The 121,896-nt window shown below is 47.2% G+C and overlaps 4 protein-coding genes and 1 non-coding gene across 7 annotated transcripts; 2 read left to right on the top strand and 3 right to left on the bottom strand.

Annotated features, from left to right (window-relative positions):
* Nucleotides 1–6,957: 6,957 nt before the first annotated feature.
* PSENEN (presenilin enhancer, gamma-secretase subunit) lies at nt 6,958–9,302 on the bottom strand. Its single transcript, XM_035117079.3, has 4 exons — nt 9,224–9,302; nt 8,991–9,065; nt 7,583–7,687; nt 6,958–7,319 (listed from the first exon to the last, which is right to left on the bottom strand). The coding sequence occupies exons 2-4, from the start codon at nt 9,049–9,051 to the stop codon at nt 7,180–7,182; spliced, it is 306 nt and encodes a 101-aa protein (XP_034972970.1). The 5' UTR covers nt 9,052–9,065; nt 9,224–9,302; the 3' UTR covers nt 6,958–7,179.
* A 2,210-nt stretch (nt 9,303–11,512) lies between these two features.
* Nucleotides 11,513–77,276, bottom strand: KMT2B (lysine methyltransferase 2B). 3 transcript variants are annotated; one of them, XM_060275713.2, is made up of 37 exons: nt 77,232–77,276; nt 57,717–57,792; nt 53,835–56,086; nt 51,866–51,979; nt 51,325–51,487; nt 49,225–49,483; nt 47,137–47,192; nt 37,509–37,754; nt 36,601–36,695; nt 35,595–35,693; nt 34,870–34,983; nt 34,390–34,536; nt 33,594–33,689; nt 33,374–33,491; nt 32,103–32,216; nt 31,549–31,733; nt 30,885–30,977; nt 30,714–30,803; nt 30,451–30,524; nt 29,630–29,754; nt 28,820–28,923; nt 27,489–27,626; nt 26,445–26,603; nt 26,093–26,213; nt 24,868–24,946; nt 21,212–21,372; nt 20,347–20,562; nt 17,971–19,495; nt 17,700–17,795; nt 17,504–17,610; nt 16,350–16,487; nt 15,964–16,038; nt 14,954–15,131; nt 14,108–14,215; nt 13,077–13,160; nt 12,737–12,866; nt 11,513–12,418 (listed from the first exon to the last, which is right to left on the bottom strand). In XM_060275713.2, exons 1-37 carry the CDS (start codon nt 77,271–77,273, stop codon nt 12,143–12,145), a joined length of 8,253 nt encoding a protein of 2,750 aa, XP_060131696.2. In that variant the 5' UTR covers nt 77,274–77,276; the 3' UTR covers nt 11,513–12,142. The 3 variants fall into 3 exon arrangements, with proteins under 3 accessions (XP_060131696.2, XP_034972971.3, XP_088527255.1); XM_035117080.3 differs by lacking the exon at nt 77,232–77,276 and adding an exon at nt 69,682–70,076; XM_088671129.1 differs by lacking the exon at nt 77,232–77,276 and adding an exon at nt 69,682–70,051 and having other exon boundaries at nt 57,717–57,789.
* On the top strand, nt 12,583–12,658 carry TRNAE-CUC (transfer RNA glutamic acid (anticodon CUC)). Its single transcript has one exon. It is a non-coding gene; the product is annotated as a tRNA-Glu (tRNA).
* LOC118086573 (synaptophysin-like protein 1) lies at nt 76,651–103,890 on the top strand. The gene is made up of 5 exons (XM_035118348.3): nt 76,651–76,887; nt 92,262–92,380; nt 93,640–93,844; nt 95,827–96,009; nt 97,807–103,890. The coding sequence occupies exons 1-5, from the start codon at nt 76,819–76,821 to the stop codon at nt 97,936–97,938; spliced, it is 708 nt and encodes a 235-aa protein (XP_034974239.1). The 5' UTR covers nt 76,651–76,818; the 3' UTR covers nt 97,939–103,890.
* A 3,178-nt stretch (nt 103,891–107,068) lies between these two features.
* On the bottom strand, nt 107,069–115,711 carry LOC118086748 (trypsin-like). Its single transcript, XM_060276450.2, has 5 exons — nt 115,599–115,711; nt 113,724–113,877; nt 110,357–110,610; nt 108,714–108,850; nt 107,069–107,408 (listed from the first exon to the last, which is right to left on the bottom strand). Exons 1-5 carry the CDS (start codon nt 115,645–115,647, stop codon nt 107,256–107,258), a joined length of 747 nt encoding a protein of 248 aa, XP_060132433.1. The 5' UTR covers nt 115,648–115,711; the 3' UTR covers nt 107,069–107,255.
* Between the last annotated feature and the right edge of the window lie 6,185 nt (nt 115,712–121,896).

The raw sequence follows: 121,896 nt of genomic DNA, 5'->3' as shown, positions 1-121,896 counted from the left end.
GGGCTATAAATGAAATTTTAAAATGTCACATGCTTTAAATGTACCTTCCGGCGTATAAGACGACCCCCCAACTTTTGAGAAGTTTTTCCTGGGTTAAAAAGTAGTCTTATACGCAGGAATATACGGTATGTTGTATATGCAGCAGATAGATGGATGATAGATAGACATAGCTGTTGATATGGAATGGTAATGAGATGAACTGAAATGACTTCCAAATTCCAGCTCCTCAAACAGCAGGAATTGCTTCCCAACAAAGAGAGGCGAACATAGACAACCTCCACCTACTTCCATCCCACATCTTATGGGTCTAGGAGCCGGGAGACCAGGGTTTGAATCCCCAGGACATGAACGTCATGGCCAAGTGGTACATTACCGTTTCACATACAGATGCATGAACATCTCCATCCCTCCCGTTTTAGAAATACAGATTCGTCTGTGAAGTGTTGGTTCCAATCTGAATTAGCAATTGGTTTGTCAAAAGGAGGTAAATTAAATCCAAAGTGAAATGTGCTTTTGTGCATCTACAGCCTTCAACGCCAAAGCAACCCTGAGCAGGCTTGGAGGAAGGAATGGAAAAAAGGAGACAGGGGCGAGGAGCTCCAGCAATCAGATGAAGAAGGCAGAGGTGAAAAGCTAGAGAGCTGCTAGTTCAGGTCAGGCGAGATACTCCATTCATTTGCACCCACCTTGGGTGGCATCTCCGCTCTGCTTTTAACGACCAACTTCTCTGGCAGGGGCAGGAAGAGGGCGATGTGCAGCCTCCGTGGGCGTGCATTAGCCACACCTGATAATTGGTATATTTATGCCAGAAGCTCCAGAGATAACAAAGCAGGTGGAACCAAGAAAACTAAAGAGTAGCAATGATAAGAACAAAAAAAAAAAAAAAAAAAAAGGGAAAGGAAAGACGAGAAAGAAGCAAACAAGATGCCCATAGTGCAGCTTTCTGGTGGTTTATATTTTGTAGTCCATGGGTTGGATTTTCAGTGGGACTTGTTTAGATAACTTAGAATGGTTCCACCCCAATGGCCTTATCAGCCAAATGACATTTGACAGGTAATATCTAGAATACTTCTTAATTTTTAACACAATTCATCTCTAATACCTGGAAAAGCTTTGCTCGCTGATGTTCACCAGTCATGGAAAGAGAAATGAAAAGTGGCAACATCTGTAGCACTACCTCAAAGCCCAATCCTAGCATTGCAGGGTGAGGATGAAACAGTTGTTCCAACAGCTGGGCCTCCTACCTCACAAATCACTTGGCTCAACTGTTGCTCTTCACATACTTTCTTGCTCCCCTAGATCAGGTCTGAGGAACTTTTGTGAACTTCTCTGCTGTGAGTTGTGTCACGTATGAATGCAGGACGAAAGGAAACAAATGAGATTGGCTAGAAGTGTTGGCACCCCCAGAGAGGTGAAAGCATTTTCAGTCATAAATATATTTTTTACTGCTTTTAATTTTTGTTGTACTGGATGCCATTCTCTATTGCTGGTTTTATTGTGTTAGATTTTCGTTTCCTATTGCATTTTACGTTTTAAAGTTTTAACTTAAGTCTGCCCATAGGACTTTTGTCATCAGGTGGTATATAAATATTGGAAACAAAAAAAAATCAAACTTTTGGCCTTCCAGATATTGCTGACCTACGGCTCACATCAACCCCAGACAGCAAGGACAGCAGCCATGGATGATGGCAGCTGCAGTTTAGCAACCTCTGGAGGGACAAAGGTTCCCCACGCCTGTCCTAGGCACAACCATGTGCCCTCCAGAGCTTCTGCAGCATTGCTTCCAAATGTTTACCTCCACCCAGAAAAATGAGTACTTAAAACAGGCACCCCCCCAAACTTCGACCCTCCAGATGTTTTGGACTACAATTCCCATCTTCCCTGACCACTGGTCCTGCTAGCTAGGGATCATGGGAGTTGTAGGCCAAAACATCTGGAGGGCCGCAGTTTGGGGATGCCTGCCTTAAATCGTCTTGCACAAAACAGGCCTTGAACACATCGTGCTGTCTGAAATGTTGGTGTAACTGCAAACAGGAAAAATCTTACACCAGGCATCCCCAAACTTCGGCCCTCCAGATGTTTTGGACTACAATTCCCATCTTCCCCAACCACTGGTCCTGGTAGCTAGGGATCATGGGAGTTGTAGGCCAAAACATCTGGAGGGCCGCAGTTTGGGGATGCCTGACTTAAAAGAATAACAAGGCAGAAGCCATTCTGGGAGACTGGTTGTAATTAACATTCAGTGAGCTTTAGGTCGCCAAAGTTGCACATATGGGCCTTCTGACATCTCCGTTGGCATCCCATAACCTCCTCTTAACTCCTTGGTTTGCAAAAATTGAGGTTGGAGAGGCTTTTCGTTTTGTTTTGCTGGGGAAAGTCGCCTGCTTTTCATGTCTGTGTTGTCCTTGATATGAGGCAGAGGGTACTAAATTCCACCTATTTTCCTTTTGTGAAATGGTTCTTTGGTGATGCCCACAAGTTTCCGCTCAGATTTTTAAATGTGCCCCCCCCCCCGGAACCACCTCCCAAAAAGGTTAGGGACACCTGCAATGAGTTCATGGCTGGAAGGAAAGCCTGCGCCTCTCTCTCCGTTTAGCACAATGGAAAAGGCCAGATGGTGACCTCATGCAAGGCAGGCCAACACCTGCTGTAGGCTACTTCATTTCTCTGCTGACATCACCAACCTTCATCTCACGCCCCCTTCCCCACCCAGCCTGCGCAGGAGGGAGAAGGTACCGCAGGGCACTGCTGCCTAACCAGCAGGGAGGCTCCCCCATCCCTTTCTGAGACACTAGACTGTAACCAGCCTGCTGGAATGACACAATTTAAATTGCAGAGCGAGCTGCAGCGGCTCAGGGAAACATTGGCCTCATTGTTTCCTCCACTGTTTATCGCACCATCCTACATCCCAATCAGCTGACGGAGGTGTAGGAGAAAGGCTCTCCTAGGAGAGCAGCCAACTTTCCTCCTCCTTTCATCGCCCCAAGCCTGTCCCTTGAAAACAGCAACTCAGCGTGCAGATTCCAAGTGAAGCTTTTTCTCTCTATGCAACTTTTCTTCTGTGCCAGGAGACCTTGATCTATTCCAGTGTCTACTGTATCACTGGGGGAACACGGCACAGGCTTAAACTGTGGCAGTTGGGGGCTGCTCATTAAAGGAAGAAAGAGGCCCTTGATGTCACCATCCTAAAAAAACAAGGAGGGAGGAACTGTGGCATGTTATGTGTTGCTGGGCTACATCTCCCTTTGCTGCATGCTGGCTAGGACTGATGGAAGGTAGAGATCATCCAGCTGCCCATCCTGTTATACACATTTTTACCCGGGGAGTAAGCCCCATTGAACGCAATAGGGTTTACTTCCAAGTAAACATGTTGCTGTTCAACAATTGCAAAGGAGAGCAGAACTAGGCCCAGCAAGAAATCTAAAAAATATATACTGTATTATGTAAAAATCCTATCACTGTAGTAAAGACACACACAAACCCCATTAGTTTTCATAGAAATCAACAGAGCTTAACAGGAATGGGGGAGCTATGGCCCTTCCAATGTTGCTGGCCCTTCCAATGTTACCCAATGCAAAAAGGGTAAGATAAAGGACCCCTGGACAGCTAAGTCCAGTCAAAAGTGACTATGGGGTTGTGACACATGACCCGGAAAGCTGTCTGTGGACAAACACCACCTCAGCCTAAAAGCGAGATGTGGCCAGCATGACTAAACCGCTTCTGGTGCAATGGAACACCATGACAGAAGCCAGAGCGCATGGAAATGCTGTTTACCTTCCCGCCACAGCAGTACCTATTTATCTACCTGTGTTGGTATGCTTTCGAACTGCTAGGTTGGCAGAAGCTGGGACAGAGCAACGAGAGCTTGTCATGCCGATTCGAACTGCCAACCTTCCGATTGGCAAGCCCAAGTTGTTTGGACCACAGCGCCACCCGCGTCCCTAATGCGTCCCCTATATCCCTGATATAGGATCTATCAGCGATCCCCTTCATGCAAATACTGTGTGCGACCCTGGTCACCACCATCTTTACAAAGATGATTCTCTGGCAATTTTCCGGCTGCTTTTCTTAGGTTTCTGAATACATAGGAAGATGCAACGTGGAAGCAGCAGGCTTTAGAAAGCGTGACACCTACCTTGTAAAGCCTCCATCTCTTTTGGGTTTGAATCAAATGGTTGGATTGCCAAGGTGTGTGATGCTGTACAACAGGGATGAAGAACCTGCGACCCTCCAGACATTGATAAGGCTTCAGTTTCCATCAGCCCAGCCAGCATGGCAAACAACAGGAATAATGGGGACTGGAGAGTCTGGAAACAGGGCGGTCGCTGGGGAGGGAGAATAATGACTGCCCTGTGCTCCATGCTTGGAGGGCCCCATGTCAGGCACTGGTAGCCCCAGCCCCACTGCTTCTTGTCAACCTGGCTTAGGGAGCTGGGTATGTTTAGCCTGGAGAAGAGAAGGTTAAGGGGTGATACGATAGCCATGTTCAAATATATGAAAGGATGTCATATAGAGGAGGGAGAAAGGTTGTTTTCTGCTGCTCCAGAGAAGCGGACACGGAGCAATGGATTCAAACTACAAGAAAGAAGATTCCACCTGAACATTAGGAAGAACTTCCTGACAGTAAGAGCTGTTCGGCAGTGGAGTGTGGTGGAGTCTCCTTTTTTGGAGGTCTTTAAGCAGAGGCTTGACAGGCATACCGTGTTTCCCCTTTTTTAATACGTAGTCAAAAAGTAAGCCAGGGCAACAATTTTAAGCATTTGAGAAATATAAGACATACCCTGAAAATAAGACATACCCCCATGCCTGCCAACTGGGGGCCTGGAACCAGGAGGTAAAATGGCGTTTAAAAACGCCGTTTGAAGTGATTTCAGCTTGCCTCCCCGCCGCCTGGAACCGGCTGCTGCAGCGCGCAGCAGCGCCGGGCGGAGCGCCCAGCAACACGGACGGAGCGCTCAGCAGCACCAGGAGGAGCGTCCCACCGTGCCAGGCGGCGGGGTGGCAGGCCTCCTTGGCATGGCGAGGAAGAGACGAGGCCGCTGGCTCGGGCGCTCCTGAGTCCTGACCCCAGCCGCTTCTACGCGGCAGCAGCAAAAGAGACGTGCGGCCACATGGAGAGGCGAGCGCCCGAGCGGGAGACGCGCTCTCTGCAAAGCTCTGCACTCACTTCATCCGCCCGACGGGAAAGCGAAGTGGGGAAGAGAAAAAGAGAAAAAACCGAAGCGGCTCTTTTTCTCTTCCCCACTTCGCTTTCCCGTCGGGCGGATGAAGTGAGTGCAGAGCTTTGCAGAGATCGCGTCTCCCGCTCGGGCGCTAGCCTCTCCATGTGGCCGCATGGCTCTTTTGCTGCTGCCGCGTAGAAGCGGCTGGGGTCAGGACTCAGGAGCGCCCGAGCCAGCGGCCTCGTCTCTTCCTCGCCATGCCAAGGTGGCCTGCCACCCCGCCGCCTGGCACGGTGGGACGCTCCTCCTGGTGCTGCTGAGCGCTCTGTCCGTGTTGCTGGGCGCTCCCCCCGGGCGCTGCTGGGCGCTCCGCGCTGCAGCAGCCGGTTCTGGGCGACAGGCTAAAATCACTTCAAATGGCATTTTTAAATGCCATTTTCCCTTCTCAGGGCTGACTTCGCTGGGCGCGCGCTACACCTGAACCAGGAACAGCTGATTTCAGCGCTACAGCTGATCTGTATCTGCATGTGCCAGAAAGTGTCATGTGTGATTGCACAGAGCACCAAGCCTTAAGACATCCCCTGAAAATAAGACACCGTGGTTTTTTTTGAGGAAAAAAAGTTATAAGACGGTGTCTTAAAAAGGGGGAAACACGGTATGTCAGGAATGCTTTGATGGTGTTTCCTGCTCGGCCCTTGTGGTCTCTTCCAACTCTATGATTCTAGGTTCTCGGCCCGATTCTTTCCTGGGACGAGCCAGGGAGGGAGGAGGAAGAGAACCATCCTGGCACTACTACTGCTAAAGCAGTATCCATATTAAAAAATGGAGGGGGGGGGGAAAGACCTCCACTGCTAAATGGAAGTGGGGCAGGGGGAGATACACTGTGAGTTGACTTGAGTCTCACCTACCAGCCCCCACTATGACTGAAGGGATGTCCCTAGCTATACAAGGATGTGCTGGAGAGATTTGTCTGAGGTAGGGGGAAAGACCCATAGTATATATCAGGCACATCCAACAGGTAGATCATGATCTACCGGTAGATCACTGGACGTCTGTGGTAGATCACTGGTAGATCACTGGCTCCCTCCAAAGAAGCTCAACAACTTTGGCTCCCCTAAAAATGCCCAACATTTTAGCCCTTCACCCCCCAAAACAGGGCTTTCTTCCCACCTCAGAAAAGCTCAACAACTCTGACCTGAACCCCTAAAAAACAGGGCTTTCCTCTTCCCTAAACAACTTTGACCTGAACACCCCAAAGGGGGGTAGATCACTGCCAGTTTTTAACTCTGTGAGTAGATCGCAGTCTCTTCGGAGTTGGCCACCCCTGGTATATATAATCTAACTAGATTGACTTGCTAAGTCAGAAATCACTTCTTTTGAATTAAACACAGTAATTTTACTTAGAAACCAAACACACACACACACACACAAAAGGGTGTCTTCTAGTGGGAAATTGTTAGTATTGCACAAGAAGCAGAAAAGTGAAGTTTTTTTCTGGGAAGAATAAATAATTGACGGCCAACCTCTTGAGTCTAAGAATATACTGCTATATGTTTAGATATGTAGTTTTTTAAAAAGCCCAATGGTCCACAGAGAAATAATTCATTTTGCCCTTCTACTGTACCCCTGCCTCTCTGCTTTATGCAGCCGAGGACAGGAGGTTTAAAAAGGCGGGCAAGGACTGCCATTAGTGCTAATGCAATGTCTAAGAGAGACTAGATGGGCAGGCTCTTCTAATGGTCTTATCGCCATTCTCACTTCTTCCCAATACCACCACACTGCGGGCAAGCAGAAGTAGGCAACCCCAGGTTTATTAATCACCTCTGCCCCAGGTTGTGATCAGGGCATACTGAACAGAGGATTCTGCAAGGAGAGGCAGCCTCACCGGAGTTCACCATGGCACAATCTCACTCTGGTTCCATAAATGGGAAGAGCAGCATGCCACCCAGGGAGTCCATTGAAAAAAAACAAAACCCCAAAAGCTCCACGCTGGTGACATCAAGGGAGGACGGATTGGTCATGGAGTGCCCAGGGGGATGGTGAAGGAGAGGTAGTCACCAAGCTCGCCCCACTCTGCCCGGCGTGCTTGGAAGATGCTGATCCACGTGGTGAGCACGATGACCCAGAAAAGAAGCCCCATGGCTGAACGCTGGACATCTGGGATGGAAACAAATGGAAAACCATGACCACAGTCACCTCTATTTAAGCATAGAGCCTTATGCTATCTGGCATTGCCCAAATAGATGGCCTGGGCTCTCCTCCTAGCACAGAAGTGGGAAGTTGCTGAACTATAACTCTCATCATTCTTGGTCACTGGTCATACTTGCTGGAACTGATGGAAGTTCAGCAACATGTGGAGGGATGCCACACCTGCCCTGCCCCATGCCCTACCACTTCCTAGGATTTTCACCACAACTCACAGCGCTTTATCTGTAGTTGCTCAGTGTACGCTGGCACCAGAAAGGCCTCTCGGAAAAACCAGAAAACATTCACCAGCCACAGGAAAGGCAGCAGAGCAAAGCCACCTGGAGAAACAAAGGAAAGAAATGACTCATTTATGTTTGTGCGTTTTTAAACCCCTTCATAACTTCCTTTGAATGAGGATGCTTTCACCTTTCCTATTTTAAAAGGGGCTGCAAAAATGGAAAAAAGTCTGTATTTTTCAAAAAAAAGGTTCACTTTGCCTATTGAAAAACAGCTGCCTACCGTCTAAGCAAGTTGGCAAAAACATAACATTTCTAATAAGGCACCAAAATGTACACACACCAGTTCTTACCGCAGTAGAAATTCACAAGTTCTATGCACCTGGGTGAAACAGTGCTTCTTAAAAAAATAAAAATAAAAATAAAAATAAAAAAGACAACTTTAAGGAATCATTTTGTTAATATATGTATATATAAATAAAATATTTATGGGACTTCCCTTTTTCCCTTCGCACATCGCGTTCCCTCCACGCTGAATATTTACATACAAACTTCCCAACCTAGCATTCCACGGCATTCATAATAAACCCAAGGTGTGCTGCATCTCCATTTAATCATCCATCTTTCTTTTAATCCCTTTTACTCCTTAATTAGGGACCCAGGTGGCGCTGTGGTTAAACCACTGAGCCTAGGGCTTGCTGATCAGAAGGTCGGCGGTTCAAATCCCTGTGATGGGGTGAGCTCCCGTTGCTTGGTCCCAGCTCCTGCCAACCTAGCAGTTCGAAAGCACGTCAAAATGCAAATAGATAAATAGGAACCGCTACAGCGGGAAGGTAAACGGCATTTCCATGTGCTGCTCTGGTTTGCCAGAAGCGGCTTTGTCATGCTGGCCACATGACCTGGAAGCTATACGCCGGCTCCCTCGGCCAATAATGCGAGATGAGCGCGCAACCCCAGAGTCGGTCACGACTGGACCTAATGGTCAGGGGTCCCTTTACCTTACTCCTTAATTATTGTTGACTGGCTGCTCATGTAATCACCCCTACTTGCACATTAATTTCAGCATCTTCTTCTTCTTCTACTCCCCAAAGCTTTCCACTCGTCCCTTTATCCATTTTTCCACCCCAATTTCTTATTTTGGCTGTCTTATTGGGAAGCAATGGAAATTCTGCCAATTGATATCACCACTGCTCCTTAGTGGGGATTTCACTTTCTTTTCCAACATCTGGTGTATACTATTCTGGACGCAGAGAGAAATAAGCCGCGTGCCTTCTATTCTATTAACGTTTAATTGTGTGTCTCCCCCACCCCCACCCCACCCCCCTAATGATCGTTAGGAGGAAAAGCCGGGTGTCAATAAAGATCTAACCACCACCGATGCCTCTCGCTGGAACCAGCCACTCACCCAAGTAGTACTTCCTGCAGAGGTTGAGCTTCTCCTCGTTGGAAACGCGTTCCAGGTTCATGGTGCGACTGGGGTCTAGGAGGAAGAGAGGGACCTTCGCAGTCAGGGCGGAGCTCAGGGTTAAGCCCCGCAATACCGTCCTCTGGATTAGAGGGCAGGGCCCATCCCCCACCCCAACCCCTAATTCTGGTTAGTGGGGGGTGAGCCTCCCCTCCCCTCCCCCAACGACTCACCCCCTCCTCCTCCTCCTGCAGAACAGCTTTTGCTTCCCCAACGCGGAACTTGCGCGGTTCCTGGTCACCAGCTCGCCCCGCGGGCTGCTGGGAAAACGTCCGCGCTCTCACCAAGCGCAGAGATAGGAAACGTATAGAGCACCCCGACGAGTAGTCGGTGGCGGGTATCCCTCGCTTGCTCTTTCGTTTGGTCCCCGCCGCACTCGAGAGAGCAAGGGTCCTTTTGATTTTTAATTGCCCCCCGCCCCCCGAAAAAAATAACTCAGAATGCTGTTGGACCGCATTATCTCAGCTTGCAAGTAGGTAGGTAGGTAGGTGGGTAAGGGCAGGGGCGTGCTTGCGCCGGGAACGGCTTGGATCCACCCCCCCCCCCAAGCGCGAAGTCTTCGTCAACGAGAAGCGCCCCGCGGGTTGCACCTATTGCAATGTTCCTATTTCCCCAAGGTATTTGGTGGTGGGTGGGATTAAGCTTCTTCCATAGATTTTTTAAAGGGGGAAATACGATGGAGAGCTTTCCATAGGGAAAGGCACAAACCCATGTGGAAATCAAACACAGTTTTAAACCCTTCTCCAAAATAATTGTGATGGGGGGGGCACCATTCCTAGCCCTGAGGTGGTGCCAAATGCTGAAACCTCCGAGGATGAATCAGAAGACAAGGACCTCGAGGAGCAGGCAGAGCCCCCTGAATCCAATATCAAGGATCCCCTTGAGGGGCCCTCCAGGCTGGCATCTATTGAATCCAGCACTCCGTTGCAAGCAGGAGGACTTTTATTCCAGGGACCTGTATGCAGATAAGTTGCGCGTTTCCTAAGGCTCATATAATATACTACACACAATAAGACCTGAGTTGATTAGAGCGCGAACTCTCATCTCTGCTGCTCATTTTTGCTGGAGGGAAAGCAGCCTGCTCAATTCCTAAATTTCCCGTTTGCAAGCTGCGGCATTCTGACCTCCGAAGACGAGCTCACAACCTTCAGACACGACGCGCTGGTCTATAATTTAAGTCTATGGTTTAAAACAACGCCGTGTCGTAGCGCATGCTGGTATATAATTATTTGAGGCGGATACTAGGGATACTAGGGATAATTATTTGAGGCGGATACTAGGGAGTTGTAGGTCCTTAAAGCCCTACCGCCTCAACCCGCCAGATGGCGAAGTAGCAACACGAGCAGCTCTTCCTTTCTATATTTTGTGATCTTAAAGATAAAACGCTATGCAGGGCCAAAGCTGCTTCTTGCTATGCCACGTTTTTGCCAACAAAGAGGAGGCGAAACCTGAACACCCATTGCCTTTTCTCCAGCGTCTGCCTCACAATCAGATTTCAGTCAGGAAGCATGTTCCTGAGCATGTGTAAAGTGCACTTCCCCATAGACTTGCCACCTGCTCCTTATTGATGCACGTTAGATGCAAGATGCATCATAATTCTGAGAATGAATTATACTGCAAGCAAAGTATGGTTAAGGTAACACATCATTTTCTAAAGTCTCGCAGTTCCGTTCCTTATGAGGGAGCTCTTTAGGGCGTAACCCCCATTCCCCACCCCACAGCCACGCCAGGCATCAGACATTGGCAGGGCCTGTTCCTTGACTACTTAACTCTCTCCCACACTCAAAATCTAGAAAAGCTGCCTTTGTATCCCCCACCCCAATCTCTGTAGGGCAGGGGTGGATAACTCTTTTTTGGCTGCTGGGCCAGATCTTTCCCTCTTCAACCCTGGCAGTAGACAGGTGATGCTGCGCTTTGAAGTCCATGTTGCAAGGACTTCTCTAAGCTCCTAGTTCTTCATTTGAAATCCTGCTCTTAGCTGCCTTCACACCTGAAGTCAGATATGTCAGGTGTTGGGTGTGTGGCCTGCACAAAAGAGCCTCTCAGGCCAAATGGGGAGGTAGCCAATGAGCTGGAGGTACCCCACCTGATTGTTCTAAATGCTTTCTAAGGGAACTCAGCATAAGGGGCACTATAAATGGTTCTATTTTTATTTTCTTGACCGCTCTTCTGGAAAGGAGTAGGCCATTAGATATGGATCTACATGGGCTCCACCATTAATGTATGCAGTACAAACGCATAACCAACATGGGTGGTGGACCGCTATATTTTTGGGGAGCTCATATGTAAAGCTCTAGAACATATAAGACAGCCTGTGCCTATGCATTTTGGAATCAAACAGTTTTGATATGAAATCACTAGATTGTTGCTGCCTCCATTTCCAGATGGATGGGCTTTGTTGTTTACATGCAAACACACTCCCCCACCCCCTTTCAGGCTGCAACAGAAGCCATGTGACAGTCTTGTGTCAAAATTGCGTTTTATTTAAAATTATACCAACAAGAATCCAACCCTTTACCGTCTGAGTTGACTGAGCATCTTAAATAAAAAAGTGCATAGAAAATAAACAGGTTTAGAAATTTGTACAAATATTTACATCCTCCTGGGTTTGATTTTTTTGTTTTTTGTTTTTTTAACTTTAAAACAGAAAGCCTTAACGGGAAAGGAAAGAGAATCACAAAAGTTAGAAGTACAAAATTAAAGAAAAAGTTGTTCTCACCCCACAAGGGAGAGGGAAAGAAAATCAGGTCTATGAAGCAGATGGGCACAAATAAGGGACCAGGGGGGGACTACCCTTCCCACTCTTGCCCCATATCTCTGCTTGCCATAATTTCAAGCCACAGACAGGTCCACTGCCAAGAGCATCCCCTCTTCCCAGACAAAACGGGCATCACTGATGCTCCTGGGAGATGAGCCCTCTCCATGCCTCAGGGAACTAAGGGGATGAGTCAGTCCTGTAGCAACCCACTTGGAAAGCTACAGTGAGGTGGTTAAGCTCCCAGCATGCCTCTTGGTGTCCCCCCTCACTGACGCCAGGCTGGGAGAAAGGTACGGAGCTGAGGAATCAGGTCACGGGTCAAAAAAAATGCCTTTCAGTTGAGAAAACGGCGGCAGCGCTTGGCCCCACAGTTGCAAGGGAGCTTGCTGCCAGCATCCTCAATGGGGAATTTGTAGTCGTAGGTGAGCTCTTCGCCCCGGAAAATGCGTCGCAGGGCAAAGATGACGATGTGCTTCTGGCCCTCCACGTGGATGACCCGTGAGTAGCAGTTGGGCTCGCAGGAGTGGTTGATGAAGCGGGCGGCGTTGCCGTGCATCGTGGCGTCCACCACGTCAAAGTCGTCAATGCGGAACATGTAGCAGCCTATGCCCTGCCGGGATGAAAAAGAGAAAGTTAAGATTAGTGAGACGATTTGGGGAGCCTAGCTCCTCCCTCCTCCGCTGGTCCTGATAATCATCATCATCATCATAATTATAATTGTTGTTGTTGTTATTTATACCCTGTCCTCAACTCAATCATGGGCTCCCTCCTCCCTTGACCATCAGCTCAGTTGGTAGAGCATGAGACTCTCAATCTCAGGGTCATGGGTTTGAGCCCCACGTTGGGCAAAAGATTCCAGCATTGCAGGGGGTTGGACCAGATGACCCTTGAGGTCCCTTCCAACTCTACAATTCTCTTGATTCAGTACCTTGCTGTCATAGTACTTTTCACGCTTGTCTGTCAGCACCGAGCGGATCACGATGCCGGAGTATTCGATCACCATCTCGCCTGCATCAATATTCCGCTTGCAGAACAGGCCCCGGCCGTGGATGGCTGACCTGGAATGGGGAGAAAGATACACATCAGCATAAGAGTGTTAACAAGGCAGGCCAAATATGGGCCAGCCACTGGGTACTCTCTGTTTCTTTTTCAGGTTCATCCTGGAGGCAAGTGTGGAGCAGGGCTGCTTCTCTGTACGAAGTGGCCTCTTTAGGAAGGCCATGGGCCAAAGGATTCAAGCAAGCAGTAGCAGCAGCTGCCCTTGTTACCTGTACACGCCCACAGCTTCCTTGGAGGTTTTCTTCAGGTGCCGAAACCGCATGGCCATGGGTAGCTCCAGGCTGGTGGCTCGCCTAAGGAAGAAGCAGAGGCCAGACTAGGCTTCGAAGCTTATGCCAAAAGAGAGAAGGGTGGCTGCCTTGACAGTAAAAATGGATTCAAGATGGACAGATTCCCAGCAAGAATCACAAGGACGAAAATCAGAAGTTTAGGGTCCAGCACGACAGTTTTAAAAGTGATGGAGAAGGAAACTTGAGTAGCAGCGGCAGTAGCAGCACATCATGGCACAAATTGTGGGAATAGACAGTAAAGTTTCCCTTCTGGAGGGAGGAATTCCTGAAATGTAGGAAACTGTCTTATGCACCAGTCCATTTAAAAGCTCAATATTGCTGACACTGATTGGCAGCTGCTCTTCAGGGTTTCAGAAAAGGTCTCTTCCAGCGCTAGCTGGATATGCCTTGAGATTGACCTGGGGACCTGTATGCAAAACCAATGCTCTATCACTGAGCTATGGCCCTCCCCAGGATATTCTCTGCAGGGAGCAGAAGAGGTATGTGAGCTCTCTCTTTTTTGGGTCAATGCTAATTTGGGCTATTTGCTGCCTTCCTGAGTGTGCTCTCTGGTGCACAGAAGAGGACTGGGCTTCCTTGGCAGCAAAAAAAGCTGGTGCTGGAAAGCAGGTCTTTATTACATAAACCTGGCTAGAGGGCCGAGCGAAAACTGACTACAAGAAAGCAATGCATTTTAATCAAGTAGAAATGAGATCTGGGCAAGGAAACATGGGACCCTACTTCTAAGTGCTTTGGAGAAAAATGATCCTATTGGAAATTTTATAACTTGTAAGCTTCACAGGCTGAAGAGAAGGGTCTGTTTTTAAAAGCTTCCCCGGCAGTACACACAGCATGGGGATTATCTAATCTGATTCATATTACCAAATGCTGAGTTTTCACAGCCTACCATATGAAGGGACAAAGTCAAGATTGACCAACTTCAGGACAGCAGAAGCCAGGCATCTTCGTACCTGGTGGACTTGAGCTGCACTTCATCCTCCTCTTCGTCATAAGGGCCTCCCTCAGGAAGCACACGATGTTGCGATGCCAGGAAGTTGAACATATCAAAGGTGCATTTCCTGCAAAAGAAGAGGAGGGCTGCCCATCTCAGAAGGCCTCTGGATTCCCTGTTCTTCTCTCTTTTTTAAACACTATCTGTAACCCACACAGGCTCCTTGACTTTTGCATTTCCACCTACTCAAGAAAGAACTCCTTTTTGCTGCAATACAACCCAGGCGAGGATGCAATTTAGGAGTAAGGGGTGAATCGGTAACCCTCCATATGTTTCTGGACTACAAATCCCATCAGTGCAAATGACCAGGGATGATGGGAACTGTAGTCAGGGATGGACTAGGTAGCCAAATTCTGCCCCAATTGGTGCTCAATTATAGGTCATTCCTGTTTTGTATGCACTTTTGCAGTAGTTTCAGTGTGTAAAAATGCACAAAAAAATCCACATTTTATCTAAAAGAACACAAAATAAATATTATGATTACTTTTTTTATTATTTATTCAATTTGTATACCGCCCTATACCCATAGATCTCAGGGCAGTTCACAACAAATTATACAAATTAATGCATCTATATCAATCTTTTCAATGCATTCATCTGTAAAATATGCATTTTGAACTCTTCTTTTACGTAAAATATATATGATTGTACACACTTTTTGCACACTGCAGCTGCCCTGCAAAATCCAGAGGTGTGTGATCCAACTGGTATATTGTAAACCGCCCTGTGATCCACGGATGAAGGGCAGTAGAGAAATTTGTAGTCCACTCCTACTCCCCAGAGAGAAAGCAAGGCCATTCCTCACCTGACATAGACTTCAGCTCGGGCGCAGCCATGAGGGTTGAGCGGAAGCTCCTCCTCTTCGCCTTCATGCTGGTGGTACCGGAACTTGTATTTGTGGCAGGCCTTGGCGCCATACAGCTGTTCCACCAGAAAGATGACAGCATCGTGGTGCATCCCCAACAGCCGCACCCCGTTCATCCCTGCCAGGAAAGTCAATAATACCCAAGATTCAGCACCCAGTCACCCTTTCAGTACAAGAGAACCAGTCCTATCCCAAAGCCTCCAAACAGAGCCGCAGAAACCTCCCCAATGCAAATCACGACATTTTGCTTTATGATGTGTTTTCCCCACTTCTGCTTTTCTACATGATCTGGTCTCTTTATTTACAGTCATACCTCGACATCCGAAGGTTTCGACTTCCGAAGTCGACAACCCCGGAAGTCTTTTCGGCCGTGCGTGCGTTCTGCGCCTGCACAGAAGCAACGCACGCGGTCGGCACATGCGCAGAAGCGTGAAATCACGCTTCACACATGCGCAGAACGGGCGCTTCGACAACCGAAGACTTCGCCTTATGAAGACGGCCGTGGAACGGATCGTCTTCGTAAGTCGAGGTACCACTGTATTTGGAACATACAACCTCTGTACTGCGCTCCTATGTTTTATAACTCTGCTTATAGAATTCCCTCTTTGTTTCTACTTTTGACTTCTCTCTCTCTCTCTCTCTCTCTCTCTCTCTCTCTCTCTCACACACACACACACACACACACACGAAATTCCTTTGGAGCAGCTATTCTGGGCAGTTTTCTGCCCCCAGAGATTGTTCCCCTTTCTATTGTCTCTAGGCCTTGAACTGAAAAAGCCAAAAGACTGGTAGGCTAGCCTGGGAGCTGCAAAGTAATTTCCAACTAGAACGGAACACCTATGAACCAAGTAAGAGTCCTTCCGGATCTGGCCTAAGGCCCTTCTAGTCCTATCCCATCCACAGCAGGCAGCCAGATGCCCATCGGAAGCCTTCAAACAGGACCTTATTACCTGCAAAGGAGAGGTGCTTGAGCCGGGCATTGGTGCGGGCCTCCTGAATCTTCTCAATCACTGCTTTCCAGGCACCTAAACATGGAGAAGGCAACCGTGATTTACTCCGTAAGAGGCAGGCACCTGACCCAAAGCAAAATAATTATCAGAAGTTTATCACTGGGTAAAGGAGGTCCAAGGTGCTGCTGTTCCCCAGAGTCTCTTACGGCTTCCCTGAGCAAGGCACAACACAATTCCTGCTTGTACCCAGGAGAAAAAGAATCCCCCAGTTGTCTGTGGAGTGTGTCCCTCTTTCCAGCAGCATCAGCAGCACAACTATAGCCAGCCATCTGAGAGGCTAGAGGTCCAAAGGAACATTACCACCGATGCGATTCTCTCCTCCTCACCTTCTATGCTGTCAGCCTGCACATTGAAGCCGTCCTCGCTGGTGATCTCGAAGCACAGGTGGGGCTGCGTTTTGCGGGGCATCTCATTCTCTTTGTCCTCCTGCTTCAGATTGTCCTCGTCTGAGCTGGAGAGATCCCCTGGGAGGGGAGAGAAAGGGGGGAAAAGAGCAGGAGGCCCAAGTGTATTAGCTCTGCTGTCGTGGAGTCATCATCTGTGAGAAAGGGCTTGATTCACAGGAAGGAATAGACTTACAGCAGGGTTTTTAAAAAATAAAAACCCAAGCTCACAAAGCAGAGACCTGTCAGGTCCAGGATTCACTTTCTGAACTCTGGTATGCAGGCTGGAACACTGCAGTCCGTATCCTTAGTCACATATAAGAGTAGACCCATTGAAATTAATGTACATGACTAGGCAGATCCGTTCATTGCGACGGGTCTACATTGAGCAGAGCTTGGATACAACCCACTTTCTGTATAGAAACTGATTTACAGCATTCATATTCCGTGCCTTTGTTAAAGTCTCCCAGAGCAGCTTACAAAAAGCAATCGTATATATAACACCATTTATTTTATTTTTATTTATTGCACAAATTTATATACTGCTTGACGTAAAACACATCAGAGCCACGTACGACATAACAAATCTAACATTGAGAATAAAATGTTATCATACCGATCAATGGTGCAGGCAGCTGGGGAGGGATTTCACACCAGAGAAACCTGGTGTGAATAAAATCTGATGTGCAATGTAGGGATTAGGGATACACATCTCTAAAAGGAACTTGAAAGGGATAGCTGCCCACGCCATTATATTTCTATCCTGTCTCTTCCTTCAAGTTCGCCCCACCCCCAATCTCCACAACTACCCTCCACAACTGTGAGGTAGGTTAGGGTGAGAGAGAATGACTTGCAGCAAGTTACAGGGATGAGTGAGGATTTGAACTCAAGTCTCCCTGGTCTTAATCCAACACACTCAACCGCCACACCACCCTGGCTCTTAGTACCACGTGCACAGCGATTCGCTTGATACAGCAAATGTGGACGTTTCATCCTTGGTTCTGTACACCGGGAGCCAGCCCACAACCTCCCAGCTCAGTACCAACCAACCACCCTTATTTTGAAGGCAGAGCGGAGCAGGCAAGAGATCCCAGTACCTGCATATCTATGCCAGACTGGCTCCAGCAGAGCCTCTTGGGTTGGTTCCGGCGTTCCAGGATGGGAATGTAATGCTGCGAAGGAGGGAGAATGGTCCATCGGAGACCTGCGGGGGCATGAAAGAAAGAAGGGCTGCTTTAAAAACCCTGCGGCAGGCAAGGAACAGGATCCCGCAGCCTCCAACCTTACACTCACAGCTCACTCTCGCCGACAGCGCCTGCCTCCTCTTTGAGCGCATCCAGGTCAAGGACGCCCTTGGCTGTGGGGGTCTTCATCCGCACCCTTCCCATGCTGCAGGGGAAGAAGGCCTTGTGAACATGTGCACAAACAAAACACACAGCTTGGGGGCTACCCAGAAGAATCCAGAGAAGCCATGCTTGGCCTGAAGTACAACCCCACAAAGGACCACCCCTTCTCCTTAGCCCTCCCATGCTTAAGAGTGTGGAGATCACATGCTTGCACTTACCCTGAGCCTGCCGTGCTGCCAGAAATGCAGTTATTCACCAAATGATCTGGCGTGACGGTGGGCGACACGGGCAGTGGCTCCTCTTCGTTGGCGCCATCCACCTTGGCCTTCTTGAGAGGGATGCTTCCAACGAAGGTGGAGACCCTCTTGACCCGGATGGCTGGCCGGGGGCCCGGCAAGGACACCAAGCCGGGGATGCTGAGCACACCGGAATTCACAGCCACTGGCTGAAGGAGACATGTCTGTGGAATCCCCAGCGAGGGCGTCACCAGAGCAGGAGCGCCCAGTGCCAGCTGGCCCCCGCCAACAGCCTGAGGGGCGGCGCCCACGACGTTCATCATGGGCACCATGCTGAGCACCGGGCCCCGGATGGTCCACGTGGGCAAAGGGCTGGGCGCAAGGCCCAGGGGCGCTCGCAATATGACAGTGCCAAGGTTGGGCACGGGCGCAGGGGGTGGCGGCACTGGGCTTGGTACAGCCTTGCAGCTGGAGGCCTGCTCCCCGTCCGGGGTGCTCAAGGCGCCTTCCTCCCCCTGCACTTTCATGCACACTTGTCCCAGCTTGTTCACGAGGATGATTCTGGAGCCAGGCAGCTGCCCTTCGGGTCCCAGCAGCTTGACCTCAGGGGTGCCTGGCACCTGGGCGCAACCCAGGGTTGGGGCCAGGGCTGGAGCAGGGCTGGGGTGGGCTGCCTCAGTGCCGTTGAGGCTGGCAGAGGTAGGGGGTGCTGTTGGCAGCGAGGCCGCCTGGTTGAGGCAGGAGGAGAGCGGGGCCTTGCTCTCTGGCGTGTCCATATTCTTCAGGACGAAGTCCACAATGTCCGAGGGCAGGTCCTCCGGTGCAGGAGCAGGGCCAGCCAGCTCCCGTTCGACTCTTGGCTCTGCTTGCTTGCCCTTGGCCGGAGGGTGGCCCCCTGCCCCGTCTGCCTCGCTGTCGGTCCCGTCGTCGATGCCGTCGAGCTGGTGGATGTGGGGCAGAGGGAGGTCCAGTGGGTACGGAGGCAGGGGCGGCTCCCGGGTGACCACCGTGCGGGGGAAGCGGAAGTAGCGGCTGCCCTCCCCTTCCTCCTCGCTCTCACCATCGCCCAGGCCATCCAGCTGCGGCAGCTCCAGGCTGGGCGAGGGGCAGGCTCGCGGCACGCCCAGCACCTCCTCCTGGAAAGGCTCGTCCAGGAGACTGTCGTCAAACTCCAGGTCGGAGACGTTGAGCTCGAAAGCCAGCTCTGGTGGGACGGGTGGGGGCGAGGGAGGGGGTGAGGTAGGTAGGGGGCGCTGCCCGTCAGAGGTAGAAGTATGCCTGAAGCCGCTCCCCGCCAGGGGGTTGTCCAGGAGAGGCGGCATGGCCCTGAGAGAGGTGCTGGGAGGACTAGTCCTGTTGCTAGCAGCGGCTTGCGGCAGGAGGGGGGAGCGACGGGCGTGGGGGGCGCTGCTGGGAGACAAGGGGCTGAGGCGCTGTGTGCGGCGTGGAGGGGGGAAGTCAGGGTCGCCCACCGTCAAGATGTGGTGGGACATGGATGATGTGCTCCCTGTGGTGGGGGGGGAATAGGAAGAGCATGTCAACGGGGTGGGAAGCAAAACAGGCAGACACACAAATGCACTAGCCACACAGGGAACAACTCGCCTCCCTCTCCCATGAAATAACTTGCAACTTTTTAGGAACCTAGTAGACAGCGGCTTCCTATGTTTGGAATAAGAATGCCACCTTCCAGGCCTCTCTCTCTGGCTCGGGGAACACTCCTCAGGAGACACATGGATAGCCATTTGTCATGGATGCAGCGGGTTGGACTTGATGACCCTCGGGGTCCCCTTTCAACTCTATGATTCTATGACACTCCTCACTGGCCCCATTCCACACCCGGAGTGGTTTGCCCAGCTGGAATGCCCCCTTAAACTCTGGTAAGGCCTCTGGATAGAAAGAGGTGTTTGTGTATGTAGAAACCGGCCTACTGTACAAAGGCAAAATTGCTCCGCCCATTTTTGCCTCTTGCCCCCACCCCACCCCTGGTGTGTGGTCAGAGTTGCCCAGAAAGGAATGCAGCCATTGCAGTTCCTCACCCCTGGTCTACGCTGACTGGCCAGGGCTTCCCAGGGTCTACCTCAAGCACCCTCTCTATCAGTCAACCACTCAGACACAACAATATCACAGCCAACATGCAAAGGACTGCAGTGGAGCACAGGCATGTCAGAATCTCTCATCTCTGAAGCACCAATGGGCTCATGCCCCATGCTCCCTGCGCTCGCTAATGCTCCTCTCCTGCTTCTCCTCTTCCATTAGCCCTGTTTCAAAGCAAGAATTGGCCTTGGAGCATCCAGCTGCTGGCCTCCGTTTCAGACCCTCTTGTCTCTGTGCTGCCTACGTCGCCTTGAAGCTACTCACCAGGAGAAGGCAGCGGGCGGGATGAAACCCCACTTATGGGTCGCCGAGTAGGGGAGTAGTTGGGCACTTTGATGCGCGCTCCAGTGAGAGACCTGTGTTTGGAGGCCGCAGACTCCGGGGGTGGGAGAGGCCCTGGGTTCTGCGCGGGTGAGTGGCGCTCCAGCGGCGGCAATGGAAGGGGCACATCCTGAAGGTGCTCATTCCCAAGTTTAGGATCTGAAAACATGAAAAGGCACATGACAAGAGACCAAGCACGGCAATGGCAGCGCCCAGAAGCTGGCAAACCTTACTGTGGGCTTTGTGCTGAGAAAAGACAGCACAGAACCAAGAAAACTGCCTTATTCCAGAACAGATTATTTGCCCATTTGGTCTACATGGGCTGAAGACCTGTACTCTTATATACATTTGCTCTTAGTTTTCTCTCCCAGCCCCCCCCCCACGCTTATGGGAGTTGGAGCCCATAACCTTTGAAGGGCAACAGGCCCCAACTCCAAACCTTGGTTCTCAAACAGAATACGTTCCAGGAGTCCGCTCGACTCCCAGAACCATTAGAAAACCAAGGTGCAGCTTCCGATTGGCTGCAGGAGCTTCATGCACTTAATCGGAAACCGCGCTGGATGTTTGGTTTCCAAACATCATTCAAAAACTGGAACAATCACTTCTGGTTTTTGATCGTTCGAGAGCCGAAACTTACAAGTTCCAAGGCGTTCAGCAACCAAGGTACGACTGTATTCCGGTTTTGAGCAGGAAGGATAGACTAGTAAACTGGGCAGGAAAACCTATCGCCACCCAGACTTCCTACTCCAGAAGGAGAGGATGACGGTATCCAAAAGCCGGTCCAGCTACATATCCCAGATCCCCTTACCTGCAGGGGCAGCTGGGCTGTGCACTATCGTATGGTTCTCCTCCTGCACTCCCGAGGCATCAGGCTCCTCTTGGCTCAGCTTTGGCCGGTACTCCAGGACGCGGCACTTGTACCAGCACTGCTTGCGGGCATCCACTGTGCTCCAATAAATACGGGAACACCTGGGGAGGTGGAAGGAACACAAAGGCAGTCCCATCAGAATTGCCTTCTGGCTGCCCTGTGGCTGCTTGCTCAAAGCAGTGGCGCAGGATTGCTGGGAGGAAAGCAAGGAGTCTAACAGTAAGTGGAACCAATGACTGGCTGAGCCAACTAAGTTTTGCACCCACCCCTCCTTAGTTGTACATGGGTAACGCCAAGGCAAAGGTGCAAGAAGCAAGACAGCCAGAGCCAACCTTTGGACTGGTTGCAAGTAAGACCACAGGTGGGGTAGGAGACCTCAAGGTGAAGGTTGGTGAGGCAGTGCCCCATTTGCCCTAATGGACCAGCCACCATTGCAACCAAGTGGCCTCCTATCCTTGGTGGCAAATGCCTAGCGGTTAGGGCATTTGAATTAAGGATGGGGAACCTGTGGCCCTCCAAAAGTTATTGAACTATAACACCCATCATCCTTGACCACTGGTCACACTGGCTAGAGATGATAGGAGTTGGAGCCTGACCCCACAGATGAGGCCACAGGTTCTCCAACCTTCGGGTAGGGCCTTTAGATGGTTCATCATGGGTGGAGCAGATTATCCATAAACAGATAACAAGCCCTGCTCCAAGGTTTTGCAAAACTGATTTGTGAATGCTTGTTGGCACATTCCAGCAGATATTTCAGCCTTCTCCAACCTGGTGTGCTCCAGATGTTTCAGATGGCATATCCGTTCAGCTGTGCTGGTTGGGGACTGATGGGAGTTGGTCCAAAACATCCAGCGACCACCAGGTTGGGGAAGGCAGGAAGAGAGAGAGCAATTCACACAACTTCAGAGAGAGAGAGAAAATAACTTCTCTCATCTCTGCATCCCTGACCAGCAGAGAGGAAGGAAGCATCAGAGATTTCATTTGCTTTTGCCAGATGGACGCCAAGTGGGCAGTTTCAGAAAGCAAACGTTTAAAGAACCAGAGGGAAGAAAAGGCACACAACCAGGAAAACATTTTCAGAGGCTGTGTAAAGAGCAGCTATCTTTGTGCATCACAGTCCATAATTGCAGGGCACTGGCATAACGAGAATGGCTGTCAATCTTCCTATGAACACCTCAGAAGTGGAAGCAGACATGTTGGCACCCAGGCCTCAAGTAGAGACATGTCTTGCCCTTTTAAAGAAAGGGAAAGCGATACCTGCTGAAAAACAAGTTTCCCGGGTTGTGTGTGCTACTGCAGAGGATCACAAGGATCTTTTGTCCTTTTTCAAAGGCAGGGAAACTCTTCCCAAGTCTGGCAAAATCCTGCAGAATTAAATGGGAGACACTTCCATGGCTCTTGTGAGACAGAACACAACAAGAAGCAAATGAGAGAAGACTGTGGAGAGGGCAAAGGAGAAAGGCGGCTTTCTGGTTCTGGCTGTTATGCAGCTTTTAAAGAATCTACATGGCAGCTGATCAAACCAAGGCCCATCCTTCTGCACAGTTGCAAGAGTGGAGTCTGACAGCTGGGAAATATGTTGAGTGCCAATGTGGTGTGATGACTAGAGTTTTGGGTCTAGGACCTTGCAGACCAGAGTGCAAATCCCCACTAGGCCATGAAGCTCACTGGGTTTCTCCAACTCCCACTCTAATCTACTTCAGAGAGTTGTCGTGAGGATAACAAGGAGAACCGTGTACTCCAACTTGAGCTCTCTGGAGAAAAGTTGGGGAATAAATGTTGTAACAGCAAATTTAAAAGATATTAGCTGTTTAGAAGCTTACTGGGTAGGGGCCTGAAAGCCAGCCTTCACCAACTCCCAGCATCTGGCTGGGAGTTGCAGTTAAAAACATCTGGAGGGCACCAGGTTGGCAAAGGCTGCTGTGACCCATGTAGCTGCATTATGCTACAAATCTCGTATGTCGTTACAGGTGACTACGCAAGATCTGATTGGCCGCTGTGAGATGCAGAGCATCCTGAACTGCATCCTACACAGCCCTCATTCGTGTTAAAAGAGGGGGAAACAGAGATCAGTTACAAGCTTTTTCCAATTGGTAAAATAAAAAAATAAAAAATGGGCGGGAAAGAAAAGAGTGGTTGCAAATAATCCCCCATGCCATGTGTGAAGATACCTAAACACACCACATTGTGCATTAATCCACCTGGAATAACAACCACACTCTGGTTTCACACCCACCATCACCATAGCAGATCCTAATCTCTTTAACCATAAGAAATGTGCTGAAAGCTCCCAAGGAGACGCTGAGGAGGATAAAGTCTCTCCCTTCTATTGAGCCACCCTGCCAAGAGGATGGCGTAAAGGGTAAGCTAATAATCCATGCTAAGGCAGTATCTGTTTCAGCATCTATTCAGTAGAATCCTTCATGCCAGATAAAATGAACAGGATTAGACTAAAATAAGGATCTAAATGATTTTTTAAAACCTGTATTTCTATTATTTCACTAGCCCGTAATTATTCTAAATGGGAAACTGTATGACAATCCTTTTAAGGAAGGCAAATGGTGGGCAATTTTTCATCTGGAGAGGCTACTTGAGGAATGAAGAGCGCTGCAAACATCCGCACAGCAGCAACCACAGTGGAAAAGTTTTCTGATACCATTATTTTAATACTGTATCAAAAGAAGAGCAAAATTAACACACACCTCCCTTCCTATTAAACACTTAAAATGTTCAGTACATAAACCACCAAGGGATGCTTCAGACACAAATTCTTGAGCGTCTCTCTCAAGATCCATCTATACCCAAATATGTGGAGTGTGAATGCAACAAACCAGTGCTTGCAAAAGCAGGCACCACACAGGTAAGATCAGGCATCCCCAAACTTCGGCCCTCCAGATGTTTTGGACTACAATCCCCAACCACTGGTCCTGTTAGCTAGGGATCATGGGAGTTGTAGGCCAAAACATCTGGAGGGTCACAGTTTGGGGATGCCTGGGTAAGATCCAGGAGCCAGGACTGAGAGAAGCTCCCTGGAAAGAGTGCAATTAGCTTCAACAGTGTGAACAGCCAACACAGCAACCTGTCTAAAGGCCACCCAGGACACCTGAGCCCTTTTTCACATGGGTGAAATCCAGGAATCCTGGGCACACAGTGAAGGCAGCCGGATCAACTTCCATGTGTTGAGTGCACTTGCATTTTGACTGCCTAAAAAGGAGCTCAGGGTCTTTTGACCTCATAATCAAATGCAACAGGCAAGCATTGCTTGCTCAGTGAATGTGATTTCAGCATGATTTCAGAGGAAAATGTGGTCTCAATGCGATTTTGGAAACTGGGTCATGCTTGACCAAATCACAGCTGAAGGAATGGCCCCAAATGGCTGTGAGGACTCCTAAAGCTGTCAGAGAATTTTGAAGCAGTGTGGCACAGGAGGAGTTGCCCAGTCCTTTTCTTTCTGCCAAATGCCGTCTCGTATACATACTACCCCCCAATAACTGCTCCCCTGGTGACAATCCTCAGGACAGCTAGCATGGGATTGTTCTTCCTTAGTCACTTAAGGTGGGTGTGAGGCTGCTCCCAACTTGAATGCGGATACTCACTGGTAGCCTACGGGAAAGAGGCGTCCCTCACACTCGGACAGATCTGTCAGCATCCCCAAGCTGTCAATCTTCATGGAGCCTGGAAGAAGAAATACACTGAGCAGAGAGCCAGAAACAGAGCGAAAATGAGTTGCCTCAGGACGTGGGTTAGGGGCTATTAAGGATGGCAGAGCATGAAAGAGAAAAACCTATCAGACCTAATGGATACAATCCACTGGGGAGTTCTGCTGCAAAAGCCTCTGTTTCAATGGAGTTTGTACCTGAGAATGTCCCAGTGGACAGCGCCCCATGGTAACTGGCGCGTGAGCACAGGGAAAGGATAAAGAACAGTTGCTTTGATTTTCTCCCTTTTAGACACCTCTGGAGAGGCTAAACGCAGGTGGCGCTGTGGGTTAAACCACAGAGCCTAGGGCTTGCCCATCAGGTCAGTGGTTCGAAAACCCGCAACAGGGTGAGCTCCCATTGCTCGGTCCCAGCTCCTACCAACCTAGCAGTTCGAAAGCACGCCAAAGTGCAAGTAGATAAATAGGTACCGCTACAGTGGGAAGGTAAACAGCGTTTCCATGTGCTGCTCTGGTTCACCAGAAGCGGCTTTGTCATGCTGGCCACATGACCTGGAAGCTGTACGCCGGCTCCCTCGGCTAATAATGCGAGATGAGCGCTGCAACCCCAGAGTTGGTCACGACTTGACCTAATGGTCAGTGGTCCCTTTACCTTTTACACTCTGTCTAGTTTCTTGGTTCCCAGAATGGGCCTAGCCAAGATGAAGGAACTCAAGGTGTAGCCACGCAGACAGGGGTTGGCTTAGCCAGCATTGGCACTATGGGACAGGATGCAATCTAAGATATAGTTCAGAGGGGACAAATGTTTCTCCACCCCAATGGTTTCAGAGTTTACTTTTTCCCTTGTAGACGAGACCCTCCCTCCCTCTCTCTCCCTGCTCCCGTTAAGTATTAACAACAAGCTTATTTGCTGGCGTTTGAGATAACCAGCGCAGACACTGCCAGAACAGAGGCCTGACAAATACAAGGAGCAAAGAGCGGTGATGAATCCATCTCCACTTGCAGATCCTTCTGCTCTATTCTGAAGCAAGCCAGTCCCTCCTATCCCCTGCATGTTCAACTGCAGAACCACCCACTTGATAGAGGAGAAAAGCTCATCTACTCTGGACCACAGTGTTTGCATAGCAAAGTGCTGTTCTCCTGCCCTGTCCCCATATAATTACCTATCATCATGTTGATGGTGTCTGGCTCCAGGCCCACCATGAACTTCCTCTTAAAGCTGATGCCCTCAAAGTCAACGTAGACGCGGCGCAAGACATCAAACCCATCTTCAGCAACGATCTCCTAAAAAGGCAGACAACATGGCCAATGGACCCTCTTAAATTCTATTTGCAGTGACCAAGCTTCAGAAGTCAAAACTCTGCAAAATTACATGTACTGTATGTATGTTTTGGCGGGTGGGGGGTGGGGGACATAACTCCGGTTTTCAAGATGCCAGGCCTAACAGAACTGTCCCACCCATGGCCCACTCATCCCAGAGGCGTCAGGAAGCCTGATGGTGCCCTCCCCACTTACCGTCCCATCCAAGAGGTCAACGTGCTTCTGGCAGAAGACTTTCTTGTCATCCTGGAAGGTGCAGTGGCAGAGGCGAGCACACATGAAGTGGTAGTTGCTGACACACGCGGAGAGGCAGCAGCCAACCGTGGCCCCCGTACGTTGACAGTGTTCGCAGCGCTGGGGGGGGGAGGGACAGGCATGTCAAATGTGTGGAAGGAATGCCAATGCAGCAGGGCAAGGGATAAACTGTGTAGCAGTAAGCAAAGATGCAGAGGGCCAAAATGTCCCCAAGGAACAAGCTCATCAGTCTACATTCATTTCTGACCAAGATGTAATTGGGGGGGGGCATTTATACACACATTATAGAGACAAACATGCACTTCTTGCCCCTGCCAAATGCCCCATTCCTTCCTCTCTTTTCCTCATCACCAAGATCACCCTACACATCAATGCAATCGGATGCAGAAAGCAGCCATGTCGACGATGCAGTCTTGCTGGGACTTTCTAGTTGCTTGAGAAGATCAGTAGTAATACCCAAGCACTGTTCTCACAGCAGTGAACACTTGGAAGGAGTTTTTAGCACCACCCTGATGGGGGGGGGGAGTTGATGACCCTCGGGATCCCCTTTCAACTAAGGCTGAAATATGGGCAGCACCTGGTGAAGCCAGAGTGGATCTCAGTGGGTCATTTCAGGAGCAGGCTAGTTCATTCCTCTACAGCAGGGGTGGGGGGCCTCGGGTTCAAGACCAAATGCCCCCAGGCCTCTCTATCTGGCCCACAGAACCCTCCTTAGGCTCTGCCCCATCTCCCCGGACTCCAACCCTCAGAGGCTCCCTTCCCATGCCCTCTCCTTGAATACTTTTGCCTGGCAGGAATGTGTCTTTGAATTGTGGCAAAAAAGTTTCCCTGCCCCTATTCAGCAGTGCCTTTCTTTGTAAAGTGCAGTGTTTTCAGGACCCTCTACTATTTTCGCTCACAGCGGAAATTCTACTGAGGCCACGAGGAGGGTCTGGTTACCTACCACCTCTTCTGCAGAGCTGAATGGAGAGAAGCCCAACTCACCATTTGCCGACCCCGGGCTACGGCAGCATGCACGTTCTTCAGGGAGCCATCGTTCTCCTCAAAGACCTCGGCTGACCAGATGGCACAGTTGACATGCGTCCACTCATTCTGGCCAATGTACAGCAGCCTCCCTGCGTCCTGGAGGGCAGGAAGAGAGCTCATGTTGAAGAGGGAGGGGAAAGGCAACACCTCAAGGTCTAGCCACGAGGAAGGGATTTGCAAGGGGTTCAGATGGTCACCTCCCGGACACGAGACAGGATCCAGGGGTTATAGATTTCCTGGCCCTGTCCAATCCTCCACTTAAGCTACGTCCTCCACACCAAAAACAACAAACAAACAAAACCACCCTACAAAGCCAGTGGATTTGGTTCTCCCACACTTCTTCCCTTACTCTCTCAATATAGCCTCAAAAAGGTGTGGCTAGGACACTTTCCATCGGTAAAATACTAGTCCCGATGGCTACAGTTCCAGGCTGAGAGATAGTGTGCCTGAGAATGCCAGTCACTAAGTACATGGAACTGACTGAGATGACTGGGAGAATTCGCGACTGGGGAGAAGAAGCGACAGAAGAAGAGTGGAAAGACTTCAAAGTTTATTTTTTAAAATATGGTAAAATTGTATATTGAGAATAGATTTAGAAGCTTAAAGAAACTGCGGGTTTGAGAATTATATGAAGTAAACTGATGTATGAGAGATTTGAAATTGTAAGGAGTTTTAAACAATGAATTGGAAATTGCTAAAGAGGAAGGAGAAATGAACCGCAGATAGAGGGAACTCGAAGAAGTCCCGTCGTACAATGTTAAAGGAAAAGGATTTGGTATTTTGATTTTTGTGTTTGTTATTGTTATTTCTGTAATGTTGTTTTTTCTTGTTATTTTTGTTTGTATATTATGTGTTTAAAGTATTGTGTGTGTTTTTTGTAAAATCAATAAAAAATTATGTAAAGAGAGAGAGAGAGCGAATGCCACTCACCTGAGCAGGAGTAGTCAACATTTTTATACCTACCGCCCACTAATGCATCTTTCTTGAGGGTAAAATTTCCTCACCGCCCACGAGTGCTCGATGGAAGGAGGATTCAGCTTGTGCCGTAGAACCCCCTACCGCCCACCTAGAATCCTGAAACGCCACTAGTGGGCCGTAGGGACCAGGTTGACAATTCCTGCACTAGAGGAACAACAGCAGCAGGAGGCCTCTATTGTGCACACATCCTGCTTTTGGGCTTCCCGACTGGCCACTGTGGGGAACAGGGATGCCAGGATGCACAAGCTATTGGGTCTGATCCAGAATGGTCCTCCTTATATTTTTATCAAAGCAGAAGGGTGTAGTCTTACCTTGGAAGGAGCATCTCCATACTGAAGGCACAAGGCACACTGTCTCTTGTCCTCAGCATCATCCAACGGCTGCTGCAGCACAGCATGCTCTGAGTCTTTCCCAGCTACAGGGAGAGAAGGAATGTGGTTAGGCATTGAACTCAAGCTGCTGGGGGGAGAAAGAAGCCCCCTCCCCACAAACATCCTTTCAGAGAGCATCTTCCAGATAGGAGACAGAGATCTTCTGTGAAGAGCATGAGTGGGGAATCTCTGGCCCTCTGAATCTCACTGGACTCCAACTCCCATCATACATCCCCGGTGGCCATGCTGGAGGTTAGGAGTCCAACAACAACTGGAGGGCCACGGGTTTCCAACCTTTGGAGCAGTTCCCCACACTTAGGTCTCCAAAAAGAGCTGGACTGCAATTCCCATTATCCCTGACCACTGATCCTGCTAGCTAGGGATGATGGGAATTGTAGTCCGAAAACAGCTGGAGGCCCAAGTTTGGGAAACCCTGATGTAGAGAGAACCAGGAGAGAAAGAAGGAAATACAGAGTGACAAGCCTCAAGCATAGTGCACATGGCTTTGCATGCATAGCATCCCCAGGTACAGCTAAGAGAGACCCATTTTATACCTGGAGGTTCACTATCTGTCAGTGTAGACAATATAGAGCTAGTTGGACCAATGCTCTGACTTGGTATAAGGCAGCTTCTTATGTTCCCTTCTAGCAGGAGAACTGCAGCAGCCAAAGTTCTCCTGGGCAATTGTAAAAACCAAGGGAGTCTGCATGCAGAGAGGCAGATTCTACTCCATGAAAACCAAAGTCTCACCTGTCTTTTCAGACCCAGTAGCAGCCAGGTGGCTGTTGGCAACCAGGACAACCTCCTCAGGCTGCCTCCACTGTGCATAGATGTGGTCAGAGGAGGGAGGCAGAACAGCGTTAGGAAGCATGCCACTGTTGGGGAGAAAAGAAGAAGTTGTCAGGGGCTGCAAAAGCTCTAAGGAAACCCCAGTTCGGAGTTTGAAACAGCCCACAGGAATAGATATAAAACAGGCTTGAAGCCAGAGAGTGAAATGTAAAAATAAAAAAAGGGGGAGGTGGTAAGAAAAGAACAGGATCTAAAGCCCAATTGTGGGAGGTGTGAACAGATATAAAGTCTTGTCACTGGGAAATACAGGGCCAAGTTTGCCCTATCCCCATGAATTTACTGTGATCTCACCCTCTGATCTCTCATCTGCACCTATGATGGATTAGACTCAGGATTACATTATGGTGAGAATACAGATTGCCCAGTGTCGCTTTACCAAACAAAGTGTGACAGAAAGGAAGAGGAGACCAGGCTGTGTATATTCCACACCCTTAACCAATTCAAATTCCCACTCTATTCACTTGGAGTAGCAGCAAATTTCAAGGAAAACAGATTGTGTTGGGCCTGGAGGGTTTTTGTAGCTTGTACGCAGCTCATATTTTGAGCCCCTCTACAGATTCCCAAAACGTCGTTGGAATTTCCATACTGAATTGCACACAATGGTCCATGGTGCATCTGAAGCCTCCAACACACCCCCACAAAAAAGCACCAGAGGCCCTGCATGGACACCTTTGGTGAGGGGGGAGGCATGACTTTTGTGCTTTCAGCTACTGAGCACTCACTTGGGGAGGGTGCTGCTGTGGGTCCAGTGCTTTGCATCCTGAGCATCAAACCAGCTGAAGAACTTTTCCATCAGCTGGAAAGATAAAAAGCAGGCAATCACAAGGCTGCTCAGGGAGAGAGGCTGTGCTGAATTGCAGGGGAGGAAGTGCTCCCGAGCCAGTGTGGAGCACGTGCACAAACACCCACACCCAATTCCCACTCAAGTTAGTGAATCCAGACCACACATTCCTCCTCCCCACAAACCCAGATCGTACAGAGTTACCTCAATGTAGAGTGCCTTCACCATAAGGCCGGTCTGGTCTTCCTCCGTGTGCCCCAGCAGGACCTCCACCATGTCCTCATTGAAGCTATGCTGCAAAGAGAGAAAGCAGCTCAGCAGAGGTCAGAGGCCTTGCTCCCGTTCCAGCCTGGAATCTCTGCTCCCAACACTCACCACGGATGAGTAGTGACCCTGTTCAAACAGCTTGTTGACAGTGCGCAGGTCACAGGGCCGCAGGTGAACCTTCACGCCGTCATCCGGGCAGCACTGGCAAAGGACAAGAGAAAAATGGGGCACTGCCACCTGTTCTGCAGCCTCCACCCCAACCCTGCCTACAGCATGCAAAGAACTCTGTGACATAAAGGTCCTGTGTTGCAATAAATCAAAACATTTCCCATAAGCTCTAAGATTCCACCCCACCCCCCTTTATCATGGTAAGCAACCCACAGATTCAAATATCATGGAAAGCTGAAGTCGTAGAATCATAGAGTTGGAAGGGACCATGAGGGTAATCTAATCCAACCTCCTGCAATGCAGGAATCTTTTCACCCAACACGAGGCTCAAACTCACGACTCTGAGAATCTGAGATAAAGGGTCTTATGCTCAACCGACTGAGCTATCCCAGCATCTTCCCACCTAGCCAAGGAATGGGCAACCAGATCAAAGGACAAAGGAAGGAGTGAGACTGTGATTGAAGATGTGTCCAACCCAGCCAGACCCAACGTGTGCCTGCGAATGGGGCCAAGATAAATCTCCTTCAGTAGGGCAGCCAGATCAAGAACGGTGATTTTAAAAGCACGGCTCCCTGCTGTTACGCATGCCCTGGAGAGAACATACCTGCGCGCACTGAAGCAGCGGGGTGGCACACTTGGAACTCATCAGCCCCTGAAGCACCTGCCGGAGACCCTTGCGCAACTCCAAGGTGAGGACTTCCCGCCACTTGGCCTTGTCACTGCCGCAGCAGGGCCGGCAAGCGTATATGACACTCTCGGGTAAGTTGGACAAGATCTCATAGCCTTCATCTGTAAGAGAGGGGGGTGGGAACACATCAGAGATGCCCAATCTTGGCCCAAAGGCTGTCACGCTGTTCCCAGGCCACCCTGCTGTACACACCAACGCTAGCAAGATGGGCTGGTGTATGCCGTCAAGGGCAAGACCTAGCCAGAAGATCAAAAAGGGGAGCATATCATAGGCGATTTAACAGAGGCTGCGACTTGCATTCGCCTCTCAATTGCCTCTGTTGTCTTCTCCTGACTATGCCACAACTCTCCCCGCGCATCATTTCTCCTCCCCTTATTTGAGATGTAAGCAGGTAGGCAGATGTGAAGGAGGGAGAGGGATCTGTGATGCAGCAGCAGTTAATGCCATATTACTCTGGGTTCAGAACAAACCTGAGAGTCCCTCACACTTGGCATGAACCCAGTGGTCACACTTGGCACACTGCATCATCTTGCTCTCGTAGTCATTGTCTTCATAGCAGTGCAAGCAGATTGGGCAGTAGTTACCTGGACGGGAAAAGAGGAAGGCAGAGAACAAGCTAACAGACTCTTCTTCTGCAGGCCAGGTGAGATTCAAAGCCCTCTCTCAGCCCTCCCAAAATGAGCTGTGTATTCATTCCCCCTTTATTTGCTCCGTATATATCCAATACCTTCTGAGTCCAAAATCAGATAAGCTAATCAATATAAAACAATGAAATGCAGGATAAACAGCATCATCATTCTACGCTTTGGAAAGCTGTTTGCCTGTTCGCTATGCAGCAGGTCACCTCTTCAGATACTGCATCCAAATTTGACGTGATGGTTCCTGAGATCAAGGAGCAGGTTTCTGCCTATGTTGGATACCCTTTTGAGTTAAGACTGAAGTTTTCAAAACGGCACAGATCTTAACCACCAATTTTCTAAACTCCACTGATGTTCTGGTTTCTTAGAATCCAGGTACAAGGCTGCTTGTAAAACATAAAAAAAACTCAAACAGAACAGCCTCTGCATATTTTTTAAAAAAAACAAAATAAAAATGTAGGATTTCTAAAAGTTCAGGGGAAAAAAACATATTTGCCTGGCATCTGAACATCACCAGAATAGACATCTGGCAAGCCTCCTTGGGGAAGCCATGGCAAAGGTGAGGGGCCACCCCCCCAAAAAGCGCTCTCTCTCTCCCCAGTAGCTGCCCATTACATCCTAGAAGAGGAGAGGCCCATGGAAGAGAAGTTTCAGATGACAATGTAAATGAATGGGTGAACTGGTAGGAAAGAAAGAGTACTATTTGGGTCGCAGTGCTGTGTAAGGCTTTGCTGTCTAGGGCTAAGGACCATAGCTGCCAAGTTATCCCTTTTTTAAAGGGATTTTCCCTTATGCTGAATAGGCTTCCTCGCGAGAAAAGGGAAAACTTGGCAGCTATGCTAAGGACAGGCACCCCCAAACTCAGCCCTCCAGATGTTTTGGGACTACAACCCCCACCATCCCTAGCTAACAGGACCAGTGGTCAGGGATGATGGGAATTGTACTCCCAAAACATCTGGAGGGCTGAGTTTGGGGGTGCCTGTCTAAGGAAGACACACATTGTGTGAGCAAAATGTGAACTCGTTTGTGGAATGTCAGCTCCTCGCAATGCCTTACCTGGCACAGCTGAAACCGAACCCCATGGCATTTCCCGCTATGCTCACCTTTATCGTAGAGCACAGAGCAGGCAGAGCACAAGCTGTAGTCACTAGACCACTCTGTGTCCCAATTCTTCCCTGGAGCCGTCCCACAACTCTTACAGCGGATGCAGGTCGAACAGATCTGAATAGGGAGAGGATGAAGGAGGCAGGTTAGCAGCTTTAACACAAGCGAGGGAAGGGTCTGCCGAACTAGAGGGGTGCCGGGAATCTGCAAGACACTTACCCAGCCCTTCCTCTTACGGAAAGGTTTAGTGGGGTAGTTGGGCCCAAGGCAAGCCAGGTGATAGCAGTTCCTGCAGCGCTCACACTCCAGCAGTTGCTGCGGCAGGTTGAGGAACAAGGAGAGGGAAAGTAGGCCATTATGCACGTTTTTGGGGCAGGAATTCATTGCAACTAATCACAGGTATGACAGAAATCCCAATGAGAAATGCAAAGGACACAGGCAGGAGAAAACAAAGCAAAGCAGGTGTATATGCCTCTGCTTTTACAGAGGTGATACTACCCGGGAAATCAGGTTCTTGGGATCCTTTCAAACCAAAGGGTCATGGCATCAGATATCATGACAAATGCTTCTCCTTACCATCCCTGTCCAAACTTCTCCCCATGATGGTGTGGATATAACTTCACCTGCTTTTAATGCGTAAAATCTTTGGGTCATGCATTCCTCTCCTTCCTGTTCTTTAGACAACCAAGACACTCCCAAACCCTCCTTGTTCCTCTTTAAAACACTTAGATACGCCCTTTCCTTGGATGCTGCTAAAAACCTTTGCTCACACTCTAGTTCAGGGGTGTCTTTTTCTCTCTTTTTTTTGAATGCCTAGGGCTACATTGCTTTGTGGGTAATCTCTTGGGACCTGGATTCCTGGAGTGGTGAGGCCACCACTTCCATCTCCAGCTGTGTTTTGTGTAGGGATCACCAGAGCATGGGAGGGATGTGCAGCCCCTGTAAGCAGCCATGTTTACTTCCACAGACCCTCCCCTTGCACAGATCCCACGCTGGGGAAAACACCCCACCTTACCTTGGATGCCTTGTTTTTGCGACCGCAGACGTGGCAGAATTTGCAGCGGCGGCAACACCAGCTTTCCTCCTGCTCAGGCAACGGCTGTTCATCCTCCTCCAGGCAGAAGGTGTGGAAGGGGTCGCAGCACACCTGGCAGAACACAAGCTGCAAAGCACATGGTGGGCAGCTGCATTAGATGCGCTTTGGTACACGGCAGCCGGAAACTCTTTGCAAGTTAGAAGCAACCCCAATGTCCCCCGCCCTGTTCCAGGTACAAAACAAGGCCTGGTCTATTTGCTATGCATTTGTATCCCAATTAGGCATGATGGTTCCTGAGATCAAGGGGCAGGTTTTTATCTATGTTTGGATAAAAGACCTCAAGTGCCCCCCTCCCCAACCTTCTGAATGGTGCCCGCAACCTGTTCCCTAAACCCCACACAACTGAGATGCTGGAAATCCCAGAATCCAGGTATCCTTACCCCATTCCTCAAGACCTACCTGATGGAACCCCTTGCTAGCACAGAGCAGGCACACCACCTGCGTGGTGACCGGCACCGAGGTGAGAATGCTGAGGCCACCCATCAGCCAGACGTTCTCCAGGTCACAGTCTTCCTACAAGATACACAAGGGTGGGGGGGAGAGAGAGGCAGAGGGATAGCTGTGAAAAGAGCTACATGGAGCAACTCTCTGAACTGAAAGGGACTGGAGATCATCAAGCCCAGAGGTGGGGAACATGTGGCTCTTTTAAGCATTACTGGATTGAAACTCCCATCATTCTTGGCCTTTGGCCACGAATGGCTGGGGTTGCCAAGACCTGTGGCCACTGCATCGCTTTAAGCTCACTGCAGCCTCCTTTCCTCTCTCTTCACACCCAACTCCACCCTGCTGGTACAAAAGCAGTGCTCCCAAAAAGCTAGGAAAGCTAAAGCATTTCTGGCAGTACCATCAAATTAAGACATAGCTGTGCTCTTCAAAGTATGTGTGGTTTGTGAATGAGGGGTAGGTTGGGGGCAGATTTTAGGGCGTTCTGGCTCATTTGCAGTTGGCTGAGCTTGAATCGCACCAGCAGAAAGCAGATATTAAAAAAAGCGTTACATCAGATTAAGGCTTTCAATATTTTTATTTTTGCAGGAAGGTGTGCAGGGCTGCCCAAGAGCATTTTGTGGCCCATAATTTGTCTCATGTTTCAATATCATCATTTCAAGATACTCTCCAGCCCGCACCTTGAAATCAACTCTGAGCCTGTGGATGCCATCCGTGGATTTCTGCTTTCCGTTCCAACCATTGGAGACAGATGGGAGTGTGCCAGATGATGGGACATCCTACGGAAGGAAGGGACAGAGAGGCAAGTTAACAGAGTCCAGCGGGAAATGCAATGCATGACCATTTCCCTAAACAGGGTGAAAGCTCAGACCAAGAGGACCCACTGGAAAAGGAAACAGGAGGTTGTGTCCCAAACTAGTTCTACACAAGTGTAGATCTGCTGAGATTAATGGGCATAACCAACAGAGGTCCATCAATTTCAATGGGTGTATTGCAAGCAAATCTTAGCTGGATACAAACTAGGATTTCTGTGTCCCTCCAGTTGTTGCTGGACTCTTAACTCCAGCATAGCCAATGGTAGGGATGGTGAGACAGCTGGAGGGCCTCTAGCCCTGGAAGAGGTTATTCTGAAAGAAGGCATGGTTGGTTAGCTGGATGAACCCTGAATAGAAACACCCCACAAGTGTTTTTCTGCAAGTCCAATTTGCATTTATAGGATGCTTTCCTCATGCTCAAAGCTAGTGATATACCAAAAGAGGAAGATTTTTTTTTTAAAAAAAAACCAACCAGTAAGGAACACCAAAACTGAAAAACCTCTGATCAAACCTCAGCAGCCATCAAATAAAAGTCTGGACTGTCTATGGGTTGCCTCAGCAGCCTAGAGACTTCTGAAAGATGTAGGTTTTAAATACCTGCTTTGGAGATTCGGTTTTGGCCCTTGAAGTCACGACCACTTCCCAAAGACAACAACTTGAATATTGGGAATGAACACATACACACACTCAGTCAAAAGGCACAAGGGTCATACTGAGCCCTTTTTACACTAAATCTTTGGGCTGAGTTGTCCTCCACTGCCCACAAAGGGCTATAATGGTGGAGTACAATGTGGATAAAACTGCTGCATTTTAAAAAACAAATGTGGGATTGTCCCTGGCCGCTCTGACTTAATTCTTGCCCAAGCCTCACCTTCTCTGGCCTTTTTCTGGCCTTCAGCTGCACCACAGGCTGGAGGGGGGTCCTGCGGGGCCGACTCTGCTCCTCTGAGTCCATGGGAAGCAGATCTGGAAATGAAAGCAGGAGCTGCCGGTCAACCAGCTCTTTTCTTCCCTGTCAGCTCTGATCAGTCCCAAACTGGGTAAGGTCCCTATTCTTGTTCTCGAAAGCACAGCAACTCAGCTAGCCTTTACCACAGGGCTGAGGAACCTTTGGCTCTCTGCAAGCTGCTTGGACTGCAGCTCCCATCCACCCCAGTCAGCATGACCAAGGGCCAGGGATGGGGAAAGTTGTAGTCCAACATAATCTAGAGTAGTGTTTCTCAGCCTTGGGTCCCCAGTTATTGTTGGGCTACAACTCCATCATCTCTGACCACTGGTGCTGATAGCTAGGAACAATGGGAGTTGTAATGCAACAACAAGAGGCGACCCAAGTTTGAGAAACACTGATATAGAGGGTCAAAGGTTCCCCCATCCTGCTTTACAGCATGCTTGGGAATTACCATGAGTGGTGGCAGGCAAGAACTCCTGCCTGACTCCATTCACAGGCCTCAGACAATGGCACATCCTTGGAGCATTACGGAGGAGGTGGGCAGGGTCCAGCTAAGCCCATTATATGGGGGTAGGGTGGCTCACACAGCCGCGGAGTTACAGAACAACAAAGGCTGCTTCACACACAGCCAAAATCATCCAGAAAAGTTAACTTGATGCGGTGCAAGACCAGCATGCAGACCCCCAAGGCACACTGACCCCACCACACGCATGTCATGGGAAGTTGCAATGAGCAAGCAGCAACATTGTTCCTTTGTAGGATTGATGCACGGGGCTATCTACACGCAGGATTAATGCAAAGCAGCCTTGAATTCTCCCTCTCTCTCTCACCTGAGTCCCGGGAGGATTTCCGGCGATGCGTGGCCGAGCCGGACACCGTCTCTTTTTCCGAGTCAGAGGATTCAAAGATGTCATAGGAAGGCCTCTGCTTGACGCAGCGCCGGGCCGACTTGCGCTGCAGCAGGGAGTCTTGCTCCGCTGTCTCCGTGGCCCCCAGCATGACTTCCCAGGGAGCTGGGAACTCCTCTTGAGAATCCTCCGAATCCCAGGGAACGATGGGCTTCACTACCGTACGGCCTGGAGACAAAGGCATGGAGTGAGCAGTCTCAGAGGCGGGTGCTGTCCGGGAGGACCAGATTCTCCCATTCACCTCTACCCTGCCACACACTCTACAGAAGTGTTGCCATCATTTCAAGGGATGTGGGAGGGATAACAAACCACTAGTATTGTGTAAATCAGAGCAGGGCAAGGCTGGTGTCGTGTGGTGTAGGGGGTTAGAATGCTGGATTAGGAAATTAAAGTATCCACTCTGTCATGAGGCTCCCTACATGACCTTAGGCTAGTCACCATCTCTCAACCTCGCCAGGTTGTTGTGAGGAACAACCACATATGCCCTTTGGCACTTGAGATAAATATTTTCAAGATCGACTCTATTATTGCGACTGCAATTTGTTTCAAGCTGTATTTTAAATGGTTGCTACCTGTCCTAGGACCTTAAGGTGAATGGTGGGTAATTATTAACATTAATAGTAATAATAACAACTTTGAGCTCCCTGGAGGAAAGGCAGGATACAAATTTAACAAAAGAAATGACACACCTCGTAACAGCTCTTAATTTGCTGAGCTCCCTGGGGGTCGGTGTTAGAAACAGAGATATGAAAGCTAGGGGCTAAGTGGCACCTTAAATATAGCTTATGGGCGCAACAATGGAATGTCTAGGTGTGCTATTTTTACAACAAGAATACAGTGCTGAAAATGAATGAACTGCAGCTGAAATATTATGTTCATTTTTCACATGCTCTAGTAGTCCTTCCCCTGCCCACTCTCCCTAATATTCTTAAGAGCGTCTATTCCCCAGTCTTCAGAGAGTAGTTAGAAGTGGGGAGGCAGAAAAAGGTCCTCCTTTCCTTCCACTCTGCAGTTTTAATGTGAAATCTTAGGCGCAGAACTGTACCCAGAGCTCAGAAACCGCTCTCGCTGATGAAATTCTCTGTCGCAAAATGCACCTAGAACAATGGGAGTTTTGAACACTGCCTGGGGTGCAAAACAGCAATACCATCCAGGATTTCACTTTTTGCAAAGCCTTATTAATAGGCTCACTTACCTTACAGAAGTCTTATATTTCCCTCTTCTTCAACTGCTCATTTATTTCTCCCTTCCCTCCCAACAATCTGGTTCTGAGAACATCTCTCTGATTTTGCTGTGGCTCCACCCTACCTTTCTCAATAGGCAGGCAAAACTGATTCTTTTCTCCCAGGGAGAATCTGGCAGTCTCCTCAACTACTTCATTTCCAATACAAAGGCTAGTTAAGCATTCACCTGGCCAGGGCTGGGTCTGGGCCATTGTTCCCATCACAAGGCTTTCAAGGCAGCTTGAGTGTTCCCAGCAAAACCTCTCTACAAACTCCAGAAGGGGAGCTGTGATGCAGCACAAGACTCTGCAGGCCTACTCAGAAGTAAGTTCTGAGCTTATACCCATTTAAATGCACAAGGGGATTGCAGCCCAGGTTGATAGCAGCAACCATTTTTAAAATAAAAATAGCATCTTAAAATCTAACAGCCTGAAAGACCACAGAACTTTGCATTCGACCCCCTCCCTTACACTGCATGTGAAATTCATTACAATCTCCAGAGATTAACCCTTTTTCTCAGGGTTGGGGAGGTTAGTAAAGACCCCTGCCTCAGTTTCCATATTAGATGCAGTGATGGGGCAGGGAAGGAACAGACACAGGTCAGGGGAAAGGGAGTGTCCCCCTTTCAGGGCTTCGATGTTGAGGCTGAAATTTATAGCTGCCCTCCCTTCCCCCACCCCCACCCCACCAAGCTGAGTATAGAGAGGTCAGGAGTCTTGGCTTCAGCTGCTGCAGCCATCTCTCTGCCCAGAGCTGATCCAATAAAACCCAGCCCACCTCCTTGCTTTTCCCTCCCTCCCTCTCTCCCTCCCTGCCACCCACCCCCATATCGCAGCCTTCTTCGCAAGATCATCTGCTCACATAATCAGTGCTTCTTCAGTCTGCAGGCAAGAAATGCCATTTCTCACACATACACCAGGCAGGCTTCTTGCTTGGTTCAACCTGGAATGGCTTCCCTGGGAGAACCAGGCCCCACCTCTTCCTGGTGCAAGCCCACTTCCCCCTCCCCATCCCCAAGCAGGGAAGAGATCACATTCCCCCAATCCTCAAATCCATTGTCCCAGAACTACCTGTGGTGGTTTGCAGGGCTCCACCTATCTTTGTCCTTGGCTGATAAATGCTGCCCCTCCACCCTCTGCTTCCTCAGTCTACACACTTTCAAAACCCAGCAGCCTCCATTGCCCCCAGCAAAAAGCAGAAGGCGGAGGAGGAGGAAGGGGGCAGATTACCCTCTCCATTATAGCACAATGGTTCTCAACCTGTTTGAATGATGGGATTGCTCTTCTTACAGCCATCTCATTTTATGGCTGTGTTTACTCCATACAATTAAAGCACAACACGCTCAACCCCTCAAAAGAAAAGGAATCTTAGGGACTGCAGTTTGTTAAGGGTGCTGGGCATTGAAAGGGGTGAACTACAGTTTCCAGGATTTTTTTTGCGGCGGCGGGGGGGGGGGGAATAATGTGCTTTAAATATATGGTGCACATGCAGCCTTTTAAGAGGACAGGTCCCTGCCCTGAGAAGCTTACACTCTATTATTCAGAAACAGGGTGGGAAACAAGAGGGTAAGGAGAAAATGTGATCATCTGAATTAAGAAATTATCTTACAGAAGTTATGATAGGCTTAGTTACAGTAGGGAATAGGAACTGAGGTTAGGGAGGGGGATTGCTGGTAAAGGAGCAGTTGACATCACAGCTTTGTGTGCTTCCTTCCTCTGTATATACACAAAAAGAAGGCTGTTCAAACAAAGACTTTATCGTGGAACAGACTCCCTCGGAATGTGGTGGACGCTCCTCCCTTGGCAGATTTTAAATAGAGGTTGGATGGCCATCTGTTATGGATGCTTTACATTTTTCTGATAACACTTTAGTTGAGATTACAGTCATACTGCGGCTCCCGAACACCTTGGGAGTCTAACGTTCTGGCTCCCAAACAATCAAAAACCAGAAGTGAGAGTTCTGGTTTTCAAACGCTCTTTTGGAAGCCAAATATCCGACGGGGCTTCTGATTGGCTGCAGGACCTTCCGGCAGCCAATCAGAAGCTGCGCTTTGGAAGTTGAACGGACTTCCGGAACAGATTCTGCTCCGACTTCCGAGGTACGACTGTACTGCACTGGGCTATATGACCCTTGGGGGTCCCTCCTAACTCTACAGCTCTATGGTTCCCTAGGTAGGCTATCTAAATCTCTAAATCAATAAGCCCTTGGTTCGAATATTACCTCTTGCCTCACTACATGGCCTTAGGCCCCCTCCTACCATCTGCAATATGGGCCTGAACATACTACCCTACCTCACAAGGTCGTTGTTAAAGAATGATCACAAGGTAACGGATGCAAAGCACTTGGAAAGCAGTATACAAACGCTAGATAAAGGAGAACAGCATTTTAATAGTCATTTTCAGAGAGTTAAAAACTTCCACATTAGCAGAGGGTCGCACAGAAATCTGCCCTGAGACAGGGTACAAGAAGGGTGAGGAAGAGCTTGTGGCTAGACATGGTGGAAGAAGGAAGGTCCGCCCCCTTTTGGAGATTTGATAGCTGTGGTTTTCCTCACAAGCGAAGGCTAAAAGTCACTGCAGGTCAGGTTCCAATGCCCCCACACTGATAGCACAGCAGTATAGCAGCCCCAAAGTTGCAAAGTTGTTCCCCCTCTCTGCCCTGCCTCTCAAATCCCTCATTTGAGAAAACAAAAGGTCAGGGAAAGTGATATCCTCTTTCTCTTTCTCTTGGGGTCCCTTTTGCTGTTGGCAAGGAGCTGTATTGGTGCCCATCCCCCAGGGGGAAAAACCACTTTATTACAATAGCCACATTAGAAATTACTACATTTTATGAGAGCCAAGAACTCAAAAGCATCCAGAATGAGGACAGGGCGAAGAGAAAGGGCACATAAACTTGCACGTCCTCATGCTGTGGACGAGGAGGCTGCTGCATTTTATTTCTACCGAGTCGCTTCTAAGACTTCTTACTCTAAAAGGTGACTGGATAATGAAATGAAATAAAAATAATCACAGTTCAAGGACACATTCCAAGACCAGCACCTGAAACTTCCAGGGGAAGAGCTGGGGAAGAGGACTCAACATCATCGCCCTCCCCAGCATTTCCCATTTGCTGCTGTCAGCCTCCTCTGGAGGAGAGATGAGGGAGTTAGCTGTAAGCAATCTTAGCCTGGTGAGAAGACCCTCCCCTCATTTAAGACGGGCTGCTGGGGCTTTTTTGGAATGCAATAAGACCAGCACCAGCAGTGGAACTTCCACCATCATTGCCCTCCCCAACATTTCCTTTTCGTTGCAGGAAGCCTCTCCCTGGAAGTCAGACGAAGGATCCAGCTGCAAGTCATCTAGCCTGGCAAGAAGACCACTCAATCCCTTCTCTGAACATATTCAAGCCAGTTTACTGGGACTCTGTGGAGTGAAGCAAGATCAGCCCCTGCAATTTTACTGTTTTTCTGCTCTGAACTTACACATTTAAGTTCAGGTCATTCCTTCTGTCATACTGAATTTATTCTGTTTGCTAAAACTGCCGATTCTTTTCCTGTTTGGTTTTACTGGTGACTTCCCCTTATGCTTTGTTTGTTGCTCTGAATGTTTGTTGTAAGCCACTTTGGGCACAGCTCACTGTGAAAAGTGTGGTGTTGGACTAGGACAGGCATCCCCAAACTTCGGCCCTCCAGATGTTTTGGACTACAATTCCCATCTTCCCCGACCACTGGTCCTGTTAGCTAGGGATCATGGGAGTTGTAGGCCAAAACATCTGGAGGGCCACAGTTTGAGGATGCCTGGACTAGGACCTAGGAGAACCAGGGTTCAATTCCCTACCCAGTCATAAAGATCGCTGGGTGACCTTGGGCTGCCTCAGCCTACTCCACAGGGTTGTTGTGGGGATTTAATGAGGATGGGGAGAACCATGCACGTATGCCACCTTGAGGCTCCTTGGAGGAAAGGTGGGATATAAATGAAATAAATTAATTAATTAAATGTCAATTCCGGCCAGGCAAAAACACTCAAGCAGGGCTTGGAGCAGAGCCAGTAAAGGCTGGAGCCAGCAGAGGTAGTGGGAGAATCTTGTGGGTTAGGAGGAATGGCCACTTTTGGCTCGTGTGACTGAGATTCCCCACTCCTGATCTAGGAAAAACAGCCCCCACTCAATTTCAGTGGAATGACACCTGCAGACAATACACACAGGAGTCAATTGAGACTTGGGGGCAGTATACACACTAACCTTTAAAGCACATTCCTCTCAAAGAATTCTGGGCCCTGTAGTTTATTAAGGGCTGCTGGGAATTGCAACTCTGTGAGGGGTATACTGCAGTGCCCAGAATCCTTTGAGGGAAAGAATGTGCCTTACAGTTATAGTGTGCATACAGCCAAAGTCATGAGTAAGTTAAGCTGTTGTCTACTCAATGGAGGATGATAGCTCAGCAGTAGATCACCCACTTCACAGAAGGTCACTGGGTCAACCCTTGGTATCTATCACCAGTTAGAGGGATCAGATCACAAGGGATGAGAAAGACCTATTCTTTCTCATATGATAGCCATGTTCAAATATATGAAAGGATGTCATATGGAGGAGGGAGAAAGATTGTTTTCTGCTGCTCCAGAGAAGCGGACACGGAGCAATGGATTCAAACTTCAAGAAAGAAGATTCCACCTAAACATTAGGAAAAACTTCCTGACAGTAGGAGCTGTTCGGCAGTGGAATTTGCTACCAAGGAGTGTGGTGGAGTCTCCTTCTTTGGAGGTCTTTAAGCAGAGGCTTGACAGGCATATGTCAAGAATGCTTTGATGGTGTTTCCTGCTTGGCAGGGGGTTGGACTGGATGGCCCTTGTGGTCTCTTCCAACTCTATGATTCTATGATTCCTGAGACCCTGGAGTAGACCAGGTGGTGCCCTTCAGATCCTTTGGACCACAACTCCCACCAGTCCCACTAGGGATGACAAATGGTCAGGGATGCTGTAGACCAGCAATATCTGGAGAGCACCAGGTTGGAGAAGGCCAGAGTAAACAGGTACGTTTGCCCTTGTATAAGGCTGCTTCCATATGATTAGAGGTGCCTTGCTTTGCAAGAAGACTCCCTATCTCAGTAGTAGTTTGTTTGTTTTTAAAAATAGATCTGACAATACCCACAGGAATGATCAGGGAAAAAGAAAAGAAAAGTGGCTACCAGCCTGCAGAGCTTTTGATCTCTCACAATGGGACATGCCCCAGTCCTGTGGTGGAGCTCAGCAGGAGAGGAGCCAAGGAAGTGAGTTGCCCATCCCACTAGGAGGGCATGTGTCTCAGTTTACATATTCCTTCCCAGTGGTCCAAATGGAAGAGACAACCCATCCCCGGGTCCCCTCCTCCATTGCAAGGTAAAGGCAGATTCCAATGGGGAACTCAAATAGGAATTTGCAGAAAGAGCAACTGTTACAGAAGTGTTGTAATTTAATAAAATTCCAGCACACTTTTTGTATGTGAGCACCCTTTTAAAAAGCAGAGCAAAGAATTGCAGGTCTCTTTTTCTCTGTGTGTCTCTGTTATATGCCCTGAGCTCTTGGGACTGGACAGGCTACAAATCTAATCAGCCAAATGAAAAGCCGGTCCCTAAAATGAACAATCAAGAGTAGCTAAGAAGCAAATCACCAAGAGCCTGGCTGCTACCGTGCCTGGATGCCATATGCACAGGTTTCCACAGAGCACAGAAGGCAGCTAAGCTGCGAAAGGAGCTCCAATATATCACTGTGGCCACAGGAGCTCTCTCTTTCTCTCTCACACACATACACACAGCTCTGATACTCCTGAACAAGCAGCACTAGATGCTTATTGAAGGATGCTTTGGAACCTCCTTCACGCTGAAGGTCGAAACAAGGATGCTGCCTCTGTTCCAAACCGCAAGGGGCACGTCCCAGTGAGAGAGATCAAAAGCAGCTACAGCGCTATGGAAGAAGTATCCACTGGCACCAAGCGAGGTTGGAGCCACCTGAACAGAGCACCTTGAGCTCTGCACAAGTGCAATGAAGCCACAGGATATAGGATGAAGCTGCTAGCACAAATCTTGTACACAGATGGTTGCATTCAAGTCAGTTCTACTCAGAGCACACCTGCTGAAATTAACGGACCCAAGTTAGACATGCCCATTAAACTCCAGTGGGTTCATTCTGATTAATATTCTATTCACTTTCTGTATACACAAGATGTGTTCCTGACTTCACAGTTTTAAAAGTATCCTGGTAAATGATGCATGAAAACATTTTTTTAAAGGGAGCGCCCCAAATCCCCTGGAAGCAGGCAGAGTATCTTATGTTTGTGGGAGAAGGAATCCTCCCTTCAGTGCAGTTACCACAGCTTGTGAACTGGACTTGTAAAGAAGCCTACAAATGTCACTAGCCTAGGCAGGGTGGATAAAAAGCAATGATTTTAAAAATAAAAATAAAAATCAGATTTTTTATTTAAATCGGTTTTTTTATTTAAATCGATTTTTTTAATTTAAATTGGATTTTTTTAAAAATAAAATGCTTTTTGAGGAAAATATATTACCATCCAAAGGTTGTTCCATCATGAAATAAAGATTAGTTTTTTAATTATGTAGAATAAGGTTGTATATGTTTAATTTTTGGGGTAAATAAATTCCATTAATCCATTCACAATTCCAGAGGTTTTTGTAAGATTATTGGGCAGTTTCTCTGCCTACAAGATATTATCACAGATGCTTGGTTTACTTTTGCAGTTCTCAAAACTGAATTTGACTCAACAGAGATCACATGCCTCTTCTTCACAGCAAAAATGTTATAACATGAACAGAGTTGAGAAAAAGACCTTAATCCTATTGTTCTACAAACCTATGAATACAGAAACAACGCCTTCAGTGCTAAGTTTCAAGAAGTTCAGTGAATAGAATAGAAGCAATATTTTTCTGATTGTTTGGAGTGGACAGTATTTAAGTTTTTCATGTGTAGGCTGGGCTGACAGTCTAAGTTTCTTAAAATATATATATTTTGTTTTTGTTTAGCCAAATTAGTTAACAAACATGGATGTTTGTTTAAGCAAATAACATATGCTGTAATGTTATTGTTTCAGTTGAATAAATCTATTTAAATTGTTATTATTAAGGTAATGATTATTTTTCTCCTTCCTAAGTACAACAGTAAAGTTGTCCAAATATGAATGATTAACCTATTAAACTGGGGATAAAAAACTAATATGAAAAGTTATTATTCTAAAAATCTTCATCTACTTGCATATTAAAGTTATACCAGCAAGAATTAGTCTTTATGTAGAAAACTATGATTTATATCAAGCCTTACTGACTAGTGATTTAAATCGTGATTTAAATCAGTTTGATTTAAATCAAATCCACCCTGAGCCTAGGATTTCTTTTTACTACCAATCTCTGGTTGTAGGCTAGCTGTGGAGAAGAAGGGAAAGCCTCCTAACTGCAGCCAGCACAGAAATAAATGCAGCCCACTAGACTCTTAGCAGGCTACTAAAAATATTTCCTTCCGCCAAGTGTCCCAATGGAGGAGGGACAGGGAGATTGGCACCTTCTCTGGCAGTCTGGGGCTACCAGGAGAGTCATTAAACGCAAGACTGGCACTACACACCCCATTCTTTCTCTCTCTCCCCACCGCCCAATATCCATAAGCTTCAACCTTTCTTCCCAGTCTCTGAAAGAGGCTTAGACACCGAATTTCAACTTCTCCACAAAACAGAGCTTGTTTAACAACGTGTAACAATTTAATACGTGAATTTGCAAAATATAACCCACCAATACACAATGCAAAGGACAGTAAGTAAGTAGTAGCAGAAGAATTAAGTCCATTTGCACACACGCCCCACTTTCCCACAGAAACGTTTTGCCCAAAGCGGCTTACAGGAAGATAAAACAAACACAGCTGGTGGTCATATCGATAAAAACAGTTAAAGATATATCAAAACACACAGTTTCAAAATGCACAGATAACGACATGGAAAACAGCAGCCCTGGGCTAACACAAAACTTTATAAGTGACGGACCACTAAACATCAAAAGCCTGTCAGAACAATAATATGTCTTTTAAGTGCTGAATGTCATCATCCATTCCATCATGATGTAGAAACCAGTGCTTATTGCAATTCACGGCTGGGTATTCAGTACAGAACTCCTGCACCCAACCTCTACTCCACTGCATACGTGGGACTGGACCCAAAAGGTTTTACATGCAGGTAGAAATATATTCACATAGCCCTTGGACCAGAAGATTGTACAATATATGAACGAATGACGCCAAGGAAGAGGCCACACATAATCACACAGCCAACTCACAGCAGCACATGATTAGTCCACCCATGTACAGCCACTCAATCATTACCTTTCTTAGAGAGCCGCTCCACCCGCCGTGCCTCGATCTTGTCGCACTTCCGATACCTGCCAGTTAGCCAGACATGACATGGTCAGAGCAAAGAAATCAGCCACAAACAAACTCTTATCTGGTCCACCAGCGCAGGAGGAGCCGAAGGAGCTCTGGCCAACACCCTCCCACCAAGGCAGCAAAGGGTCAGGCCCACAGTACGTAGTCTTGCTCAAAGCAGGTAGAAGACTGTGGAGCTAGACACAGGCAGTGATGGACAGCTGGCCAAATATTCCTCAGTGGGGAAGATGGCCCCATCTGAGAAATGAAAGGAACAGCCCTTTTCTTGCCAGTGGCATTCATTTGTTTATAAGAATTGTATGCTGCAATTTCATTGAAAATATCAAAGCAGTTTACAGCATATATAATAAAATACATGTGGTTTTTAAAATTAACACACACACACCCCAGTTTATCAGCTATCAATTACGGAAGATGTATTCTTAATTATCTGCATAAGCCTAGTAGCAAGGAGAAGTTTAAGCTAATGCCTGAAGGTTAAAACAGAAGGTGTCTGCTGAATCTCTGCTGGAAGAGCTTTCCACAGGACTGGGGTTGTTGTTATTGTTATACCGCCCTTCATCATACGATCTCAGGGCGGTTCACAGAATAAAATGCAAAGAAGTAAAACAAAACAACAAAGCAATAACTTCTACAAATGCATAGTGTAGCCCATAGTAACTCAGGTCCCTGTTTTAAAATAACGTGCTTCTAATCTCCGCAGCTATGGGAAACAGTAGGCGCCTCCAGATTTACTAATATTTTGTGGGAGGGATTGGTGTGCACAATTTAGAAGCGGATTAAAGTGCTCTGCAGCCCTAGGGGCAACTAATCCACTTTTTTATATAAAAAAAGAATCAGACTTTTTAGAGTTAGGAAAGTGATGGGAAAATGCATAGTGGAATAAGATGCATAAACCACTCCACAAGCAGATCAGGATGGTTGCTCATTGTCACATAACCTCCCCACAAGCAAATCAGGACGCATACTCTATAAATAGGCTCCTGGGGGAGCCTAGTGCCCGTACAATGGATAGCCACCCTCTCACCTTCTTGCATGACAGAACTGCCTCAGCTCAGAAACCTCTTCTGCGTAGCTATTAAAAACACAGGAGTCCCATCCTCCTTGACATCTGTCCACCCTTCTGAGGACTCTTCAAGCTAAGATAGGGGAATGCAGCTTCCCGAGGCTATGTGGCACACCTCCAGGTTCCCCCCCCCAAAAAAGTTGCTAGTCTCTGCTTTCTACCACTGCTGTTTAAATACCTCAACTTGAGATTAAACCAAACAGCTCACCTTTGCCAGAACTACCTGCATGCAAGAAGGTGAAGCTGCTGAGTTCACCATGAATAGCAGGTGAGGTGTGAGGAACCTTTTTCAGGCTGAGGACTGTATTCCCTAATGGAATTTCAAGAGAAATGAATATGGAGCCGCTACCAAATATAGTGCAAGGGAAGAATAAGGATGAGGGCAGGAAACACTGCCCAAATAATCCTGATTCCGGATGGGCACCACCATTTTATTTCAGTTCTTACACTAGATTTGGGCACCATTTTACTTTAAGAATCCTGTGCAAGCTGCTTTTACAACTCCTATAAAGCGGGACATAAGTATGCTAAATAAACAAACCACCCAATCACTTCCAGACTTCATGGCAATTGGCACGTGGTTGGGCAAATACAGTATGCACCTGTGCTCCCCAATCGAACAAGAGGCAAGCTGCTTTTGTATGCAGATCTCCGTTACCGAAATGGGGCAAACGTCTACACACTTACAGGCCTATCTTTCCTGCCTTAAAGCCCGGGAACTTGTTTTACAAGTAGTGGCTGCCAAGGCATTTAGCAGGCAAGATTCTGCAGCCAAAACCGAGCTCTGCACGGGAGCTGCACAACTCCAGCATCTACCTAACCTCAGCCACAAAACCACTATTTTCCTGGCTGGGCAGAGAACTCTTCAGTCATAGCTTCCAGTTCCCAAGCAGCACAGAAGAAAGAAGCTGGAGGGCAAAATTCAGCAAAGAACTGGAAACCGCCCCCCTGGACATACTCACACGCAGCACTGCTTCTTGGTGTTTGGCCCGCCAAACTTTGGTTTGTCTAGGCAGTTGATGCACTCCCCACAGTCCTGCAGCTTCAGGCAGCCTTTGCACTTCCCACAGCGCGTCATTCTGTTCTTCTTGCCGTGGTGGTGGTGGTGGTGGTGGTGGTGGGAGCCATGGCGACGCACAGGGGGTGGTGTGGCCTTGACGGCGGTATCTGCCTTCACTTGCTTCTGGTGGCCGCTTTCACTCTCTGAGGCTGAGGAGGTCTCTGCAGAAGGGAAAGTTCAAAAAGATGACCGGAATGCAGCTCCATCTCGAGGCCCCAGAGAGCACCTCTGTACGTCACCCAAATATTTCTATGGGCGCAAGGAAAGCTCGGTGCAGCCAACGTAAAAGGGAGCAGGCCACAAAAGGATCTGATTCACTTATTAGGTCAGAGAATCATATGATTGTAGAGTTGGTAGGGACCTCTGGGGTCATCTAGTCCAACGCCCAACTCAGCTAAAGCATCCCTGACAGGTGGCCATCCAACCTCTGCTTAGAAACCTCCAAGGAAGGAGAGTCCACAACCTCCCAAGGGAGACCATTCCACTGGCGAACAGCTTTCCAGTGTGGTGTAGTGGTTAAGAGCGGTAGACTCATAATCTGGGGGACCAAGTTAGCGTCTCTACTCCTCCACCACATGCAGCTGCTGGGTGACTTTGGGCTAGTCATACTTCTTTGAAATCTCTCAGCCCCAACCACCTCACAGGGTGTCTGTTGTGGGGGAGGAAGGGAAAGGATAATGTTAGCCGCTTTGAGACTCCTTTGGGTAGTGATAAAGCGGGATATCAAATCCAAACTCTTCTTCTTCTTCCAAAGAGTCAGACTTTTAATTAGGTAAGACTGTGTGCTATGGGCAAGAAGGGAACTCAGCCCGTATAAAGGCTCCTGCATTTTCACTTTGAAACTAAAGGCTTAAGTATGGAATTGCTCCTCCCAAAAAAAGTACAGGCAACTCCTCGTTTACCTGAGTCTGATTGACGCCTAACTGCACAAATGCCTGGAAGTGAATTGAAAAATGACAAAATGGGCCTAGAAGAGCCCAGAAGGGGCAAAAAAAGGCACAAAAACAGCACCCAGCAATCACAGGAGCCTTTGCACCACCCTCTGAGGCCTGAAGAAAGTTGGTGTTTGAGCAATGAGGTTTGGAGTGAGGAACTGTTCACATGGAAGTCCCCCTCCCATGGGACTTCTGTTGGAGAAGGCTCTGCCCCTCACCTCCATCAACTTCCAAAAACGTTCAACAACCAAGGCACGGCTTTCAATTGGCTGCAGGAGCTTCATGCACCAAATCAGAAGCCATGGAAGCCACACCAGACGTTCGGCTTCCAAAGAGTGTTCACAAACACTCACTTCTGGGTTTGCGGCATTCGGGAACCAAAACGTTTGAGTCGCAAGGCGTTTGGGATCCAAGGTAAAACTGTATCTGCTTTTCAACATTGTGGTATATCACCAGCTAAACATCGTGATATAATGATATACCACAATGTCTGAAATAAGGATGGGGCTATGTAGAAGCAATGGCTGGCTTCATGGGTCCCCCCCCCCCAATACTGTGATTTTTGCATAGCACAGACGCATATACATCATAAGTCGTTATATATTACCAGGTCAAAAATTATGAAACTGGTATCACAATACGGACTTCAAACCGGTTTTGGATGCTATATCACCCAGCCCTAACACACATCATGATTTGCAATATATTGCCAGGTCAAAAATTATGAAAGCGATAGAACGATACGGACTTCAAACCGGTTTTGGACGATATATTGATATATTGCCCAGCCCTACCATCAGCCCTAGCCAAAACCAGTGTCCCCTGAATATGGCATAATAGCTGTGCTCTCCAGGATCTGTGCAGAGCTCCCCCGATTATCCCACCGAGGATCAATAAACATCTTTGCCTCGTAGCTACAGAAGGAGGTGCCACATATTAGTGCGCCCATTAATAGCCCTGTGAGCTTGCAGCTGAACGCTCAAGTTATCATGCTCACCCTTTAAAAAGAGGCCGCAGCGTGTAAAGGAAAGAATGCTTCAAGCTGGCGTCCCCACACAACCACTCACCCTCTACTGTGGGCGATGCAGCGATCTCCTCCCTCTCCCGCAGCGGCAGGGCACTAAGGCGCGGCACATCCTCTGGCACCATGGCACGAGACTGCCCCAGGGCCACTGAGGCATGCCGACACACGTGCTTGATCCGAGGGCCCTGCACGGGGGACTCCTGGCCCTGCAAGGGAAGAGAATTAGGATCGGCCATGGGCATGAATGGTAAACAGGGCCGGCCCTGAAATACCACCACCCCCCCCAGTTCTCAGTGAATCTGCACCACCTGACACTTGCCAGGAGTACAGAGGACTGCACTGCTAAAAGCCACTGGCAGGACAGACCAAGAAAGGCAATATCCACAGAGGATACCCGTGTCTACATAGGATCCATTGCTCTGGAAACCAGAATCACTGGAGTTCAGCTACACCACTGTATATACAGGTAGGTAGCCGTGTTGGTCTGAGTCGAAGCAAAATAAACTTAGTTGGTCTTTAAGGTGCTACTGAAGGAATTTTTTTATTTTACCACTGTATATACATGCAAATAGGGCACCAGTTACCTGCTTCCTGTCCTCTTTCTTGTCCTCTTCTGCCACTTTGAGTTCAGTAGTCACCTCCTGCTTAACGGGGACCTTTGGAGTCTCAAAGAGCTCAGTATTGACTGTTTGACAGCCCTATAGGGAAGAGACACACAGATGAAAGATAGTTGGTTACTTAGTTAGCATTTGAGACTCTTTTTGCGTATACCAAATGTCCCAAGCAACACTGTCCCTCTCCCCATCATAATGGCAGCTCTCAGCCTGCAAATGTGTTTGTGGAAACTGACCTGTGACGCCAGTTGCACAAACACAGAACAACGTGCCTATATGTATAGTGCTGTCCAGATATTGCTGAGACTCTAACTCCCATCAACCCCAGCCAGCATGGTCAATGGTCAGGGATGCTGGGAGTCACAGTCCACAACTTCTGGTGGGCACCATGTTGGCTAACCTATGGAGACACAACTGTATTGCAAAGCAAAGAACTGGACATACCTTCCGAACAGTCCAATGGCTGGTACTAAAAATTCAGACTCTCTTTAAAAAGCAAAACAAAGATGACACTGGAAACCCACAGTCTTGGCTCCCGGGAATTGAGGAAAAACCTAAAAGTGAAGGCCATTTGCGCGGGACTCGTGAAAACAAGAGGCGCTTCGGTGGGAGCTGTGTGACTTCTACTCTCAGTATAGCTACTGTACCCCAATCACCACCTTCAGCCTCAGCCTCTCTCTCTCCCTCCTTCATCCCCACACTTATAGACTTGTAGAGTTGGAAGGAACCCCTGAGGGTCATCTAGTCCAACCCCCTGCAATGCATTACTGGTCTATTTCAGGATTCTCGGCTTTTCTTCTCCAACACACATCAACACACACAAAAAATCAAAGACTATTTGGGGGGGACCCCAAACATTAATTATACCAGAAACAAAGCTTTCAAAATGGAAGCACGTGCATTTACGCACGCTTGCTCTTTATGTTAATGTAATAAAATCAAAGAGTGCTTTCTGAATGCAAAATGGAGAATTTCACTTACCTAGAAATTCTGGTTGTTCAAAGAATATGAGGTTTAGATTATTTAAACACAACTCTTTAGACACCCAAGCTAGGCGAATGGGCATTAAGATGGCAAATGTGATTCGATGAAACAAGGGCAAAGTGGCACACACTTGGGTAAAAAAATAATAATTGACAGGTGAAACTCAGAAAATTAGAATAACGTCGAAAAGTGCATTTATTTCAGTAATGCAACTTAAAAGGTGAAACCAATATATGAGATAGATGCATGACATACAAAGCAAGATATGTCAAGCCTTTATTTGTTGTAATTGTAATTATTTGTCGTTAGACGGGTCAATTATAAATGGAATGTAATTACAGTAATGAAATGTAATAGCGATGTTTATTTTTGTATTATTGTAACTATTTGTTTTATTACTGTGGAATTTCCAAAAGAAAACATTTGTAAAAATTAAAAGAAAAATAAAAAATAATAAGTTGCATTACTGAAATAAATGCACTTTTCAGCGATATTTTAATTTTCCGAGTTTCACCTGTATGAGAAGGGCTGGGTGATATAAGCTTTTCTATGTTGCAATGTATCACCAGTCAAACACCGCGATATTGTGATACATGCGATGTTTAAAAGCAGAGGGAGCCAGTATGGGACAGCTGCACATTCCTGCATTTCAGGGGGTTGGACTAGAGGATCCTCAGGGTCCCTTCCAATTCTATGATTCTAAGTACCCCATCTCTGTTTTAATGGGAAAAATGACCTGTGTGGACACTTATACAGGGTGAACGTTAAGTTTACTGACAACGTCTCTTGATGAACAATACACAGTACCACAGTGGGGCATGGAGCTTAAAAACAAAATAGATAAATCAAAACCATTAACTGAGGCCCCAAAGACCACTGGCATTTCCTTCTACAATGCACAGCCTTGCCTATCGCGCCAAAGCCTTGCCACTCCCACCCCTGAGGCTTCTCTTACCGGTGTCATTTTGAAGTGCTTCTGCTGATCGATCTTGTACAGCTGTACCTTGGCACGAGTGAGCAAGCTGTATACCTTATCCATGCTTGACAGCTGGGTAATAAGGGGCTTTGGCTCCTCTGCAGGGGGCTTCAGTGCCTCCGAGCGCAGGCTAGCTGGCTCTCCCTCACTCTCTGAACTCTCAGCTGCCACCTCCTCCTCCTCCTCCTCCTCTTCCACTTGGGCCGACGGAGGGAGAATCCTCCGGATGGCCACCTTGTGAACTACGCCAGGAGAATTGACATCCTCCATGGTGATCAGCTCTTTGCCCTGAGCCCCAAGTGGACTAGAAACCTCTGGGAAGAGGGGCAAGGCAAGGTGGTTCGTCCTTCCCAACAGCTTCTTGCCACTGCGGGTCACAACTGGCTCGTAAGGGAGCAGGAGACCCTCTTGCTGCAGTGCGGGGAGGTCCCTCCTGAGCTCGGGGGACGCAGGCACTAGATCAGATTCCTCAGGAGACACCGTCAGAGATTCGTAGATCTTAAGGTGTGCCTCGCTGGGTGTGAACTGGGGGGCTCGCAGCAGCGGGGTCCGCTTGGCTGGGGGAGATGGGGTTGGTGCTGGAGTACTGAGCAAAGGAGACGAATCTTCGCAAGGAAGATGGAAGAGTGCCTTGCCTGTATCCTTGGGGGACGATGTGGGGCTCAGTGAGGTCCACCTGAATGTGGGCTCCCGAAGGATGGAACGGCGCTTCTCAGGTAGGGCGGGAATGGAGGAAGGTAGGAGGGGCACACTGGGGGAAGGCGGGGGCGACAGGGCCCGAGAGGTATCTTTATCAGGGGAGCTAGGGGCTGGGGGAGTCAGCTGAAGGGGAGTCTCCAGCAATGGCAGCATGGGAGTCTCCTGCTTGTCTGCACAAGGCCCATCCGCTGCAGCGCTTTCCACGGGCTTGGCTGCCTTCTGCGGAACCTCGTCCATAAAGCGGCGGGGGGTCCGGATGAGGCGCGACGAGCGGGCGCTCACCACGGGCATGATGAACTGGCGGATATTCTTCAGGAAGTTGGCCTTGTGACCTGGTGCCTCTTCGAAGCCAGGCCCGCCAAGCTGCTGTGCAGCTGCTACAGCCTCCTCCCTGGCTTTGGCCGGCAGGTGCTGAGAAGCCAAACGCTGGGCCCGCTGCGTAGCGGTCAGGGGAGGACGCCCACGACCCCTTTTCGAACACTGCGCCCGCGTGGAAAGGGCAACGCTGGAAGTCCCCTCCTCGGAAACAACTCCTGACCCGTCACTCTGCGGGCAGGGCTGCTGGTGCTCTTGTTGGCCAGCTATCTCACTGGGCGAAGCCGGAACGCCACCTCCCGGTGCTGGAGCTTCTGGTTCTGGCTCAGAAGCCTCCAGCTCCAGGACAGGAGCCTGTGGTAGTTGCTCAGATTCTTGGGCAATCACCTCCAGTTGTGGCTCTGGCTCTGGGGCAGCAAGTTCTGGCTGGGGCTCTGGCTCTGGCTCTGGCTCTGGGGAAAGGACCTCTGCCTGAGATTCTGGAGTAGAAGACTCGTCTTTCTGTTCCGGCTCTGGGGCAGACCCATCCGACTCCGACAAAGGGGCCTCTGACTCCGATACAGACCGGGAAGGAAGTGGGGAGATTCCCTTCCTCGGCACAACGCTCCACTTCCTCTTACGCCCCCTCCTGTGCCCGGGAGTCTTTAGCCGGACATGGGTCACCACCAGCTGGCCGGACTTGTGCCGCTTGGCCTTTGAGAAGAACTTCAGGATGAGCGGCGGCTTTTTCGGGGGCTCCTGGGGCGGAGGGGAGGGGCTGGCTGCTTGGCATGGCGAGGGTGACCGAGGGCTGCTGCTGCTGCTGGGTTCCAGGGTGGAATCTGGAGCTTTGGTGCTTTGACAAGGAGGCTTGGGTCTTGCAATGAGCCTCTTTGTGAGAGAGCCCCGTGGCCGGCCTCGCGGCCTGGGTGACACAACAGAGTTAAGGTCCTTCTCCATTTGTGACGGAAGGGCAGGGGAGACGGAGGGTTTCGTGGGGTCGCCCGGCTCTGAGTCTGCTTCAGGCTGCTCAGGAAGCATGCCGCCAACTTGGGGGCTGGAAGCCGACAGCCGATCTGTCCTTGCTGGAGACCCCTTGTTGCTCTGAAGCAGCTCAGCCAAAGCCTTCACCATCCGCTCCCGTTGGGATTCCACAGCTCTCTGCTTTGACAGCCGCTTGGAAAGGGTGTCCTCAGCAAGCCCCCTTTTTTTCCGACCACGTGCTGGCAGCACTGCACCTGTAAGGAGAGAAGGAAACCTTGCCTGTCAAAATGCCTCTCAAGTTTCCAACCTACAAGGGCAGTGTGTACATCACCAGGCCCCGGATATAACATGATGGGAAGTGCTCCTCCAGAGAGCTGAAGGATGCTCAATACTTCAACTTGCAGACAGTTTTGTTGAAATGGTTAAACACTTGGACTGGTCACTTACAGTAAGTAAACAACTGCTTCCAGATGAGCACATGCAACACCACTGACAGGCAGCACCCATAATTCCTTACTACCGGTAGCAGGAAAACATAGGAGGACACTGAAGGCGGCATTTTCTTCCACCGATGATTAGTAACATGTATTCCCCACTTTTGAGGAGTCAAGACTTTTCAGCACCTATGCTCCAGAGCTCCCTGCCTGTTGATATGACAGTCACTGTCTTGATTCTGGCACCTACTAAAAACTCCCTTTTGTTTAGGCAAGCCTACCCAGACAGATAATTTTAATTTGTTTTTTTTTTAATGTCTACTTGTCCTTAAGCTGCTGATTTTATCCACAAATTGACTTGCTTTTAAAGTTTGTTGAATTTATCTATATATAACAAAATTAATAAGAAAATGCTGTTTTATATAAATTGCTTAGAGTTCTTTCTTTTAAAATCAAGTGGTCTATACATTTTGTTAAATAAATGAAGTGAACAGTTCTGTCAGATTCTCTTCAGTATTCCCCAGAGTGCACCTATAGGGAAGCTGTGATAATATACATTAAAAAAAAAATCTCAATCAACTCTTTGTAAGTCAGATGATGAACCAGTTAAACGTTCTTCCATCGGTTGGCAGCCCTTGTAACAACAGAAAGCAAGAAGACACAATTTGCTAGGAACAAAGGTGAAACTCCATATCTGGTAGGCATGCAACTGAGCTAAGTCAAACGGCATGACAAAAAGATGGGAAAATTGCTGGGCTTCTGATTGCATTTTACATTTCCATGCCAGCCTTCATCCAAGGATCACAGGGTGGCTGTGTACATTATCAAAACACAAAAATGCATATCCTAGTAACAAACAAAAATTACCCACCCAGTTTAAAAGACCATAGTTGGCTTAATTAGCCCAAGGCTACCTTTGCTTTTGTTTTAGTTCAAATTCTGGATGCTGCTTTTATACTGTAACTGTTTCATTTTCTCACTTGTACTATAGTATTGGTAGATGTAGCTGTCTGTTTTCACTGCATAAAGTTGATCTCAGTGTTCCATGAGCTGAAGATCAAGACACGCAAGCAGGGCAACTAATTAATATAATGAATTGTTTGCTTTGGATAGCTTTCTTGTAACAAAAAAACAGTTGTGGGGGCACCACATCTAGACTTCCTGTGCCTGCTTTTTTGGGAAGAGAAGTAGCACATAATCTAAACATGCTATTAACATGTAACATGTAGTTTGGCCCTCTGACAGAATGCTGTGCTTTATTCCTACTACTACTACTATTTTAGTCTGGCTATGCTTGTTTCTGTTCAACAGAATTTCTTAATTGGTTTTTTATGTGTTGTTTTTCCATGTTGCTATTGCTGGGACTAAGTGTGTGTGTGTGTAAGATGCTCCAGACCACTGTCAGATCGGCCAGAAAACCATCAAGAGGCACCTGCAATGGCACCCTTACCTCTTTTAAACCGTAGAGCAGCACACAGCGAGCTCTGAGAGGCGTCATCCTCTGAATGGAAGCCCAGGAACTCCTTCTGCCAGGCAAGAGAGAAGGAACTGGAGTCACAAGAAGTGAGGGTCACACTCAAGGCAGAAACCACCCGGCCCTTTCCTTACATCAGATCACCCATGTAGCCAAGGTTAAACCCCATTCTTCCAACACCACTGCACAACTCTGGGGTGCCTCCCCATCACCACCACTGCCCACACAATTCTTTGAAAATAAAGGGGGAGGATTTATTTACATTTCTAAGCCACACTTTATTCAAGCAGATTCCAGGGCAGCGTACAATAGACAAAACACCTGGGGAGGGCTGTGTACAATGTGTTAATGGCAGAGCAGCAAGACACATCTTCAAAAACAAACCCTGCAGAGTTACTTGGCATCATTCAGATTTGTTTGATGAGAAGTGTCTCAGTGTTACAGAGCTTATTCAAATGTATGGACATACGGATGCCAAAGCATGTATACATCTACTGGGAATTGCGTGCAAAATGGCCAGTTTGCCCTGCACTTCTCAGAGAAGCAGCAATCAAAGCTTTTTCCGTATGTGGCTGCTGTGATTACTACAGGGCAAGTCAGTCATTTATTATTACTATTACTGAAAATTCTATACCGCCCTTCAACCAAGAATCCCCGAGCAGTTTACAATATGAAGACACAAAAATACACACCACAGTAACAAGCAAAAACAATACTCCCACTTTAAAAGGCCATAGATGGTTTAATTAGCCAAAGGCCTGGGAGAAGAGGGATGTTTTTGCCCAGCGCCTAAAGGTATCTTACAAAGGTGCCAGGTGAGCCTCTCTGGGGAGAGCACTCCACAAAGAGGGAGCTACTGCAAAAAAGGCCTATTTTCATGTTGACACCCTCCAGATCTCGTGTGGAGGAGGCACGCAAAGAAGGGTCTCAGAAGATGATCTACTCACAACTGACACACTGTGTATAAGAGAATTGGCCCAACACATGGGTAACTTTACTGTATATGGAAACCAAGTGCTATGTACCAGATTTCCCACATCTATACAAAATAACCTCAGACCCACATCTGAGCACAGAGTGGACTCATCTTTGGACGTGCAGAGAAAGTTCCTGGGCCTGCTGTCCCTCTCTTCTGAAATGTGAGAGTCAGGTTAGACTGGGTCTCAGCAAACACAAAACCCCCAGACATAGCCATAAATTTATCCATGTTGGGGGACTGATTCTGAAGGTCCCAAAGAAATTTAGGGAACTCTCAGGCACTGCATGCAAGGCTGGAGGTAATGGCCGCTGGGTGACAGATGGCATGCAAAATGTACATCAGATAATGGATGGAGCAACTCCTGGAGAAGATCAACAGGGAAGCATGAGAGCCATTATCTCTCTTTACCTATTTTCCATGGATTCTCACATTCTCTTACACTTGCAGCTATAAAGTGGGTGGTTGCTTCTGAATTCGAATTCAAGTCCTTCTGCATCCCCATGCAGCAGTTCTTGGAACTGTGCTGCAAAGGGGAAGCATTACTGGAAGCAGACAGCTGCTATAAGCTGTGGATATACACTGCACATGCAGCAAGATATGCTTTAGTCTATATCAGAGCTGTGGAACCTGTGGTCCTCTAGAAGTTGCTGGACTCCAACTCCCATCAGAACCACCCCACCTGGTGGATGGTCGGAAATGATGGGGTCTGTTGATCCAGCAATCTCTGGAGAGTCAAAGGTTCTTCAACCCTGGGCTAGATGCTGCTATTCAGTGCTGATTTGGATATGGTATATGTGCAAACCTAGTAACACCTATCTAGCCAATGCTTCCTCCTTTCTCTCCACTGTGTGCATATAGTATAGCTGTAATAGACTGTCAAAGGAAGGCCTACTATTCAGAATTTGCTCATTGTTCCAGAAAGAGTTTTCAGCATTTTTGCACCAAGAGAGGTCAGCAGAATCATCTCAAAATGCACCACAGAGCATGTGGTCTACTACTGCAGTAGAGAGCAACCAGCCAGGAAATGAAAGTTCCTTATAATTCTTGAGAGTTCTTCATTTTCTAACTGTTACTCTCCGATCAAAGCAATGAATGATGTGAGACAGAACTCTGGGTTCCATTCGGAAATTCTCAGTATATTTGAGCCGACAGGTGAGACCAAACCTGTGTTCAGCTAAGGCAGCAGGGCAGGTGGGGTTAACTGTTATTTTACCCCATTCTTCAGTCAAAAAGAGGGCCCCAGAGCAGCGTACAAATGTCAGTGATAGCATCTGGTGTGATCTGGCCAAGAAAGAGAAACTAGGATAGGACTATGCAGTTAGATGCAAACTTGCTTCTTAATTGAGAGATCAGCAGGGCAGGTGTAGTACCAGTTCACTCCTATACTTTATGTCATGAAAATGAATGGCAGCTATCCATTCCTGTGGGGAAACAGCTATATGTGGGAAATGAATTACAGTGGGGGCAAAACTTTCCCTTCATCCATACACCTCAGACTGGTCTCACTTCTGGGCTGCAGGAAGAGGGAAAGCAATATATTTTAATGCTCATCACCAAAAAAATAGAAACAGGGTTGTGATGAGGTAGAAAAGGTGCCCCCAGTTCCACATCCGTACATACTTCAGTGTTGGCACTGCTACTGCAGCAATTGGGGGGACGGGACCAAACACTTTGTTTTGCTTTAGTCTACAAGTGCATGCCTTGTGTTTTTGTGCAAACTGCAATAGGAGCAAGTGGTGGTTTCAACTTCTGGGAACTGGAGGTAGCAAACAGGGTTGGCAGGATAAGAACTGGAACTTGCCACCCTCTCTTCCGCCCCAAACCTGGTGGGCTTTCAGGTAGCATCATTGCTCTCTCAATCTCATGGTAAAATCAGGTAGCTGAGGGTTTATCAGTTTAGGAAAGAAACAGTGTTACCAATAAAGAAGGCATTAATGATTAGCGTCCACATACTTGGGGAAAACCATAGATAAGGAGGACGCAAGTTTGTGATCAAAACGACATTTTGGGTGAAGGAAACACTGCTACACACACACACACACACACACACACCTAAAGCAGAGATGGGGGGGACTTTTTCAGCCTGAGGATCACCGTTTAAGGAAGAAATATAATTGGTGGGACGAACCAGAGGCGAAGTGGGCACAGCAACAACATTCCAGCCAGGCAAAAGCACTTGGGGTGCAACATGGCCAGTGAGGATTATGGTCCAGGGAGAGTTCAGAGGGCAAGCTCGAGGGCCACATTTCGCCCCTGGGTGTAAGCGTCCAAGCCCTGGTCTAAGGAACCATAATTCAGCCAGAAACGCCCTCTTCAGGTGTTACTCATGCACACAGCAGATCTCCCCTCACCCCCGGCCGAGTTGTCCTTCTGCAACAACATGCTGTGTGCAGAGACCAACTCACAGAGAAGGGCTCCATGCAACTAGGCTTCCCAATCATGCAGAGTCTCTGCATGCGAATAGATACTCCTTCTGCTTTTAGACCTGCCCCCCCCTCCAGCGTCAACACCAGTATACCCTACACATAACTAAAATGGACTAGAGCTTGTGCAAGTCTATCCAGGAAGTCCAGGGCTGAGAGAAGCTTGATATGCGGAATGTTCATGCGTCCGTTGATAACAAACTGAGGATGGAGAGGGAAGACAACTGACTTGCCAAAGGCCTGACAGCTTATAGCAAGTATCCTGGAGAATTTGGGGGCGGGGGAGAAAGAAAGGGGGAGGAGCCTCTCTCGGAAACGGTGTTTTCTCCCTCTCACCATATAGCTAGAAAATACAAATACAGATTTTGGGTCCTGGTAATCCTCTAGTATGATACAGAAGAAAGTCTCAGTGATGGGGGGGAGCAGGGGCAGGGATCAGACCAAGGCCCCTCCACAAAGGTGTCCCCAAGGGCACCTCTTGGCTTTCTCCTATGTAAGCGAGTGGCTGCCATTAAATCCTATGGGAAGGTAGTAGGTAAGGGAGTCATTTCCTAATGGACAATCTTCTGGGGCTGCATGCTAGGGGTAGGTGGGAGCAGCAAGCAAAATAGGCATGTTAATGGATGTGACAGTAGGCTACGTTCCAGACACATGAAAGCTAGTGGTGTCTATAGCTACCTACCTATAGCTACCTCCACCCAGGCAGGCAAGATCCGCCATTAGGCACTTGAGGAAGGAATGAGGGAGGACTGATGAAAGGTGTGGCCTAGTGAGACTCTTGAGGGTCACACAGAGAAGTCTGCAGGGGGCACATTGGCCCCAAGGTTCCCTATCCTCACAATAAGGGCACCTCCAAACCTGGCGGCCAAGCACCCACTGGCAGGTTGGCAAGCCCTCCTTCCAGACAAGAAACCCCACACATCCTAATAGGCATCCCCCCTACATGTGTCATTTATCAATATAAAACACTAGGGCTGCAACGTTTGATTAAAACTTTGGAAATGGAACTGAATAATTGCCTTAAAAAGGTGTCCCTGATTAAGCGAGTGAATTGTTTTAATATTACTTTAACACAAGTGTTCATAAAAATTGCAGATGGCAATCACAAAAGGGCAGTTCCAGAAGGGCAGCAAACACAGCAAAGAGCGCTGTAGTACCTTATTTTTAAAATAATTGGTAGCATTTTTAAAAATAATTGGTAGAGACATATGTACATTTTTTGATAGCAGTGGTAGGGAGCAGTGAAGCCAGAAGGAAACAAAATGCATAAATAACAGAGACAATTATGAAAAAACCTAAGTGAGTGACCACTAACAAGACAAGGTTGGCAATAATGCAAAGCTCCTGGCACTAGTAAGCTGGGGGGCAAATGACAGTTCCTAGGACTCCTAGAATTGTTAAAAGTGGCATAAATGTGCTTAAAATGTATGGTGTGGCTGGGACCTTAAAACACACACAATCCCAATGATATTTCAGGCATCTGGTGAAGAGGATGCTAGTCCACAAAAGCATATGCCATAATAAATGTTCCAGCCTTCAAGGTGCCATGAGATTCCTCCCAGTGGGAGAAAGAAAAATGTATTTTGGAACACCTGATGCAACTTATGTCCGCACATCATCTAGAAACAGAAGAAATCTGCTTGTTGTTACAAACGATTGCTTGGCCTCTTGCATGCCAGTTTCTGCAGCTTTTTAGATTTTTATTTTAGCACACCTGTATCTTGCCTTCCTTCCTTCCTTCGTGGAACTCAAAGCAATGTTTGTGGGGTTCCCTGGCCATTGTCCAGTTTAGATTCAGCAAGGTGGCTGTGTCGTCATGTACCCCCATCAGACATTTACCCTGGGATGGATCTTAATCGATTAACCAACCAAAACTCATCCAATTAATCAGCCAACATTTATTTGAACGGGTGGACAGCTTTACTGGGGGGGGGGGGGAACAGCTAACTCCATAGTTCATGATGTGAAGGTCACATTGTTCACAGATCACAGAGGAAACACAGGACCGGGTTCACAAGGCTCTGCTGTCACAGAAGGCACAGGGATATTGCACACTTAAATGCAGTGTCGAAATCTTCTTGCACGCATGCAACTGGCACTCCAAGGGCAGGCAGCTTGTCAAGCCTCCTTCCCTGATGGAACAATAGGGAGATTATGCAAAGATGCTTCCATATAGGATATCGCTCATACGCATGCTCAAGCTGAGACACACTGCATAACGCCTCCTGCTGAACACTTGAACCCGGACTCAAGACAATGAACCAACCATCCTTATATTTTGAGGACCAATCCTAGGGTGTATTTTTCCCTCTCTATCACTGATTTGTGATTCTGAAAAAAAATAATCAACAAATATGTCTCAAGCCAACTACTGATCTCTAGAGCAGGGGTCGGCAAGGTTTACCTCGCCTGGGCTGGTTCACTCCAGCGGAGATCCCTTTGTGGGCTGGATTGCGTGTGTGCATGCGCGCCCGCTATTTCCGGCGTCTGCATCTGCGCAGACGCAATTTCTGGCGTCGGCATCTGCACAGACACAATTTCCGTCGTTGTCGTCTGCACAGAAGCGATTTCCGCCGCTGGTGGCCACAGACGCAATGTCCAGCACTGTGGAAGCGAGTCCCCGAGCCACGCTGCATCGGTTTAGCACAGCATGCAGGGACTCGCCAAGTAGGCGGATCGGTTTGGGGGCGGCTCATAGGCCCCGTGGGCTTAGGTTGCCTACCCATGCTCTAGAGTGTCTTAATTCACCCATGCCCTCCCTGACCTGTTGTGGGTAATTATCCACTGCAGACACAGAAAGTGGAGAAAACGGGAATTGATGAAACAGAGGCAAACAAGGGCCCTGTCTAGGTGTGCCAGTATTACACTTTTGGTAAAGGTTACTGAAGGGCTTCCCAGGTTTGTTTTTTTAAAAAATATTTTATTTCAACTCAACAGCAAGCAGGGAAAGTGTTTCCAGACAGTTCCCATGTGTCTGTTACGATGGTTATAAAAGCAGCAGTAACTGGAGCTAGCTCTTACCTGGCTGCGAGGAAGAATGCCATTCAACCTCACATGGCCATTTCTGACACTGGTCACATTAGGGACTGGTATACCAAGCATCATTAAAAGCTTACTAGAACACTATTATTATTATTATTATTATTATTATTATTATTATTATTATTATTATTATTATTTTGCCACAACAACTAAAAGTGACTAACAACCCCTTCCTTCAATACATACATCAAAACCAAAGGAGAAAAAGATACATTAAAAACATCCCTTCCACTCCAGGTGGTCATAGATAAGTTAAAAACAAAAAGCCTGGTTAAAATGGAATGTTGTTACCTAAAAGTATCCAGTGATGGTGCCAGGCGGGTGTCCCTGGGGAGAGCATTCCACAAATAGGGAGCCACTACTGAAAATCACCAGAGTAACACTTATCTGCACATCAGCTTTCCACAGCCTGGTGCCCTACTGATACTGTGGACTACAGCTCCTGTCAACTCCAGCCATTTTGGCCCACACTCAGGGGTGGTGGAATTTTTCAGTCCAAAATATTTGGAAGGAAAGACACCATGTGGCTGCAGTAGACACATGCAGGGCTGTGACCCAAACTTTATTCCAAGGACAATACGATGGAACAGGTTTGAAAAACACTTGCAGCCAGGTCGTCTGTGGCGAGTAAGAACTTTCCACACATGTACAGCCATCTTGTGGAAATGCAAACCACAACTGGATCTGGCCAGAGGTCGTGCAATAGCTGTTGCATGAACCAGAGATACAAAGATGATTACATTTCACCCATGGCAAAGTGGTAGCCTGCATAAAGAAATGCAGGGGCTCAGTTGCCACCAGTGGTGTTTTCTCCTTGAAAGTGCTGAGATATTAGCTATTTAACCAACCCAAGAAACAGAAACACACACCACCAGTTCTTTTATGGTTAGTATTTGGTTGGGTGTTTTTGCCCCTTGGGTGAAGGTGGAATTCTTAGTACTCATATGGTAGGGATTACCTAAACTTGCAGGAGAAGCCGGTGATTTTATGCCCAGCTGTAGACACGATGGAGGGATCTGCTCTTCTCTGCACTGCCTGTAAATTAGAGGGTGTTTTAAAAGCGACCTCAGCTGTTATTCCCAGTTCACATCTCCTTTGTCATCAGGAAGCATGCAAGTCCCCTGTACAGTACAGTGGAACCTCTGTTGTCGAACGCTTCGGGAAGCCAAACAATTCGGAACCCGAACGCTGACAACCTGGAAGTGAATGCTTCCATTTTCGAATGATTTTCGGAAGCTGAATGGCTTCCAAGGCATGTTTTTCATTTCTTTCCATTGACTTGCAGCTAACCCATTGATCCTTGGTTTTTGAACTTTTCGGAAACCAAACAGTCTTCAGGAACGGATTAAGTTCGAAAACCGAGGTTCCACTGTACACTAAATACTGTGACCAATTATTATTGTCATAGGCTTCCAAAGTTTCTTTTTACATTAATTTGTCTGCTCAGGATCCTCTGCACATTGCAGAGGATTCTGGGGTGCATTCTATGGCACACTGCATTTACACAAGGTGCCTGTTGCTCTAAATCTGAGGTGGGGAACCATTTTTTTAGCCAGAGGCCTACATTCTCTTCTAGACAACCTGTCTAGGGGGCGGGGCCAGAGGCAAAAGTGGGCAGAACAATGAATACACATTGTCCCCTTTGTACAGTATGCTGGTTTCTTTACACTCACACTTCCCTCTCTATTCTCCACCCAGGCAAGCAAGGGTCTTGAGTTCAGTGACACATTCCAAATTTGCAAAAACGAAACAAAAAACACCACACTCAAGGAGGGTGCCAGGCAGAGCCAGTGGGGGTATGCACCCTGGGGACAGTCTCAAGAGCCAAAGAGGCTTGGAAGGTCACATTTGACTCCTGGGCCTAAGGTTCCCCACCCCTGCCCTAAATGAACTGAGTGCACACACCAAGACATGTTGACTGGAACTGTACTCTATGATGCATACAACACTCCCTTTGTGGCTGCATGCTTTACAAGACAATCTGTGGTTGTCAGAAACCTCTTACCAAGGAAACCTTAAAATGCCATCAATGCTTTTTCTATGGATGAACCCACTTCAAGGTTCCTTGGAATGCACTCACAAACCGTGTAGCCCAACAAGTGCTGAGAACCACATATCATTTTGTAGTGCCTATGTCAGGGGTGCCAACAGGTTGCTGTGCTACAACTCCCATCATAACCTAGCAATTGGGAATGCTGGCTGTGGTTGACGGAAGTGCAAATGCAGCAACACCTGGAGTGCTGCAGGTTCCCCATGTTGACCGAAGACAGCAACACTAGCAAGAGATGGATTTAATCACAAGGGAAGCTGATTACCCAAGTGATTTCACCAAACCCTCTTCCAAAGGCTGAAGTCACCCTGCCAAGGTGATGGCCTTTCAGTATATTCTGCCCACCCAGTTAAATCTATCAAGGTGTCAAAGCATACATCTCTGGTCACTAGTTGTCCTTGTGTGCTTTCAGCCAAGTTTCTAGTGCTATGGGCAGGTCAAGCAGAAGCTTTCTTACCTTGAGTAGCCCTCTTCCTTTCTCCTACAAACATTCCAGGTCTTCCTAGAAAATAGGCCATCTCACCCTAAGAAGCCCAATTTGTGCCAAATAGTTCTCAAACCTCTTAGCTTAGGGCGCTTTCAAAACTGGTCCCTTTTGCATCTTCTGGAAAACTAACTGCTAGGCACCTGCATGCTTTTTTAATTTACTAGGGGAACCAAATCTGCCATTTAAAAATACCCATCCTGGGCTGCCCCTTGAACAACAACAGAAAGGTCTAGTCAGACGAGATGCTTACAAAACAAAGGTGGTGGGCTCCTTCGGAAGGACAGCATATAAACTGAATAGATAAAGCACAGTACAATTGCATATTACATGCATTTAACTTGCACAATTTCAACCATACATGGTTGAAGATAGATGGCTGAAATCGTGCAAGTTAAATCCAAGCAAGGTGGAAAGTTAAACGTTCTTTCAAACTGAGTCCGCTGCACATAACCCAGTGTGAAAAAATAGCTTTTAAGACCTCTGCCTTGCTTGCGAGGCAAGGGCTGTTTGGTGTGCGAGCTATGGGAGTACTGCGGGGGAGGGTTATTTCTCTTTTCCCATCACCCAGTAGCCGCAAAGTGGATCCAAGGGTTTGGGTATGTGGAATTTTTATGTATACACAGAACCCTTGGAACCAAACCCTGATGTAAGATGTGATCACACTGTAAATACACTTCCATCTACAATGGACAACTTCATAGGGCAGATGGGGGTTTACATGACAGAATGGTTCTTCATACACCAAAAAAAGTCCTACCATGTACAAGACTCACATGCCAGGGAATAGGCAAGGCTTGAAACCGCCCCCACTCCTGCTGCCAAATAGCCAAGTTCTCTATGTGGAAAGTTGTTTCTATTTTGTTTTAATATAGAGATTCAATCAAGCTCCCTACCACCACCCAGCAGATTTACCAGCTGAGGACAAAGAAACAACTTGCAGCTACCACAAATGAGTCTTCCTGCTTCCTTATGCTATTCCATAAATCATAGACTGCACAGACTCTCAGACCAAGCACTGGCAAATTGTTTGTACTGTACCTGAAATGATGCACACCTAAACAGCTGTCCCAGGACACACAACATAAAGGAGTATGGATACAGGCCTGGGAGCACAGAAAAGATCACACCATTGCAATGCCAGTGCTTTTATTGAAGGCACCACCCCCTGTGCTAGCAATATACATAAACGGCATCACTTTCACAGTTACAAAACAACAGGTAGTCATTGGCAACTTCATCCAGGCCAAAGACACTGAATTCTGGAAGCTAGGCTTTTCCCATTGGTGGCAGAGGTAGTCAGACCTATAGGATTCAAATCTTCCAAAGCAGAAACTGAAATCCTTCATGAGAAAACCTGCATCTGAAATTCGGTTAACTGCTAAGAGAAGAACAAAACTCAAAACTTAATAGTTTCTTAAATAAAGCCCAGATACCGGCTAGTCAGTCAGCCGATAACTTGTCCCTTACCTCAGTTTCACTCTCAGCCTCTGCTAAATGTTTGTGTCCCATGTTGCACTGCAGCAAGATTTCAGGAGATTAACTTTTAACTCTCATTTGCAATCAGCTGAGATAGGTGTTCAATAGTGAAAGACAAGCAGCAGCCCAGCCCTGTCATAACTGCTTCCTTTCTTGACCTTCCTTTACACTCCTTTCTAGCGTATTTCTCTGGGGACTCGAAAGTCACCGAAACACCCATCCTCCCCACCTTAGAAAACCCCAAGATCCATTCTTGCAACACAAGCCTTCCACTTGTTCCCTGGTGAACAGCAACAATTTACCTCTTTGCAGCTTGAAACCTTAGAAGAGTTATTTTCCCAAATTGCTGGAAGAATCTCTGTATGGTGAAGGCCATCCCTGGTTAGGCTAGTTTCTCCCATGTGTCTAATGCTACAGGAGCAGGGAGGAGACAGCAGAGCAGGTGACTAAGCGCTGTCAGCTTTCTCCTTTCAAGGGCCAAGGTAGGAACAAAAGCCCCATATGTCTGATCGCACCACACCCCTGCCTAGCCAGAGACAGGGCCATTCTGCCCAAACCGCCTTAAGTTTGAAAGCACCTATTGAAGAAGCTGCTGTGTGCAAAAAACAGTGAAGCTCAAAGGCAATCCCTCCTCTGTCTCTCCCCCCAAGGAGGGCAGCATCTGTTCACCATGACTACCTGATAAAAGTGTTGCATGCAGCAATCCAAAGTGGGAGGCACAGCCTGCATAAAGGAGAAGCTGGTGCTGACAGCTGAACAAAGCTGATATCCTGCACCCCCTTATAGTCCAGGTCTGTTGACTTAGAAGCACCCCTCCTGTGCTCAACAGGACTTGCTCCTGGACATGCCTGCAGCCTCAAATCGCACACTGCCAATGGGCTGGTGCAGGGTCACCATGTGCCAGCAGACAAACTTATCTCCCCTGCAAGGAGGCCCAGCTCATCCTCACAAGTCAGCTAGACTCCCACAACCAGGGCTTCCCCCTCGCACCCCCCAGCCCATTTCCTGTGGGGGGGGGGGAGAGAGCATCTAAGCTCAGCCCAGGAAGCACAAGCATGGGATTTAAGACCAGCTTCCAGCCTCCAGCCCAGGAAGCAGGAGAAAAGAGAGGAGGGGCGCAAACTCCAGGGATCCTGCCCTACTTTGCAGGTGAGCTCTGTGGCAGGGTTCGCATCAGCCACAACAAGCCTCCCAACCCCCACTACAATTAAGAAACAAAACCAACCAAGAACAGGCGCTCCTGTTGGAGAAATGCATCGATGAAGGGAGTTAAAAAGCAATGCGGTTCAAGCCCAGGTCTTGCCAGAGAAGAGGACGACTCCAGTGCTTCTGCACCCCCCCACTAAACAGCTGAGCACCGTCGCGCGGGTGCACTCGGCGCGACCCCACCCCACGGGGTGCGTGGGCTTCCGCAGCGCCTCCCGCGCCCCCTGTCAAGACGGGGCCCAAAGCCGTCCAGCCCCACCAGCTGCAGGGAATCTCACCGGCTCCTCTTCGCCTCCGCTGCTGCTGCTGCTGCTGTCCCCCAGCAGGTCCTGCAGGCGGCGCCAGCTCCGGCTGAGGCCCAGGAGGATCCCCAGGGTGGTGTCCGTCGCGGCCCGCTCCCCGTCCCCAGGAGCGGCCCAGACCAGCAGGCGCGGCGCCAGCAGCGACACCCTCGCGCGGCTGCCGGCCCCTGCGCCCCGCGCTCGGCACCCGCCGGGCCGGCCGGGGAAGCGGCCCCGCGCCTGCGAGGCCCCGGACGAGCTGCTGCCGCCGCCTCCCGCCGAAGCCGCCGCCGCCGCCATCTTTAAACACTGAGAGGAGCCCAGGGGGGCCGGGCCGCCACAATAACAATCCTCCGCAGGAGCCTTCAAGCGCCGAGCGCGGGGCAGCCTGGGAGCCCGAGTCCCGCCGAGGGGGGCTGTGCAATGCGTCTGGAGGGAGGGCGCGAGGGAAGGGACCGCGCTTCCCGTCGGCCGCCGCGCCCCGGAAGTGGCCCTCTGGCAGCGCCGCGCACCATGGGAAAGGAAGTCCTCCGCTGGAGCGGAGCCCCGCTGCGTGAAGCGAAGCGGGCGGAGGGGAGTGACTACGTCTCCCGTGAGGCAACGCGGCGGACACCCGAGTTAAGCTGCCCTTCGGCGTGGTGGGCGACTGAGGCGGCTGTAAATGGCTGCTCGAGCGAGGGGTGAAGAGCGGGGCGCGGATCCGCTCGTGTGCCTGAGGGATAAGAGTCCGATTCAGCCCGAGCAATGAAGGCAGAAGCCGTGGGAGGCCTGAAAGAGAGAATGAGGAACGAGTCCGCTTCGCGTTCGGGGGGAGAGAGAAGGCGCGGCGGCGGCAAGACTACAGCTCCCGGCATGCAGCGCGAGGCCCGGTCTCGTTTGGAATGCACCCTGGGAGTTGTAGTCGGGGTGGGGCTTTCCCATCCGCTGGACGGCGCAGCCCGTAGAATGTTGTCACAGAGAATTCCCCGAAGAGGTGATGAATGAAAGCCGTCACTGCCCCAGAGAGCAGCCCTGAGGAATAGGGTCCTGCGGCAGACAGACCATCGCCGGGACCGTTTAACGCGGTGGGGAGAGAAAAAACACAGACAGCTTCCCTCCATTTGACAGTGGAGAAGCCACGTTAAGCCGACAAGTCCCATCCCGCTCTGAACTTAAAAGTTGCCGAAGTTTGGGGAGAATGAATGAATGAATGAAGGTCTCGAGCGCGCACCCTGTACGCGACGAAATAAAGAAGCTACAGCGACGGGACAAACTCTGAATGGGGCTGTGCGAGTGAGAATTTGGGGAGGAAATGGTACAACAGCTCTCCCGCCCCGAAAAGCAGATAAACCTGAAAAAGCAGGATCTTTATCACTTGTTGGATATACAAAATATTTCACGAACCGAGAACAGGAGTGTTTACGAAGGTGCGGAGTGGAGGGTGAGGGAGAGACACTTTCAATCTAGGTATTCATCCCTCCCAATTCCCTCGGGGAAACGCAAGATTTTGGCCACTTTCGTGTTCAGGCTGAATGAAACATTTACAAGTGCATTTAAGTTTCAAAGGATCAGCCAACTCCCAAACCGGTCTTCCCTCAAGTTGAAACGTATCTCTCTCTCTCTAAGCCAAATAAGATGCCAGAATGCACTGCACCACTTGGGCTGCAAGTCCGGCTGCTCTTTAAAAATTGCTATTTTGTTTAAAAACAAAACTTGACCTACAAGTGTTTCTTTAAGAGAAAAAAAACCCATGGTGAAAGCTTCTAGCACACCTGGCTCCCTGCTATGCTACGATACCAGGTATAGAGTGCTTAAAAACACAAACCCAAGGAAGCATTACAAAACAAAAAGCAACCACCACCTGCTGTCTGAAGTCATACATTTCTTTCTGACACCCTAGGATGCTAACACATATTCCCCATTTCCACCATCTGTTTGCATAAACCAGAACCAGTGGCACAACCCTAGAGGATTACTCCCAGGCAAGCTTGTACTGTACAGTATATGGGATTTCAGCCCCCAACTAGGGTTGCGTACCTAACATACATTTAAAACACATGACTCGCCACCCCCCCCAAAAAAATTATCCTGATAATGTAGATTTCCCCTCACAGAGTTACCATTCCCAGCACCCTTAATAAACTACAGTTCCTAGGATACTTTGGTGGAAGGCATGTGCTTTAAATATATGATGCAGATGCAGAATAGCTAGCTAGTTTACGGTTTCAGCGGAATCATACAGAATCAGACTGCACAGTTACCAGTCCAACACACTGTCAAACTGAAGTAGGGCAGGGAGCGTTTTAAGTGTTTTGTTAATTTTTCTAACTGAGCAGAAAGTCTCCCACAATGTTTAAGGACATGTTTGCCAGAATTTGTTTGCCTTCCTTTATGTCATCTTTATTTTCTTTTTAACCTGGCTTTTTCCGATAAACCCAAGTGCTACATAATGTGCCAGTTACATTTTAATCCTCCTCTTGGAAATAACATTGTTACTTCTAAGTCTTAATAGACACATAGAATGACTCTTTGAACTTGCCCTCCAAAACACCTTATTTTATTTTTTATTTAAAAAACTAATCAGTCTTCAGCTACGTGTATCTGAAGAAGTGTGCATGCACACGAAAGCTCATACCAAAATATAAACTTAGTTGGTCTTTAAGGTGCTACTGAAGGAATTTTTTTATTTTGCTTCGACTCAGACCAACACGGCTACCTACCTGTAACTAATCAGTCTTCAGTTCTTTTCTAAATGGGATCAGAGCAGCTATCCATTACAATGCTGCTAAGCAAAGCATTACAAGTGCTGTAATAAACAAATGGAACAATTTGGAAGTAAAAATACATAAGATTGCAGCCCTAGAGATAAAATTCCACAAATCTTTTCCCACCGGGGGAAAAAAGGCATTCCTTTAAAATACTGATATTCTGCTTTTTCGTCTCAAGGCAACTCCTTGATGGGAGTTGCAGTCCAAAAATCTGAAGGAAACTACTGTACATTACTTGCCCCAGCTTAGTAAACATCTAGACTAGCCTTTAGCATGAGACTTTGTGGCAGTTGTACACACTATAAACAACAGACAGTAAAAGCACACTACAGTGGTACTTCTGGTTAATTTTTATTATTTATTATTTATACCCCGCCCATCTGGCTGGGTTTTCCCCGCCACTCTGGGTGGCTTCCAACAAATAGCAAAATACATTAAAATATCACAGAATAAAAACTTCCCTAAACAGGGCTGCCTTTAGGTGTTTTCTAAATGTCAGGTAGTTATTTATCTCCTTGACCTCCGATGGGAGGGCGTTCCACAGGGCAGGCGCCACTACCGAAAAGGCCCTCTGCCTGGTTAAGAACTTAATTCGTTTCGGAGATCCGTTCTTAACCTGAAACTGTTCTTAACCTGAAGCACCACTTTAGCTAATGGGGCCTCCTGCTGCTGCCGCGCTGCCAGAACACGATTTCTGTTCTAATCCTGAAGCAAAGTTCTTAACTCGAGGTACTATTTCTGGGTTAGCAGAGTCTGTAGCCTGAAGCGTTTGTAACCTGAAGCGTTTGTAACCTGAGGTACCACTGTAAATTGTTGAGGAGGCTCTCTCAATTAACTGGAGAAGTTCACACAGGAGAAGGAAATTCTACCATCATGGTTCTCAAAGTAGTTTGCAAGAAGGAAAATGAAATATAGTAACGACTGAAACAATATAAAGCTCTGATAGGCACGAAACCCACAAGCAAAGCAAGTAAAAAGAAGACAAAGTCCTAAAAGTGTCTGGAAATGGTGGAATGAAATAGATGTATTTAATTGCCTATAAAAAGATGGTTGGGGTATACTAACATGGAACCAAGGAGGGGAATGTCAGAGATGAATGGTGTTCTTGAACTGTGACGTTCACCTGGATGTAGCCTACTGGGCGACAGTAAGAGTGACATCCATTTCCCCGCCCACTCTTGCTTCTGGCCACATCCTCCACTGGCATGTGGCCCCCCAGAAGGTTACCCATGAGGCAATGTGGCCCCTGGGCTGAAAAAAAATCCCAGCACTGTGTGAGTCAGAGGACAGAGAGGAAAGACAGAGATTGTGGTATAAGTCACCTTATACAATCTAATCTAAATATTTGCAAAATCTATTTCCTTGGAAGTCAATGCCACTGAGTTCAATGGGAGACACTCCGATTGTGTAAAGCCATTCTTCAGATTTGTTCTCCTTCCCCTTTTTTGTTGTTAAAAGACATCTTATTGTAAACTGTTCAAAGAGCTTTATTGTAGAACAGTACATAAATGTAGTAAATTAAGAAAAATAAGTGCGGATCTCTAAATGAGAGGTGTCTGGGCTTATTACCGGTATTTGTCTGCAAACCACCATCAATGTGAGTGTGTGCCTATGTGGGAGGGGGCAGATTAGCTGTGGTCACACTTCTGCGAGGGAAGACCACTCTGCACATGCCCGTGGACACTCCACATGTTTTGAGGAAGACCCCTGGATTAAGAAGAAAGCTCAGGGCTGAGCTCAGATATAGGCCCCCACCTGCACTGTACAGTGAAAGTGGTATCAGACCACATTAAGTGGTTGTGGCTTCCCCCAAATATTCCTGGAAAATGTAAAGGGTGCTGAGAGTTGTTAGGAGACCCCTATCCCCCCAGAGCTTGGCATAATTCCCTTGGAAGAGGAATTGACTGTTAAACTACTCTGAGCATTGTAGCTCTGTGAGGAGTTGATCAACAACAACAACAACAACAACAACAACAACAGGGGTCTACTAACAACTCTCAGCACCCTTAACAAACTACAGTTCTCATGATTCTTTGCGGAGGGAGCCACGACTGTTTACAGTTGCATGATACAGTACTGTTTTAAATGTGTGGTGTCGACAAGGCCAAATATTGGGCCCGAGTATGGGAGAAGAACCATGTTTAGGACCTGGTAGGTGTTGCGCCCTGCAGAGCTGGAGAGATCACAGGAGTTCAGATTTTGCAGAAGAACCCAGGAATAAGTTTGAAACCCCAGAGTGATCCATTCTAGTGCTTCATTAAAGAGAAAGAAATAGGCTTACAGCAACAGCAATCTGCCAGCTCCGCTTGCCCCTTATAACCAGCACCTGTGGGATGGACTCCACAGCAAGATGACTTGTCTGATGATGGACTGTTTGCACCCAAACAAAGATACACCCGTTCTTTGTCCAATAGAACAGCATATACTTCACATGGGAAAACAGGTGGCTGATACCCCAAACATTATGGATGTTTCCCTTTTCTGGGCTCTGCGCCCAGCTTCCCAGGCCCACAGATAAGGGTACCATCCCGACAGGCCAATTAGTGGATATGAAAGCAAGTTGTGTGTGAGCTCAGTGCTACAGCCACTACCAATTAAGGATGGGGTCATCTTGACTATCAACATGGCATAAGCAGAGCTTCTGGAACAGTCCACCTTTCGGTGAACACAGTAGGCCCCAGTGCTTAGGAGCCAACTCCGAGGGGCCAAAGTCCCTTTACCCCCCCCCCCCCCCATAAAATATTTGAGCGGGCTGCCCCCACCACAAAGTTGATGGGCATGGACATTACAATGGTGTCCATGCAGAGTGTCATGTGATTGATTATGCAGGGAGTGCTCTCTCTCCGCCCCCCATAATTTATTCAAGTTTACACCCTTGCCTCAGCACAACACAGGAGCTTAGAATAAGGTTACCAGACACCCCCGTTTCCCGGGGACAGTCCCCGGATTTACAAATCAGTCCCCATACAGATTCCATTGCAGTTGAAACGAGTCCCTGGATTCATTGAAAAAAAAAAATCTGGTAACCTTAGCTTAGAAAGGAGATCCTATATCAATTGCTCAATGACAAGGGCCTCGTGGTTTCCATACAGAAGATCCCAAGTTCGATCGCAGGCATCTCCAGAAGGAAGGAATTAATGGGAGACTTCAGAGGAGATCTTGAATTCAGGATGCTGGGCTTGACGAATAAATAGCCTGACCTGAACCAAGGCACCTTCCTATGTTCCTGTAGGAGGGATGGATGCCATTGGACTACAGCCCCCATCATGCCTGACTGTTGGCCACAGTGGGTGGGGCTGATGGGAGTTGGAGTCCAGCAACATGAGGTTCGCAGCTATCCCCTACCTCTGGCCCTGAATCCTAGACCATGAGGAGATGCCTCCTTCCTCTTTGGGTGGGGCTGCGCCTTCTGAAAGGCAGAAATCCCACAGGTAGCACAATGCCCGTTTGCAAAGACTGCTGCACCTGTTGGATTTCTTTATTTATTTGGAAAATGATTTTTATTTGATTTTACAAATGCATTCACACTCAAAGTCACAAATAATAAAAATTACACAAGATTCTTTCGAATCTCTAGACTTCCCTCCTGCCCTTCGTGGGTTCTTTAGTTAACCTTTTCAACTGCATACTATAAGTCCTCCTAATTTTTCAGTCCTCCATTAAATCCAAAGTTTATGTAACATTACAAGAGTTATTTAAGACCTGCCAAGGGGTTCAAGTGTTTGCAGTGCTCTGTCAAATATACGGTAATCCTGTATACATCTCCCATTCTTTGCTGAAGTTTTGATCCTCCTGGTTTTTGATTTTCCCAGTCTTTCTTGCCAATCTCTGCACAATCCATTTATTTTGTCTACCAGTCCACTCTGGTAGGAACCTGGTCGTCTTTCCAACTTTGGGCAAGCAGCAGCACCTGTTGGATTTCTACCGCGCGGTTGCAAAAAACACATACACACACAAAAAAAAAAAACCAAAACGAGGAAGAAAGCGCGGAAGGCGAGCCAGCCGGCAACAGAGAACCGCCGCCGCCAGGAAATCAAGCAGGCCATAGAACAGCTTTTCCCGTCCGGCCCGGCGGCTGCGCTCCACGTCGAGGGCAAAAGCAGGACTCCAGCGGAGATTAAGATGGCAACCTGGGGCGGGCGCGCGCGCGGGGCTCGCCCCGAAGAGGCGGGCTGGGGCAGCCACGCCCCTCCCCTGGGGCGGCCGGGACTGCGCTCTTGCCGCGGGGCGCGCGCAGTGTCAGGCCGAGCCCAGCCTGGAGCGAGTGAGTCAGGTAGGAGGCTGGCGAGCTGTGAACGCCCCCTCTGCTCCGCTCCTCCCCTCTCGGTAGAAGAGAGAGAGAGAGATCGAGCCACTTCCTCGCCGTCTCTTTTTTCCCGCACAGAAAATGTCCGGGCTGCAGATCAACTTGGGACCCGTGAAGGAGCCGCTGGGCTTCATCAAAGTCCTCGAGTGGGTGAGTCCTCGACGGCAGGGGGATCGGACAGCGGGGCTGGGCCAGTGGCCACAGAGGGGTAACGGGTTTTTTTGGGGGGGGGGTTGTTTACCGCGTTTCCTGGCAGGATCTACCCTACCCACCCCAAACCCCTGGGCAGGTATAGGCTGCGAGCCCTGTCTGGCTCTCCCGCTGGATTTTCTTCCTGCATTCTCTCCCTGCCGCCCCTTCATAAACACAGGCGTGGCCTCCGGCCTGTACTTTTCGAAGCTCGCTTAGATTTGCAGAGGACTCATGTATTTCCAGCCCACCCTGCTCCAGGGATCTATTCTGGGCTGTTTCTAAACACACACACACACACTTACTTGCATAGTTGGTGCAGGGCGGGGACGTCTGTTGTGTTCCATTTCCAAACAAACCATGTGCTTCAGAGTGGGGATCTGGTCACGGGAGAGCTGGGGGGGGGTGGGGATCACGCATAAACTCACGCAGGCAGGTTAATGGATCTGTCGCCTTCCGGCTCTCAGCCGCTTGTGGAAAACCTGGACTCCTCGTTCCGCTCGTCACGTTGGAAGGAGCAGCACGTCGTGTGCCAAAAAAGACCTGTAGTTTTATGCACTGCAACGTAATAAACTTTTAGCGAGATTGCAGCGGGTAAACTTTATGGTGTGGAGGAGATCCAGTCTCTTCAGATCAGTGGACCGTGGAGTAGGAACTCGCCCACTCTCATAATGCAGACTGAGGATTATTCTTGCTCAAAGGAGTTTTTTCTCTGGGGGCAAAAGGGAACCCAATGACTGTACTTGAGGCCGGTCTGTATCAAGTCACTTTAAGGGAGTGCCATGCAGGACCTTAGCATATCCTTGTTGGGAATCCTGAGAGCCGCTGTCAGTCAGAGGAGACCACCCTGAAGTATCAGTTAAAAGGCAGTTTTCTATGTTCCTATAAGTAGGAAGGAACAGGTTGTGGCCTGAGATGTTTTGGCAATGACCCCCTGCATTCCCATGCTGGGGAGGGGCGGGATGTGAGCCTCTGTAAGCAGTGTTAGAATCTGAGATATGAAAGCTAGGAGCTAAATGGCACTGTAAATGTAGGTTATGGGCACGACAACGGAATGTGCACTTTTTAAATAACGAAGAATGCAAAGCTGAAAATGAATGAACTGCACCTAAAATAATTATGTTCATTCTTCACATGGTCTAGTCCTTCCCCTGCGCACCCCGCTAATATTCTTAAGAGGGTCTCTTCTCCAGTCTTCAGAGAATAGGTGGAAGTGGGGAGACAGAAAAAGGTCCTCCTTTCCTTCCTCTCTGAAGTTTTAATCTGAAAACTTAGGCACAGTACTCCGCCCAGAGCTCAGAAACGGTTCACGTTAATGAAATTCCATGTTGCAAAATGCACCTAGAACAGCAGGAGCTTTGAGCACTGTCTGTCAGGGTTTCCCCTTATGAGCGGGGATGGGGGGCAAACTCCACAAGGGTTTCTGGAATACAGTGTTACTTTGGTTGTTGAACTTAATCCATTCCGGGAGTCCGTTCGACTCACGAAATGGTTTGAAAACCAAGGTGTGGCTTTCGATTGACTGCAGGAGCTTCGCGTTGGATGTTCAGCTCCCAAAAAACGTTTGCAAACTGAAACACTCACTTCCAGGTTTACGGCGTTCGGGAGCAGACTTGTTCGGGAGCCAGGCTGTTCGAGAACCAAGGTACCACTGTACCTCCTTCTCACCAAGACTGGGAGAGAAGTCTTCTACACATTAAGGAAAATGCACACAATACTGTAGTTTGGGACTGTATCTTGGATCACGAGAAGCACTCCACCACAGTTATTTCACCTGTATTCTGACAGGTACAGACTTGCAGAATGTAGGTGTAGAGGGCATGCTTGAATGCTTCTCCATGTGAAAATCAATTCCCATTTGTGCATAGGAAACAGTCGTGTCAGTAACAAGGCTGGTCTGCAACTCGTCTTCATGACACACCATGGCTTTTCATGGTTGGGGTTTTGTTTTGTTTTTAGACCCAAGTGAGTATGTAATCGTTCAGTTTCTCTTCCTTGCATTTTGAGTGGTGCAGGCTTGCATAAATGGTGCCGCTGGCTATTTTGGGCATTTATTTTCAAACCTATGAAAAGCACTCCTGGTTGGGGACATGAAAGTGTGCATAGATATCCATTAGACTCTAATGATTAGAGTAAATTTAAAGAGAAAGAGAGAGAAAGAAAGAAACCCCCAAATCACAAAGCAGCCCCCAAACCTCTTAGCCATCTTGTAGTTCCTTTGCAAACCCAACATCTGGAATTTGCACAGAGGCTCTATCCTTTCCTTTTTATTTGGAGATGCAGGAGTTGGAGGAGGGGGTTAAATAGTTTTTCATAGGAGTTTTTTCAGCAGGAACTCCGTTCCGGCACCTCTCAGGTGGGCGCCATTGCCATTAAAAGACAACAAGGGAGGCGTTCATGGTGAGTTCCGGCATCTCTATTTCTAGAAAAATAGCACTGATTTTTCATGACATTGATTATAGGCATTTCCAGGGATCCCCAAAGTTGTTAGATTGTGATCGCATTGGGGTTGCAGTACAAAGGAGGAGAGAAAGGTTATGAGTCTCAAGCTTCTGTGGGCAGTTCCTTAAGCCTGGCAGTGGCGGGCATTTTTATATCTGAGGTTTAAATTAGTATGTGCTTAAACATGCATGCCTTGTTTACATGTGGTCTTAAGCCAAACCATGAATGAGTGAGTGGACAGGTCAAGAGGAAAAATCACAGCCACTTTGCTCCACCAGTCCAGCTGCTGCTGCAGGATCCAGAGCTACGGGTTGCATCTGAGCCTCATGGCTCATGGTTTGTCTCACTCCAAACAAAGTACAGTGGAACCTCGTGTTACGGACGGGATCCATTCCGGAGGCCTGTTCATAACACGGAACTGATGTAAGCTGAAACGCCACGTTTGCACATGTGCACGGTGCGATTTAGCGCTTCTGTGCATGCGTGAAGCGCGTTTTAGCACTTCTGCACGTGTGCGAGTGGCGAAACCCGGAAGTAACCCATTCCAGTACTTCCGGGTTGCCGTGGGAAGCAAGACAAAAACACGCAACCTGAAGCGGACGCAATATGAGGTATGACTGTATGAACTGTTGCCAGGGTTTGTTCTTTGGTTACTCTGATCATAGTTTTTCTGCGACAGACACATCACAAGCCAGGGTTTGGATGTAACACTATGCCAAACCATGGTTTAGCTCTGAGTAAGCTCAGTTGCAACAGCCAACAGGATTGGAGGAGGAGAAAAGTGGCTGTGATTTTTCTCTTGGCTCGCTCATTCATGCTCAGCCATGGTTTGGGTTGAGTATTGCCTGCAAACTGGGGCAAAGACACAAAAATACAAACCATAAGGCATTAGGGCTGCAATGATATGCTCAGTTACATTTAGTTACATCTAGTGAACTCAACAGGATATTCTTCTAAGGAAATATGTATAGGATTGTGTTGTAAGACATGTAGTTAAGCTTACAAAATTCATAAATATGATCTGGTAAATCCACTTTAAATAAATAAATAAATAAATCACATTATCATTTCTAATATATTGAATCATGGTTCTTAATATGAGTGTACATTATTGATGTGCTCTGCAACGGTGTAAGCTTAACTCTCTCAAATGTATGTTCATGTACTGTACCAATTCATTAAAACTGATTTAAAAAAATACTTTGCCAAAAAAAAAAGACCGGGGAGGGGGAAATAACATTAAAAAGGGAAGAAAGTTTGAGTTTCAAATAGGGCTATAATGAGAGTACGAAGTATACATTTGCTAGAAAGTACTTTCAGTTTCAGTCTCCTGTGAGATGAGGTTGAATTTTTCATGTCCTATGGAAACACACAATAGTACAGTGGTACCTCTTCTTACGAATTTAATGCGTTCCGAACGCACATTCGTAAGTTAAAAAAAATTGTAAGTCGAATCCCATAGGAATGCATTGGGAGAAAAAATCCGTAAGTCAAAGCAACCCTATCTAAACCGCATCCAAGATGGCGGATGGAGCTCCGTTCGTAAGTAGAAACATTCGTAAGAAGAGTTATTCATAAGTAGAGGTACCACACTGTATTTGTATATGAGGTGGTGGAGGAGGCAGATCTACTCATAGATCTGAGTGATTTTGCAATAGTTTAGTCTAGGTTGCTGACTCCCAGTTGTTTAAGGACAGCAACACTGAAGAGTTTCCCTCTTACCATTTAGAGGCCTGTTAGAAACCCTGATCTTTTTATAGGTAGGGATGGCAGATAAATTTAATTCAGTTTGCATTTAAAGGCATACATACCTAAATCACACCTTTATGAAACAGTACGAGAACTGAAATTCTCCAAGCATTGCAGTGCAGTTCTCTAGCCAAGTGATGTGTACAAAAATGCATAGACTGGGATAAAGTGTACATGGGAATGCATATACAGCATTAGCAAAATTAACATGCAAAAACACATCACATTAGCGGAAATTGCTTTGCAAAAATGCGCATGTAAAGCAAAATTACATACAAATGTGTGTATATTAGGAGAAATTTGCTGCTGCATTTTCACGAGGACTTAAAAAGAAAAGCATAAGCTGGAAATGTGAAGAATTGAAGACGGGGGAAAAAGAGAAACCAAGAGAACCTGAAATTGGCCAGTTCATCCATCTCTGGGTGTAGATTTGTCCTTGCATATGCAAGCTATTCCGGTTCAGCAGGCAGTTGGCTTTGCCCCGAGCCACCATTTTACATCTGCCTCCACCCACCCTTGCTAGTATTTTGCACCTGACTCCAGCTGGCAGACCTGAGGGATCTAGCACAAAAACAACGTAGCTCCCGTGAGCCTAAAGCCCGCCCACCTGTCTTGTGGATAATTGGAGCTGAAGTCAGATGTTGGGAAGTGAAGTGTGTTGTATGCTGCAATCCGGTTGCTTTTAATTTGGATTGACCATAGACACCTTAGTCCTCTCGTGAGCCCTTAACAGAGGGTTGCGAGGCAGCGGACGGGGGAGAAGCCAGAGGGTATTTGAAACTCTTTACGGATGTGCATTGTGCAGCCTATTGTTGAAGTCTGGACATTTATTTCTGGCACAGATGTCTGGAGTAGCCAAGGGTGCCCTCCTAATCCAGAAGGCAGGGTCACCCCTACCATTAGGTAGAGTGAGGCAATTGCCTCAGGCAACAGATGTGGAGAGCGTTGGCAAGTTTTTGAGGACGGCTGCATACTCTCCAAATTTCCTGATTTTCCAGGAACAGTCCCGGAATTACGAAAGCCATCCCACCTTCAGATTTATCCCGGAATGTCCCTATTATACCTACGGGACCGCCTCTCCCGGTATGCCCCGCAGAGGACATTAAGGTCCACAAATAATAACATACTGGAGATCCCGAGTCACAAGGTGGTTAGGCTGGCCTCGACCAGGACCAGGGCCTTCTCAGTACTGGCCCCGACCTGGTGGAACGCTCTGTCTCAGGAGACTAGGGCCCTGCGGGATTTGTCATCTTTTCGTAGGGCCTGCAAGACAGAGCTGTTCCGCTTGGCCTTTGGACTGACGCAGTCTGACCCCGGGGTTACCCTCCCCTAAGTTTTTATCTTATAATGGTTTTATCTTACTTGTAGGTTTTATCTTACTTGCAGATTGTATTAATCTGCATTTTAATTGAATTCTTTCTTTTATACTTGCGTTGAAATTTTTGTTGTTAGCCGCCCTGAGCCCGGTCTTGACTGGGAAGGGCAGGGTATAAATAAAATAATAATAATAATAATAATAATAATAATAATAATAATAATAATAATAATTTCCCCTGCCAGTGCTGACAGTGCCGATTTCAGGGAGGAGGATGAGCCGGTGTTTGTCCTGAGTGGCGGTGGCTGCGAGGGAGCTTCCTGTGGCCTCTCCATGGCTGCTGTTGGCCTCCTCCCCTGGGCAGTTTGTAGCAGTTGCTAGAGAGTGGGCGAGGAGGCGGTCAAGGGGGGAGGGAGTAAGAAATGACCCTATTTTCATCTGAGGAATGTTGGAGGGCATGCAGCTGTGTGTTCCACATGGCCTGCCCTATACCTCTAAATCTAGCCTGTCTCCTTGCAAGTGCTGAGCTAAGATTCAGCTGCCAGCCCAGTCAGCTTCTGTTCATGAAATGAAGGGAGCGTGTCGTCTTAGCCTTTGCCACAGACAGCAAATTGCCCTGCGCCAGCTCTGGTGCAAAAATATCCCAAGTACCTGAGAGAGAGCTAGTAGCGATCAGAAAGGGGGAGGCAACGACATTTTCCAAGCTGCAACATGTTTTGTTTTAATAGTACGAATTCTTTGATACATGCTTAGGGTAGGCAGAACGAAATGTTGAATTAATGGGTTTTCCCTCCTTCCTTTCTGATGAAAGTCACCCACCCCATAGCCTGTTTTCCCTCTCTGGTTGCTGGAGCAATGCCGGCAACAGGTTTATTCCAAAATCTTCGTCTTTCCTTTTCAAAGACTTATGGGGTATGCCGGAACGTTAGAGCGTACAAGACGCTTTAAGTGGCTGGAAATGTAACATACAAACAAATTAATTCTTCCAGATGTGCAGATTGGGGCGTTCGACGTCAACATCTGGTAAAACTGGCAAGAACTTTATTAAGAAGAGGACAGCATAAATAGAAAGCAATAAGGCTGTTACTCGGTTAGAGGACTATTGGGGTGTTTCTGGTTGAATCATTGGCATGCATGGAAGGGCCAACACTCCCTAAGTTTAAATTACGAATTACGAAGCTCCTCTGGCCCCACAGTGACCACTTGAAAATTGCTGCGGGCCTTGGTTGAACCATCCTATATAATAAAGTGCAAGTGTCTCTGCGTCCAGTATTCCCTGTGTCCCTGGGTTTGCGCTAGTGCGCATGTGCCCCACGGACACAGGGACTGGACAAAGAGGCGGGACGTACACACGCGCACGCTCTCCCCCCCTCAACCCTCTGCCTCCCGTTCCCCTGCGGTGGCGGACCAAGATGGCGGCATCGGGCTCCGGGGCCGCCGCCGGCCGTGGCCCCGTAGCCCGATGCCGCCACCTCCTCCTGACAACCCTACCTGGCCCGTGGGAGGAGCGGCGGGGCCGCGGCCTTCCCTCCCTCTCTGCGCTCGGCCGCGGGACACGACGGGAGAGCGCTTCGTTTATTTGTGTTCCTGGCGCGCCCCGCGGCTGAGCGCAGAAAGGGAGGGAAGGCCGCGCCCCCGTTGCACCTCTAGCGCCCGTTTTCTTAACGGGCTGAATGAGACTAGTTTAATAATGTTTCTGCCTGTTATAACGTTTGTAAACGGCTGTGCCTGGATGCTGAATGACTTTTTAATTGTATTTTTATTGCTTCTTTTATTTCTCATGCTGTATTACAATTTGAATTCCATAGAATTAATTGCATAAAACATTCCTTTGGCTGATTAATATTCTGATTAATATTCTACAGCCTTTTAAATGTGTCTGGGAAGGGTGTGTGTGTTATCGTTTTGCTGTTCTGTTTTAGCTTCTGTGTGGTGTGGAAAGAAACAGAATGGTTGCGTCTAAGCAGCTTGTCTTTTTTTAAAAAAATAAAAAAGCCTGACGTGTGCTTTGTATGTCCGGTGGTGTAACTTCGCAAGCAATATGAACAGCTGCAAAATGGACTCTTAACACATCTCCTGAGACTCTCCTCTTGATCGTTCTGAAGATGCCACACCCGGAAAGTAAAGAGAATCAGGGCATCTCATCTCCCAACTTTCATTTGCTGTTTGTGTGGTCTGAACTTCAGGACAGAAGGTAGAATGGATACCTGCATGTTCTGCCCCCAAGGAATTACACCGCTGGGGAATTAAAAGTCTCATTTCTGCAGCATAGTAGCATTTCGTGCTCAACTTTTCTGGAAGAGCTGTAGCCAAGGGAGCTCCCTATTGCCCAAAGCATCTCAAACAGCCTTCGCCAACCTGGTGCCCTCTGGATAATTTGACATGCAATTCCCATCAGCCTCAGCTAGCACAGCCGTGTTGCCTGTGGCTGATGGAGAGAGGCAGGGCTCTTCCAGGCAACTTACTTATTGAGCGTTCTTCCGAATCTTGCTTGCAGAGAGCTTACATGGCGGTTACAAAACGTCTGGTGTTGACTGAGTATTTGCTCCGATATGTTTGCCAGGCAGTTGTATGGCAGTGAGAATTCCTCGTATTTTGTTTGCAGGGTTTTTACATACAGTGATCATCTAGTGCAAACTGAATTTGCAGCTGTCCTGTATGGGGATTGAAACTGCAACCTTGGCATTATCAGCACCACGCTCTAACATGCCTCCCTATTAATCATTTATCCCACACTTCTCAGTGCATTCCACCCTTACTTTCTAAACTGGAAAAAGTACAGGTTGTTGTTGCTGATTATGATGATGATGATGATTTGTTGCACAAGGTACCAGCACTTTAATCCACTTTGGAAGCCTAAAGTTCTGGTATACTCTAGAATCTTTCCCGCAAAAAACTGACAGTCTGGAGGTGCCCATAGTCCTAAACATCTGGAGGGCACGAGGTTGATGAAGGCTGATCAAAAAGAATGTTGACCTCTGAGAAATTCAGCATGTTTCCCATAGCTATAAAGGTACGCCAGGCTTCCTCGACCTCGTCCCTCCAGATGTTTTTGGCCTACAACTCCCATGATCCCTAGCTAGCAGGACCAGTGGTCATGGGTGATGGGAATTGTAGTCTCAAAAACGTCTGGAGGCCCGAGGTTGAGGAAGCCTGGTGTAGGCAAAAATATTTATGCTGGTGTTTTGAAAAGTGGATTCTTGACTCTAGGAATCCGAAGTGTTTCCTGCCCCTGCCTCCCATTCTGACTGAGACTCCTGTTTCTCCACAAGTAGCGATTTTGAGGTTTAAGCTTCATGATGAGGTAACTATTTTGTTAGAACAGAAGGTGCCCACGAGAGAGGAACCGGAAACTGGATATTCTCAGTTAAGAACAATTTCCTGCAGGATAGGAAATGTACCGTTAAATGCTTTGTGTTGGAAACTGTATGATCTTGGTGTTTTAATTTGTTTTATGGGGTCTTTGACCATACAATAAAATCGGTATTTTATTTGCAAGGGTGTGTACACACCATGCGTTCCAAACACATTGCCAAGGAACACTGGGAACTCTAGCTTGTTAAGTGTGCTGGGAATTGTAGCTCCACGAGAGGTAAACTACACTTTGCAGAATTTTTGTGGGGCATATGCTTCAAATATATTGTGTTTACAGTACACAGAGGAGACAGAGTGAATAAGAGGGTTGCAAGAGTTCCTTCCAGGTGTCATTGGAAAACGGTTAACAGAGCAGACAGATTCCTCAAGGCTTCTCTCTCTCTCTCTCTCTCTCTCTCTCTCTCTCTCTCTCTCATGAAAGTTGACATTCTTGGGATTCCATGCAGAATTTCGAGCATACCAAAAAGATGAATGGAAACAGTCCCAATTATATCAGGTGTAGGGACTGAACCAGCTTTGAGTTCGGAGTGAAGGGTTTCAGGCACCACAGTAGGAGTCACACCATTGCTGGGGGTACCATTTGGTAGCAGGGATGTGGGCTATCTAGGGCCGAGGGGGGTCTTGTCTCCCCCAGTATCTCTTGGGAGGGGGCCTGGACCCCTTCAGTGCATGGACGTAGCCAGGATTTTTGTTAGTGTGGGGCAGGCCTTTTGTTGGGAGGGCAGAACCTCCGTTAGCTATTGATTTTTATTGATTATGGGGGGGCACCTGCCCCCCTGGCTACACCCATGCCTCAGTGTTGTGGGGGCAAGGAGGCTGTGTGCAGAGCCAAACATGGCGCAGCTTGAATGGCTGGTTCCTCCTGAGTGTGAGAGAAGAGGAGCTGCCGGCCATTGAAGCGGTGCTAGGCCTCCTCATGACAATGCTCAGTCGTTAAAATTCTTGAGGATTTAAACTAATTCTTAAGCTGATCGGATGGTGTGGAGGTACGCAAAAACCCCACTTAGTCCCAAGATAAAAGCGCTAATAGGAATACATGTACAGATGGGGGATAGGGTAAAATTTACAAGATCAGAACTAAATTTACCCGGTGAGACCTGCAATAAATTGCGAAGTGTTTCTGTTCAGGATACTGTTGCATTCTCAACCTCCCCCCCCCTGTTTTCTGTCATCATCCTCGTCCAACATTAGCCTGTGTTCTGTGCCCACTGAAAATGCTCAGTCTTCATTGTGTTGCTGTGGGGTTTCCTTTCCCCTGTTAGGTTTCCCACCAGCCTGAAAATAGTTTTACGTCTACAAACCTTGGGTTTCTCTCCCAGGTCTGTTGGGTAGGCCATTCGACTTCCAAAATGTTGGACAACCGAGGCGTGGCTTCCAATTGGTTGCAAGAGCTTCTTGCATTCAAGCAGAAGCCGCCTCAGACTTTCGGGTTCCGAAAAACGTTCAAAAACTGGAGCATTTACTTCCGGGTTTTCGGCGTTCAGGAGCCAAAACGTACAATAACGGAGGTGTTCAGGAACCGAGGTTTGACTGTACCATTTTGGCTGCAAGGATGAGCAGTGGGAGAGTTGAATTCACTATGGGTACATCAGGGCTGGGGAATCTGTGACACTGTAGATGTTGCTTGACACCCAAGTCCCATCACCCTTGTCCATATAGGTCATGCTGACTGGGGCTAATGGGAGTCTAATAACATCCTGGATGGCCACAGGTTGAACAACCCCTGGTGTATGTGATGGGAATACCAAAAACTGCCTGCTTATTGGAATGCTGAACATAAAGGCGACATGTAAGCAGCAACATTTGGGGCACCAAATATGAAATAACCAAGGCAGCCAATTTAATTTGCTGCCTGCGTTGCTGGATCTGGGCTCTGCAAACATAGGCTGTCGTTTTTGTGTCTCTGCTGTTTTTGTTATAGGCTAGGCTGGTGGTGTTCTTCATAAATGCCATTTCCATGCTTCTAGTAATATTACTGACATTGGGTAATATATTGCGTTGAGGAGGAAGTACATAGAGACTTGGGGAAATGAATTGACTCTTTCTCTGCTGCCTGCATAAAAAGTGAGGTATGGGGCAATGTACCACCCAAAGACCGGAAATGGTTGCAAGGTGTGACGGATTGGGCTGGCTTGAGTAGAACTCCAGGGTGTTAAGTGTTAAACCCAGCCTCTTAGTTGATTGACGCATTCCATTCCATGAGGGGCGGGACAGCCACTGGTTTAAAGGGGATGGGTAGCCGTTAATTCAGTTGAGAGGGTTTTGGGGAGCGGGAGCGGGTGGGAGGTTGTGGTGTAGGTTACCAGAGTAGAGTGTTAGAGAGGGATGCAGGAGCTGTATTATCAAGTCTGTGTTATATGAAAAGAAGATGATGAACTAAGAGTTTAAACAAATGAAACCATAAAGAAATATACATGTTCTCCAGTTAAATAAAGCTTTCATCTATGTTGTGTCAAATTGGATGTTCCTCCTTATTCCAGCAACGTATCTAAACTCAAAAGGGTGGTGACTGAAGAGGGGAGATAAAACTAAGCCTGAGGAGCAGGTGGATAGTTTGCATCTCAAAGTCATGCACAGGGGAGGCAAGTGGAGGGAAAGAGTGCCACAAAGTAGCTAAAGGGCTGAGGCAAACAGCTGCTGAGGTGAACCTGAGTTGAGAGGGAAACCTTACTGAGGGCACAAGGTTGTTCCTGTAACATTTGCCTGGAGTTTTTAAGGATACAGAGCCATGTTATTTGGAAAGCTGGAACTGTACTCTATGTACTAGCAAACCCATATAAAAACAGGGAGTTTATTTGGGAGAAAGAAGGAAGGGTGGGTTGTTTGAACGATAACTGAATTCCTTTTGCATACTGCTAGTAATAGAGAAAGGGAGGTACGTCGCACAAGGCCATTCCATTGAAGCTGGTCTGTTGAATCCACAGTTTCCCCAGGGCATTAAGTGCATTCTGATGACTGCCAGTTAAGATTTCAAACAGAAACCCTCCTTTATTGCAAAAGATTTATACAACGAATTCAGCCTTTTTGAACACCCCCCCCAATTTTTTTAAACTGAAAATAGCTTACAGTATTTTCAAACTAGCATGTGGCTGATAGCAATCAGCCAATCTGGGGCCATCACTTCCTATCCCAAGTGACACTGAATACAGTATTTATACAAATCACGATGCATGGGAAAAGTGTTTTTTGCCATTGCTTGCTCATGTGATTTGTTGCTCCATGCAGGAGGCAGGAGAGAGCTGAGCTGACTGAGTTAACAGCTGACTGAGTTAACAGCTGGTGATATAGATAACCAGATATAGCCCAGCCTTAACTTCAGGGGTTTCAGGAAGGAATCTTTGCCTCGACATGCCAGGGACTGTCCAATAGAAGTGGCATTGGACAGGTCAGGTAGAGATGGGCATTGCAGATAAGGCAGAACTTTATTTCCAATATTAGCCATAACTCAGAGCAGACCTATTAAATTTAATGGGCATGACGAACACAGGGACACTATTTTTATTAGGCCTGTTCTGTGACTAGAACTCAGTTGAATACAAGCCACCAACTTTAGATAAAACATCTTCAGATAAAAGCCAGATGCAATGAAGAGATCTTTCCTGAATTACAACTCAGGAAGGGTCGCTTGAACCTCATGTTCCACAATTTGGGTGCCACCACTGAGAAGGCCCTGATGACCATGCTTTCAGTGTATGTGGGATACAGAGAAGCTCCCTTCCCTAGCGCTTAGGGAGTTGGAAGACTGATGCAGGAGAAGGTGGTCCATTAGGTATTGACCCAAGCCACTTAGGGCTTAAAAGGTACAGTATTTCCTAACATTTTAAAATTGTGCCAGAATTATAGCCAGAAACAGATAGCTGGAGGAGCTACTGCAGGATCAGTGTAATATGAGCCCACTTACATACTTGCTGCTGCATTCTGGGATCAATGGAAGTTCCCAAAGGAACTTCATAGTTAGTCCCGTGCAGATTGTGTTGCTATAAGGTAGTCTAGACCTGCCTTACTCAACCTTGGGTCCCCAGTTGTTGTTGGACTACAACTCCCATTATCCGTGACCACTGGTCCTGCTAGCTAGGGATGATGGGAGTTGTAGTTCAACAACAGGTGGAGGAGACCCAAGGTTGGGAAAAGCTCACCTTAGGCTACTGTAAGTTGTGTGTTAAATAAACTGGTGAAGAAGGACAGTTTACCTTCACCAAAGCAAGCCAGTGTGTATGCTGAGATTATGCTGAAGCACAGACAGGCAAATCCTGTATAACAACCTAGGACTATAAAATTTGCAGTTTATACAACAAGAGCTGGCATTTCTAGGAGGCTAATTACCACACTTCTGTGGTGCAGCTGTTCACGGTTGTTTTCCAGGATATAGTGGTACCTCAGGTTACAGACGCTTAAGGTTACAGACTCCGCTAATCCAGAAATAGTACCTCAGGTTAATAACTTTGCCTCAGGATGAGAACAGAAATTGTGTGGTGGCGGCGCGGCAGCAGCGGGAGGCTCCATTAGCTAAAGTGGTACCTCAGGTTAAGAACAGTTTCAGTTTAAGAACGGATCTCCCACTGGAGAACAATTTTTTTCCCCATTTTCTGCTGCATGAGATTTTTCAACTGTTCTTATATGTTCTTTCAATGCTGATTTCATATCCGAAGTCAGTTTTGTTCTGTAAGCTCTAGGTTTTTTTGCAATTCATGTTTTTCTCTTTTCATCATAATCTTTGTTTTTTGCAATGAAAGAATTCAACATTTTATTAAACACATAGCAAAAGTAGTACAATATGAAGTTTTAACCCGAGGTACCACTGTATTCCCTGCTTGCTCACCTAGCAGGCCACAGACTGTGGGTCAACCCAGTTGGTGCAGTTCATGTGAAACTTGCATGGTGCACACACACAAAATGCCTCTCTGTAAGCAGGATCATGGCAGGCTCAGGGTCTCTCAAATGAGAAAGGAGCTTGATTTCTGCAAGGTTAGACCTAGCTTTCAAACTGGTGGGTTGTAGAGGCAAAGAGATTCCTTGGCGGTCCCATCCTTTCTTAGTCTAACGCCAACAATTCACCAGGCCACACTCATACCATACAAGTACATTGCTTCCGCTCCCCAAAGTCTGTTTGTGAATGGTGAGGAGTACACTACAGTTCCCAGGATTCTTTGGGAGAAGCCATGACTGTTAAAGTGGTATCCATGTGCTTTGAATGTAGGGTACAGATATGACCCCAAGCTCTTTCCCTGTTAGCCATCAAATTCTCAAATCAGTGAATTTGGTGTTGCAGACCCAGAAGATTAGCCTCTTAAAAAAAAGCTGTCAAGACCTTTCTTGAGAGCCAGTGTGGTGTAGTGGTTAAGAGCGGTAGACTCGTAATCTGGGGAACCGGGTTCGCGTCTCCGCTCCTCCAGAAAGGAGAATGTTAGCCGCTTTGAGACTCCTTAGGGGAGTGATAAAGCGGGATATCAAATCCAAACTCTTCTTCTTCTTCTTCTTCTTCTTCTTCTTCTTCTTCTTCTTCTTCTTCCTCTTCCTCTTCCTCTTCCTCTTCCTCTTCACAGAAGTCCTTTTATGAGTAAGATATTGTCTTAACGCCAGCTGCTTTTCCATTGGCCCCGTTAACAATGTTTCATTGTTTCATTGCTGTTGTTTTATTGGTCCTTTCTGAACTTTTATCTTTCAACCAGCAATTGAGAACACTTTATTTGCTATAAATTTGTCAAATAAAAGTGTTAATATTCTTAAAACGGTAGAATGCGTTGTACCATTTCAGACTGCAAGTGGGGAATCATCTTTCTGAATTCTTTTGCCCTGACCGCTAGCCGAAAAGGATGCAGGGCAAAGTGTCGCATCTGTGCATGCGCACGGAGCGGTTTGCACTTCTGCGCATGTGCGAAGCGTGATTTAGTGATTCTGTGCATGCACAAGTGGCAAACCCAGAAGTAACCCGTTCCAGTACTTCCGGGTTTCCTGCGGACGTTTGCCGGAATAGACGCTAGGCAAAGCGGACGTTCGCGGAGGTATTACTGTATTAAGAATTGTCTCCCCCTGGTGCACAGTATTGCCCCAAGAGTCTATCTACCTTAGTTGGGTAATCTGCAGCCTTGCAGATGTTGCTGGACTCTTAACTCCCATCAGCCCCAGATGATTTAGAATGATCTAGAACTTTAGGGGCCTTATAAATTAACAGTCACAACAATTATAATTACAGTGATAATCAGGCAGAAGGGTGGAAAAAAATGGCATCACAGAGAGGCAGTGGCTCCAAACTGTATGGAAGGGAACAAACAGGTTCCCAGAAGGTCCACAATTCAAGATGACCCATTACTGATCACCTTGTCACAGCATAGGAACTTTTTATGATGTAAAAGGGCCGTCAGAAAGCATGCATTCCCTCCTCCATGGTGTACGTGCTTAGGCGCCCGAAAACTGCACTAATGCGTACATTTGCTTTTGTCTTGGTCCTTTGCAGATTTTTGCCATCTTTGCATTTGCCACCTGTGGAGGTTACAGTGGAAAAACATCTCTTAACCTCACCTGCGACAATGTCACAAACGTTTCTCTTCAAGCCAGCTTTGCATACCCTTTCAGGTAAGAGCCTTTGAGGATCGCTGCCACTTGTGGCTCAAAGAGAGAGGCCTTTCTAATTGTCCACGCAACAAACACGTCTCTCTCCAAAGAGCTGCCCTAGACTTGGGGAATACCGTGTGTGTGGACAGGAATGGCTGGTTCCAGGTTTGAGGAGGCTGTGGTCAAAGTGCCTTTTGAAGCTGGAGACTCTTCTCGTTGAGACCTTCAGGGCTTACCTCGCCGTTGGAGGCAATGCCGTTAGAGGGTTTTCTGCCTCAGGTGCCAAAATAACTTGACTGGCTTTGGGCAACGGGGCGGGGAAGGTGCCACCATTTGCTGCTCTGCCTCGGGCAGCAAAATACCTTTGGCTGACCTTGATGGGAGACCACAGCGGTTCTTACAGCAGTGCAGCAATGACAGCTGGGTCTGGCTGCCATTTCAGTTTCCCACAACCCCCCGGGGTTGCATCGTGGAGGGCTATCTCGGGAAAGTAAAATGGCAGTGATTATTCTGGTGTCTGATGTTGCTTGGAGCTCTGGGTCAGGGGGGAAAAATGTTTGAAGGAGAGGTCCCAATCCAGCAGCAAGGTGGGCCCTGAGGACAAGGGAGGTCGAGTAACCACCACACAACATTTTAGACCACATAACTTTAGTTCCTGAGCACCCGCATCAGTGGGTAATATGTGATGTTACAAGGTGTTTAGTATGTTATTGGCCCGCAGCCTTACATTTGTTTCTTTGAAGTGTATGGTATTGTTTTGACAGCTGTAATCCTTTTCCTTTTTACGTGTTTTAACATTATTAAATTAATTTTAAAAACCCAACATTAGCTATAACAGATGCTCTTACACTTTTTCTGGGGCAGGGGGCAACTAAGACTGCAATCCTATGGCAGAGCCCTATGATGAATTGATGCCTGCCTCCTCCCCCCCCCCCCCCATTTACCTTAATGTTAGTTAGGCCACCTACCCACCAAGTGAAGCAAGGCTCTTTTCTGCCTCTGCAACCTCCTCCTTCCTGCCTTCCTCTGATAAATGCCAAAGGGGATCTTCTTCAGAGTGAGAGCTTCTGGGCAAGATGGTTTTAAACTTAGGAGTTTTTAAAGTTACTGTGATTTTCAAAGTTGATGGAAAGAACCATTGTCACCTATGAAGCCCAGGCTGAAATGCTGCGTAGGGATTGGTTTTGCATTTCACTCTGTTTGGTTGGGAATCTTGCAACTGGAAAAATGAGCTTCAGCGGTTTTCTCTCTCTCTCCCTTTTAACTGTCCGGAACTCAAGGTTGCACCACTCTGCATTTGACAATCCTTCAAAGGAGCAGTGTATGAAACTGTGGAACACAACTTACCTGGTGGGAGACTTCTCCTCTCCCGCTCAGTTCTTCGTCACTTTTGCAGTCTTCGTGTTCCTGTACTGCATGGCTGCCTTGGTGCTCTACGTGGGTTACTTGCACTTGTATCGGGGCACTGGTAAACTCCCCATGATTGTAAGTTGGCAATGCCTTGCTTCCCCATAATTTATAGGACTCAGTAAGGATATGTGTGCTGCTTATCGGTTGGGTATTGAGTCTACTTGATTTGTGTGTTCCGTGCTCCAAGAGAGAGCTGTAAATGGGCTGCTAAATCTGGAACCAGTGCGCTTTAAAAAAATGATTAGGGGTACTCTCATTTTGACTCAAGAAAATCACAATTTTATAGTTCAAATCGGGGGAAACAAATACAGTAAATGGACAAAAGTACAAAGATTCACAAAATGTTTAGGGGTATGTGTACCCCTGCGTCCCCCCAGAAAAAAAGCACTGTCTGGAACAATCCAACCACCACAAAAAAACATATTATTTAAATTGGTGATTCCCGTTCTTAATATCATTACATTCAGATTGTCACTTTTTTATGGACCATTTTTGTTAGTAGTAGAGGGTGGTGAAACCGGCTGCCCTCAAAGGTTGTTGGACTCCATCTCCCATCAGCCCCAGTCAACATAGCTGATGGTCAGGGACGATGGGAGTTGTAGTTCAGCAACATTTGGAGTGTCACAAGTGCCTCACCCCTGCTTTAGTGGGAAGGCATGGGGTTCTGCACAGCTTTGGAGATGGTTCTGTGTACTTCTTGGTTACTAACCGTGGATAATTTACCAAACGAAACACTTAAATCCTTATTTTAAAAAGTGTTACGGAGTGGATTGTTTTGGAAGATAGGAATTCTCTTTAAAACCCTGAAAATCTCTCAAAAGTTAACTTTTGATTAAATTAAAACTCTTTTAATACAAAACACATGGGCATTTTGTACATTTTTATATGCCTTTCCTGGGTGTGAAGGATCCAGGGCCCATACCTGACCTCTGGATGTATTTGAGAGGTTACCCTTGAAGCTGGGCAAGTGTGGTGCACTCCAGATGTCCTAACTATGATGCAATGATTTTTTTCTTCCTATTCTCCTTGCCGCTGGGATTGCAGGAGCTCTGGTGAGTGTGGCATTCCTTTCGCATGTTGAGTTGCATTCTGAACACCAAGACAGGGCCCACTCCAGCTTACCAACCTTTTTCTTTACGGGACTTCTTAAACACAGAAACATTAAGGCCCATCCCTCAGTGGCAGGGCAGGTGCTGAACATGCGCAAGGTCCGAGGTGCTGTCTTAAGACCTCTCCAGTTAAAGGGAGCAATGGGGGAGGGCCTTAGTGCATTGGTAAGGCATCAGCTTCGCATACAGAAGGCCCCAAATTCCATCCTTAGCATCTCCACATAGGGCTGCAAGCAATCCACATGTTCAGCTGCTGTGTCACTGAGGGATAATAAAGGTGTATGTGTGGATCAGCCCTGGGTAGCTCTTAGCAGTGACTTGGTTTGCTGACCAGTTGTGTGCATCTTCCACTGTCCCCTCCAGAATAGACAGCTAACAACATTTGTTAAAAAACAAAACATAACCCAGTAGCTTTTCTTTTGGGAATTATAGGGACAGAACTACCTAAATTGTATAGAAATTTATGTATGCTACTATAGCAGCAAGAATGCTACTTGCCCCAAATTGGAAAAAAGCAAGTGTCCCAGTAAAGGAAGAATGGATACAAAAACTTAGGGAATATGCAGAAATGGCGAAACTTACCGGAAGAATTAAGAAATCAAGATAACTAACTTTTTATATAAAAGAATGGAAAGGGTTTATTGAATATTTACAGATAAATTGCAAACAGATAAAAAAACATTAGCAGGATTATTGTAATAGCCTGCAGTTTCATAAGAGTATATATTTAAAGTGGATGGTTAAATGAATCCAAATTAAATGAATTTGGATATGCAGAAGATATTTTAGAAATAAATTTAAGGAACCGCAGAAAGAGGGAGAAGGAAGTCAAACTTTGAAAAGTTAAATTGACTGTAAAATGTATAAACTTGAAAAGTATAAATAAAAACTTTTAAAGAAAAGAAAAGAACAGACTGCTAAGGGTGCTTGTCTTTTCTCCTGATGCAGGACTTTGTTATCACAGTGGTTGTCTCTTTCCTGTGGTTGGTGAGCACATCAGCCTGGGCTAAGGCCCTCACAGACATCAAAACATCCACCGGAGAAAGCTTAACCAAACTTCCACCTTGCGTGAACACCAGTCGATGTCAGTTTACTGACATCAGAAGCTTGGGTTCCTTGAATGTCTCTGTGGTATGTATGCATTACCAGATGCTGGGGCTACAAGCAACTAGAGATCCTCATGTTTTCTTTCTTTCTTTGAGAGTTTTCCCAGGAGACAGAATACTGGTCTAGTTTGGGGATAGCTAACATAGCGCTCTCCTGATGTTATTGGGCTACGGCTTCCATCACCCTTGACCATTGGCCATGCTGGCTGGGACCACTGAGCGCTGTGGTCCCATGAGCACCTGTAGGGCACCACATAAGCTGTCCCTGGTCTAGACTAGAGGAACCAACAAGGCAGTTGTGCTTCACATAATTTATTCAGAGCATGTAGAAGGACCATAGCTCAGTGGTAGAGCATCTGCTTTGTGTGCGGAAGGTCGCAGGTTCAATCCTTGGCAACTCGACCTTTTGGCTAAGACTAGAGTGTAGGAGGAGAGTCTTGAGAGTCTCATGGACTGCGAGAAGATCAAACCTATCCATTCTGAAGGAAATCAGCCCTGAGTGCTCACTTGAAGGACAGATCCTGAAGCTGAGGCTCCAATACTTTGGCCACCTCATGAGAAGACTCCCTGGAAAAGACCCTGTTGTTGGGAAAGATGGAGGGCACAAGGAGAAGGGAATGACAGGACGAGATGGCTGGACAGTGTTTTTGAAGCTACCAACATGAGTTTGACCAAACTGCGGGAGGCAGTGGAAGACAGGAGTCCCTGGCGTGCTCTGGTCCATGGTGTCACGAAGAGTCAGACATGACTAAACGACTAAACAACAATAAACAGAGTGTAGGCTGGCTATTCTCTGAATTCAACATTCTCTAGCTGGGTTTTGACCTTGACCTACCGCTCGTCCATCCTGGAAGGATTTGCATGCCTTATTATATGCTTCTTCCTGTTGCTGCCTGCTGAAAACACTTCTGTGCACACCCAAATCCCTCAGGGGCAATAAATGCTGCTGTACTTCCTGTAGATTGATTTGGAATCAAACATTCTCTAATGAAAAAATATTAATCCCAGTGCATCAGTTTGGACTCATACACAGCTCTTCAGAGCAAGATGCATTGGGACTGGTCAATTTTCATATTCTGAACTTCCGTGACTGTTTTTTTTAGGTTTTTGAGGTCTTGGTGACGATACCTTTGAAGTTAGAGGGGGGTTCTCATTTAATACGATATAGTAAAATGCTTTTCCTGGACACTCTGGGTCAAACAGCATAGTCTGCTCAGTCACAGAAATATTTTCCCCTGAAGGTAAAAAAGAAAAAGAGAACAGATGCTGGAAGCTGCAGTTTCAATCGGAAGTATCTTGGTAGATTGGGTTCTTCCCCTGCAGGACAAAAAACTCAAGGGAGACATAATTTTTTAAATAAGAAAACTGGGCCAAGAGGAAAGAGATAAGTGTGTCCTGCGCCGAGGCAAACACCCAGTCCGGATAGCAACTTCCTGCAGCTCTTTGGGGTTAGAACAACATTCCTTGGGGGAAATGTTTTAGTCTGACCTTGAGCAGTTAAGAACTAAAACAGGGACAACTAATGTGGCGCCCTCCATAGGTTGTTGGACTACAGCTCCCATCAGCCCCAGCCAGCATGGCCCAGTGGTCAGGGATCATGGGAGTTGTAGTTTTCATGGGAGTGATGGGGAGGAAGGGACCAGAGCAGGTCTGTTTTGTGATTGTTCTGAGATTCTAACACTGCATTATTTTCTCCACGGAATTCGTGTTGGAAATGTAAATTGTGGGATGCAGCTGGTAGGATCAGGCAGGTGCACTAGTTGCCTGAAAGTTCCTCCTTAGGCCAAAATCTCCATCTCTTTTCTCCTTTTCTTCCTCCTAGGTAATTGGTTTCCTCAACCTGATCCTCTGGGCAGGGAACGCTTGGTTTGTCTACAAGGAAACCAACTTGCATAAACCTCCGGCTGCCGCTCCTCCGACCCCAGGCAACCCCCCACCTCATTCGGGGATGTAAGGAGCATGGAGAGCCATCTGCTATGGGGTGTAACCTCTTGCTGGCAGGATGGTCATGGCAGCAGGTTGTTGTTGTTGTTTTGTAAACCCCCCTCCTGATAATGCAGTTCATGTGTGAAAAATGGATGGATTTCTTTTTTTGTTGTTGTTCTAAAACTTCTGTCTAAGAGGAAAGAATGGAGATCTCTGCTCAGCCCCATGTGCATCCAAACAGATCATGCCACAGCACTGAAGCTTATTCTGTGCATTGAAAATAAGGACACAAGTTTCTTGATTTAAAGCCTAGGAGAGTTTAGCTGTACAATTTTCTAAGGGCTGCATTTCCAGCTGGCGCAGGTCTGCACGGAGTTGTGCTGCTCAGTGTAAGCTGCAGCCTGATCCTGTATATGTTTACTCAGAAGGCGGTCCTGTTGAGATCAGTGGGGCTTACTTCCAGGCAAGTATGCTTAGGATTGCAGCCTAGGTCTCACCCAAGCATATATATATATATGCTTAGGTGAGACCAAGGCTCACGCATATATATGTATATATGCCTTTGGCTGCCTTGCAGGTAGGAATTGTACATAACACTCGAGATGTACATTGTTCTTAGTTTGCACTGCTGCCTGGGACAGTGTCTGTATGTGAAACTCCCGTCACCAAACTTTAGATCTGTAACTCTAAAAATGGAACAGAGCAGGGCTGGGGAACCCGTGGAGCTTGTTATATGTTGCTTGATCACAACCCCCTTTCAACCTTAACCATTAACCATGCTGGCTGGGGCTGCTGGAAGTTGGCATTCCGCAGAATCTGGAAAGCCACAGGTTTCCCACACACATAGAGAGGCTAAAAGCATTTCTCTGCACTTAGTCTATATAGACCAGAATATGCAAGAGTTGTTGAAAGGAGCTCTGCACAAAATAATGGCATCTGAAGAAGCAGGCTCCAGAAACTTGAACGGAACCCTAACCTTTAAATCAATGTTGAATTTCTAGCCCTTGCAGGTGGTAAGAAAATGTGAGGCTTCATTTAGGATAACAAACAGCCTCTCTCCCTAGCTCCACACCTCTTTTGCCTTAATCCAGGCTTTATCTAGCGCTTTGCAAACCAACTGGACTCAGAATTTTGAATTTCTTTAAAAAAACAACCAAAGAAGCCATGCTTGCTGCAAATTATTACACAGTGGCATGTAAAATCATAACAACTACTAGTAGAGCTTGCAAATTCTCATTATCTGGTTAATTCCCCTAAACCCTCAGTTTAGGTTTTGTGATTACAGGGTTCGGAAGCTATCATGCGTTTAGCGTGGCATTCCGGAACTCCTGGCCAAACTCGGCTAAAAAGCTGCAAGTAGTTCATCTTTCTGTGTATGTAGAATTCTGCACAGTTTGGATTCCTAAGGATCTTAGTTTTTCTTACTTCAAATAACTTTTAAAAATGCAAGGTTTCAGCTGTCATGGTTACAGATGCCAAAAATGAAGCTGCAGCGCTTGGAGGATGGATGGATGTCTTACAGCTGTGCCCTTTTCTTCATGATTTCTGATAAACCTGCCCATTGCCAAATTGTTCCTCCACTGCCTGCTTCATGGACTATCTCCCATTTCTAAGCTGCTAGTTTTCCGAAATATTCTGGAAAAGTGGCAGAATTCAACAGGAATGCAGAAGGGAGCATGCATATGGAGCACGTTTATGGAAAATAGCTGCATAAATTTTAATGGTGCTCAGAATACACTGTCATAATTCATCTAATTACTTTGGGAGAGTTCTGCTATGATTTCTATTCATAGCATAGGATTCCACCCCCCACCCCAGGTTCTGATGGATGTATTTACAAAAGCTTTGCATGAACTCCCAGCAGTGTATTTTCCACCACATTGTTGATTCAGTAGGATTTTCATCGTGAGATGTCTTGGGAGTAGGGATGGGGAACCTGCAACCCCCCGAAATTGTTACTGGCGGATTAGATTACAGCTCCCAGGATTTTTGATCAGTGATAGTGGTGGCTGTTGGAGCTGCTATGAGACTTGAGTCCCAGCAAGATGCAAAGAGTAGGGATGGGGTAATCTGACACTTCTAGTTCCTCTCACTTTTTCCACTCTTTGGATCAGTTTTCCACATTTCCACTTCAGTGTGTGATTTTTTCTTTTTTTATCACCAGCATTTTAGTGTGAATGTCTCTTAATATGCACAAAATTGCATGCAGTTTCCCCTAAAACACACACACAGTTTTGCAGAGCTATTTCCCCCTAATATAGTGCATCTTTATGTACACTTTACCCCAATATATATATATGCATTTTTGTACACATTGCTTGGCTGGAGAACTACATTATGAAATTCGGAGAGTTTTTTCATGTTCACTTTTCACTGAGTGACAAGCTTCCAAAACAAAAAACAAAAAAACCACCCACAAAAAACCACAACCAGACCGCTGTTTGAAAACCAGTGATTTGAAACAATGAAAAAGTGTTAGTAGATTGTGGTTTTTTGATATGACATGCAGGCTGTGCAAAGAACAACTGTCTCATTTTGCTAACAGGAAATGTGTTTCCCAAAGCAGCGTGATCTGCTTTTATGTTTTGTGGGAAACTACAGCGGTCCTGAAAATTAAAATGAAATAGCTAGTAAGTTGCTATTTTTGCTCCCAACCATTCTATATGCATTTCTTTTCTTTTCTTTTTGATGAATTACACTGGTGATTGCTTCCCCCTTTTTTGTCAGTGAAATCAGCATCCAAACAGGTGATAGAAATTAAAACTGTTTATGGGTGCCTCTGCCTATAGAATTCTTGTATCCCAACTTGAGGGGAGAAATCTGGAGAAGCAGCCATGGCACATGAGTCTGGATTGCTTCCTCTCTCACTTAAATGCTCAGCATGCCAACAGGCGTGACTTGCAGTGTTCCAAGTGTTATCATCACATCCATAAGGGCTAGAAACTTGTGAACGTGGTTTAAAAACGAAAAGCTGAGATTCCCAGGAATGTGGATTTGTGCGCATTGTTTGTTTATTATGGGTTGTATCCATTTGACTCGCGCAGCAGATTTCCATTTGTGAAGCAGAACTCCTCTCTCCTGCAGCCCTTGCCCTCAAAATCTGCTTCGGAGGGTCGGGTGACCCTCTTCCGGAGGGTAGAGGAAGAGGCAATTGCATTGTGCGAGTGGAATGCTTCTCACATAGCAATGGATACATGTTTCACATGGCTAAAACAAGCCGATCTAACCAGTAACACCTAGCTTCTTAAGCAGGAAGGTTCTTCATCACATAACATACGCTGAAGCCTTAATCTGCACTCAGGGTGTTGGGAAATCTGCATGGTGCTCAGTGCTGAAGAGTGGAGAATTGTCACTTCAAAGGCAGAATCCTAAGTTTCAGTGCCTGTATATATATATATATATTTCTACATCTCTTTGTTTATGCTGCTTGTCCCCCGCCCCAACAATTGTTTCCTACTTGCTCCAGGCGTGTGAACAGAATGCATGAAGAAATAAAATGCCTTGCCAAGTTACCACAGGGAGGTGCCTCATACATTTCTGAAGCCGCTGTGTGTATATTCTGCTGCTTGTTTTGAATGGTTGTTCTCTGCACTTCTCAGGGCTGAGGTCATGTCCCTTTGGGGGCCTTTATTATTATTATTATTTTTACTCATCATGGCTCCCTCCCTCCACCGTTGCTTGGCATGAATGTGCAGGGATCAGACCTTATTTTCTGCTAGATCGGGAGCTTAAGGATGGGCCATAGCCCAGTGACAGAGCTATGCAAGCAGGTTGGTCCCAGGTTCAATCCCCTGGGTAGGACAGGGAAAAGACTCCCAGAAAGATGCTGCCGGTCAGTGTAGACAGTACAGAGGTGGATGAACCAAAGGGTCTTAGAATAAGTCATTTCCCCAAAGCAACTGAAGATTCCCTCCACCCCCAAGCTCAGACAAGCAGATAACCCTGACCTGCGAACTTTGATAGGAATCGGGCCTCATCACAAGACCTGTTTGTGGCCTATCACCTTGCTGTTTCTTTCTTTGGCCAGGTTCTGGGTTCATACTGTTGGTTGAAACTGACCCCAGCCGCACAAACCGCTCGCCTCCAACCAGCAGGGTGGATTTTCCCACCCAGTACCTGACCTGAGAACCATTCAGGTGTTTCAGTGGAAGCCTTTTCTAGGTTGGCCTACAAAATCTCAAAAAAGAGAACTTTGGGCCTGAATTGGGAGCAGAAGGTTGAGGGCACGACAAAGAGGGTGCACAAAACCACATCCCCTTTCATGGTGATGGGGAGGAGCAAATTGGGAAGCCCTTTATACAAAAGTCACTGGTGCTTCTCTGGCTTCCGTGCTGTGGGATGCCAACGTGCGCTCCCCCCACCCCCCAAATGACATTGCGCTGACATGGCATCTTTCAGGTCCATTGTGGGAAATTCAAAATGGCAGCTGGCAGCACAGAAAGCAGAAGGAGCGCCAGTGAGTTGGGCACCCCTTGAACCTTCCCCTTTCCCAATAGCCAAAATGCACACACACACACACCCCACACTTTTGCTACCATCAAATAGGGTGATGAAAACGGTGGGGTTGGTACAGTAAAACTATTCCTCTAATCAGTTTGCCACTAGTCTACTCAACCTGTGGTGGCACCCGCACAACAGCTGTATGAAGGGAGAGAAGTGCATAAAATGATTGTGTTAGATAGCCCCTCACACTGTCTCAAATGCTTATAAAACTGTTATAACACTGGATGTACTTCACTATGCAAATGTATGCAAATAATGCTGCTTTCTAGTAATGCTGTAAACCAGTGGTTCCCAACAGGTGGTCCGGGGACCCCCAGGGGTCCGCGAGCTATGCCAGAGGGGTCCGCAAGATGCTATTAGAATAAAAAATATATTAAATATATTTCGTATGATAACAGATTTTTTGTTTTGGCCGCTTCCTGCATGAGCAGAGTCTAGCGCAAAACTAGAATTAGATAGAGGCAGTAGTTCTGCTATATGCCGTTAGGTGGCGCTTTACAAACACTACTGTTTTGCAAAGAGGCAGCGCGCACATTCTACTAACGCTCACCTCCCCAAGATGCTTTGCGCGCGTCGGCTTCATTTGTGTGCTACTGCGCAGGTACCCTGTCTTCTCCATTCCCCTCCCTCCTCTCTGGCGCGCGCTGCCTCTTTGCAAAACAGTAGTGTTTGTAAACAAAGCGTTGTTTTTCGCGGAAGCTACAGTTCGCACAGTTAAAAATGGACCGTTGGTTGAAAAGTGGTTCATCTCATTAAGAACTGAAAATTAAAACTAACTGTATACTGATGGAGTACTCTGTTGTAACTGTAAAAAACGTATAAATATAAAATATAAAAAGACTCTTAATTTGGCTCTCACTTTTTAATTTTAGGATTAGGAATTAATGGGGGTCCTTGTCACAATAGCGGCTCAATGAGGGGTCCTCGAGAAAATTTTGTTGGGAACCCCTGCTGTAAACAAGCACATTTGGGGAGGGGAGGGAAGAATGCTGGAATGAAATATAGCTAACAACCACCCCCCCATTAACTTGGGGACATGTTACATAGCATAACACCCACCATTTTTTACCCCTTGATACTAGATCTTTCCTAAATCACCCCAGATGTAGATAGCACAAAGAAATTCATATTATTTTCTCTTGCAAAGAAATATGGATGTGCCTTTTTAAAAAATCCACTAGCAGTGAGCTCTGTGTGTTTCTTTACATGACTATGGAAGTGCAGTGTGACTATCCCTGATCAATTGAGCTCATGTGAAATTGCAGTTGATTCCATCATTTGCTTTTTGTATACATGTGTTTTTTCCCCTCCGATGGCAGAATATGGAGGCTAAATGCATTTATTATTTAAACACACACACCTTCTTACTTTATATAGTTTTTTTGCTTGTCTCTCACAAGAATTGTTTGAGATCCCTGTATGTGTTCTGCACACACAACAAATGCAATAAAACAAATTGCTCAGTGACTATATTAAAGTTGCAAATGCTCTCTTTCTTCCAGAGTTTGTCAAGTGCCCGGTTTGGCTTGAGTTTGTGTATCTTCTACCACTGTTCTGAGCTTTTGTGATGTCCTGATAAATCTCAAGTTTTATTTGAAGGGGGTGGGGAAGCATGTTTCTAGCTCTCATTCTGGTAAACACAATCTTAGAAATCAGGGCAGTAGTTAGCTGAAGGTGGAAATGCGGCAGCTGTCATAATCTTTAGGAGTATAGAGCAGGTTCAAGTTGAAAGCAGATTGCTCTGCTGATTGCCAGTAAACTGGCAGTATCATAAGTCAGTCAAATGAATTTACACTGATTAAAAAGAAGTAAATTTCACTGCCTGGCTGAAGCAGTGCATCTTCTGTGTTGGGGGGAAAATGGGGAATTGGCTTGGGTCTATTTTGTGACGTTTTTGGTGCTTAATAAGGGCTTTGCCCTAGTGGGCTTTGGAATGTTTCTTGTGGGCCAACATCCTTTACATTTGAGGTGACTTTGGGTGTGTGTGTGTGTGACTTTTTTGGGGGGGGGGTGATTTATTAAGTTTTGTGGACTAGAATGCATTGTTAGAGGCATCTGACAAAGTAGGCTGTACTTGGCACTCACAAACTTACATATTATACACACTTCTTAGCTGTGCAGGCACTCTAACTAATCACAGTTTCCGCCCCTCAGAAGTGTGCAATTTGTTTGCATAAGCTGTCTCTGTTCAAGGACAGTCGTGGAGAAAGGGAGAACACCACTTGGCTGACTGGTCTTCTCAGTTGCAAAGTGGGCCCCAAAGCCTTGTCATCATATGGGGCTGGCAGTGTGTGTTTTGTGTGGTAAGTGTGGAACTAGCAAATGGAGTCGCACACTGGGAGGAATTCTGAGGTTGAACAAGCTTGTCTGTGCACCACAATCTGCCTACTACTGGTGACAATTGATAGAACACCAAGAAAAAAACGGCCCCTTGGGAGTTAGGATTAAAGAATGGATGCTTTTTCTTCCTAGTAGCAGCCACCCAATGCAACCACACAATATTTCTGGTAAGAGATATTTATGGGAGACAACCGTCTAAAAGAGGAGTGGTCTAATATTCCAAAATACTCTGAAATGTGTTCTAAGCCAGGGTCATCAATGGTGCCCTTGAGGCATAGCTGCCAAGTCTCCTGTTTTTCGCGGGAAATCCCCGTTTTTAAAGCCGTTTCCCACTGTTATCCCGAATGACACGAAAGCTCATACCAATGACAGACTTAGTTGGTCTCTAAGGTGCTACTGGAAGGAATTTTTTTATTTTATTCCAGGTGCTCCTGGAAGGAATTTTTAAAATTTTGTTTCGACTACGGCAGACCAACACAGCTACCTACCTGTAACACAAGAACGTGTTTAGGCAAATATACAGGACCAACATGTCTACATCACCCTCATAAGTTGAGGGGTGAATGATTCCTCCCTGTCCTGGATATGCAGGTGGACTTAGGACTTGTCCTATATCTGTGGATTTATAAAGGAGAATTCTAGGGAAATCCTTTGAAAAGTTCACACGTCTAAACAGTCATAAACACATATGCAAATAAGGAGCACAGTATTAGTGAACCAAGGCTCCTGTATTGATGAGGGTAGCCATTTTGTTGTATGTACAATAGACCTTTGTGTATTGAATTACACAGGAAGTGCTGTTTCTTCCTGCAGCATCTTAAAAAGTATTTTTACCCTGCACTGCAGAGGTACTGCACTTTGAAGCTGCTCCAAGCAGCTTTGCACTGTTTAAAATGGGGGGCGGGGGGGGGCAGTAAACCTTGTTAAGTTCGATGGACTAAATGGCAAATTTTTGGTTCATTCTGAGGATGGCAGTTGGGGGTGGCATTGTTTTGTTTTTGTTCTTACGTATTTTGTGCTTTTTTGGTATTTTTATGCTGTGAACCACCCTGAGCTCTTTGGATGAACCATGGTATACAAATTTAATAATGTTTTAATATATGAATAGTGAGTTGGGGGAGTCACAGCAAATCTAGCCTGGGTCAAAATCCTCTGACACCCGTACATAAGAGTCACCTTTTCTCTGTTGGTCCTTTAACCCACTGGCTCAGCTGCTGGGTGGGAGCCACTCAAGCAGAGCTTTCCAAACTGTGTGTCGCGACACAATCGTGTGTCAGCTGCAGTGTGTAGGTGTGTTGCGCAAACACTCCCTGTGCTCCTCCCATGGTTTGGGGAAAAAGTTAAGTTTAACCTTCGGTTTGCTAGTGAAACTGAATTACTGTGTCGTGGAATGATGCCTGTCTTAAAAGGTGCGTCACCAACATGCAAAGTTTGGAAAGCTCTACACTTGTGGGTCACAGCCTGATCCGAAGTGGGTCCCCACAGGAGCCCTAGGTAAAGGTAAAGGTACCCCTGACCATTAGGTCCAGTCGCGGATGACTCTGGGCTTGCGGCGCTCATCTTGCTCTATAGGCCGAGGGAAGCCGACGTTTGTCTGCAGACAGCTTCTGGGTCATGTGGCCAGCATGACTAAGCCGCTTCTGGCAAACCAGAGCAGCGCACGGAAATGCCGTTTACCTTCCCGCCGGAGCGGTACCTATTTATCTACTTGCACTTGACGTGCTTTCGAACTGCTAGGTTGGCAGGAGCTGGGACCGAGCAACAGGAGCTCACCCCGTCGTGGGGATTCGAACTGCCAACCTTCTGATCGGCAAGCCCTAGGCTCTGTGGTTTAGACCACACAGCGCCACCCGTGTAGTAGTAGTAGCCCTACCACATGCAAATGTATAGGAAAAGGTTAGGAAATGGGTTCCCTAATGCATCCTTGGACTAAAAGTGGGTCCTGGGTCTGGAAACTTGCTTTAACCAATATGTCAGGCATCCCCAAACTTCGGCCCTCCAGATATTTTGGCCTACAACTCCCATGATCCCTAGCTAACAGGACCAGTGGTCAGGGATGATGGGAATTGTAGTCCAAAACATCTGGAGGGCCGAAGTTTGGGGATGCCTGCAATATGTTCTTCCCAGCACAGTAAAATGATAGGTCCCCCTGGTGATAGCTTCTGAAAGAACACCCTACATTCTCATGCACTTGTAATGCACTTCCGACCAGCAAAGTCATGAAGGTCTCTTGAGTATTCTGCAATTAGTTCCAGAAGTTGCTGGGAGGGGGGGGGTTTAAAGCATTGCACTGGAGAGGAGAGAAACAAGCAGAGCCCAATATATACATTTATTTCAAACAGGGGAAGCAATCCTGTTCTATCCACCACTGGCTGTAATACACACGCATATATATTTGCAGAATTCATGGAAAGAGAGACTTTAACCCCCACCCCCGAAAAAAGGTAATTGTTTTTTATTGCCGGAACACCAATGTGGATAAGACGAGCTCTTTCCTCGGGATCAGTTGTTCCACATGATTTGTTGGATCCAGTTGACATAGTTGCATACTCTGGTGTAAACCCCTGGCCGGTTGGCCTGGGCACATTTCTCCATGCCCCAGGAGACGATCCCCTCCAGCTGCTGATTGCAGACGAGAGGCCCACCTGAGTCGCCCTGTGAAAGGAAGCACAGTTCTTGACATTGCATTGCGTCCATCCGGCCTACAGGGGGCAGCACTGTAGCAGGGCAGGGCACTTGACTACAACAGTGCTGTATTGATATGGCACGCTGGTCCGCCAGGGCAAATGAAGCATCGCCCACCAACACCAGGGTACCCTCAGCCGGTCCCCACATGCCTGCCATCTTACTTTGCAGCCAGTTGGGGTATGTGTGTGTGGTGGTCCTGCCAGTTATTGACGAGGGAGGAGGGAGGAGGGAGAAAGATTGTTTTCTGCTGCTCCAGAGAAGCGGGCACGGAGCAATGGATTCAAACTTCAAGAAAGAAGATTCCACCTAAACATTAGGAAGAACTTCCTGACAGTAAGAGCTGTTCGGCAGTGGAATTTGCTACCAAGGAGTATGGTGGAGTCTCCTTCTTTGGAGGTCTTTAAGCAGAGGCTTGACAGGCATATGTCAAGAATGCTTTGATGGTGTTTCCTGCTTGGCAGGGGGTTGGACTGGATGGCCCCTGTGGTCTCTTCCAACTCTATGATTCTATGACGCTGGCTCCACCTACTGCTGGTCTGCCCTTCAAGTTTCACTGGGCACCAGCAAACCGCTGGTACTAAATATAAGCATAGTCTATGAGTGGCCAACATGCTGCCCTTCAGGTGTGATCCCAGGTGTCTGCCCCAAAGTCCTGCCCTGGTTGGCATCATTGATAAGACATGAAAGCATGCACAGTGAATAAAATGCAGGAGAAAGCAAGCTGGATAGATAATTGCACAACAATGGATGGGAGAGAGAGAGAGAAAAGGATGGCGTCAGCAGGAGGGCCAGGGTGAGGGGGACAGGTAAAAGGTAAAGGACCCCTGGACAGTTAGATCCAGTCAAAGGTGACTATGGGGTTGTGGCGCTCATCTCACTTTCAAGCGTTTGTCCACAGACAGCTTTCCGGGGCATGTGGCCAGCATGACTAAACTGCTTCTGGCACAACAGAACACCGTGACGGAAACCAGAGCACACGGGAACGCCGTTTACCTTCCCACTGCAACGGTTCTTATTTATCTACTTGCACTGTTGTGCTTTTGAACTGCTAGGTTGGCAGGAGCTGGGACAGAGCAACAGCAGTCGTTGTGGGGATTCGAACTGCCAGCCTTCCGATCTGCAAGCCCATGAGGCATGCATTGCCAAGAGGCAAGGACAAGGCATGACACAGAAGAATGGGCACTGAGGATGAGAACACGCAAGAATGGAGGGGGGGGGGAGAGAGATTCTCTTTAGATGGCCTTTGGTAGCAAAGCCATGTCTCCATCCTACCTGACAGGCATCCACTCCACCTTCTGGTACTCCAGCACAGACCATCCCATTCGTGATGCTGTTAGGATAAGAAGCTCCACATCTCTCTGGGCTGATAAGCCTGACGTTGCCACACTGCAGGATGTTTGGGAAAGTGGCTGTAGAAAAGACAACACCACACGACCCCCATTTAATAGCTGCTCATTGTCCAAAATATCCGCAAAGCTTAATGAAGGAGAGATTTTCTGATTGTGCACGAAGGGTGCCTGTGGACTGTCACTATTTTGCAGTACTGGTTCAAGCGCATGCCAGGAAATTTAGGTCTGTGTGGTTAAAGTGGATCGAAGTGTTCTGTCGCTTTAGCACATGCAAATCCACTTATCTTTAAAAAGCTGTGCTTTTTGCAGTTGGGAAAGTGACAGGCAATGTACTGAAAAGTGTGGGGTGGACGAATGGTTAACGAGAAGACGTGTAAACACTTGGCCAGCAAATTGGGGTGAATGCTTGTTGACATATAACCCACCCTGTAAATAAACCAGAACAAATTCTCAAGAATGAGGAGATCTTACCATTTGGGAAACACTATGCAAGCAAATCAGGATGTATAAGCAGATGGCCTGGAGGACCTCTAAGGGGTTACCAACCTTTACAGGCCCATGGAAACTTTTGCAAACTGGAGCATCTGCCATGGGGCACCCCATATAGTACACGCATGCATATAACACTCTTCTTCCTGCCAATAATTAGGCTGGAGAAAAGCGTGTGTGGGTTTTTTCCTTTCTTTTCCCCAAACCTAATGAAAGGCCATCTTCCTGCAGAATGAATCTTCTCTCCCCAGCTGCATTTTCCAGGACCTCCAACACAGAGACGTAACAATTAGGCTTGGGGCTTCTTTCAGAATTAATCTTGTGCAAGATTCAGCTAATGAGTCCCACCAGTCAAAGCCCATACAAGGACGACCACTTGCACAATAAGTCCCCCCACCCCACTCCTATGTGCCCCTGGAAATTGGCTCTAGGTTTTTGTTTTTTTTGGGGGGGAGAACCCACAGAACAGGATGTAGAGGGAGGGGAGATTGTTCCGTGAGATGCTTGCAATGATTGAATGAGCAGCATAGTGCAACATTTAATCCCCCCTTTGTGCACCAGGGAAGGCCTCTGCAGTTGCAGGTGTGCCTGTGAGCAGCGCATTGGCAACCGGCGCATTAAGGCAGGGCTGAGGAACCTTTGTCCCTCCGGATGTTGCTGGATCCCAGTTCCCATCAGCTAGGGCAGCCGTGTTTTGAAGAGCAAAAAAGAGGACGGCTATGATGACTCTCATTTTAAATACCCCTGCTATATGTAGGCTATAGAAGCTGTGATATATTGCCGAAGGGGGGGGGGGGTGGCAGGAGAAGAGAAGAGGAAAGCACTAGTTATGTGTCTTATGTCTCATCCAGAAAGTATAGCCAGACATATTTTGGAAAATTTAAAGAATCCACCCGGACAGAAATTTTACCCCTGAAAAAGAGGACCTGTCCTGGAAAAAGGGGACACGTGGCAACCATACATTAGCCCAGCACAGCCAATGGTTAGGGATGAGGGAGGGCTCCCCCAGCTGTGGTCCCCCAGCTGTGCAATAAAGGTGAGCAAAAAGAGTTGGTTCTTTTGCGCTCGTGCGTATACCTTGTGGCGTAGTGAGGGTGCCCCAGCCAGATACAAGGCACATGGTCCCAGGGGCAGAGCAGCCTCTCGGTAACTCCAGAGGGTGTAGATTCTGCGTAAAGGGGACTGGCCTCTCCAGCTTCAGCATCATGACATCATTATTGAGGGTACGGGGGTTAAAACCCGGGTGGCGGAAGTACCTGACCACCCTCCGGGTCTGCTCCCCTTCTTCCCGGATCGCCAGGTTGTGTTTCCCCAGCCGCACGATTATATTGCTAGGCAACAGGAGAGAAGGAAAGCTGGTTTGTACAGAGAGAACCACTGCACATGCTGTCCCTGGCTCATAACCAGAGTACTGTATGCCATCAGTAAATCATTCAACACATTGCTCTCCCTGCCTCCCTGGCTTTTCTGCTCGCAGAATAAAGCTCCCAGAGTAGGTTCACAATATTATCAATATTTTTTTTAAAGTGCACAATATGATAAATATTTTTAAAAGTGCATTGTGTGTGTGGGGGGGAAATGGGGCAGGGTGAAGTCTGCACATCGTCTGAGGCACCACTTACAGCTCTGTAATTCTTGATTGTAAGATCAAGGATTAGTCAAGAATAGTCTTAACGGAGCCAGCAGGGCTGCTAGAGATTATGGCTGTGAATGAACCATACATTTAAAGCACATTGTTATTGTTGTTTAGCCGTTTAGTCATGTCCGACTCTTCGTGACCCCATGGACCATAGCACGCCAGGCACTCCTGTCTTCCACTGCCTCCCACAGTTTGGTCAGACTCATGTTCGTAGCTTCGAGAACACTGTCCAACCATCTCGTCCTCTGTCATCCCCTTCTCCTTGTGCCCTCAGTCTTTCCCAACATCAGGGTCTTTTCCAGGGAGTCTTCTCTTCTCATGAGGTGGCCAAAGTATTGGAGCCTCAGCTTCAGGATCTGTCCTTCCAGTGAGCACTTTTCTCCCAAGAAGCAGGTGTCTTTTAATTTCTGACTGCTGTCACCATCTGCAGTGATCATGGAGCCCAAGAAAGTAAAATCTCTCACTGCCTTCATTTCTTACCCTTCTACTGTATTTGCCAGGAGGTGATGGGACCAATGGCCATGATCTTAGTTTTTTTGATGTTGAGCTTCAGACCATATTTTGCGCTCTCCTCTTTCACCCTCATTAAAAGGTTCTTTAATTCCTCATAACTTTCTGCTATCAAGGTTGTGTCATCTGCATATCTGAGGTTGTTGATATTTCTTCCAGCAATCTTAATTCCAGTTTGGGATTCATCCAGCCCAGCCTTTCGCATGATGAATTCTGCATATTTAAAGCAAATTAATTTCCCCTAAATAAAAAAATTCCTTCAGTAGCACCTTAAAGACCAACTAAGTTTATATTTTGGTATGAGCTTAGTTGGTCTTTAAGGTGCTACTGAAGGAATTTTTTTATTTTGCTTCGACTCAGACCAACACGGCTACCTACCTGTAATTTCCCCTAAATAATTCTGGGAACTGTAGTTTACACCTTGCAGAGCTACAACTGCCAACACCCTTAACAAACTGCAGTTCCCAGGATTTGGGGGAAGGGGGAGTTCTTTAAATGTGCTTTAAATATATGGCGGACGCAGGGGACGCAGGTGGTGCTGTGGGTTAAACCAATCAGAAGGTTGGCGGTTCAATTCCCTGCGACGAGGTGAGCTCCCATTGCTCAGTCCCAGCTCCTGCCAACCTAGCAGTTCGAAAGCACGTCAGTTCGAACCTCCTGCCAACCTAGCAGTTCGAAAGTAGTTCGAAAGCTCCGGTGGGAAGGTAAACGGTGTTTCCGTGTGCTGCTCTGGTTCTCCAGAAGCGGCTTTGTCATGCTGACCACATGACCTGGAAGCTGTATGCCGGCTCCCTCGGCCAATAACGCGAGATGAGTGCCGCAACCCCAGAGTCGGTCATGCTTGGACTTAATGGTCAGGGGTCCCTTTACCTTTAAATATATGGCATGTGTACCTTGCTGGCTGTAGCAGTGTGGCCTGCTGAGGAGATGGATGGGCTCTTCTGGAAGAAGAAACCCATTTCCGGATATGGATTTTGTTTCCATGTATGGTCATCAAGGTGTGTGGATTTGAAGCAACAATAACCTGGCAGTCTTGTCCTGGAACTGGGCTAGAAGGAGACTAAGAAGCCAGATTTGCATCTGCTGCCTAAGGCAGCCGTCTCACTCTGCCTAACAGTAGGGTTGGTCCTAACCTCTGAGGCTGTTCTTAAAGCCAAGGCAGACTGATACAGGAGATAGTTCGCTACAGCATAAGAACACAGGTGGAATGTCAAATGTGCATTGCAGCCAATGCAAATTTGACAGCTTCACCCACAAAAATTAGATCTGCGCCTGCAAAGCAACTGTGGCTTTATTTCCAGTTCAAAATTGGCTTTGAGAGACTTTTTTTCCCCATCATCAGCTGCTTCCTATCCCAGTGAAAATTGCAGAAAGAGGGAAGGAAAAGTCACCACCCTAAATCCTGAAGCCAAATCATGTAGTATAGGAAGTTTTAAAAATGTTTGCTTTGGAACACCTCTGTGGGAAAATGGTTTCTTTCTGAAAGTCATTCCAATACGTAGCAAACTGCAGCACGCCATGTTTCTATGAAATACTGTATTCCAAACCCAGCAAGCCTTTTGATAATAATGCAATGATTTGCGATGTAAAAAATCACTCCACCAGATGGCGCTGTTTGCCTGCATATAATGCGACCCTCTGCCTGACCTATTTGCAAAAGCTTTGCATTTGCTCTCAGCAATGTCTTTTTCATCACATGGTTGATTCAGCAGGATTTTAATGGTAAGAAACCTTGCAGCGGGGATGGGGAACCTGTGGCCTTCCAGATTTTGCTGGACCACAACTCCCATAATCCCTGACCATCGACCATAGTCTTCCTTCCTTCCTTCCTTCCTTCCTTCCTTCCTTCCTTCCTTCCTTCCTTCCTTCCTTCCTTCCTTCCTTCCTTCCTTCCTTCCTTCCTTCCTTCCTTCTGCAAATTGCTGCATAAAGGTGTAGGACTGAATTTAAGACGGGGGAGGGGAACGAGAAACGGAAAGAGCCACCCCTCCCTATCTGACAGCCCTTCAAAATGAGGGCTGTCCTCTTATCAAACTGGCACATGGCCGTCCCTTCTTCTTCTCACTTTGAATGGGATTAAAGCTCAGTGACAGAGCACATACTTGTCATACAGGAGATCTAGGTTCAATCCCCCCCCCCAGCATCTTCCATTAAAGAAATTTCAGGGTTGTGGCAAGGCAGGGTCAGACATCTTTGCCCTGAGTCCCTGGTGATGTGCACCCAGTCGTCTGGGCAGGTCTAGATGGGCCAGCTGGACTCAGTAGAAGACTATTTCCGGTGCATGGTCAGACTCACCCACCATAGCAGTGCGCAGCAGTGACTACCCAGGAGTCAGCGATCAAAGTCCCCCCGCAAGTGTATGTGCCAGTCAGGTATGCTTGCCAGGGCTGAGAATGGGGGAGGCAGGGATAGCCTCCAATGATCCTTCCCTCGTCATCTTGGGTGCACACTGCAAAACACACATCAACATTACAATTGCATTACTGTATATCCTACTTTCCCTCCAAGGAGCTCCAAGGGGCATATATGGTTCTCTGCATCTCTGTATTCTATGCACAACAACCCTGCGATGTATGTTAGGTTGAGAGTTGACTTGCCCAAGCTCACCTAGTGAGCTTCTGGGCTGAGTGGGGATTTGAAGCCTGAACTCCTATGTCCTAGTCCAATGCCCTAACCACTATGTCACACTGTCCCTCTATTCCAGCCAGTAAATTATTTAAAGTAGGGTTGGAGATTCTGAGGAAGAGGGAGGGAACAATCAGGCTTCAGGCCCTTCCTGCTTTTTAGCCATTTTTATGGAATCTTTAGTGGATCAGGTGGTTCCAGTTCCAGGATGCTTTTTGCTGTAGGAGAGAAAGAGCTGGAGAAAAGGGGGGGGGGAACTCAGACGCACATTAGTCAAAATGTATTATAACACTTTGACACCAGATGGCGCTGCAGAGCTGAAATCGCAACTCAATGGTATTTTCAATTGTGAACTTTACAACTGCTTTTTGCAGAGCATTTCCAGAACTTATATACAGGTAGATATTATCTAGCCAGGGTTTTGCTCCTCAGTCCTTACACCTCACGGAGAGAGGGGGCACTCCTTATCTGCTCCAATCCATCACTTCCTGCTGGAATTTCTTGTGAGGTATTTTTAAAAGCCAGAAAAGTGAGCATGGTGCTCCTTTTAAACTGACAAGAGAAATATTGGCCCCACCTACACTATACATTTAAAGCACTCCCCCCCCCAAATAATAATCCTGGGAACTGTAGTTTGTTAATGGTGCTGAGAGTTGCTAGGATGCCGCTATCCAATAATAATAATAATAATAATAATAATAATAATAATAATAATAATAATAATTTATACCTCGCCCATCTGGATGGGTTTCCCCAGCCACTCTGGGCGGCTTCCAACAGACATTAAAATACAATAATCTATTAAACATTAAAAGCTTCCCTAAACACGGCTGCCTTCAGATGTCTCCTAAAAGTCTGGTAGTTGTTTATCTCTTTGACCTCCGGTTGGGAGGGCGTTTCACAGGGCGGGTGCCACTACTGAGAAGGCCCTCTGCCTGGTTCCCTGTAACCTCGCTTCTCACAGTGAGGGAACTGCCACAAGGCCCTCGGAGCTGGACCTCAGTGTCCGGGCAGAATGATGGGGGTGGAGACGCTCCTTCAGGTATACTGGACCGAGGCCATTTAGGGCTTTAAAGGTCAGCACCAACACTTTGAATTGTGCTTGGAAAGGTACTCACAGAGTTATAGTTCTCAGAATCCCCTGGGAAGAGGGATTGAATGTTAAACCCAGCTAGATGGGTGGGGTACAAATAATAAATATTATTATTATTATTATTATTATTATTATTATTAACCACTCTGGAAATTGTAGCTTCAGGTGGAGAACAGGGTGAGGAACTTGTAACCCTCCAGGTGTTGGTGGGCCACAACCCTATCATAGAATCGTAGAGTTGGAAGGGACCCCAGGGCTCATCTAGTCCCACCCCCTGCAATGCAGGAATCTCAGCTAAAGCTGACAGATGGCCACCCAACCTCTGCTTAGAAGCCTCCATCATTCCTGATCACTGTCCAAGTTGTCTGGGGCTGATGGGACCTGGAGTCCAACACCACCCCGAGGCCACTGGTTCCACCCTACCCCTCGCTGTGCCCGCACTTTACACTTACCAGCAGAGACAAGGAGCAATGCAACAGCCAGCTGCCTCATGCCTGCCATTGTCACAAGCAGAGTGGAGAGTGGCTGGAGACCTCTCAGGACTTGTCCTGCAGAGGGAGGAGAGCCAAACATTTGTTATCCAGAATAACCAGGAGGACTCGCTTGTTTTGCATTGGACTGGATAGCTCAGGTGGCTCCAGAGTCCAGACCTTTTTTTCTTGAGCCACAGCTGCATGCTTTGCATCGTCTAAGGCAGCGGTTCTCAAAGGGTGTGGCAGGGGAGGACGGCAAGTGTGGCAGGAAGATTCAAGGACAATCAAATAAACATTTGAACATTTCAGTGTGGCATAGTATCATATCAGAATAATTGTTTCTGGATGTCCTGTGATCATGTTATAAAGCAGTTGTGTTCTGTGTTACAAATCAAACACTCCTAGGAGTCTTTATCCCCCCAAAAGAACACCGATAAATTTTTTGGCATAGCTTGGGCACCAAGGGAGGGCTTTGAAAACTGGCCGTAGAGAGCGCCGCTTGTGGCAGCTTTGTGGGAGTTTGTAAGGCAGCAGTTCCTAAGATTGGGAGGCGCCGTGACTCAGTGGAAAAGCATGCGGGAAGGGCTGAAGCTCAGTGGCAGAGCAGATGTGTTGCCAAAATTGCTCTCCATCCTGCTCCTGAACACCTTGAAACAGCATCCTGATGTGCACAGAAGTTGAACAAGAGACTTTTTTTCCTGGCACAATGATATGCGGGGGGAGAGCTGTAACTCAGAACCAACTTTGTGTTCAGAAAATCCCAGGTTCATTTCCCAGCATCTCTAGTTAGGGCCAAGAGAAATCCCTTGATAAACACTGCCAATCCATGTCATATCTCTCCCCCTTTCCCTCTCCCTCATATGTTTTTAATGAAAGGTTTTCCATAAGTAACAAAGGTGCATTCATTGTCTCTGTTTCAAATCGTAGACAAGCCAATTGCAGTCAGTTTGAAACATTTTTTTGTTGTAGGTAATATGAGGTTGAGGAAGAAAGAGATGTGGGGGAGAGAGAGAGGAGAAAATGGAGAAATAGAAAAATAGGAACAGAAAAAGTGGGGTGTTTCATTCTTTACATATTATACAAGTGGAACTTAAAAAAACCCCCCAAAAACCAGTGTTGTGTGGATAGGTGTCTTATTTTTGCTGGCGGAAAAAGAGACCAGAGGGCCCAAGGCATGGTTGGTTGCAGTAGGTTGGTTGCAGTGTGCTTTGTTCGTGTTTGGGGTGGGTATATTTGCCATATTGAGTCATATGTTGTTGTTTGTGAGGGATTGGTCATTGTCTTGTTGGCCTGTGGGGGAGCTACCCAAGGGTGAAGGGGTCCATCTTTGTTTGTCCCCTTGATAGTTTCAATTTGTTGGTTAGTTTTTCTAGTAGAGCAGTTTGGTACCAGTGGTCCGAACAGTTCCCTCCAGCGTCTGGTTATGACACTCCTAGCTGCTGAGAGCAAGTGACTTAAAAGTTCTTTTGTGTGTAGTATGTGTCTTGGAAGATATTTAGTAGAGCCAATTCTGGAGCTGCTTCTGTAAACTGCGAGCTAAATGGACATCACCTTGCCGACAAAGGTCCGTATAGTTAAAGCTATGGTTTTCCCAGTAGTGATGTATGGAAGTGAGAGCTGGACCATAAAGAAGGCTGATCGCCGAAGAATTGATGCTTTTGAATTATGGTGCTGGAGGAGACTCTTGAGAGTCCCATGGACTGCAAGAAGATCAAACCTATCCATTCTGAAGGAGATCAGCCCTGAGTGCTCACTGGAAGGACAGATCCTGAAGCTGAGGCTCCAATAGTTTGGCCACCTCATGAGAAGAGAAGACTCCCTGGAAAAGACCCTGATGTTGGGAAAGATGGAGGGCACAAGGAGAAGGGGACGACAGAGGACGAGATGGTTGGACAGTGTTCTCATGTATACTCATACATGAGTATGACCAAACTACGGGAGGCAGTGGAAGACAGGAGTGCCTGGCATGCTCTGGTCCATGGGGTCATGAAGAGTCGGACACGACTAAACTACTAAACAACAAACAACAACAAATGGACCAAGGATATGACTCAGAATAATAAAGCAGTTTCCAAGGTCAGAAAACGATCTCAGATAACAGGACCAGGTAATACGCTTCAAGAGTCTTGAAGAGCTGCTGCTATGCTATCAGTCAAAGCAGTTCCTGCTGCAAGAGGTGAACCAAGGCAGGGCTGGCTCTGCCTTCGAGGAAACATGGGGACTTAGGAAACTGCCTTATAATGAGTCCATCTATCTCAGTAATGTCTACTCTGGCTAGCATTGGAGATGCCAAGGATTGAACTTGGGACCTTCCCTGCATGCAAAGCAAGCTCTCTACCACTGGGCTAGAGGGGGCCCTGAGCAAAGTGGCACTGGTGGGCCCCTCAGTGAGCTTATCTGACAGCAGTGGCAGCACTTCATGCGCCATGACCCAGAGTGACACTAGGTTTAGTGGTGCTGTGAGAAACTAAAAGGGGGACTACATCCAGCTGCCAGGCATTGCACAAAATGCTGGTATGGGGATACAGTGGTACCTCGGTTTATGAACACAATTGGTTCCGGAAGTCTGTTCATAAACTGAAGCGTTCATAAACTGAAGCGAACTTTCCCATTGAAAGTAATGGAAAGTGGATTAATCTGTTCCAGACGGTCCACGGGGTACTTAAACTGAAGCGTTCATAAACTGAAGCGAACTTTCCCATTGAAAGTAATGGAAAATGAATTAATCCATTCCAGATGGGTCTGCGGTGTTCATAAACCGAAAATTCATAAACCGAGGTATTCATAAACCGAGGTTCCACTGTACTGTGCCCTCTGGCAACAGCCCAACGATTAAGATTTTTTTGCATTGCCAAAAAAGGAGGGCATGTATTAGGGGTTGAAATAGGACACCAATTTGCATAAAATGTACTTGTGCCAATTTAGCAAGGATCAAGGATCAAGGGCAGAGTTTCCCAAACTTGGGTCTCAAGCTATATTTGGAGTATAATTCCCATAATCCTGACTACTTGTGCTCCTAGCTAGATGGGAGTTGTAGTCCAACAACAACTGGAGACCCGAGTTTGGGAAACACTGATCTAAGGTATTCATGTCCATTATTTTTAAGGAAACTACTTTTGAATAGGATTAACACTGGAGATAACCCATTGTTATACAGACTGACCAGGGGGAGCTGCCTGTCTGCTCAGTCTGTTGCTGGTGGCAAACTTCAAGGTTCTTCCTTCTTATGGGTCACTATCTTTAAATTGGTCTTGGACCAAACAGACTTTCAAATTGAGGATTGTCTAAAAATAGGGAACTGCCCCACAGCTGATGCAATTCCTTTAACCAATGAAGGCCTCTGGAACATAAGGGGTGAATGGATCGAGAAATTTTCATTTCTCTCAATTTCTCGTTCTTCAAATCTTAAATTAAGTTTTCTGCATTTCCACAGCAAGTTGTTGTTGTTGTTGTTGTTGTTGTTGTTGTTGTTGTTGTTGTTGTTTTAATCCTCCAGGAAAATTGTCAGCATTTTAGTGGGAATTACTCCACATAAAGCACATTTTTTGCAAGCACCCCGCCCTCGCATATAATGCATTTTGGTAAGTTATTTTCCAGTTCTACACACATTCTTTGGTTGCAGAGCCACATTGCAGAATTTGGAGAAGTGCAAATTTCAAAGGTTTTGGTTTGCATATTGGTTCTGGAAGTTCAAACTAGGTTGCTTCTCACTGAAATGCAAACAAAGCTGAATTTCTCCCCTATCCCTAGTACCGGTAACACCTCCCCTTGCACTTACCAGCTTAAAAGCAGAATCCCCGGAATGCAACCCTCTGTCGGTAGGACCTCCCAGCAGCTTGTCTCCTTGCCGATGGCCAGGCTCCTATAGCCTCTGACTCATGACTGGCCTTTCTCTATGCCACATGCTTTTAACCTGCCCTGGGCCCCGCAGCAGCTGCCCTCAGGTGGCAGGTGGCATTTACTGGCTGGGGGGACGCCTCTTGATCTGTCATTATCATCTGTGCCATCTCTCAGGCTGGCACCTTCCCATCCCAGCTGGAAATGAAATAGCCTCATGGGCAGATGCGCTCAATAGCAGAGGAATGGGCCGGTGTGCAGTATTCTTGGCACACCGGGGCCCTCTAGCATCACTACCGTATAATTGAAACTTATTTTCCTGTGCATCATTGCTGTGTGGAATTGCCTTTGCGTGCTCTAATTTATGATTGAGATGGTCCAGCCATTAAGCATACAGGGAACCTATGGAACAGCAGCATTCTCGAGACATCAGTCGACTCATCATGACTCAGCAGACGCCAAGTTAAATGTGCCAATTGGCTCTTTAATAAGGATGCAAGCAATTGGAGCAGTCCATAAGTAATTTTAAAGTCGTTAAATAATTTTAAAGTCAGCAGAAGCAATGGGTCAAAGTCAGAGGTAATAAAGCTGAAATCCTGCACATTTACCTGGGACCAAATCCCGTTGAACTCAGGAGGACTTACTTCTGAGCAGGAGAACATCCAAAATATAAGGGCATCCCATTTGCAGCGTTTGAGAGCTTTTAGTTTAGGGGAAAGGTGCGTAAGTGAGGACACGATCAAATTTTATAAAATTGAGAAAGTAGATAGATGAAGTTTTTCTCCCTCTCTCATAACACTTAGAACTTCCTTAAGACAGCCAAGGAAGCTGAATGTTGGGAGATTCAAGACAGGTGAAAGAAAGTACTTTGGCTAATTAAACAAGCTATAAAAAATTTTTTTAAAAAATCCTTCCAGTAGCACCTTAGAGACCAACTAAGTTTGTCATAGGTATGAGCTTTTATGTGCATGCTCATACCTATGACAAACTTAGTTGGTCTCTAAGGTGCTACTGGAAGGATTTATTTATTTATTTTTTGTTTTGACTACGTCAGACCAACATGGCTACCTACCTGTAACTAAACAGTCTATGGCCTTTTAAGCTGTATGTGTCTAGGGGGGAGAATATTGTTATTGTTTGTGCTGTGTTATGTATTTTTGTGTTTTTACATTGTAAACCACCCTGTAATAATAATTCATGCAGCACAAACTTAAACTCTGTCATTTGCTCCCCCAGAGGGCAGTGAGGGTCACCAAACCAGGTAGCTTATGAGGTGATTGGACAAATTTATGGATGATGGAGCTATCGTTGTTCAGCTGAGCTTTGCTGGCAAATGAGCATCATGTTCACAAATCCAATACATTCAGGATTGGCACAGTCCATAAAAATCCAGTTGCAGCACTTACAATAAAACTTTCAATGACTTATAATAAGACTTAACCTTAGCACTATAGCATACAGAACACCACACTGGAACAGAGAGACAGAAAGAGAAAAGTACTGTAAGTGAGACCCAGGCTCCTCCTGGTCTTACCATTATAGTCAGCACGACCTTGACAGAAATAAAACAGAACCCGTTTAAACCAGCTGTACTCAGCTTCCCAGAAGAAATAACCCAAAACAAGAACCTTCTGCCTGTTTCTTTCACGTAGAAAGAAAACTTTCCAGAACCCTCTTTAACGAAGCAGAACAGGAAAGATCTCTACACATCAGATCAATACTTTCTGTACTATGAAATGCAGACTGACACTGTCTAATGGCTGCTAGCCAAGATAGCTACATATGCTCTGCCTCCATGGTCAGTCAGAGGCAATAATGCTGCTGAATACCAGTTGTTGGAACCCACAGAAGGGGAGAGTGTTCTTCTGCTCAGATCCTGCTTGGTCACCGGGGCGGGGGGCGGGGGGGGGCAGGATGCCATGGGCCTACTACAGCAGATCTGGACTAGAAAGAATGATTTCACTTGTGATTTCTCTCACTTCTTTTTGCTCTGACACACAGGGCACGTTTTCTCTCATTTTGGGGACCTCAGGACTCCAAAAGAGAGAGAGCAAGAATATGACCCTTGGATCAGGATTCCCCCCCCCCCCAAAAAATGAGCAAAACTGTGACACACAGATCAGGAGCAAAAACAAAGAGACTTTGATCAGACTTTGGCTGGGCAGCTCTGCAAATAGGGGACTCATTCAAATGTAGAACCATCCTTTAACATGTTAAGTGATACATGATGTGCCGTAAACCACATGGAAGGATTGTATTCACATACAGGGGTCTCCATTTGAGGGGAAATCTGTCAAGGGAGAGCTTATGTGTGTGGTACACATTTATCAAAGTGTATCTAGTGACAGGTGAATAAATCAGTTTTGGTTTCCCTGTTTCTTGTTTTTCTAATCTTAAGGTCAGTTCTCCTCATTAATTAGCGTTTGAATATATTTTTTTA

This window comes from Zootoca vivipara, chromosome 6 (assembly GCF_965207765.1).
Source record: "Zootoca vivipara chromosome 6, rZooViv2.hap1.1, whole genome shotgun sequence".
Lineage (NCBI taxonomy): Eukaryota > Metazoa > Chordata > Lepidosauria > Squamata > Lacertidae > Zootoca > Zootoca vivipara.
This window is presented reverse-complemented; position numbering and strand designations above follow the sequence as displayed.

Excerpts from the sequence above, each read along its gene's own strand:
- LOC118086748 (XM_060276450.2), bottom strand. The coding sequence starts at position 115,647 with ATGGCAGGCATGAGGCAGCTGGCTGTTGCATTGCTCCTTGTCTCTGCT. Across the intron at positions 110,611-113,723 it reads GCTGCGCACTGCTATGGTGG|CAATATAATCGTGCGGCTGG; the intron begins GTGAGTCTGACC and ends CCTGTTGCCTAG. Across the intron at positions 107,409-108,713 it reads GTGGAGTGGATGCCTGTCAG|GGCGACTCAGGTGGGCCTCT; the intron begins GTAGGATGGAGA and ends TTCCTTTCACAG.
- LOC118086573 (XM_035118348.3), top strand. The coding sequence starts at position 76,819 with ATGTCCGGGCTGCAGATCAACTTGGGACCCGTGAAGGAGCCGCTGGGC. Across the intron at positions 76,888-92,261 it reads TCATCAAAGTCCTCGAGTGG|ATTTTTGCCATCTTTGCATT; the intron begins GTGAGTCCTCGA and ends GGTCCTTTGCAG. Across the intron at positions 92,381-93,639 it reads AGCTTTGCATACCCTTTCAG|GTTGCACCACTCTGCATTTG; the intron begins GTAAGAGCCTTT and ends CCGGAACTCAAG.
- PSENEN (XM_035117079.3), bottom strand. The coding sequence starts at position 9,051 with ATGAACCTGGAACGCGTTTCCAACGAGGAGAAGCTCAACCTCTGCAGG. Across the intron at positions 7,688-8,990 it reads CTGCAGGAAGTACTACTTGG|GTGGCTTTGCTCTGCTGCCT; the intron begins GTGAGTGGCTGG and ends TTGTTTCTCCAG. Across the intron at positions 7,320-7,582 it reads GCAACTACAGATAAAGCGCT|ATGTCCAGCGTTCAGCCATG; the intron begins GTGAGTTGTGGT and ends TTTCCATCCCAG.
- KMT2B (XM_035117080.3), bottom strand. The coding sequence starts at position 69,984 with ATGGCGGCGGCGGCGGCTTCGGCGGGAGGCGGCGGCAGCAGCTCGTCC. Across the intron at positions 51,980-53,834 it reads AGCACTTCAAAATGACACCG|GGCTGTCAAACAGTCAATAC; the intron begins GTAAGAGAAGCC and ends TCTTCCCTATAG. Across the intron at positions 33,690-34,389 it reads GCAAAAACAAGGCATCCAAG|CAACTGCTGGAGTGTGAGCG; the intron begins GTAAGGTGGGGT and ends AACCTGCCGCAG.